Here is a 121,896-nt window from a genome sequence, read left to right as displayed (position 1 = left end):
TTTCTCTTCCTTGTTGATTTAAAACAGTTCTTAGCAAGAGGCTGGGAGCCATGGCTCACACCTGTAATCCCAGCACTTTGAGAGGCCAAGGCAGGAGGACTGCTTGAGGCCAGGAGTTTCAGATGAGCCTGGGAAACATAGTGAGACCCCCTGTCTCTAAAAAAAAAATGAGCTAGACATGGTAGTGTGTGTCTGTAGTCCCAGCTATTCTGGAGGCTGAGGCAGGAGGATCACTTGAGCCTGGGAGGTCGAGGCTGCAGTGAGCTTCGATCAGACTACTGCACTCCAGCCTGGGTGGCAGAGTGAGATCTTGTCTCAAAAACACATTAAAAAATAAACAGCTCTTAGTAAGATAGAGGGAGAATTCTGGAGGGGATTCCAGTCTTGCCCCTGGGTGTGTGAAGCTGCTGAGGTGTGGGGGGAGGGCCTGCCCTGTGGTGAGCTGGAGCTGGTGGGAGGAAGACCCCTGGGTAGGCTGCCTCTGGGAAGGGCCATCTGGCTGAGCATGTTTGCTCTGCATGGGCCCGGGGTGCAGGAGGCAAGATAGGGGTCCCAGGTGGGGTGTCTGGAACAGCCTGCCCCAGCATCAAGATGCAGAAGGCCGTCACCCCCAGGGTTCACACTCTGAGCTCATGTTTGCTTCATGGCGTGTGGCCTCCACACAGGGGTGCTGGAGCCGGGCAGGGACCCCCGCCCCTCCTCCAGGTGGTCTGGGGGGTCTTGGGAGTCCTGGCTGTCTGAGGTGAACATGAGGCTCCCCAGAGGAGCTGGGGGCAGGACCCCCTGCCTCTCCCTCCACCCCAGCCACAGCCCCTCCTCTCCTGGGGCCTTGGGGGTCGAGGCAGGGAGGTGCCGAGGGAGGTGGTGACCCGAGGCCCTTTGCGTTCTCCTCTCCTGGGCACTGCCTGGCTGCCCTCATCTTCTGGTTGCTGTGAGGGGTGGGCTGCAGTCTCCCTTTGCTGTCACATGGGGCCTGTGGTCAGGTGCCCCCACCCCTCCTTCAGGGGCACCCTGGGCAGGCCCACTCACTGGCCTTGGTGTCTGAGTAGCAGGGGCGGTGGCCACAGTGGAACTGAAACAAGGGGCAGCAGGTCAGGTGGTCCAGCCTGGGGGTCCCCTTCAGTGACTGGCAGCATTGGCCTCAGGGGCTGTGCCAATGCCCCCCAGCAGCCTCTGAGGTGCCTGGAGCGCCTGTGGGAAGTGTCGCTCTGTGTCCCCCGCTGGCTCATTGGGCGGTGATGGGACCCCAGCCTCCCAGCATTTGCTCCACAGGGCGGGCCAGCTGCCCATGGCTCCCTGCGAACTCTGCACCCTCCTCCCTCCCGGGCCCCTCCAGCCAGCCCCACACAGCTCCACGCTGGCCTTGAGTCTTCCTGGGAAGCCCCCATCTCGTTTCCAGAAGTCCCGCAAGAGAACACACATGTGTCTGTTTATTTCAAGGTGTGGAGCACAGACACATCCCCAGATGGGGGAGGAAGGGAGACAAGGACATGGGTACAAAAACTGGAAACAAAACCATCCGCTACAGCTCAGACGGCACCGCCACGATGTAGTTTAAGGCTCTGTATGTATATACATATGTGTAGAGGCTCACACACACGCACACACACACGCACACGCAGAGCGGCACTGACACGGGGACTGAGGCCAGACGGGGAGGCTGACTGCGGCTCGCAGCCTGCCTAAAATATTGCAATTATGTTTATTAAAAAAGTGTAAAATGGGAAGACTGTGCATCGGTCTGAGTAAAGTGGCGAACTTGAGCCTCCCCGGCCCAGGTGCGGGGCCAGCTAGGCCACACCCCTGTGCCCCCCACACCCCTGCACCCACAACCACCTCCACCTGTGCGTGCCCCCACCAGAGCGAGCGTCTAGGTGTAGGGGTGGGTGGTTCCAGGACCTGCCTCTGTGGGGCTCCCATCCAAACTGCACATGGTAGAATAAAAAACCAAACTGCCCTCCCCAGCGTGGCCCTAACCTGTCCCTGGCACCCACCAGTGGCCCCACCAGGGTGGCCCCGGCAACGTGGACAGGGTCTCAGGAAGGCAGGCCTATGCGTCCATGTGTGTGGGGGGACTCCTGGGCCACTCGGGGCTCCCTGGCTGCTCCTCCAAACCTGCCCACTCACTGCTGCTGGGGTGTGACTGTCCAGGGCCCTGGCAGGCCCTCCCACCCTAAATCCATCCATCCCCCATGGCAAGTGGAGGCTGGACAGGGGGTGACACAGCAAGATGGCCGGGAGTGTGTTGCACAGCAGAAGCTGCATTTGGCTTTAGCATTAAGGCCGGCGCTGGGCAGAAGGCCCTGCAGAGAGGCCAGTGTCCCCCGACAGGGGCCTAGCACACCTGGGCCCGCAGCGCCCTTGTGGCCCCGGGTCCCTCCTGCGCCTGGACTCCCCGTCACAGTGGCTGTGCTTGCCAGGCCTCTCTGCCTCCACGGAGCAGGCTTAAAGTGCTGGGTGCCTGGGAGGGAGGGCTTGGGGCTGGCCAGGAGCTCTGCCCTCAGGGCTCCTATTTGAGGATGTGGTTAATGAACAGCTGACACGCCAGGAACACACAGAGCAGGAACCAGGATCGGGGGCTCTGCAGGAGGCCTGGGGTCGGTGCCTGTGCTGCCCGTGCCGTGGAGCTCAGCATGGCGGAAAGGTGCCTGCAAGGACAGGGGACAGGTCATGGGGACTGTGACAATGCCAGCAAGTCCCCCTCCCACAGGCCAGGATGGTGCCCTGGGTGCTTGACCAGGTGCTGGACCCAGGGCCGAGGTGGAGACAGGATGGCCCTCCAGGGGCATCGGAGCAGGTGGGGGTGGAAAGCGTGTTAGTGGGAGGGCCCCAGGGCACCATGGCTACACTCGGATTCCCTGGGCACATCCAGGGCAGAGGAGGGTCAGGGATCAGGGAGCCAGCCTTTTACATCCTCCCTCCCACCTCTGCGATTATGGCTGAGTCATGCCTCTGCCACCTTCATATGTTGGAGTCCTAACCCCTTCCACCTCAGATAAGACTGTATTTGGAGATGGGGTCCTTAAAGAGGTATTTATTTAAATTGAGACCATTAGGGTGGGCCCTGGTCCCATAGGATTGGCATCCTTATACGACGAGGAGATGAAGACACAGACACAGTGAGAAGGTGGCGTCTGCCAGGCAGGAGAGAGGTCTCAGGATAAACCAGCCCTGCGGCACCGAGATCTCGGACTCCAGCCTCCAGGACCATGAGGGAGCAGACGCTGCTGTCCGAGCCTCTTGCTGGCAGTACTCTGCCGTGGAGACCCTGGCCCCCGAGCCGGAGTACTCTGCCATGGAGTTCCTGACCCCTGAGCTGAAGTACTTTGCCATGGGGACCCTGGCCCCCAAGCTGGAGTACTCTGCCGTGGAGACCCTGGCCCCTGAGCTGGAGTACTTTGCTGTGGAGGACCTGGCCTCTGACATGGTATCTGGTTTGCTGCAGAAGCTCCTGGCCACCTGCCTGACAGCTGACCTGCTTCTGGGGAGCCAGGCCTCCCTGTTTCTTTGCCCACACAGCCTCACCAGGGAGCACCTTCTGGAAATGCTCACACAGGGACAGTGACAGCTCTCGAAGGCTCTTGAGCCTCCCAGAGCCCAGGCCTGTGCCCTGGCTGCGTTTCACCCTGGGATATCAAGCCCACTTTACAGAGGGGAGGCTGAGGTATGACAGCCAAGGTCCCACAGCCAGTGAGAGCCTCAGCCTGGCTCAGAGGCAGGAGCTTTGGACCCGAGATGGACCCTGTGCTCTGCTCCCCATCGGTGGCATCTGCTGACAGGAAGGGGCCATGTGGCCCTGGTGGCCTGCAACCGCCGGCTCTCGGCCACTCCCATTTGCTCCTTCCCCAGCCATTCCTGAGAAGCCACCGTGTGCAGGTGCGGGGCCACCGCAGTGAGCCCAGGCTGCGACCTCGCTCCACACACCTCAGGGTCTCTCCTGGGGCTACCCCAGGCCATGCTGGGCTGGCACCTTCCTCTGGGCTCCAGGACCTCTCCGGCTCAGTATCTGCCAGGCATGGCCAACTTGGCTGGTTGGTCACACCGCACCGCCTGCCACTCCCACACCCTCTCCTGCCCTCGGCGGTTTTCCTCCTTTCATCACCCTGCAGGTCTTTTGCTTTCCAGCTCCAATGACAAGCCCGACCCCGGCCTCCTGGCCTCCCCGCCTCCTGCCCTAGCTCTACCAGGTCTCCCGCACTCTCTGACCCAGAGCCTGGATGCGCACAATGAGTGTGGCCCACCTGTGCAGCTCCTGCTGGGCCTCTCGGATGGAGAGGATGGCCTCGTGCAGGGCCTGCAGCCGCCGCGCCTCCTTCCTGCACCGAGGGCATGGGCTCTCACCGCCTGGGATGGCCCCGAGGGAGACACAGGAGGGGAAGGGAGAAGCGAGGATGAGTTGGAGGTCCGGGGGCGCTGGCATGTGGGTCCTGGGGTCACATCCAGCTCGGGCCTCCGCCCCACCTCATGGGAAATCTGCAGGGTCAAGCTGGAGACACGGAGATGAGGGAGGGGCGCTAAGGATGTTTCTGGAGGGAACTCCCTGGCTGGACCAGCCTCTAACAGGCCTGGGAGGCAGAAGTGGCCAAGGCAAGGCCCATCCATTACAGAGGCAGGGGCAAAGTCGGGGAGACACAGCTCCTGGTGACGGGAAAGGAGCAGAGGGCAGGGGCAGGATGCCACTAGACCTGCCCCTTATGCCACCCTCGCCGCTGGGGAGCCCCTGGCCTGGGCCCGCTCCCTTTCTTCCCTGCCCCCACCATGCCCCACTTCGGCCCTTGGGCTGCCTCCCAGACTCTGAGAGGGCAGAGCCTGCTGGGGGCCCCCCAGGGCAGCAGAGGAGCTTTTGCTGGGAGGCTGCCCTACATCTGGGCAGGTGCTTCTCTGGCTTCCCCACCAGCCAGGTCAGCATCTGAGGCGCGAACCAGACAGAGGCCTTGGGGCTGGGCCCAAGGGGGCTCACCAGGGATAAAGTCACCATCCTGCTCCTCGTCCGAGAGCTCTGGGCAGGACTCAGGCGTGGATCCGCTGCTCTCCGTGGCCTGGCTATGGCCAGAGGGCTGGTCGCTGGCCTTCCGAAGCCGCTGCTCTGGGCCAGACCTCTGCGGAGAAACAGAGCTGCTGCAGCTGAGAGCCACCCACGCCCCCTGCCCAGGCCCCAGGGACATGGTGGCATGCTTATGCCAGGACAGTATTAGAGGCGGCTGGCAGGGAGGGCAGCTGCTGGACTGTGGAGCTGGCTGGAGGGGTCTGTCTCAGCCCCGGCATGGCCTGGAGTAGCCACGGCCCCTTTGGGCCTGTTTCCTCATGGGTGAGACAGAGCTGCTGACCCCTCACAGTGAGCAAGGGCCTGCAAGGTGGTGCAGATGCACCTGCCCTGGGCCCACCACGGGGTGGCATCCAATAAATGCAGAGATGAAGGCATGGGGGGCCGAGGGTGGTTCTGACCCCTGAACCACGAGGACAGATGAAAGCCGAGGCCACCGTGGGAGCTGGCGGGTCCATAGGAACCCCAGATGGCTAGGGTTCCCCATGTCAAGGGGCATCTCCGGGGGGAACCCCCAGACTCAGCTGGTTGCTCACAACCCCAGGAGTGCAGGCAGGGCTCATCCATTCAGCCCTTACTTGAGCTCACAAGGAACCCAGGACAGGAACCGATGCTCAGGGGTGGGGAAAGAGCAGAACCTGGCTGTGGAACCACCACGTAACAAGCCTTTTGGGCCAGAGAGGTGCCAGGGATGCTCTGCATTGGGTGTGGTCAGCGATGGTGCAGTTGGGTCAGAGCCAGGACAGGTGGGGTCAGAGGTGGGGCAGGTGGGTTTGGCCACAAGGTACTCCATGGGACGGTTTTTGAGGCATGGCGGAGCCCAGGCTGACTGCAGAGGCTGAGGGGTGGGAGGCTGCAGAGGGCACTGGGGATGGACATCTGCTGGAGATCGGTGGGGAGGGGCTGAGGAGTGGGACTGGGAGGGGCTGGGGCCAAGGGAAGGCGGGAGCTAGCTGTCTGGCCTGAGCTCGGGGGGATGGAAACTGTACTGCAGACAGGGGGTGCAGGGGTGCATCTGTCTGCCTTCCTGAGGCTTCTTCCCTGGTCCCTTGGCAGGCAGAGCATGGGATATGAGGCCAAGAAGATACCGTGGTCCCCAGCTTTCTCGGGAAGTTAGGACCATCAGGCAAGCATGGCCTCTCATCTGAGTCTGGCCCAGACGGCATCAGCTGGGGAACATGCCCCATCCTGCCTGCCGCGGGTGAGCACTGGCCGTACTCTGCATGCTCTGCATGCAGTAGGTGCACGGCTGGTGTGGCTCAGCACACCTGGAACGGGGGCGTGTGGGTTTGGCACCACCTGGTGGCCGCCCAAGGCATGGCACCAATACACACCCAAGGCAGCTTCCTCGGGTTCCTCTGTGGAGCCTCCCTGCTGTCCTGCTTCCCCTTTCCAGACCCAAGATCTGTGCAAGTGCTGGCTCCTCCTCCTCCTACCTGGGCAGGGCCCTGGGCTGCCCTGACCTTCTGTTTCCTCATCAGTGGAATGGGATAATGTGGCTGCTAACTTGGCAGAGGGAGACTTTGGGGGCAGTGGACTGAGAGACAGTAGACACAGGGTCCCACACGCCAAGGTGCCCCTAGAACTAAGCATCCTGCAAATTCTGGTTTCCTGAGTCCCATGCTGGGCAGAGAGGGAAAGGGGACGAGGGGGCTGGGGGATAAGGATGTGAGGGCCTACGCTTGTGTCCCAGGTCCACTGGGAGACAAGGGCTAAGACTTAACAGAGCGAGGGGAAGGGAGGAGCGAGGTGAGGAGCGAAGGGTGGTGGTGGCCACACGTGCAGCTAAGAGCAGCCCTGGGTGGGGCCTCTGGGTGCTGACCTCATGCCTGGGCCCTGGGCTGCCCAGGAAGGTGGTCTGGCGGGCCACAGCCTCCTGCTGCAGGGTCCGCAGGATCCCGTCTTGCTCAAACTGGGCGATGTCCTTCAGGGGGTCCCAGGGGCTGTGGCTGGAGGGTCCAGAGGGTGTCCGTCAGCACAGGCAGTGGCCTTCAGGTGAGGGGGCGGTCCTGGCCCAGCCTTCAGCCCCCCAACAGTGGCCAGAGACCTCCAGGAGAATGACCACTGCCCATACCCCATGGGCAGGGCCTGCAGTAAGGACTGGCGGTGGGGGGTATCACTATCTGACCCTCCTCCACTGGCTCCTCCAGGGGACAGGCTGAAGGTCAGAGGGAAGCTGGGAGCCCCTGGGCCCTTCTCAGCCCATCTGCTAGGCCCAGCCCCACCCTGTGGCCCCCAGGGCTTTGCCAGCACTCACTCCTCATATTGGTAGTGCCACTCCTGGGTGGTGGGGTCCAGGTGGAACAGCTGCGGCTTCCAGGGCGTGAGGCTCTCCTGGCGCTCTCGGGCCCGCCGCCGCTGTGCCTCCTCCAGTGCAAACTTCTCCTGTGTGGCTCTGTGCTGGTCGCCCTTGCCGATGGCCCTGGTGACGTGCTGCCAGAGCCTGCGGGCCAGGGACCCGCCCGGTGTCAGTGGCCCGGGCAGCCTGACTCCTAAGCAGCTGGGAATCAGGGCCCCTTGGCACCAGAAGGAAGGCACAGAGCAACCTCTGCCTGATTACCTCCAGTGACAGGGAGCTCACTACTTTGAAGGGAGCTTTTCTTTTGTCCATGAGATGCGTTTTTCCAAAACTAAGCTCCCACCTTCTGCCCTGCAGGGACCTCCCCTGTTGGTCACCCACCGGCAGTGAGGCAGTGAGAGGTCAGGGGGAGCCAGCTCCACTCCAGGCCACACCCCCTCCCTCCATCTGTCCTTTCCAGGACACGTGATCTGCCACCAGGGATGCACCAGGCCTGCCCTCCCTGCCAGGGACATCCTGGGGCCATGCTCACAGCACTGTAGCCCTGCTGACCTGCCTGAACGGCCATGCCAGGCTGTGGTCAGCAGGGTCCCTGGGCGCCGAAGGGCCTCACCTCTCGGACTCCAGCTCCGTCTGCTCCTCCAGCGGCACCGTGTGCTGCCTCAGCCTCTGTCTGCGGACCTCCTCGCTTGGGGTCCAGAAAAGCGCAGTGCTTCCACTCCCTTCCTCCTTGATAAACACGTCCCTGTCCTGCCCCAGATGGCCAGTGGCGTCAGAGGCTGGCCTGGCGATGACCGCCCGGCCGTGCCTGCCCTGAGGGACGGCCCCTTACCCAGTGGCCACTGAGGCTCGCCAGGACTTCCTCTCCCGACGTGATCTTTCCCGAGATCTGGTTGATGCTGGTGCTACCCCCGAAGAAGGGCTGCAGGGCCACACCCAGAACACAGCCCCGTGAGAGGGGGCCGGGGCCTTCAGAGTCACATCCTCATGGGGGCACGGAACAGTTATTCTCTTGGGGTACCTGGGAGCCCAGGAGGACGGACCCAACACTAGCCAACAAGGCCTTGGGGACCCTCACGCCTCTGCCCAAGGATGCAGGGTCCCTGCCACAGAGACAGGGCCTGGGCTGGCTCCGCTGTGTGGCTGCAGGCAGCAGCCTCCCCTCTCTGGGCCCTGTCTGTGTTCTGGGATGTCAAGAGCTGTTCCCTTCAAGTGCACTGCCTTGGGGAACCTTCCTTGGGGCCTGGAGAGGGTGTGAGGGGGATCGCCAAGGCCTCGTTCTTTCCCTGGCCTCGTCTCCCCCAGGCTGCAGCCAGCACTACCTTGAGTTTGAATTCCAGCTCGGCCTGGAAGTTGTTCTTCGCACACTCAATGGTGACCTTCCCACCCAGCTCCATGGTCATCGTGCCATACAGGATTCCTGAAATGCAGCCAGTGTCAGGGGCCAGGCAGCCCCAGCCCTACTGAGCCCCAGGCCCTGCTGAGTCCCAACCCAGCAGCACCAACCCCTGGGAGGGTGAGAAGGACAGGAGGCACCGGGAGCAGAGCCCACAGGGTGAGGCTGGTGAGGGTGTGGAGCCTGGGAGGCACGCCTGGTCCCTCAGGGGCCGTCTCCCCGACTAAGGGGGCTCTATCCTCGCCAGGGCCTTTGCTCATGCCATGTGTCGCCTCCTGTTCCAGGCTTCCGGGAGGCCACTAGCGCCGTGAGGCATGCATCATGCTTCACTTCACTCCCCAGTTCCCACTCCGATGTCAGGCTCCTGAGAGCAGGCATCTTCTCACTCACTGCTGCGTCCCAGAATGGCACCCGGAACACAGTGGGCACCAGCACCCACGAAGGCATCCCGTATGTTTAAAAAAATTAATACTTTTTTTTTTTCAATTAATGAAGGAAAGAACAACTCTTCCATTTCCGGCATATGGAGGAGTTAATCTAATTAAAGAAGCACCACCACCGCCGCCATCAAAACCCAAACATTTGCACTCTAAAAACCACTTAGAAATGTGCGGCAAAATATGTCTCTTAAAAATGAAGAAAAGAAACAACAAGCTCCTTGTCGCAACAAAGGCTTGAAATACCCCCAAATCCCTCCAGAGGGCGCTGTGTGAGTGCACCCTGGTCCATGCGCACGATGGAAAGCTATGCGGCCTAGAAAGGCAAAGGGGCATCTCTGTGCAGCTCTGGCGGGGGGTCTCCAGGCTCCAAGGAGAGGAAGAAGGCCCAGGAGGCGGAGGTTGCAGTGAGCCGAGATCACACCACTGCACTCCAGCCTGGGCAACAGAGTGAGATTCTGTCTCAAAAAAAAAAAAAAAAAAGAAAAAAAAAAAGAAAAACAAAACAGATCTGACCTCCAGATTGTGATCACTAAATATTATTTCCTACTGAAAGGAACCTGGAGCTTCCTGGAGAAATGGTCGATTTGAGGTCTAGTGTAGGAAATGTCCTGGGTCCACACGTGGTCAGGGCAGAAGGAAGGATGCCAGCCAACCTACTGGGGTGTGGAGGGGGCCCCAGAGCCAACTATGGCCCCCACTGGCCAAAGATGGGGCAATATCAGTATCAATAAAGTTAACAACTGAAAGGTTCTGAAATCACCAAATATGTTCCTATCAAATAATACATGGCAATAATGACCTTTGCCAATCACCTTTGGAAGACAGCAGGGGAAAAAAGTCATTATTTTGAAAAGATAAAAAACCTGGGATTTATCCTAAAACAAACCAATCCTGTTGGGCAACCGCGTAGTACACAAGGGGGTTTCTCTTTCAAGAAGCCTTCCGGTGATTTAGTGAAAGAGGATGGAACGTCACCATCTAGCAATGCCTGATACATGAACGGATCCAGACGTTGAGAATCAATGTTCGCTAATGTCACAAAGAACAACAGGCCCTGTGCACTCTGCTGTGGAAAGACACGAAACCCCCAATTAAGCGTCGTGTTGAAAAAATTGTGCTGCACGTGATCAGGCGACTAGAGATCAAATCAATTGGTGGTTTATAGGAAATCCCCAGGGCAGAGGAATGCAGCCAGGAAAATCCATGCTGGAGGGGACTAGGAGGAAATGACTAATATACTGCAAGGGAAAAACAGGAGGGAGGGACACGAAGGAGATGTAAACACAGGGCAGTCATGCACAGAGCATGATGCAGAGACTTAGCCAAACGGCCAGCTGTCATGTGTGTGGGGGATCAAGACACAGGCACATGGCAGCTGGGGATCTGAACCTAGACTGCAGATTTGATGATAACAAAGAGTTTGTTTGTTTGTTTGTTTTTGGTTGGATGACAGTACTGTGGCTATGGTTAAGGGAAATCCTGGCCTGGCGTGGGGGCTCAAGCCCATACTCCCAGCACTTTGGGAGGCTGAGGCAGGCTGATCACTTGAGGTCAGGAGTTTGTGACAAGCCTGGCCAACATAGTGAAACCCTATCTCTACTGAAATACAAAAATTAGCTGGGTGTGGTGGCACATGCCTGTAATCCCAGCTACACGAGAGGCTGCAGTAGGAGAATCGCTTGAACCCGGGAGGTGGAGGTTGCAGTGAGCTGAGATCACACCACTGCACTCCATCCTGGGTGACACAGCAAGACTCTGTCAAAAAAAAAAAAAAAAAAAAAAAAAGAAAGAAAGAAGGGAAATCCTTATCTTTAGTGATATAAAATAAAATACACAAATGACATGATATGACATCTGGGATTTACTTCCAATTAACTCGGGGGGAGAGCATGAAGGTGGGCGGCTTGCTGTGCTGAGGGTACGTGGGGTGAACTGTGCTTCTATATATGTTTGAACTTTGCCATAATAAAAAGTTGAAAAAAATCTATGAAGTATGGAGGCGTCAATGAGCAAGCAAGAAAATATGGGAACTCCCCTACAAGAAAAAATAAAGAGGGAGAAGACGGGAGGAGGAGAGGAGGAGAAGAGGAAAGACGGGGAAGAGAAGGAGCGGCATTTGTTGATCTGAGATCTTGGTTTCCGAGGTTCCCGTGGGAAGCGGTAGACAGGTCCTTGGGTCAGAGTAACCAAGAGAGATTTTTCCCAAGACATTTCCACAGAGCAGGCGCTCGCACATGGCTACACACTCAACAAAAGGAGCAGCCGCAGAAAGCCCGTTCATCCCAGAGGGAGAGTCAAGGAAACATTCGTTTTGGGCCTGTGCTCTAGAGGTTAAAAAGAAACCCCAGAACTCTCCACGAATGTGTAGGGTGAGTTTGGGATTCAAATCTCTACTTCCTCTGTGCCCCACAAACAACCTACTAAGAAAATGTGAGAGCCAACAAAACAAGTTGAGCCAACAAAACGAAAACAAAGAAAAAACTAGCAAATTAGAATCCCGAGGTTTTACTAAATACAGCCATTCTTCGAATAATTATTGAGCACCTTTGAGGGTATCACTATGGACAGTGAGGATACAGCAGCAAACAAATTATAATATCAGAATGACCAGCTAGAGATGACAAAACACTGTGTTTATTACAATGCTCAAAGATTTATCAGAAAGGATTGCAAACATGACCGAGGAACAACGTACGAGTATAAAAGAACAGGCAAGGCCGAGCGCAGTGGTTCACGCCTGTAATCCCAGCACTTTGGGAGGCTGAGGCGGGCGGATCACCTGAGGTCAGGAGTTTGAGACCAACCTGGCCAACATGGAGAAACCCCGTCTCTATTAAAAATACAAAAAACTAGTCAGGTGTGGTGGCGCATGCCTGTAGTCCCAGCTACTCAGGAGGCTGAGGCAGGAGAATTGCTTGAACCCAGGAGGCGGAGGTTGCAGTGAGCTGAGATGGCACCATTGCGCTCCAGCCTGGGCAACAAGAATGAAACTCCAACTTCGTCTCAGAACAAAACAAAACAAAACCCCAAAAACAAACAAACAAAAAAACCAGGCAGGTTTGATATGAAACCAAGTAGAACTTCTTGGGAAACAATATATCAAAATGGAAAACTCAGTGGATGAGTTATACATCAAGTTAATTAAAGATACATCTAAATAAATAATCTAGGATGCAAAGAGATAAGAGATATGATGGAAACATTAAGAGAGACAAAGCAAAATGGTTTAAATTCTGTCTCATTGGAGTTCTAGGAAAAATGGGGAAATCAGGAGTGAGGCACTTAAAAAAAAAATGGCTAAAAATTTCCGGACTTCATCAAAGCCATGAAACCTCAGTTTCAAAGAGTTCAAACAAACAAAAATCCTCAATCAGCAAAAATTAAAAAGAAATCCAGAGCTATCAAGCCATAAAAAGACATGAAGGATTTTTTTTTTTTTTTTTTGGAAATGGAGTTTCTCTCTTGTTGCCCAGGCTGGAGTGCAATGACATGATCTCAGTTCACCGTATCCTTCACCTCCCGGGTTCAAGCGATTCTCCTGCTTCAGCCTCCCGAGTAGCTGGGATTACAGGCATGCGCCACCACACCTGGCTAGTTTTGTATATTTAGTAGAGATGGGGTTTCTTCATGTTGGTCAGGCTGGTCTTAAACTCCCGACCTTAGGTGATCCACCCGCCTCGACCTCCCAAAGTGCTGGGATTACAGGTGTGAGCCACTGCACCAGGCAAGGATTTTTTTTTTTTTTTTTGAGATGGGGTCTCACTCTGCTGCCCAGGCTGGAGTGCACTGGTACCATGATGGCTCCCAGGATAACCTGGGCTCAGGTTGTCCTCCCACTTCAACCTCCCAAGGCTGGGACCACAGGTGCACCACCATGCCTGGTTAATTTTTTGGTACTTTTTGTAGAGACAGGGTTTTGCCATGTTGCCCAGGCTGGTCTTGAACTCCTGGGCTCAAGTGATCCCCCCACCTCTACCTCCCAAAGCACGGGGATTTATAGGCATGAGCCACCACGCCTAGTAGAGGAATCTTTAAGGGCATATTGCTGAGTGAAAGAAGCCAATCTGAAAAGGCTCCACACCATATGATTCCAACTACACGACATTCTGGAAAAGGCAAAACTATTATTTTGCCAGGGCCTGGGGGGACTGAGGAATATGTGGATCCATCTATTCATGTCTAATCATAAGAGATTTTTAGGGTGGTGCAACTATTCTGTGAGATATGGTAATGGCAGATACATGTCCTTCTGTATTTATCAAAACCCACAGAATGAGCAACACAAGGAGTGAAAGGGAAGAACTGTGTACTCAGTTAGTAACAGTGTATCAGTATTGGCTCATCGATGGTACCAAATGTAGCACCTCAGTGTGAGATGTTAGTAACAGGGGAAACTGTGTAGGGGATACACAGGAACTCTCTGTACTTCCTGCTCAATTTTTCTGTAAACACAACACTACTGTAAAAAGGAAAGTCTATTAATGAAAAAACAAAAAAGAAATCCGAACATTGAAGCACTATAGCAAGACTACAGGGTACCAAGGCAAGGACAGTATCTTCAAAGCAGCTACAGGGAAAAGCAGATTATGTAACAAATAAGCTGACAGCTAATCATCCCCCACAGCAGTGGAAGCCACAAGGCAAAAAAGCACAACGCACATATTCAAAGGGCAGTAAAACAGCCTCCACCTGGAATTACCCACCTTCAAAAGTCATGGGCAAGGCTGGGCACAGTGGCTCATGCCTGTAATCCCAGCACTTTGGGAGGCCAAGGCGGGCGGATCACCTGAGGTCGGGAGTTCGAGACCAGCCCGACCAACATGGTGAAACCCTACTAAAATACAAAATTAGCTGGGCGTGGTGGCGCATGCCTGTCATCCCAGCTACTTGGAGCCGAGATTGTGCCATTGCGCTCCAGCCTGGGCAACAAGAGTGAAACTCCTTCTCAAAAAAAAGAAAAAAAAGTCACGGGTGAGTGAAGGTGAAGTAAAGATTTCTTCAAGCAACAACCAAAGGGTTTTAGCACCTAGCCGCTCTCACTGAGGGAGGAGCCTCGCTGTGCCCTCGGGGTGGGTGGCTGAGCCTCTCACCTTTGCAGTGGGCGTAGGGCATGGTGAGGGTGTAATCCTCAGCTCGGTTCAGGAAGGTGAGCGTGGCTTTGCCGTCCAGCAGTGCCGACAGCGAGTTCCCTGCAGAGACAAGAGGCAGCAGGACCAGTCGCACCTGAGGCCACCCCTAAATCACAGGGTCTGAGCCCCTTCCAACAGGTGAACACGCTCCTGGCACCTCCAGTGGTGTGACTGTGCGTGAGTCACTTAACCTCTCTGGGCCTCAGATTCTGTAAAATCCCTGTCCAGCGTGCACAGGACATCTGTGCTGAGAAGTTATTTCACCTTTGACGTGTTAGTGGTTTATTGCAGTCACAAAACTGAAGATTCGCAGGGTGGAGTCTGCAAACTTTTTCAAACCCGCCTGAGCCCTGCTCAGATTTTAAACGTCCATGTGGAGGGAGCGTGCCCCGCTCGGGGCCAAGAGTCACAGGCACTGCTGGTGAGGAGAGGACAGAGGTGGAAAAGGTGGGCTGAACCTGAGGGTCGCACCTGGGACCCTCTCCCAGACTTCCACACACCCAGCAGAGAGCCGGGCACACAGAGGCAACAGGCGCACACCTGCCCATGGATGAAACTGATGAAAAAGGTACAACGGATGGGATGAAATGCAAATGGACACTTTCTGAGCACCGGAGGCTGCCAGGCCCCAGAGCAGCGCAGTCCAGTGGGGCTGTCTGTGAAGGCCAGAGCTTCCCTCCTGCCTGTCCCACTCCAGGCCCAACACTGAGCCTGTGTGATGTGGCAACAGAGGGACTGTGGTTTCATTTCTTTTTTTTTTTTTTTTTTTTGAGACAGAGTCTCACCCTGTCACCCAGGCTGGAGTACAGTAGCACCATCTTGGCTCACTGCAACCCTCACCTCCCGGGTTCAAGCGATTCCCCTGCCTCAGCCTCCCAAGTAGCTGGGATTATAGGCGCGTGCCACCACGCCCGGCTAATTTTTGTATTTTTAGTAGAGATGGGGTTTCACCATGTTGGCCAGGCTGTTCTCAAACTCCTGACCTCAGGTGATCCACTCATCTCAGCCTCCCAAAGTGCTGGGATTACAGGCGTGAGCGACCGTGCCCGACCTTAACTTTCATTTCATTTTAGCCAATTCAAATAGTCATGCAGTGCTGTGGGGCTGCTCAGCCCCAGTCCGCACCTTTCCGTGTAGGTGCCCTCTCTCAGTCCTCACCACGTCCCTACAAAAGGTGCCCACTCTCAGCTCAGGGGAGCTACGGGCCAGCTCTGCCTGATGCCTGGGTCTGAGCACTTGACCACCACATGGTCTCTGACTACGAGGGGTTGGGAGGGACAGGCACATGGCCCCCACCTGAGATCTTGGTCCACTGGCTCCTGGAGCCCCCCTGACCATCGCATTTCCCTGAGGCCCCAGGCGGCGCCCGGGGTGACCCCCTCACCATAGAACCTGGACTTGGCTGTGATGCTGCCACTGATGCAGAAGCCGTCCTTCCGGTTGCTGACGTGGAAGGCAGACACGGGAGGGTGGTGGGACACCTGTAGGCAGGGAGGCGGCTCTGTAAACGGCCTCAGAAACAGGTAATCCCAGCTTCCCCCGCAAAAACCCCTCCCTGTCCCTGACGTCACATCCCCTCCCCTGGTCCCAGGATTCGGGTAGAGGTCTTCCTGGCTCTCTCTCACGACGCCCAGAGCAGGTAGGCCTCAGCTGCGGGGCTTGGGAGCCCTGAGTTGCCCTAGAAGGCCTCCTTGGGAGATGGGACACACCGTCCTCCCTCTAGGGGGGACACTGTCTGCTGTCACAGCCATGGTGGGGTCTGCACCTTCTGCAAGAATCCCTATTGGCAGTGGCTGGGTCCACAGCCCTTCTGCTGCGTAGGACGTGGGGCCCCCAGGAAGGGGGCCCTCGGGGTCACGCTTGCCCTTGCCTGCTGCCAGGGCCCCGCCCCCACAGAGCCCTGCGCCCAGGCCGGGTGCAGGGGAGGTGCTCTCACCTGCTCTGCTATGTAGAATGTACGGCTGTCAGTGTGGGGGTGGAACCAGCAGCAGCGGAAGGTCTCCCCCAGGATGGGGTTGTACGGCTTCTTGATTCCCTGCAGACAACAGAGACTCGTGTGAGGAACCAGGGGGGAAGAGGCCCGCTGTGCAGAGCAGGTGAGGGATGTGCACTGAGGGGCAGCGTGGGTGGGCTCCCCGCTGTCTGCTGGCCTGGTTTGCTGCTGGCATCTGGGAACACCACCTCACCGCTGCTTTGGTGGGACGATGCTTTGCCTGTGGTTTACATTCTTGGGGGACAGCCTCAGGGGAGCCCTGTCTACTTCTTAGTTCGGAGAGGGGACACAAGACCCTGACCTTGTCACACTCTCCCTGGACCTTGGGTGTAACCTGCACACAGCCTGCTGAAAGCCACGAAGGCACCAGGCCGTCAGGAGTCCTGCCTCCACCCCAAACCTGCTGTGCAACTCGGGCCATCCTTTCTCCTCTCTGAGCCTCAGTTTCCCCATCTGCACAACGAAGACGTGGAACTAGGGTCGTGGTTTTCAAACTTGCTTCCCATGGAACCCCAGGGCTCCGTGGTGGGTCAGGGGAGCTGCAGGCCTTCTCCCTCACTACAACCAGAGCAGCCCTGCTGTCACTGGAGTCCTGGGTTTGGGGTTCTAAAAGGGGGTTCCATAGCTAAAAATTTGTGAAAACCACAGATCCCAAAGGTACCTTGAGGTTTAGGGTTGAAAGCCCCTTTCTTTTGGCACCATCTCTAGCACGGCCTAGGCCTGAGGCTGTTTTCTTGCAGGGTGGGGAAGGGGTCCAGCTTGGGGCCTTGAGGGATCAGACTACACTTGGGGGCCTGGCCTGAGCCATCCAGGGCCCCCACCCTGTCCCCTGTCATCAAGGACCAGGGCCCTCTGTGGCGGTGACCAGGATCCTTCAAGGCCATGTGGGGTAGGGGGTGGCCTGGGGACTCGGGAAAGTGCCAAAGGGACGAGGGCTGAGCAGACAGACCCCTGGGCCGCAGCCCCGCCCTCCCTGGCTGGCAGGGGCTCACCTTGGGCTTCTTGTAGAAGCCAGACAGGTACCACCGCAGCACCAGCTTCATGCGGCTGTAGGCATCCTCCTCCACCGCAGCCCTGCCATGGGCGGAAGAACGCTGACCCCAGCTCCGGGGCTGTGGCCACCTCCCTTTCCTGACCCTCCCTCCTACCATCCCAACCTCCACCCACTCAGCTGGAAACAGGCCGCTTGGCCCAGGCGCTCTGGTCACCCCCAAGCAGGAGAATTTTCTCCGGGGAAGTGGGTTCTTCTAATCAGAAAGTGCCAGGGCTGCTCCCACGCTGGGGCAGAGAGGACACTGCTGACCTGGGCTGCCAGGGTGCCCCTGTCTCCAGGAAGCCTCCCTGCCCATGCTCTTGTTCCCACCCTGCTCCCTCTGCCTGGCTCCCGAGCCTGCAGCCCCCTTCCTGCCTCTGTTGCCCCCTTCCAGTCTCTGCAGTCCCCTTCCAGCCTGTGCATCCCCTTCCTGCCTCTGCAGCCCCCCTCCAGCCTCTGCTGCCCCTTCCAGCCTCTGCAGCCCCCTTCCTGCCTCTGTTGCCCCCTTCCAGTCTCTGCAGCGCTGAGCGGAAATGCTGGAGTTGAGCGCCGAGCGCAAAGCGAGCTGGAGCCAAAGTTGATTTTGAGCGCTGATGAGATTTTTCCGGACTCTTTTGCCGGAAGAAATGCGCCGATTTCGAGCCTGGTTTGTTCGCCTGGTCGATTTCCTTCCAGCCTCTGCTGCTCCTTTCCAGCCTCTGCAGCCCCTTTCCAGCCTCTGCAGCCCCCCTTCCAGCCTCTGCTACCCCTTTCCAGCCTCTGCAGCCCATCCCATCCAGCTCGAGGGTGCAGGGCTCAGGGTGCATGGCAAGTGCTGGTGACTGACCCCCCTCTCACCACGGATGACCCTGGCTCCTCCCAGGCCCATCTTGGAGACAGGGCCCCCAGGAGGCTAGAGCTGCAGGAACAGTGGGCTGGGATCAGCCAGGGGATTCTCTGGAAGCCCCAACAGGGCAGGCAGGTGCCCAGGGGGCTGTGGGGTCTCATGCAGATGCAGGACGAGGTGTGGGGTGCCCCTCCCGGCGTGGTGCCCACCTGGAGAGCAGGTCTGCGTGGTAGTAGTAGTCGGAGAGCTTGTTCAGGAAGGAGCGCGGCTCCAGTACGAACGTGGGCAGCACCACGCGGGACAGGTCCATGCCTGGCCGCAACTGCTTCAGCAGGGTCCACATCAGACTCTTGTTCTCCTCTGACACCGTCTCCACCTGGGACGCCTCGCCCAGCTGCGGCAGACAGGCTGCAGTCAGGCCCTGCCCAGAAGAGCCGGGAGGAAGGGGTGGCAGGACAGTAGCAGCTCTGGCTGGAGGAGGCTGTATCTGCCACCCCTTTGGGTATAAACCCCTGGCTCAGCTCCCATAGCCTCATGAGGCTGACTCAGCCCCATCAGATGTGAACTCTTCCCAATGCGTCTCCACCCCGCCCCGGGGCACCTGCAGCCCGGGTCCAGGCCCGCTCCTGTCTCTGCACCTGGTACAGGGACCCCATGCCCTGCCCCTTCAAAGTCCAGGCTGCAGCCTCCCAGCACCTGCAGTTGAAACCCGTCTGTGCATCGTGGGACCCTGGGCTCAGGGAACAGAGAGGCTGCAGCCCACCCTGTCTTCACGGCTGCCTGGGGAGGCAGGGATTTGGCCTGCTCTTCCATTTTTTAAAAAAGGTTATTGTAACATTTCTTTTTCTGTTTTTGAACCACTTTTTTGAGGTATGACTGGTATACAGAAGCCTTCAGATATTGAATGGGGACAAATGGGTGAGTTTGGAGGTGAGCCTACACCGTGAAACCGACACGGGCACCGTGAACTCACCCCTCACTTCCGAAGCCTGTGTGCCACTCACGAAGGCCCCCTCATCTCCTCCTTTTCTGAGACACCTAACCCTCACCACAGCTCCCGAATAAGTGACTTCACTCCAGATTTGTACCTCACCGCAGCCCCAGGGTACCGGGACACTGGTCCTCCCCCTCCACAGAGGGGACAAGTGACTTGCCCAAGGTCACACAGCTGCTATGTGGCAGAGGTGAGATCTGAACTCTGTGCTCTCTGCATTTTTAGCCCGACAGCAGCTGCCCCAGGGAGGGGGCAAGATGGAGCGTGGCCTGTTGAGTCCTGCTCAGGATCTCATCCTCGATGCTGGGACTCAGGCAAACGGCTTCACCTCTCTGCGCATGCAGGGCCACGGACAGATCCTCATGGCACTGGCCTAGTGGATAGTGTGTGTGGACACCCAGGAGCCATGTCTGACCCCATGAGGGGTCACGGGGAGCCCAGTGCTATAGCTTTGATTTCCAAGCCAGCTCTGGGGCTTGGACATCATGGGTAGCTTTGGTGTCAGGAATCTTCCTGCTCTGTCCACGTGCTCCCGTCCTCCTTAACCGTCTCTACCAGGCTTCTGCCTTCTTCTCTACTGAGACTGTCTTGCTGTAAGTTCCCATAGCCTCTCACTGCTCCAGCAGCCATCCCTGCTTCTCATCCTGCCCCACCTCTCGGCCCAGCTGGCTCTGAGACACCTGGGCTCCTGGCTCCTGCCACCTCCCTGCCCTACCTCTGTGAAGCCTTATCTGTGCTCGGCCTCTGAAGGTTGGGTGCCCGGTCCCCTTGGCTGCCCGCTCCATGCCCTCTGCCCGGAGCCCCAGGCTCGCACCCGCAGCAGCCCGCCCTGCCTGGCTCACAGCAGCGTTGCTCATCACCATCTGGCTGAGATCTGCCCAAACCACCTTCTGAAATACCCTAAGTCTGCCCACTTTTCTCTTCTCCATCACAGCTGGGTCCAGGGCGCCCTCAGCTTTCTCCTAACAATGGCTCTTCCCTACAAGTGGCCCGGTGTCCACCCCCGCCCCTCGGCTATCCCGAGGCCCTTGCCTAACCCGCTGGTAGCTTCCCCAATACTCTCAGCCCAAGGCCCCCGGGGCCCTTGGTCCACTCCCCACAGGCCCATCCTAACCTTCCCATCTGTGCACGGAAGTCTGAGCTCTGTGGGAACGGCAGCCCACCGGGAGGCCATGGTGTTCCACTGAACACAAGGATTTCACAGACCACGGAGGAGCCCCCTCTGGGCCTGTGCAGAGCCAGATGTGAACACGATGCTGTCCAAACAGCAGCAAGGACCTAATTCCCCTTTCCTGCAGAAACCAGGACTGCCCCTTGCCCTCAGTGACAGCCACGGACTGCCCCTTGCCCTCAGTGACAGCCACGGCCTTGCTCTTGTCTCGCCTCCCGGATGAGAATGACAAGATCCCAGACCACAGAATCCTCTGTTCCTGACAGCACCCACCCCAGAGGCCGGCTTCCTCAGCCTGCACCCAAGTTGCCCAGTGGAAGCTTAGATCCTGTGATTCCTTCCGGACTCCCCTTCCTGAGGCGCCCACGGTGCCCAGGGCCACACGAGTTCTCTCCAGCTGCGGGGAGTCAGCCGCCCTGGCTGTTCAGCCTCAGGCATGCTCTGGGGACACTGCCGCCTGCCCCCTGCCTTGGGCTCGTGCACCGGCCGTCCCTCTTTTTGGAACGCCATCCTCCCTCCCGTCACTCACATCTTCAGAAAGAGCCCATGGCCCGGCTTGCCTCCCTCACCCACTCCCCAGCCTCGTCTTGTGTTTGTGGGTTTATCGTCTGTGTTTCCTGCTGCCCATACACTGGAGGCCCAGGCCCAGGGCCCAGGTCTGTCTCGTTCACGGCTCTCCCAGGGCCCCAGGGGAGCACCAGGTGCGCAGGGGCCTGTGAGCATGGGACTCAGGTCTTGTATGCCCTCCTCTGTGCTCCCCCAGGAAGTGGGGCCACCCACCAGATGGGGTCAAGGGCCCCTCCTGAGCCTCCTGTTCTCCCATCAGTGCATTCCAGCCCGAGGAGGGAGTTGCCTGTTTGCAGGAACCCCTGCCCCATCCCCGCATCTGCACCCCAGCAGCCAGCAGGGCAGCCTCTTTGGAAGAGGGGAGGAGCCTATTCACCTAAAAGACAGCTCCTGAGCTCACTGCCAAGTGATGGGGACAAAAGCCGCCTCCTGCGCTCTGCGTGCTTCCCTGAGGATGAGGCATGGCTACCTCTGCTTCCAGAATGAGGGGCCGAGGCCGGGGAGATGCGTGGGGCTCCTGGCTGGGGGGACTCTCACCTCCCCCAGCTCCTCCTGGACCTGCTCCACATACGTGGTCCCTCTCCGCGCCGGGACCCCAGGGGTCTCTGACTGGTCGCTGCCACTCTCCGTCTTCTGGCTACGTTCCTGGGTCTCGGTATCTGACTCCTCAGGGTTCTCTCTCTCCGACTTGTCTGAGAACGCGTCGTTCTCCAGGGAAGACCCGTTCAGCCTGGAAGGTGGATGGTGCCAGTGGGTCCGTCACAGGTGAGACCCCAGCACACGCCTCCGGGCCGCCCACCCCTCGCTGCTTGGTGCTTCACATACGTTCCTGCCTGTCATCACCTCCACAACCCACATTTGACACGATTAGCCCCATTTTATAGAGGAAGAAACCGAGGCTCCCAGGGCACACGGCAGTGAACACGTCCCTGCCTGCAGCCCTGCAGCCCGTCAGAGCAGAGGCTGGGGCCGTCCTCTCCCCCTCTTCCTTGCCTACAGGGAGACCCCATGAGTCAGCACCACCTCGTGCCCTCGCCGCACTCACGGGAACAGGTCTTGGTCTGGGTGGACGGTGGCCGAGGTTGGCAGCCCGCAGAGCGATGAGGGTGATGCGTCTGGCGAGGTCCCTGGCTCCCCGTCTCGGCCCGGCTTGCAGGTGCCCAGTCTCAGCAGGCTAGAGCAGCGCAGGGCCAGCTCCAAGGCATCCAGCCAGCAGCGACCTGTGGGGGACACGGGGTGAGCAGGCCCCACCCCCACCTCTCTATATCCCCCATCCCCCAAGGAGCCACCAGAAGGCTCCCCTCACTCTGACTCTTCAGGGACCCACCCCCTCCATCCCAGACCCACCCCTGCCCTGCCCCTGCCCCAGCAGGGACACGCCCTCTCTTCCCGCCCAGACATCCAGCTGCAGATTGTGTGGGGACAGACATCGGGAACCCCTGAGGATTGAGGACTCCCCGAGCAGGCAAGCCCAGCCTGGGGACAGGTGTGCCAGGGGAGGCAGTCCTACAGAGGTGCCTGGGGATGCTCACAGCACGTCCCCACCCATCTCCACCACCCACATTGCTGGCAAGAGGCCGGCGTAAGTGACCCCTCCAGGTCACAAACCCAGGGTAGGAGCCAGCCTCCTACCCTGACAGCCACCCACAGGTTTCTGCAGGTGTAGTCAGGAAGGAGGGTCCTCCCTCACTGGGAAGCACTGGTGGGGGTCCCACCTGGAGTCCAGGGAGGAGGGTGGGGAAGTCTGAGGAGGGGTTTGCACACCAGGGAGGAGCCCTGCTGGAGGCCACCCAGAGGCTCTGTGGGTAGTGGCGGAGCAGAGGCCGGTCGACAGCTGGGCACCTCCAAGCCCTGCTCTGGGCCCTGTGCCCTGCTGTCTTCCTAAGCAGGGTGACAGCACCACCCGAGGCTCCTCCTGTGGGGCATGTGTCCATCTGGGTGACACCAGTGTCCCGGTGTGATTACTAACAGCGGCCCTTGCACTCAGAAGAGCATCTTGTGGTGGCCTATGACAGGTCACACTATTAATAAGTTTTTTTTTTGGTTTGTTTTTTTGAGATGGGATTTCACTCTTGTTGTCCAGGTTGGAGTACAATGGCACGATCTCAGCTCACCGCAACCTCTGCCTCCTGGGTTCAAGCAATTCTCCTGACTCAGCCTCCTGAGTAGCTGGGATTACAGGGGTGCGCCACCACACCCAGCTAATTTTGTATTTTTAGTAGAGATGGGGTTTCTCCATGTTGGTCAGGCTGGTCTCAAACTCCAGACCTCAGGTTATCTGCCTGCCTCAGCCTCCCAAAGTGCTGGGATTACAGGCGTGAGCCACCGCGCCGGGTCAGTAAGTGTGTTTTTTGTTTTTGTTGTGGTTTTGAGATGGGTGTCGCTCTGTCACCCAGGCTGGAGTGCAGTGGGGTGATCTCAGCTCGCTGCAACCTCTGGCTCCAGGGTTCAAGTGATTCTCCTGCCTCAGTCTCCCAAGTATCTGGGATTACAGGTGCCTGCTTGTAATTTTTTTTTTGTTTTTAGTAGAGATGGGGTTTCACCATGTTGGCCAGGCTGGTCTCAACCTCCGGGCCTCAAGTGACCTGCCCACCTTGGCCTCCCAAAGTGCTGGGATTACAGGCGTGAGTCACCGTGCCTGGGCTATTAATTAGTGTTATTCAAAGAAAGGCTTCTGGGGTCACACCAGGTGGGAAGATGGGGCTGAAGAGCACTGAAGGCGGTTCTGTGCCTCTCTGAGCCTCTGCCTTTTGGAGCTCCTGGAGACAGTGAGTTTCTCTCCCTCACTTTCAGATCCACGAAATCCTGCTCTTGTGGAGCATCCCAGGGTCCAGGGTAGGGAGGGGTCTGCCTAGACAGTGGCTCCTGGGTCTCTAGAGCTGCCCTTCTCATTGGGTTGGAGGGATAGCTGAGATCCTGCTGGTTCCATTGCAGGCTTGGTTGGTGCCAGAGCAGCCAAGCCTAGGCTGAACACCAGGATTGGGGGAGGGATGGCAGTGGCTGGTGGTGGGGAGCTGGAGGGGTCACAACTGCCGAGTTGGCCCCAGGGCCTGAACATCTGTGCTTTGTAGCTGCCACAAAGGACGAGACATCCTGAATATTACGCATCCTTTGAAGCTCATTCCGAGACCTCTTCCTCCTCTTCCTGGAAGCCCACCCTGATACCCACAGGGGCTGGGGACATCCCTCATCCCGGATGGTGGCCCCCACCCTATCAGGGGCTCAGCTCATGCCTCAGCCCAACCTGCCTTATCAGATGGTTGGTTATCTACCTCACCCAGGAGCACAGAGGCTGTGGGCTACCCTGTCCATCCCAGGGCCTGCATGGGACCTGGCACAGAGTCAGGGACTCAGGATGGCCCAGGAGGAAGCACGGATCTGGCACCTGACCACCAGGGGTGATGTGGCACCAAGACTCCAACCTGACAGGCACCAGAGCCCTGTGGTCAAGGCCAGGCTGCTTTAGGTCTGCACCACTGGTGGGATGGGAGCCCCTCACCCTGCTGCTCTGGGAGGCACCAGCTGGGGTTAGAGGAGGTGGAGCAACCACATTTACCCAGAGCAGCCACTGGAGGGTGCGGTGGGGCAAGGCCCCAACCTCAGGTTAGAGGGAGGCACTGCCAAGAGGGAATCCCTCCAGGTGCAGGATCACCACAGTCACAGCTGCCTGAGCGGCCACTCAGGGCACACCAACAGCGTGCAATGCACTTGGCAGTCAGGGAAATTCACATTCATGTCCAGGCTCTAGCACTTTCTTGCTGGCAGTTTGCCTGTGCCTCAGTTTCCTGATCTGTCTAATGTGGATGATAACAGTAGAACCTGTTGGTTCAATGGTGCCTGGTGTGAAAGAAAAATCCTGGGCCCCTCAAATCCCTAAGCTAAAGGGAAAAACTCAAGCTGGGAACTGCTTAGGGCCAACTTGCCTCCCATTCTATTGGAAGTCACCCCTCTGCTCACTGAGATAAATGCGTATCTGATTGTCTCCTTTGGAGAAGCTCATCGGAAACTCAAAGAAATGCAATCATCTGTCTCTTATCTACCTATGACCCGGGAGCCCCCTCCCTGCTTGAAGTTGTCCTGCCTTTCCAGACCGAACCAATGTTCATCTTACATATGTTGGTTAATGTCTCATGTCTCCCTAAAACCAAACTGTGCTCTGACCACTGTGGGCACGTCATCGGGACCTCCTGAGGCTGTGTCATAGGTGGGCGTCCTCAACCTTGGCAAAATAAACTTTCTAAATTAACCGAGACCTGTCTCAGATTTTCGGGGTTCACGTTTTGGTATCCACTGAGGGATTCTGAGTGGAGATGCCCCTGACTTTTCACAAGTCTCCTATTGGTGCTTGCTACTAGCTTGAGCTAACTTTATGGCTCAAACCAGTAAGACAATTTGCTGAGTCCCGGAAGCACCCACCCCAGAGAATCCCTGATCTCTCAAAATGTGGCCGAGATCCAAAGTTTACTTTGCTGTACAACTTCTCTTTTTGGAGTTTTACTTGCTTCCAACACAACGAAGGCAAGTTTTTCCTGCTTCTATGACAACGGAAAGCAGGTAACTCCTTTATGGAGTTTGAGCTCGCTTCCAATAGGGAAGATGAGATTTGTTTGTTTTGTTTTCCTGCTTCTAGGACAGTGGAGAGCAGTTTTCAGCCTGAGACCCATCCCTAGGTAAGTAACTGAATTGTGGTTTGTCTTGGCTAAAGTTAAGATTAACAACCAGCTGGTCTTAACTTCTCCTCACTATTAGAGCGCTCAGTAATCACAGAAGTTGTGCGATGGTTTGTTTCGCTTAACTGTTTTTTTGTTGTTGATTGTTTCTGGTTTTGTTGTTTTGGTCTTTTTCCCATTGAACTCTATCTGGCTTGATCAAATCCCAAGGAAGTTCCAAATTATGGGGAACAAGGCCTCTGAAGTGGCTAAATTACCCTCCCCGCCACACACACAATGGTGGTGTGATGGGGGGAGAAAAATGGCCAGCAAAAGGAAAAAAAAAAGAGGAAAGATTTTGATTTTTGACTACTAAGGGGCTTTATTGATATAATAATGTCACATTTTCACTAGCCAGGCCAAACTGAAAGAGTAATGACTGTACTTCTGTGTCCTCATTAAAATTGGTCAGTTAAAATATGGAATGAGATTTAAAAAGATTTTTTTAAAGAAGCTCAATGGTTAAAAGTCAGTTTAATGAAAAGCTAACATCCAAGATGTGTGTGTGTGCATATGTGTGTGTTTGTGTGCAGGTGTGTGTGTGCGTGTTTGTGTGCAGGTGTGTGTGTGTGCATATGTGTGTGTTTGTGTGCAGGTGTGTGTGTGTGCATATGTGTGTGTTTGTGTGCAGGTGTGTGTGTGCAGGTGTGTGCGTGCATGCGTGTGGGTGCATATGTGTGTGTTTGTGTGCAGGTGTGTGTGTGTGTGTTTGTGTGCAGGGGTGTGTGTGCGTGCGTGCGTGTGTGTGTGTGCATTTGTGTGTGTTTGTATTTAAGAGACCTTCATGTTTTTGTTTTTGTTTTTCTCCTAGGACCTTGTCTTTTTTTGGGCAAAAGGTTTTTTTCTTCTCAGTTGACTGAATTCTGTTTTCTTGATTTACTTCTGCTGTCTCTCCTTTCTCTTGCACCCTCTGCTGCGTGGGGGACCTAAAATAGTTTACAGTAGCCTGGGGTTCCTTAAAGAAAATGGAGAAGGCGCCAGACTCCCTCTGGGGGAGAAACTTGCTTTTTCTTATGAAACCCCAAGAATGTAAACAGACAAGTTTGTCTCAGCTCTTAAACTGCTTACTTTTGTATTGTGTAAGCTGTTTTGTGTTTTCTTTTTGACTAAAATAGTTATTGCAACAGAGGCTACTCTTGGGTTTTTAAGGAAGAGTGTGGTTTAGACACTTAGAAATGTCTTTGTTTAAAAACTTTTTTTTAAGTGCACTATAAAAGCATTACGTAGTCTAACCTCATAATAATTCTCCCTTTTTGGAGACCCAGGATTCAGTGTGGGCTCTTCCCAGAGCTCAGAGATCCAGTTAAATGATAGGTAGTCCCTACTAAATAAAATTGGTCTCCTAATGCAATACTATGATAGACTTCTATAATTTTGTTTGATTTGGCATCCATCTTTAGTCTCACTCTAGCACCACCAGACTTTTTCTCTCTGTACCTTATGATGCAAATTTTGCTATTTGACTTTCACCTGAGTTGTTTCCTTTAATATGCAAATTAAGGCTATTTAGCTGACAATTGCCTAGGGTTGTGAAACAGGTTCTCAAGAATCTGAAAGTCTAAGATAGGAAAAAAAAGTTTTTATAAACCTATAAAATGTACTTCTATTGGCATGCCTAATATGTCTATGTATTTCTGTGTTGTGTACACAATGTTTCACTACTGAAAATATATAAAAGGGCTCTAATTGGCTTAAGAAAATAAATGCACTTGAATCAAATACTTGATCAGGAAAAAAGAAAAGATGAGTCCAGTGCTTTTTCAAGTTTATGTAGCTTAAGTAAAATCTTTAATGAGTAAGCTAGCTTTAAAATTATTGGTAAAGTAATATTAGAAATGTCTTAAGAATTGCCAGCATACATTTTTGTTTGCATTTATTAATCAAGCAATTTCATACTTATCCCTGCCAAACACCATAGGTGTCAAAATTTGGCATAAGAGTTATGAAACTACAAACCCAGCCCAAGACAGAATGATCTTTGCTTGTGTAATCTTTAATAAATAAGACATTGGTGGTTGGGCACGGTGGCTCATGCCTGTAACCTCAGCACTTTGGGAGGCTGAGGTGGGTGGATCACGAAGTCAGGAGTTCAAGACCAGCCTGGCCAATATAGTGAAACCCCGTCTCTACTAAAAATACAAAAATCAGCCAGGCATGGTGGCAGGCACCTGTAATCCCAGCTACTCGCGAGGCTGAGGCAGGAGAATCGCTTGACCTGGGAGGCAGAGGTAACAGTGAGCCGAGATGGCGCCACTGCACTCTGGCCTGGGAGACAGAGCAAGACTCTGTCTCAAAAAAAAAAAAAAAAAAACAACAAACATTGATATTGGTTTAATAAAAATAGCTACATCTTAAATTTAGTAAGATTACCATAACTTCTAATCTGGTGGCTTTAGGTAGTCTAGTCCACAGGCAGTAAGGTTTATTTTGAGAAAGACTGTTATAAGTCTTTGTTTCAGCTAAACTATAAACTAAGTTCCTCCCAAAGTTAGTTCAACCGATGCCCAGGAATGAACAAGGACAGCTTGGAGGTTAGAAGCAAGATGGAGTCAGCTAGGTCAAATCTCTTTCACTGTCTCAGTTATAATTTTGCAATGGTGGTTCCATAATTTAAATAATGACAATTGCAGTTTTTATAAATAATCTAGGTAAATGATTAAAATAATTAGATGAGGCCGGGCGCGGTGGCTCACGCCTGTGATCCCAGCACTTTAGGAGGCCGAGGCTGGTGGATCACAAGGTCAGGAGATCGAGACCACGGTGAAACCCCGTCTCTACTAAAAATACAAAAAGTTAGCCTGGCGCGGTGGCGGGCACCTGTAGTCCCAGCTACTCAGGAGGCTGAGGCAGGAGAATGGCGTGAACCCAGGAGGCAGAGCTTGCAGTGAGCCGAGATCGCGCCACTACACTCCAGCCTAGGGGACAGAGCAAGACTCCGTCTCAAAAAAAAAAAAATAATAGTAATAATTAGATGAATGTAATAAGACAAATACTTGCAGACAAACTCATCATAATTTAGAATTTAAAGTTAGATTAAATAATAGATAATTCACTATTTGGATATTTTCCAATAAAAATATATTTGTAGGAAAACATACTTTCTAAGAAAAAGTGTGTCCTTTTTAAAAAGATGAACAATTTTTGCCTAATTCAAAGCTTATTTAAAGGTCACGTATAAAACAAGGTAAAAGGAACCAGGAAATAAAATAGTAAAAGAGATGTAAAGAAAGTTACAAAGAAGTTTTTTTGGTGGGGGGTAAGAAAGTTTAAACAGAAATAATTTCATATGAGAAAGAATCTTGTGTGGTAAATTTAGTCCTAGAGTAAAATGACTGGTTGTTTAAGAAAGAGGGATGTTCAGGACAAACAAGAAAGTCCAAGTATGTCATGAATGATCTATGTAAGTCACAATAAGAGGATCTATTAAAAAAACAAAACCTTTTATACGATCAAGTTGTCTATGACTAAAGGGAAATTATAATGGTCTTCCTAGATATTGGGTTTGATGTAAAAAAACAGTTATAGACTAAATAATTGGTTAGAACAATGACATTTTCTTAAGGGGTTGATTTACTCTTAATCAATTACAAGAAATTTTAATTTTTAAATTTTAATCCAAAGTTCAACTTTTATTGTATATTGCCAGTTTCAGTTTTCTCTTCCCTTTTAAAAGGTACAAAATAGTAACCCTTCCCTTCAACTCATTTTCAGCTCATATAAGTTTTGTTTTCCTCCTCAGGTTCTGTTTTTTTTTTTGTGCATGTGGCCTGATGCTAACAATGTTTTCTTAAAGAAAATGTTTTCTTCTAACATAATATTCTATACACTGTAGAAGGTATTTTCTTCTGCCTTTTGGTAAGTGGCCTAACAGATTTTATGTTTTATCAAAATAATTCCTATGCCATTATTATTAAGTTTGGTTTGCTTAGGAAAACCTGAGATTAAAAAATTTGTTTTAATCAAGGTTATTACATCCTTGTATCTTCTTGTATGTGCTTTTAAAATCCCTGTGACATCAAGTTACAGGGATTTGACTCGTGGGTCTAAAAAGAACACCAAGTCCTCCTAAATTTTAAACACTGACAGCAATTAAAGCTTCATCTTCAGGCCTGGTAGAAGATGCCAATCAAAATAAACCACATTCCTGAGACACGGAAATTAAAACTCTTCAACTCCTCAAGACCCAGAGACTACCCCAGAAGAGGTAGGCATGTGAGACTGTAAGGGCTGACTTTGAGAGATAAAATAAGTTCAGTTTCTTGGCCAGGTGCGGTGGCTCACGCCTGTAATCTGTGGATGGCATGAACCCAGGAGGTGGAGCTTGCAGTGAGCTGAGATTGTGCCACTGCACTCCAGCCTGGGTGACAGAGCGAGACTCCATCTTAAAGAAAAAAATAGTAAGTTCAGTTTCTCTATAAATTAATCATTAATGTCAAAGACACACTGATGCAAGACTGGCATATGGGCCCCTGTGTCAGATAAACAAAGTTTTCATGAAACAATAACTGACTCCTTAATAAAGGTTATAAAGGCTTATGGAAGTTATATGTTATGATCAAGATGAAAGTTTTATAGACTGTAATTTTGGAAAATAATTTAATTGGCTTCATGATGTTATTAGGGCTTATTGTTTGGAAAACTAAGTCTCCTGTCTCAAAGAATGAAGGTTTTTGCCTTTCTAAAAAAATCCTTGAGTTATCACTTTGTTCAAATGAATGATTCTACAATGACTTGTAATCCTATTTTGTAATATCAAGTGTTTTAAACTTTTAATATTTGACAAACTTTCCAAAATCAAATTATAAATTATATCTTTTTCTAACCTAATCCTTTAAGATATTATTAATAGGTTCCCTAAAGTCCAAAAATGACATGTTTGGCTTTTATTTGGTATAAAAATTATACACGAAGCATTGTCAAAAATAAAATGGTGTTTGGTTTTCTTTGGGCTGTATTTGTATAAATATGTTATTGGTATGTGTTCCAAAATTATGGGAAACTCCTATAATTCTGATATGACCTAATGTACATTATCAGTGATAATTATAATTGTTATGTTAAATTACCTTGTGCCACAGAGGTAACAAATTTCCTTGTCAATTATGTCTTTGACTATGGCTGCCCTAAAACTTTTTGTTATCCACAGACAATCGTTGTCTTGTTTTGGTCCTCTTTAGAAGGTGGTTTTATAATGGTTTTATAATCAGCTATAAAACTTCAGCTAACATGGTGAAAGCCCATCTCTACTAAAAATACAAAAATTAAATGGGCATTGTGGCGGATGCCTGTAACCCCAACTACTCGGGAGGCTGAGGCAGGAGAATCGCTTGAACCTGGGAGGAGGAGGTTGCAGTGAGCCAAGATGGTGCCACTGTACTCCAGCCTGGGGAACAGAGCGAGACTTCATCACGACAACAATAAAGAAGTGTGAAGTAATCTTTTTGACTTTTTGCTTAAAACATTGCTGATCCTTTGTTTTGTTTTTCAGAGTCAAGAAAACTTGAAGCTATTTATGGCTTTTAACAATTGAGTAAAGTATACTCCTATGAACAAAATTTGGAGCATATTTGTTTCTCTCTACCTGATTTTTACAGAATTTGGAAACTATCTGTGAGTATTCGTAACTTATGACAATGTAATTATTTGCATAAGTGCAATAAGAATCTGTTTTCATTTGTAACAGGACACAATTGGAGAAATGGGTTATTTTACCAAGGCTTTGCCTGGAATGATGTGCTTTCCTTTAAGGACTCAAACTTGACTTATGGAGCCAATGAAAGCCCCTTGGAAAAACTGGCCTCTTACCTCGTCCACACAGTCCCTGACCTGTGGTAAGTAAAGAATGTCACTTTCTGACAGGCCCAGGAGCTCCAAATTTATCTTGGAACCTCAAGAAGATGATAATTCACCCAACTTATAGGCATTTCATGCACAAATCCATGACTGGGCTCAGTTTTTAAAAAGTCTTATCTGAGATTCCTTCTATGGAACAGAGTTCTATCAAAGACAATTTAAAAGCCTATGGAAAAAATAATTACTCTTGCTGCAATGTATAGAAATAATTAGTCCAAGTATAATAAAGCAAACCAGTCCTACCATGATTCGTCCTTAGTTAAAATGGGAAACTGGAGAGAAAAAAATGTGTTTCAAAATCTATAGTACAGCTGTTGTTAGATTCTAGTCTTTCCTAATGTTTTTCAATTTTTGTTATTTTCTACAGTTTGGACGAAATTCTAACTTTTCTTGGCTACAAGTCTTCAAAATAATGTTTTCAAATTTTTTCCTTCTTTTTTTTCCCCATTTTTCCAAATTTGGAGTCACTGAAGACTAAGCTGCGCTTTCTTAAAGCCCTGCAAACTGAAGCTAGGCAACTTAAACTTCAGAAGAAAATAACAGCAACCTATTACATACATAAGCCACTTTCATACCTGCCTCCTGATGTATGGACTTCAGAGTAACGTGGCCTATACCAATTTCCCAGGATTGTTCTTTTGTTTGTTGTTGTTTTTCTCCCTTCCTCCCCCTATTTTCTCTTCATAGGACACAAGACTTCACAACCTTCTAAAAATGAGCTTTCCTAATAACTTGGGACCTACGTGTGTAAGAATAAACCATCTTAGCCATGAGAGATCAGGTGGAACCTGAGACCAGAGACTCGTTTTCTTCTAAAATGCTTTCTCCAAAAGATTTTTAAAAAGAAAAAGGGGGGAAATGTGAAATGAAAACATCCTGGGCTCCCAAAATCACGAAGCTAAAGGGAAAAGTCAAACTGGGCACTGTTTGGGGCCAACCTGCCTCCCATTCTACTCAGTCACCCCTCTGCTCACTGAGATAAATGCATATCTGATGGCCTCCTTTGGAAAAGCTCATCAGAAACTCAAAGGAATGCAACCATTTGTCTCTAATCTACCTATGACCTGGAAGCCCCTCCCTGCTTTGATTGTCCTGCCTTTCCAGACCGAACCAATGTTCATCTTGCATGTGCCGATTGACGTCTCATGTCTCCCTAAAATGTATAAAACCAAACTGTGCTCTGACCACCTTGGGCACATCGTCAGGACTTCCTGAGGCTGTGTCACAGGCGTGGCCTCAACCTTGGTAAAATAAACTTTTTTTTTTTTTTTTTTTTTGGGGTTGGATTCTCCCTCTGTTGCCCAGGCTGGAGTGCAGTGGCCTGATCTTGGCTCACTGCAACCTCCACCTCCCGGGTTCAAGCAATTCTCCTGCCTCAGCCTCCCGAGTAGTTGGGATCACAGGCACCCACCACCATGCCCAGCTAATTTTGTATTTTTAATAGAGACAGGGTTTCGCCATGTTGATCAGGCTGATCAAACTCCTGACCTCAGGTGATCCACCTGCCTCGGCCTCCCAAAGTGCTGGGATTACAGGTGTGAGCCACTGCATCCAGCCTGGCAAAATAAACTTTCTAAATTATCTGAGACCTGTCTCAGATGTTTGGGGTTCACACTGGCATGTGGTTGCAGCTCAGTAATTGTTATATGAGTGCTTTTATAACGTCACTGGGTTCTCATACCATTGAGGCAACAGGTGTTTTTATTTATTTATTTGTTTTAAGATGGACTTGCATTCTTGTTGCCCAGGCTGGAGTGCAATGGCATGATCTTGGATCGCTGCAACTTCCACCTCCCGGGTTCAAGCAATTCTCCTGTCTCAGCCTCCTGAGTAGCTGGGATTACAGTCGTCTGCCACCATGCCTGGCTAAGTTTTGTATTTTTCAGTAGAGTTGGGGTTTCACCATGTTGGCCAGGCTGGTCCTGAACTCCTGACCTCAAGTGATCTACCTGCCTCGGCCTCCCAAAGTGCTGGGATTACAGGTGTGAGCCACCATGCCTGGCCTTTGACAGGTGGTATTTTAATGTCATGTTTTACTTATGGGGAACTGAGGCTAGGAATGGGGGCTCTGCGAGTGCAGGCCTGGCTCTGAGCCAGACTCATCCTGGCCAGACTTCAGGCTGCCCCCAGGCAGTGGAAGGGACTGAACTGGGGCCACCTGTACCTGGGCTACAACCTCAAAAGGGGGCCCACTTCAGGTGGGGGCATTGGAGAGAGGCGCAAGCTGTCAGGCACTTACCATCTGACTCGGAGGCGGCCCTGAAGATCAGGTAGCTGCTGGGCAGGGGCTGTGTGATGGAGCCCACGCTCTCGCCTTTGGGGCCCTGGAGAGAGAGGATCTGGGTGTCACCCAAGGCAACACCCAGGGCCAGCTACACAGACAGGTCAGGCAGAACCATGCGGACCCACATCCGGGACCACCTGGATACCCCCAGGGCCATAGGGCCACCAGATGGGACCAGGCACCTGGCCAGGTAGACACATGGCTGCAGAGAGGCGGGTAGGTGAGGGAGCTCTGTCCCTTTTCTTAGCTGGCAGCTCTGCCCTCAGCTTTCCAGCTCTAAGCCTCCCAACTCGGGGTGGCCAGAATCAGCAAATGCACATCCAGGATGCCCAGTGATGTCTGAATCCCAGAAAAACCATGAGTAGCTTTTTGGTCTAAGTATTTCCCATGCACGACTGGGGTCAGACTCGTATTCGCTGAAATCCAAATGTAACCAGGTGTTCTGGGTTTCTCTGGTTTCCTACCCATTAGACCTGGCAGGGCAGCCCCGGGTTAGGAGGGGTGAGGGCCGGGAGCTGTTCCTCAGCCACCCTGGGAAGTGGCTACTATTCTCCCTCCTGGACAGCAGCTGGGTGAGAGGCTGGGGTGACCTTGCTGCCAGCCGGCCACCTCCTTGCAGCCTACTGTTTGCTTCACTTGGAGGACCAGTGACCACATCTGATCATCATCCCCCCCCACCCCACCCCCCACCGCATGTGGGGCTCAGAGAAGGTGAGAGACCTGCCCAACGCCCCCAGGGGGCCATTTAGCTGGCTGGCTCCACCCTCCACTGAGGCCCCAGGAATGAGCCCCTTGGCCCTACGGGGCCTCTATCTTCAACCCCGTCCCTCTGCAGCACCTTCACGGCCCAGACGGACTGATCCAGCGGGTGGAAGAGCTTGAAGCAGAAGCCGTCCTTCTTGGAGGGCCGCTCGATGAGCTCGCAGCAGTGCAGCAGCACCGTGCCCACCCACTGGCCCACCTTGGGCGTCTTGTAGATGAGGAGTACCCCCGGCTTCAGCACACACCACAGCTTGGTCCAGCTCTTCAGGGTGCCACGGATCTGCAGGGAGGGTGCCGGCGTCAATGCCCACCCTCCGGGGCCACCACCCCGGGGGGCATCTTGAGGGCTTGGCGGGGAGCCGGGCACAGACCAGAGTGGGCTGCTGAGGTGTGCTTCTCTTCCCTCACTCCCCCACACCAGCTCAGAACTCACCCTTTCCTTGCCCCCACTCCCTGGGGTGGTGTCCTGTGTCTGTCGCATGCCCGAGCAGGGGCCAAGCCACGGTGAGCAGGGCCCCAGGACTCAGAGTGGAACTCGGGGCAGGGTCCTCATTTAGTTTTTAAAAGGAACCCATGTGTTATGGTGAATGCAAAGAAATATGTGGCAGCAAGGACAAATTTACTTGTGAAGGTCATGTTCAAGGTCAAGGCCCTTAGGGAGGAACCAGCAATGAGTGGCGTGACTATTGTAACTGGCAGCTTTGTAAACTCTTTTTTTTTGAGACAGTCTCTGTTGCCCAGGCCAAAGTGCAGTGGCACAATCTTGGCTCACTGCAACCTCTGCTTCCCAGGTTCAAGCGATTCTCCTGCCTCAGTCACCCGAGTAGCTGGGATTACAGGCACCCACCACCATGCCGGGCTAATTTTTGTATTCTTAGTAGAGATGGGGTTTCACCATTTTAGACAGGCTGGTCTCAAACTCCTGACCTTAGGTGATCCACCCACCTTGGCCTCCCAAAGTGTTGGGATTACAGGCGGGAGCCACCGCGCCTGGCCTGGCAGCTCTGTAAATTCTGAAAGTAGTTGTCACTTCTTTTCTCATTCTGAATACTCACTTTTGCACCTAACTTTTGATTCATAATTTTGGTATGTGGGTAGAAGGAGCCCACATGGGCCAGGGCTCTGCAGACACCAGGGCCGGGCACACTTATCTGGTATGCGCTGCCCAGCAGCCTTCGAGTTGGGTAGTTTTACCTCCACTGTGCGCAAGGGGAAATGGAGGCTCAGAGGCTGAGTGAATGGCCATGGTCTCCGTGAGGTCTGAGCACAGGACACCCCGCCCCGATGTGGGGTCCTCCCCCGGAAGCCACAGCAATGCCTCCCTCCCCAGTGCCCTCCACCCACTGGCCAGGCCCTACCGTATTCAGAAATGGGGCCTTTGCAGACATAATCAGGTGAAGATGGGGCTACCCTGGAGTAAGGTGGTCCTAATTCCTACCACCGGTGTCCTTATAGAAAGGGGCAGACAGGTGGATAAGGAGAGGCCACATGAGGATGGAGCAGAGGCTGCAGTGATGCGGCTGGATGCAGGGAAGTGAATTTCCATGGTTTCAGGCCACCCCACTTGTGGTCCTTTGCTATGGCAGCAGCATGCTGACCCGTGTCCTGGGTGGCCAGAGGCCGGGTGTCACCTACCTTCAGGCTGTCGGCCATGATGACCACGCTGGGGTCTGTCAGAGCGCTGAGCAGCTGCCGTGTGGCACGCTTCTTCTCCTGCCGGTAGTTCTCCTTCTGCGCCTGGGCCCAGGGCACCCGCGGTGGGTCATGGGGGAAGGCACCGAGCTGCCCCAGGTCCTCCCACCGTCCGGCCCAGTGGGGGATCCAGGGGCAGGGGAGGAAGCGGGGGGCGTGGAGGCGACCAGGTGTGGTTTGTCCCCCTCCTTTTGACAGGTGGGGAGGGTGATTTCCCTGGCTCAGGTGGCCATCGGTCTGACAATGACACGGCTGCACCCTCCCCAGGCCTGGACTCACCTTGAGAGTCTCCTTCTTGGTGACCCTGGCGGTGGGGGACACACATTCCTTGTCTGACCCGTTGCACAGCCTGTACTCGGCCTACAAGAGAGAGGTGGGTATGGCGGACCGGGCACAGGGGCCGGCCCAAGGCTAGGAGCCCAGGTTGGCCTGATGCCAAGGATATGAGGGGCAGAGGTCAGAGAAGGGTGCTCTGCTCCCCTCCCACCTGGCACCCTCTGTCCCCCCGACCAGAACTTCCAGGGCTGCCATGGGGGATGGAAGAACAAGGGTGGCTGACAAGAGCCCCTCCATGGGCGCATGCCAGTGACCGGGGGAGACCCATCTTCCTCGGGGCACATGCTGGGATGCGGCAGGGCGGTCAGGAAGGAGGGACATGTGGGGACATCAGGGTCCAGGGCTGACTTTCCATGGGTCTGACTGAGCCCTGAGGGACGGTCCTCTTTGAGGGGACACCTGGGAGGCCTCTGAGGAAGGCAGTCAGGGAGCCAGAGGGTGGAGTTGGCAGAAGGGGAGCTCGGCGGTAGCCACGAGATGGTGGTAACAAGCACTCAGGCTGGGTCTCTGGGGACCAGCCTTGCATCCACCGAAAAGAACAGCTTCCCTGCCTTGTCTTCCCTGCACGGTACCCAGCATGGCTGCTCCTTGGCTACTGCATGTGCCCAGCTCTGGGCAGGGCCAATGTGCTGGGGGGGTGTGTAGTGCAGGTGCCCACCCCATCCCTTGGGAGCCAAGGGCAGGCGTCACTGTCCAGGCCCGAACCTGAGTCCAACACGTGGCTGACTGCACGGGCCCAGGGCAGCAGTCCCAAGATCTTGGAGGCAGAAGGGGCCATGGTTCTTCTATAGATGGGGAACCTGAGGCCAGGTAGGGGGGTAGTTGGGACACAGAACCAGGTCTAAAGGCTGTAGGCTGGGGACAACAAGCTACGACCTGAATCCTGCCTGCTGCTTCCTTCCATGTGGTCTGCAAACTAAGAACAGCTTCCACAGTTTTAATCAGTTGAAAAAAAAATCACAAGAATATTTTGTGAGATGTGAAAATTATATGAAATTCAAATGAGGAGTCCATAAATAAGGTTTTCTTGGCACACCGCCAGGCGATCTGGCACGCGTTGTCTGTGGCTGTTCTCGCGCTTGGATGGCTGCACCGAGAACCTGGAACGGAGCCTGCGCCATGGCGGGGCCTAAATGCTGTCTGGCCTTTTCCAGAGAAAGCGTGCCCGCCCTGCCCTGCTCTGGCTGGGCATCTGTGGGTGCTCAGCACTTTCCAGGGGAGCCTCCAGTGCAAGGAAAGCCTCCCTCAGGCCTCCTCATGGCTGGAAGCCCAGGACGCTGGGGACTGCCCACCACCCCAATCATGATGGTGCTAAGTACAGAGCTAAAGCCTTGTCTGCTGGGGCACCAGGTCCTGTTCGGGTGCTGCCTGTATTCATCCCCTTCATTCTGCAGCCAAGCATGAGGTGGGGCCGGTTATGGTCCCTATTTTATTTCTGTGCCTGGGAAATCAAGGCACAGAGAAGTGAAGAGCTAGCAAGGGGCAGGGCATGGAACCATTCCAAGGACTGGCAGTCCTGGCAGCACTGGGAGCCAGGCTTGGCCTTAGGCACTGAGGTTAGAAAGTAAAGATGCCAGTGTCCTGCTCTTTCAGGGAGAGACAGACCAGCCACCAGCACGCAGAGGCGGGAGGAGCCAGGGGTCAGGTGAATGCTGCGGTTCTGCAGTCCTGTGCGTGGATGTAAGCACATTAGATCCCACAGCTCAGATCATCATTGTTACTATCAGCATTGTGCAGAGGAAGAGCCTACACACAGAGAGGTTCAGAAACCTGCCCAAGGACACACAGCTAATAAGGAGCTGAGCTGGGACTGAACCCAGGCAGTGTCACTCCAGTGTGGCACTTTCTTAACCAAGTCAGAGCATTCAGGATCACAAGAAAAGGGCACAAGACGGGGCGCCTGGAGGGCTCTGACTTGGAAGCAGTCTTTGGGCTGATGATGAGTAATAAGGAGGAGGCAGATCTGAGTGATGAGGCATGTGCCAGACCCTGGCCAGGTGACAGGTCTCCAGGGACCCAGGCTGGCAGAGAAGGTGTCCTAAGTTGCCCTCCTGGGAGTCCCCTGAGCTACAGTCTTGTTCACGATGCCCTTAGTTACCTTGGCACATGCTGTTCCCAGCCTGGAATGCTTTTCCCTGTGGCTGGGTAGCCCCTGCTCCTTTCTTTCTCCCTGAGCTGCTTCCCCAGAAGTAGGACAGCTCATATCCCTGCTGGCACAGGTCCTGGTGACACATACCACCCTTGGCCCGCCCAGGACTTTTGCAATACAGTCACACAGCCGTTTCTGTGGTGAACTGATGATTGTGTATGGCTCCTACCAGTGGAGGGTTCTACCCTACTGCCCATTCACACTGGCAGCTGGGGGCTTAGCAAGCATCTCGAATGGATGGATGGATGGATGGATGGATGGATGGATGGATGGATGCATGGATGCACGAACCTGCTGCCAATTCCCCTCTGCCCAGTCTCCCACTAGATGCAGCTGAATGGAGCTGTGCTTGTTTGAGGTAACAGGGGAAAATAGAGGCAAGACTGTGGGGCATGGGATGGAGCACTTGCAACCCCTGCTCCCCAAATGGGCAGGACCCTTGGGGTCTGGTCACTGCAGCCCCTGCAGCCCCAGCATTGCAGAGAGTGCCTGCCAACTCCTCCTTCCTGCAGACCAGGTGGGTACCCCGTCCAGGCATGCCAGGTCCTCTGCTCACTCCTCAGTGCTACTGTGCATCAGTGCACGGTGCCACAAGGAGGCACCTGAGAGATGAGAAGTGCTGCTCAGAACCGTGAACTTCAGTCTGATCAGAACTTTGCAACCTATGAAAATTCCTGGCCGGGCGCGGTGGCTCAAGCCTGTAATCCCAGCACTTTGGGAGGCCGAGACGGGCGGATCACAAGGTCAGGAGATCGAGACCATCCTGGCTAACACGGCGAAACCCCGTCTCTACTAAAAACACAAAAAATTAGCCGGGCGAGGTGGCGGCGCCTGTGATCCCAGCCTACTCGGGGAGGCTGAGAGGCAGGAGAATACGTGGCCAGGAACCCGGGTGGGCGGAGCTTGCAGAGCAGGCGAGATCCGGCCACTGCACGCTCCAGCCAGGCGGGCGGCGGGAGCTCAGTCCTCAAAAAAAAAAAATTCATGCAAAATACCATTTAGAAGGCTAGGGCGTTTGGCTCACACCTGTAATCAACCGCACGAGGCAGGCGGGTAGATCACAAGGTCAGGAGATGAGACCATCTGGCTAACCGTTGGCTTATCTACTAAAATACAAAACAGCGATGATGGTAGCCTGTAGTCAGCAACTACTCGGAGAGCTGAGAGCAGGAGAATGCGTGAACGGAGGTGGAACACAGTGAAGATGGCGCCACCGCGCTCGCCAGGCGGGCTCGTCAAAAATCAGCCAGGCGTGGTGCCGGGCGCCTGTAGTCAACTCAGGAAGTGAGGCAGGGAGAATAAGTGAACGGGGAAGCAGAGCTGCAGTGAAACTGAATCGTGCCACGCTGCACTCCAGCCTGGGCAACAGGAGTGAACTCGTCTCAAAAAAAAAAAATATATATATATACATATAATTTAGAACAACCTACAAAATGGGAGGAAGTAGTGTGACAAACCAAGTATCAGATAAGGACCTCGTATCCAGAGCGTGTAAAGAACTCTTGCAGCTCAGCAACGAAAAGGCAAACATCCCATTCCCAAAATGGAAAAAGAACTGGAATAGACATTTCTCCAAACAAGACATACAAATGGCCAACAGGTGCATGAAGATGTTCAATGTTACCAGTCATTAGAGATGCCAACTGAAGCCGCAGTGAGATGCCACTTCATACCCACTAGGAGAGCTATACAAATAATGCCAAAAAGAACAAATCACGCCTGTAATCCCAGCACTTTGGGAGGCTGAGGTGAGTGGATCATGAGGTCAGGAGATCGAGACCATCCTGGCTAATATGGTGAAACCTGTCTCTACTAAAAATACAAAAAATTGGCCGGGCGTTGTGGCGAGCCCCTATAGCCCCAGCTACTCGGGAGGCTTAGGCAGGAGAATGGTGTGAACCTGGGAGGCGGAGCTTGAAGTGAGCCAAGATCGTGCCACTGCACTCCAGCCTGGGTGACAGAGGGCGACTCCGCCTCAAAAAAAAAAAAAAAAAAAAAAGAAAAGAAAAAAAGAAAAGAACAAATCAGAAAATAGCAAGTGTTGGTGAGGATGTGAGGAACTGGAGCCCTTGTGCACTGTGTGGGTGGCCATGTAAGATGGTGCAGCCGCTGGGAAAGGAGTTTGGCAGTTCCTCCCAAAGTTAAACCAGAGAATTTTGAGAATTCTATATTATCACGGAATTACCATGTGACCTAGCAATTCCACTCTAGGTTTATACCCGAGAGAACTGAAAACTGATACTCAAATACACGTGCACACATGTTCACAGAAGCATTTTTCATGACAGCTATACGGTGAAAACAGCCCAAATATCCATCAGCAGCCCTCCCGGAGCAGCACAGTCTGGGATTGCGAGCTGTTTCCCCGGAACAGGCTGGAATGGTAGGCTCAGCTGGACGCCCTGCTGTCCTTTTCCCCAGCCATTTCTTGCTGTCCCCAGGGCCAGGCTCTGGCTCATGGATCCCCCCCATACCCAGGCTCTTACCGGTGGCACCTTCGTGGCAGAGCTTGGGGTCGGTGGCCCTTCATCTCTGGGCAGCGGCGGGCCATTGGGCTCCATGTCCTTCCCTGCAAGAGAGCAGTGGGAGTGAGGACCCAGGCATGGTGGGTGGGCCGGGCTTCTCAGGCTGGTTGCCTGGTGTGCTGCAGGCGAGGGGTGGGTGTGGACGGCCTGGGAGGGGCAGGAAGCCAGCCGGAGGTGGTAGCAGGAACAGGACACTGCCTGAGAGGTGTAATAAACGCCAGCGAGCGTCACTGTGGGAGGGACCCAGGAGATCTGGCAGGGCCTCCAGGACCTACAGGGAGGAAGCTGGGACAGGAGCTGGTAGGAACCCGTGCCCTGGGCCTGCTGTGGTGTGCAATTTGCGTTCTGTTAAGGCCAGAGTCCCCAGTTTTCAGACAAAGAACGTGACATCCAGTCTCAAAGGCACACGGCAGGTTTGGGGCCCCTGGACTGTGCATCCCTCTGGCCAGGGCTCTTGCTGGGAGCTCTTGCTGGCAGGTGGTCAGTCCTATCTGTCATCCCACCCTGGCAGGCTGGGTAAGGAGGGAGAGGCGAGGGAGGGAGACCTGAGGTGTCTGCGTTTGCTCCTGGGGGAAATGGCCTCCCCTTTCCTGGCTCTGTTTGCTTTAGCGCCAGGTTCCCAAGGTACGATTTATGGACAGGAGGAAGGAGGGCATGGCTGCAGGAGAGGCCTGAGGCCTGAGGCCTGCCCAGTAGGGCCACTTCCGCTGCTTTCTGTGGCTGGTGGGTGAGGGTTGACTGCCCCGGTCCCTGGCACTGAGACTTGGAGGGGCTGAGGGCTGCAGTGAGCCCCATCCTGCCTAGGCCACAGGCGACAGGCCAGCAATAGGCTGGGTGTACGGACAGACGCCACAGACCAGCTGGAAGGCCTGGGGTCTACAGCCGTCCTTCCCTGACAGCCCTGGGCAGGGACTGGGTGGGGACGAAGAACGGAAAAGCCAGAACAGTGACCTGAGGAAGTGGTTCTGTCCAAAGGTCCTGGACTGTGGCCACTCACAGTCACAGGACATCGCTGCCCCTGGCTGGCGGTGGCTGCTCCCCCACCCGGGGGAGCCTCTGCTTCCCCATCTGCAGGGTGCCACGCGCCTGACCCGGAGTGCTGGAGGGAGGCCAGCAGGGGCGCTCTTTCCTCTGGTGCTTTCTCACAGGGTTCTGGGGCCTTGGCCTGTGGCCGCTAGCAAACTACTTCCCATGTGGATGCTGCCTCCTGGCCGGGAGGACTCAAAGACGGGGGCCCTAGGAGCATTCAAAGGGACAGGGTGCAGGTGCCCTGGGCAGGGGGAGGCCAGCACTGGTCCTTCTCTTCGCAGCCTGTCCACACCCACCCCACTCCCCTGGCCCGGGACCTGCTGCCTCTGTTCCTCGGAGAAGGCCCTTCCCAGCCCACGTTCTGCACCGCCTGGGCCAGCTGCTCTGCAGTCCGAGTCCCTCGGAAACTGACCAGCAGCTGGGACCGGGCCCTTCCTCCCCACCCCCGACTCTGCAAGTGCTTCTAAGGCTCCGGCCAGGGTGAACGTGACAGCAGAGAATAAAAGGTGTGGGATTTACCTCGTCGGGTGTCGAGTGCCCCTGCCTGCCACAGGACCTTCAGCAAGGCCACCTCTACGCTGGGACTCGGTTTTTCCATCTATTGGATGGGACTTTGGCTGTGACCATCCACACGCCCCTCGAGCCTGGATGGTGGGTCTGCCCAATGTTCTCCCACTCCCCCCAGGGCAGAACAGATGACCATGGCCAGGCAGGGCTGGGGCTCCCACTTCCTCTGCCCCAAAGCAGGCAGTGGGAGGAGCAAGGGCGGAGCTGGGGAGAGGCCCTCCAGGGAGGTGCCAGCCCCTACCTCCTACTCTCAGGGGAACAGGGGAGGAAGGGCTGGGTTTTCTGGGGGACAGCAGTCACAGCCCAAGGGGCAGGGGTTGTGAATAGTTAGGTGCCAGGGAGGGGCCTGGAGCGTGGCAGCATTGGCGGGCAGAGGTTCTGAGTCTGTGTGCTGGGTGCTTTATCCACAATTGCATGAAGGCAGACCTGGTTCCAACTGTTCCCTCCCAGAACCCAGGACCCGTGTGTAGCTGGGAGTCGGTACTAATATTGTCCCGTTTTACAGATCAGTCAACTGAGGCCGAGAGAGGTCAAGTTGCTGGCCTGGGGTTGCCCTGCCAGGACTGGGGCTCAGGCCACCTGTCCCTGGAGCCTGTTTTGGGATGACTGCACTACATAATTCCCAAAGCCTGGGCTGTGGGAGCCCCCTCCTCAACCAGATGGGCTTCACCTGGCCCCACAGGTCAAGGCAAGAAGCTGTATTACCTGGCCCTCTACCAAGCTATCAACCCTTTGATCATGAAACCTGCACAGTCCCCAGCATGGAGGCTGTGGACCTCGAGGGGCACGGAGGGGTTGGGCCGCCTGGGGTCACCCCACCGGGCCCAAGCTGGGGGCCAGGATGCCCTGCCCGCGGCCGGCACTGACCTGGGCTGAGTGGGTAGAGCTCATTGTCTCCGCAGAGGAGCAGGTTCCGGGTGAGCTTCCGGGGGTCGACTTTCTGAGGGGTGGAGGAAGGCGGACACAGGGAGAAGCGGCGCCGGAGGAAGGCCTCCTCCTTCATGCTGTGGGCACTCGGGGGCTTCTGGAAGGAAGAAAGGAGGGGCAGCAGGAGGTCACCGCCTGGGAAGGGGCTTCAGAGCCACGTGGTGGGGGTGCCCCTGGCTGAGAAGTCCCGGTCTCAGGGGACTTCCGAGGCAGGGTGAGGAAGGCCTGGGCCCTGGGAGCCTGGTCGTGGGTGGTCGGCCAGGGCAGCCCAGCTCAGGAGAATGGCTTTGGCTGGTGCCAGCGCTTTCCAGGCCTGGCAGGAGGGCTGGACAGAGCCCTGGTCAGAGAGGCTCATCAGCACCCTCAGAAGACGTCCTTCTCAGAACCCCCACCCCAGGTTCTGTGAGACCCTGGCCGCAGCCAAGCAGACCCACCTGGGGACACAGGTTTTTCCTCCCGCATTTCCCTCCCACGTGACAGCGCTCTGTGGTGGGGAGGGGTCTAGAGCTTGTCTGCCCATGGAGAAGACGCAGCGGGGTGAGACCAGGTGGCCCCTGAGCACCAGGGAGTGGCTGGCATGGCGCTGGGCAGTCCGGGAGCCTGGCCTGTTGTCCACCTAAGGGTCCCAGGAGTGCCTCTGGTCAAGCCCGCCTGATGCTTGGGTACCCCAATGGTTTCAGTTGCACCCACATGCACCCCAGCAAGAGAGGGAGCTCTGGGCGCTCACAGCCAGGCACATCTGCGTCCACGCCCAGCCCAAGACGTTGCATTCCCAGTGGGAGCTTCCTCCCTGCTTCACAAAAGAGGGAGGCCCCACAGCCGGACCCTGACACCCACCTGCCTCACTCTCCCAGCCCCGTCCACTGGCAGACCTGCCTTTCCCCTGTGGGTTCAGAAGCGGGTTTCTCGTCTCCTCCCCTGGAAGGAGGTTGGTTGTGGACAACAGGCGGTCCCCTCTGTCCTGCTCCCCCACACTTCTACCCCTAGCAGTGCTGGGCCAAGCAGAGGATAACTGATTGCAGTCATGCCTTTGCAGGCACTTGAAGTTGACCGCGCCAAATCCACCGAGGTCTCAGCCCATTTTACAGATGAGAAAATCATGGCTGGGCCGGGCGCGGTGGCTCAAGCCTGTAATCCCAGCACTTTGGGAGGCCGAGACGGGCGGATCACGAGGTCAGGAGATCAAGACCATCCTGGCTAACACGGTGAAACCCCGTCTCTACTAAAAAATACAAAAAACTAGCCGGGCGAGGTGGCGGGCGCCTGTAGTCCCAGCTACTTGGGAGGCTGAGGCAGGAGAATGGCGTGAACCCGGGAGGCGGAGCTTGCAGTGAGCTGAGATCCGGCCACTGCACTCCAGCCTGGGCGACACAGTAAGACTCCGTCTCAAAAAAAAAAAAAAAAAAAAAAAAAAAGAAAATCATGGCTCAGGGAATGGAAGACCCCACCCTGTAATCGTGACCTGATAGGGGTTGGCAGAGCATCCTCTCCAGCTCCTAATCTTGTGTCCACTTCCTAAGGACGAGCTCCTTAAAAACTACTGGTCAATTTTCCTCCTTTCCCAATTTTCTGGGGCTGCTTCCTGCCGCCTCTGGGCAGGCCAGTAGCATCCTGCCAAGCCCGGGACAAAGGCCTCGATTTCTCTCATGGCCCTGGGCTTTGCTGGGCGGGGTCTCAGACACACAGAGCCTTTCCTGCTGTGCCTTCAGGAGTGGGCTGGGTGGTTCAGGGTGTCTGTAGTCCTGGGGGCTTCTGTCCACCACCCCAGAGCCCCCTCTTTGCCCCCAGTCCCGAAGTCAGAGGTGGGAGGGGCTCCAAGGCTGCAGCCAGGCTGGGCCAGCCCCTCCCTCACCCGACACCTGGCTCGGCTCGTGACCTTGGCCATCTTACACACAAGGAAGCTGGTTTCAGAGAGGCTGGAGTTTTGGCCCAGGTCACAGAGCTAACCCGTCCTTGAGCCAGGTGCAACCGGTCCTAAAACCTGGCTGCTGAGCATCTGCCCACTCAGTGTCTCAGCTCGGCTCAGCGAACCTGCGAACCTGCCGCAGGGAAGTGGGCGGTTGAGAAGTCCTGCCCCTACTTGTCAATCACAACAAACATGTCCTACCTGCCCAGGTGCGGCTCAGGCTGGGAACCAGCAGCTGAGCGGAGGCCGGGCTTACTCACTCAGCCAGCTGAGATTTTCCGAGCACCCAGGCTGGGCTGGGCACTGGGCAGCCAATGTGTCAGCAGCGATTCTGCTCTCAGGACCCACAGAGAGCCCCGGGATGTCCCAGGCAGTGTGGTGACAGTGCTGCCCAGGTAGGTCTCCCTCACTCAGAACCTCCTGAGGCAGGGAGAGGGGCTCACAACCTAGCCTCAGCTGCCCTGTCTGGCTGTCTGCTCCAGCTCCACCTGGGCCAAGGTGCAGAGGGCATAGGGATCTTGGTGCCTTTCTGCTCAGACACCCCACATGCCTTCTCCCAGCACCAGTGACAGCCGGTGGGACTTCTTAGTCTGTGAGCACCATCATCCACTCATCTACACACCACACTCTCCCACTCCCTTGTATCCCTCCATCTATACACACATGTCTTCCCTTCCAGGCATCCATCCATCCATCCATCCATCCATCCATCCACCCACCCACCTGCCACCCCTTTCTCCCTCCACGAAGCTTTCCAGCCAGTCAGTTGACCAGCCTGATTCCGCCTTCCTTTCCATTTACCTCACACTCAGACACATCTGAGGTGGTATTCAAATAATGACTGAAACACTGATACGGAGCACTCACCAATCCAGACGTACCAGGGACTATCACTCTGTGTGCCAACAACCCCAGACCAGTGTCCAGTGCCCTGCGCTCTGCAGACCACCTCTGACCCACTCAGACAGGGTGGGCAGCAGCTCGTATCACAAGGCATCCTGGTCTGTGGAGCCCTTCTGGAGTCCCCCATTCATTGGACCTCCTGATGCCCTACAGCTGAGAGGTGCCAGCTCAGTGCCCCCATATGGTCACCTGATGGGGAGGTGTTTTGTTCATGTTAAAGGCCACATCTCCCCAGTGGCTCCACATGGCATTTAGAACAAATCCAGTCTCATCTCCTCCCTGTTCCCCAAGCCCTCCCTGCCACCCCATTCCCCAGCCCACTCTGGCGCCCACTCTGCTCCAGCCACACTGGCCCCTTTATGCTCCCGTTCCTGCTGAATGTAACCGCCCACCATCTCCACACGGCCGAGTCCTCCTCAAATTCCACTCTCAGCTTCCATGTCACTTCCCAGAGGCTTGGCCACTCTGGGAGTCAATTCGGATTCTCCACGTAACACTGGGAGTCCTTGGAGGGCTCCACATTGCACTTCTTTGTTCTTTGCACACTCTCTTCTCCCAACAGATGCAGCGCAGGTGAGGGGTGGCAGGGTCTGATCATGGCTCTGTCCCAGCAGCCAGGGCAGGGATATGCGGCAGGTGCTTCCCGTGTTTGGATTCACACAGGCTGCCTGTCACGTGTCACACGGCTCCGGGGTGGAGACCCTGGGTGGTGTGTGGCAGGCCCTCCCCAGTGGAGGTGCCTGGGGCGCCCGTCTGCCTCCCCACTGTTCCTGACATCTCCAGATCAGGGCAGAGTCCTCAGAGAGGTGAGCAGGGTTAGTTTCAGGGCTGATTTCCACTGGAACCCTAGTGAGGTTCCCATCCCCCGGCCACCTGCCACACCAGGTGTTGCCTAAGGAATAACAGACAGTTGGCATCTGCAGGGTGTGAGCTGCTGAGGCCCTCTCGGCGCTGGCAGGACTTTCATCCACGGCAGTGAAAGCTGAAGGCTGGGAGCCCCAGGGAGCACAGCCCCCCATGGGAACCCCCCGTGAAGGGAGGGAGAGAGGGAAAGGATGGGTGGACAAGGAAACAGACATGCTGGCTGAGGCAGCAGCAACCTGGGATCCCACTCAAGCTGGGAAACACAAAACGCCTGCAATCGCCACTGGCCTGCACTGCCTGCGGGGAAGCCCCGGGCCAGGCTCCAGCGACCAAGGACTCCAGGTGGACCCTCTGGGCCCAGCCCTCAGGATTCTGCCTGCCTGAGGCCACCCAGGGTTGATGTGGGGGTCTCTCTCAGCGGCCTCCATTCCCTGGGGGGCTGGCCCGGTCCTGATGCCAGCAGCACCTTCACCCCTAGAGCCCCCAGTGACTATCTGCTCATCTGTACACAGCTGGGCCTCAGCCTGCAGTTGTCAAACCCTTTTCCACCACTGTGCACGGTGCTGTGTCCACCTCCAGCTGTGGTCTCCACTGTGCGCGGTGCTGTGTCCACCTCCAGCTGTGGTCTCACCCTGCCCCCACAGTCCTGAAGTCCAAGTGCAGGAGGGACGCTGTGAGTCCTGGGAGGAAGGAGCCCAGGAGTGCCCCTCCCACGGCGAGACTGTCCCTGGGGCCAGAGAGGAAGTGTGGGCAATTCCAGTCTGAAAGGTCACGTTTCTGCCTGGTGGGGTCCCAGCCCCAAGACCCCAAGGTCCACTAAGGAGGCTTACTCTGGAGGCCAGGCCAGGAGGCCAGGGAACAGGGAGTGGCTGGGGAAGAAGGCAGGGCTTGGTGGGTGGGGGGGTCACTAAATGTATGTGGTCCCCAGTGCCCAGCTCTGGCCAAGCCTGGGAGGATGGAAGGGTGCAGGCCTGGAGCTCAGCAGGAAACAGGCAGGTGACAGGTGGGCCTGGAAGCCACCACCTGACCCCAAGTCCACATCAGCCACGACCCTCCTCTGCAGCTTCCATTCCTGGGGGGCTTGAGGAAATTTCCTCTTCCAACGTCATGTCAGGTGCTGAGTCGCCTTGTGGGCCTCCTGCTGGTCACCAGACAGGACAGGAAGGGCCTCCTTCTCTCCTCCAGGGACCCTGTGTTTGCCACTGTAGCCATCCGCTGGCCACCCAGCAGGCACGACTCCCAGCGTGGGGGGTCGCGTGTGCCCCCAGGAAGCAATTCTCCAAGTGCCCCTTGCCTGGGGCAGTGCCAGGTTTTGTTCAGCTGTTGGGCAGACCTAGTGACCAGGGTGGGGGCCACTCTTCCTAGTCCAGAGTGAGCCAGGCCCACTCCCCAGCCTGTGAAGTCTCACGGTGAGGCAGGGCTGGCCCCCCAGCCCCTCCTCCTGCTGGCCCCTGGCCCATCCCAGGTGGCTGCCCTGCCCAGCCGCTCTTCTCAGTCACAACTTTGTGTCACTTTGTGCCTCTTTGGGCCTTTTGGAAAGGAGGGAGGGGGGCACCAAAAGGGAACACTTTGGATTTGGGTTGGGCTGGAGACCCGCTGTCCACTGAAAGAACGGGCTCTGAGCAGAGCCTCCTCTGCCATATAGCGGGATGGGCTGGGGAGCCCACAGGGGCTGCCTGAGTGGGTCTCCTCAGAGGTCTGCTGGGACTTGGGGGTGGGGTAAGGGTGATCCTGTGACCCAGAGAGGGGCTGAGGCTGAGGGTCGGGGAGGGGTGAGTGTGGGTGCCAGATGCAGGTCAGTGGGCAGAGCCAACCACCAGCCTCCCGCTCATGGTCCCACTAGGCTGGAGAGGGAACGCGGGAGAAGGTTGGCCCACAGAAGGCCCCCCTTTCTCTGCACCCCAGCCCCCGAGCTGGGCTTTTGCTTCTGCCTGGCCCTCTGCAGGGGGCTCCTCCTTCTTCCTTGGAGACCCAGCCCCTTTGTCCAGGAACCTTTCCCCTGCTGTCGGTCCTCAGGAGCAGCGGACTGCCCCCGCCCGTCTCTTTGGACCTGAAGTGCACCGTGGCAGTGCTTCGCTTTGGCCCAGGTGGGTTCCCCTTCGCTGAGCCTGGCTGGGCTGGGCAGGGCTGTGCTTCCGCTGAGGGGACACAGGCCCAGCTCTGGACTCAGTCGGGTGGGGTACACACAGGGGCCAATGCTGCATCTCTAGAATGAATTCGCTCATAGCTGGAAGGGGGCTGGAGAGACGTTGGAGCTGCTAAGGGCCAGGGAACGTTCTGGAGGGCCAGGGAGTAAGTGGGACAGAGAGCCAGAACCGTGGCAGCCAGGCAGAGGCCACTCCTGAGGCCCTCCTCAGGGCCTCCTCAGGGTAGGCAGGGATGGGTGGCCCTTCCAGGTCCTCTCCTGAGACCCCAGCATCCTCCTCCAGGCCAGCCCCAGACTCCCACCCCTGCCTGTGCCCAGGGCTGCAGAATGCCCAGGCCAGGCGGACATGTGGGGCTCTTGGGGACTGCAGGTGGCCGTGACGGTGTTGTGCAGCTGCTGCACTCCTGAGACCACAGCGAAGACACCACCCCGTGGTGGCAGCGCCTGGGGGCCGCCCTGCCCGCGGCAGGGTCCCACCCATGCCCAGAGCCACTGCTTGACCGCCCTTCCTGTTAACCACAGGTACCTTCTGGTCCCCTCCTCATGGCTCCCACTTCCTCCTGCCCTGCTGAGTTTCCTGGGCCACCTAGGAGTTGCGGAGGGGACAGAGGCGAGGGCACAGGAAGGAAGTGAGCTCTGACACTGGGCTGACCACCCCTCCACAACCCCCACTGCGTAGGCTGCAGCATGCTCTTCCTTCCGTTTCTCATGCGGGGCACGAAAGACCCCTCCCATCACTGGGGGACAAGAGGTCCCATGTGGTGCCAGCCCAGAGCAGGTGGGAAGGGACAGGTCAGGTTGCCTCCACCTGGCCAGCCCTGTGTCCCAGAGGATGCTCGCCTCCAGACACCCGGGGAGGGGCCATGCTCTCTGACCCCACGCCACGGCCAGCTGTTTGGCAGCATGGGGCCCAGGCCCCTCGGGGTCCCCACCCAGAGCCAGTGCACATGGCCCCCCTGCCTCCCCTAGCTGCCTTCCCAGCAGTTATCTGGCCTCCAAAGTGCTCCCCACCCCCTGCCTCCCAGACGCTCGCCTTCAGGCTGGGATAAAGGGATTTTTGTAAAGAAAGGTCACTGGCGCCTCGTCGGGCCACACAGAGCCATCAGCTGGGACCACACTCAGCTGAACCTCGGCCGGGGCAGACACTGCCTCCGCTCTGGGAAAGGCTGAAGCTCTGAGAAGGAATCCAACGGAGTCCTGGACTCACTCTGCATCCTCCCTGTGCCCAATTCCTCCCCTGTCCTCCTGCAGAGGCCCAGGGACCAAAGAGCTGGGGAAAAGGGCTCAGCCCTGCCTCCAATGGCTGTGTGGCCTCAGCTGGCCACATTCATCTCTCGGGCCCTGTTTGTAAATCAGGGCCTGCTCTGAGTCAGGGAGATGATGTCCCAAGCCCACAGGAGGCCCTGGGGAAGGCGCCTGCAGAGGTGAGTGTGAGCCCAGACCCAGCCCCCTCCATGCCTGCGTGGCCTCCTCACCCACGGCCCAGAGTGACAGGGCTGGGCTGAGCTGCACGGGGGCAGAGAGGAGGCTCAGCCGCTGGGGTGCTCCATCAGTTGGCAGGGGCCAGAAAAGCAGGAGCTCGCAGTCAGCCTTCAGCAGCAGCATCTGGCACAGATACTTCTGCCTAAACCAGATAGATTCTCATTCAAGACTGCGGGGGGTGGAAATGCTCTGAAATCACAAGGATAAAGGAATGTAAGCCCACATGCTTGGTTCTTCACACATGGGATGGAGAGGTCAGTGGGTCCCAAGGAAGGACAGCAGCCATCAGTTAAAGGACAGCAGCCATCATGTCAACACCACACAGTTGCATTCCAGAAACTTACTAAGGTCCCAGTGCAAGTGACCATGAAGATCCTGCTGTGAGCAAACCACCCAGGCCTCCTGAGTCACCCCATGGAGACCATCACAGCAGACAGCAGCACAAGGGACCAGGCCGCTGTGTCTGGGTGGACCGAATGCCTAGTGCTAATGTGGGCAGCCTGCCCACCCCTGCAGGAGCAGCAGCCTCTTCGGAGAGCCGTGGCATGCACTTCAGCTGTGGCAGCTGGGCCCTGGGGGGCTTGGGACAGGGGCTTTCCCAGTACATCTGCTGCACTGATGGACCTTAAAGCCCCCAGGCCCTCCTGGATGTTCTATCCCATCTGATATGATTCTCAGAACGCTCGCAAGGTACGCGGAGCAGGGGTCATCATCACATTTTAAAGACGCAGTGGGCCGGGTGTGGTGGCTCACACCTGTAATTCCAACACTTTGGGAGGCTGAGGCGGGGAGATCGCTTGAGCCCAGAAGATCGAGATCAGCCTGGGCAACATAGCGAGATCCTGTCTCTACAAAAATAAAAAAATTAGCTGGTTGTGGTGGCACATGCCTGTGGTCCCAGCTACTAGAGAGGCTGAGGTGGGAGGATGGGTGGAGCCTGGGAGGTCGACGCTGCTGTGAGCTGTGGTCAAGTCACTGCACTCAGCCTGGGTTTCAAAGTGAGACCCCCATCACACACACACACACACACACACACACACACGAAGAAGAAACTGGGGCCCCAAGAGGAGAAACGGCCCATCCAAGGTCTCGTGGGCCACACCGTGCCTGGGATCCCCTCAAAGGAGCACAGCTCAAGCCCCAAATGCACTTTGGAGATAGCAGAGGAGGTGACGGGGGAGGGCAGGCCTCCTTCTGGGAAGACATTTCTCAGAGGCAGCCATGGAGTGGTTGGACCTCAAGAGGGGCGTATGAAGTGGCCTGCCCTGCTGAGGATGCTGCTTCGAGCCATGCCTGCGTGTTCTCTGGGCTGCCTCAGCCAAGTCCTGTGCCTGTGGGCCCGGCCAGGCCAGCCTGTCCCCGGCCCTGTCCACCTGTCCTCCTGATTGACACCAGGCCACTGAAGGCTCAGAGCAGCTACCGGGTCAGCTGGCGTTAGTACCCCGACCCCACACCCCCGTAGCCGATCACTCCACCAGCCCTAGGAAGCCCTGGCCATGGGGGCCGGGCTGGGCGTGGTCCCTGAGGCAGGCCTGGCCCCACCAGGTCCCAGCCAGACCCAGCACCCCTGTCCCAACTGAAAAGAGACTGATTTTCAGTTGCAAGCTGCAGCCAGGTGGCAGCAGGGGTCCGCCGGGGAGCGGGTAAGGGGGTGGGGGCCGTCACTTGGAGGCAGTGCAGCTGGAGGCAGGGGCCTGCTGGGGTTGTGGACACAATCTCAAACCCGCCATGCTGAGCCTCAGCATTTACACTGGAAATAGGACATGAACCTGGGCCCCCAGGGGAGCCTAGACACCCACTTCCAGAAGAGACGCTTGCCCGCTGTGCTGTGGGGCTGGCCTCTGTCCTGAGTGCCCTCAGGCACACCTGGGGCCTCTTCTGGGTGGTGCCAGTGCCCCCTCGCCTGGCCCTCCTGGTGAGGCTCCTGGGCTCGGTGTGCCACCCCTGGTGGACTGCCTTGCCGGCCACTGACTACCCAGGTGGGGGGACAGAGGGAGAAGCGGCTGGGCTGTGGCTACCTAGGGACACGCAGCTGAGAAGCTGGCATATGGCTGTGTCTCCTCATCTGGCCCCAGCCTGCTCATCGTCCTAATTCCAGCGCAGCCTGGATCCAGGCATGTGGGTAAAAACTCCAACAAGAAGACCAGAGCGAAACAAGAGGATGCGGCTGCTGTGGGCTAAGACTGAGGTCTCTCTCCTCCCTCCAGGGGCACCTGAGCTCCAAGGGCAGGGACTGGGTGACAGGTCATCGCTGACACCGAGTGGGGAGCCTGGGGTGCAGGCAGGCCCACACTCTCCCCCAAAACCCTCCAGCCTCAGTCTCCCCCACTGCCCACCCACACAGCACCTCCATGGGGACCTTCCGCGGCTGTTCCTGTTCAGGGGACCCTGGGGTGACCATGAGGCAGTGGGCCTGAGAGCCAGACAGGAGGAAGCCTCCAGCCCTGGAGGAGCACGTGGCCACCGGCCAGCTGAGTGAGCAGAGACCAGGAGGCCGTGCAGGAGGGGCAGCCCCAGGGTTCGGGGCCATGGCCAAGCCTGCTGGTCTGCCAGGGGCATCAGCTCTGAAGGTGCCGGCTGTGCTATTGCCAGCATTCTGTGGGGCCACGTGCAACCAGCCGGGGTGATGGGGGAAGGAGGAGCCACCGGGCTGGGGCAGAGGTGGAGACAGACCCCCGTGATGCAGTTGAGCCCATTCTGGGACAGGCAGGGAGGAGTGGCCTCCAGTGGGCTGGGGAAAGCCAGTGAGCAGGGGGCTTTAATCACCAGCCCAGGCACCCAGCCCTGCCCGCAGGTGTTTGGCGGCAGGATGGAGGTAGCAGCCCTTCCCCAGCCTCCGGACAAGCCCCCGCCCCAGGGAGGCCTTGCTGCCTTGCTCCGTGGTGAGGAGCCACTTCCAGAGGCCTCCTGAGGGCATATCCAGCCTCCCCTCCTCTCTCTCTGTCCCTCGGCTCCCCTCTCTGGGCTCCTGGACCCTGGATCCAAGCACTGCTTCCCCCCGGCCTCTCTTCCTTCAGGCAGCCAGCCTTCCCTGCTGGAGGCCCCGTGGCCCAGCCACGCGCCTGAAGGAACACAAGCTCCTAGGGTGCGTTCACTTGCAGAGGCGGAAGGTGGTGGCGGGGGTGGGGCGCTCACGGCCTGGCCTGTGGTTGGTCCTTCTGTCCTTGTGGCCAAGGACACCAACAGGAGCTCTTCCCTGCAGCTCCTGGCAGGACTGCAGAGGCGGCCCCCCTGCTCTGAGGAGCCAGACTCGCACGAACATTCATCGCAAGCCCCAGGCCCACCGCTTGTCAGTGCAGCATGAGAGTGGGGTCTGCAGCGGTCTGCCAAGGAGCTCCCTCTGCAGAGGAGAACCTGGCCAAGGTCTCCCAAATTGCAGCCACCATCTCGGGCTGTATTAACAGAGATTGAGTCCTCAGAAGGAGGGAGGGGATAATTGCAGTGGAATCTCCCTGGCCAGGCTGCTGGGTTCAGCTCTGGGTGCCTCAGGAAGGGGCAGCCCACAGCAGTGCTCTCTGTGAAGGGCCAGCGTGGTGCCACCCAGGTGTGACACACACAGCCAAGCTCTCCCCTGTATCCCTCAGGTGCTGGACAGGCAGGGTGGGGCTCACAGCCGAGCCAGGACACCCTTCCCAGGGCCAAGGCAGCCCAGGAGAAGCCAGCACAGCATGTCTTCCTGAGAGGCCCATGAGGACACTCAGGGGTCCCAGTCTGAGGGGGAACACAAGGCCCTGACCTGGTAGCCCACTTTCAACACTCTGTGAGCACGCAGGGCCTCCCCCAGCAGAGAGGGGCACCGAGGGAAGCCAGGACCCCGGGCAGTGCCCTCTGCCCACCAGGTACATGGTACCCCGCCAGTACCATCGTCATCCCGGACAGGCATCGTCATCCCGGCTCCCCTCTGTCCCCCGGCTCACATTACCCAGGACTGGCTGTAGGAGCCTTTTTCCCAAGACTAGAGAGGTCATAAGGTCACCTGCTGCCCACACGTCCCACCCTAGCTCTCCTTGGGGTATGCAGGTACCTGGGGCGGCCCCTCATGTCCAGGAGCTGAGGCTGCCCCTGGGTGTATCAAGGTGAGGTGGCTACCCCACTCCCACCCGCCAATGCAGGGCTGCAGTTGGTGCTCTGGTCAGCCCATGGGTGTGACAGCCCAGGGGGCCCCAGGGCCAGGTGGCCACCTCAGAGCCACTCCTTCCCCGATGCCATCTGTCAAGGGTCAGGGGTCACACACTGCAGATAAAACACAAAGCCTGGCAGGTAGGACCATGGGGGCACCAACTTGGGTGGGGGAGGTCAGCCCAATGTCTTGTACGGAGAGACCCCCAAAACAGGAATAAAAATCACCTAACAACAGAAACAACAAAGTCAACCCGTAAAGCCTCATTCCAGGCTGTTTCGATCGCTTCGATTCTGTTAGCCACCCAATCCTCCCCCTGCCCAGCAGACAGTATTGTCATCATGCGTGACGCAGGGAGGGCACAGGGGATGCCAGCAGGTCGTGACCGCTCCTGGACATGTGTGTGTCCCTTGACGAAGCACCTCCTGCTCACCTGGGAACAGACCCTCGGGTCCACCTTCCTCCCTGTGACTCTGCACAGTGGGGAGGACACAGACTCTAGAAACCCCTCCTGCCCCAGCAGGCAGGTCCAGCCCCGAGGCCTCCTTGGTTCCCCTCAGAACAGAGCTTCCAGAAGGGCCCCCAATCTGTCTCACAGAGGAAATGGGGGGGTCTCCAACAGAAGGACCCCCAATCTGTCTTCCGCTGTGGTGGAGGGCTGGCCAAGGTGTTCAGGAAAAGGGATTAATGGGGTCCATTATGGCCCGAGTTGCACAGAGAGGACAGGGAGGGGCTGGATTTTGCTGACCTCCAAGGGGAACCCTTCTATGAAAGGGAAGCTTGCGCCTTGCTCAATGCGTTGCCAAGTTGCGATTCCCATGCGTCCCAGTGCTTTGCCAAGGTGTCCACGCAACCTTTGCATGTGCATCCTCCCCTGGGCACAGGATGCTAAATGGGGTGGCAGTAGGAACACCCACCTCCCACCCAGTGCAGGGACTGGGAGGTTTCTACGCCCTGGAAGGAGAAAAACCCCAAGAGAGCAAAGGCGCCATTTCCCCACTTTCTCTCCATGTTACAGCTGCAGTTTCTTTTCTTTCTTTCTTTTTTTTTTTGTTTTGAGATGGAGTCTCACTCTGTTGCCTAGACTGGAGTGCAATGGCACGATCTTGGATCACTGCAACCTCTGCCTCCTGGGTTCAAGCGATTATCCTGTCTCAGCCTCCCGTGTCGCTGGGACTACAGGCACTTGCCACCATGACCGGCTAAATTTTTTTGTATTTTTTTCAGTAGAGATGGGGTTTCACCATGTTGGCCAGGCTGGTCTCGAACTCCCGACCTCAAGTGATCCACCCATCTTGGCCTCCCAAAGTGCTGGGATTACAGGCGTGAGCCACCGCGCGTTGCCGACAGCTGCAGTTTCTGAGGCTAAGAGAAGAAGCTGACTCGCCCAGGGCCACACAGCAGGTTGGTGCTGGAGGTGCTGGGCCCTGGCGTGACCCCAAAGTCCACAGGGCTGCCCGCAGCTGGGGGAGTGCAATGCTCGGATGATCCAAGAGAACACTTTCTGGGCTGCTGGTCTGTACAACTGGGAAGCCCCTGCCTCTCCACCATGACCCCTCCACGCCCTGCTGCCACAGGGCCCAGGATTCCTCCCCACTCACCGCTCCGTGTCCCAGGAGGTCAGATTTCACCCGGATGTTTAGCTCCCCTCCAATTTTACAGATGAGGAAACTGAGACCCAGAGAAATGAAATGAATGACTCCATCCTACAGGCCTGAGAGTTACTGTCTCGCGGGCGGAGAGCCTGGGTGGTGCGTTTATCAACAGGGCTGCTGGTTTCATGTCTCTGCCTCTCCACATAGACCCACTCAGGTGGAGACCTGTCCCTCTGTCTCCGTGTCCACGGGGCCTGGCAGGAAGTCGTGTGCAGGGGTGGAGGCTGGAAGACCAGCAGGTCTCCCTTCACCTGGGGATCCCTGATCCCCATGCAGCCTTGCGGGTAGAAGGGCAGTGACTGCCCATCCCCTGCACACACAGAAACAGTGAGGCCAGAGGAAAAGGATAAAATCGGTCACCCAGAACAGCAGACAGCACGCGGGGTGGGAGTGTGTGAGCAGAGACCCTAGGGACCCCGCATCTAGGTGTGGACGGTACTGGTGCCTGCAGAGCAGGGCAGAGGAGGCAGGTACAGCCCAGTGCATGGACCAGTGACTGACTCCAGGGGCCCACAGGGGGCTGCACTGTGGGTGAAAACGCACGGACGCAACACACCCAAGAGAAACAAGCAGACACACACACACACCCAAGAGAAACGAGCACACGCCCAAGAGAAACCAGTGCACGCCCCCAGGTGGTACGCGCACGCACGCTCCCAGCAGCATGGCTCAGGCCCATCAGAAAGTGGACACGGCCAGACGTCCACACGGGTGAACGGATAAACATGGGTCACATCTGCGCAACGGACATAAGAACATTCGACCTTCAAGAGGAAGGAAGCACAGCACTCACACATGCGACAACATGTGACAACATGCGACGATACAGATGAGCCCCAGAGATGAGCCAAGTAAAAGAAGCCAGATACCAAAGGCCACACTCTTGTCTGCTTCCACGCCCACGCAGTATCCAGGACAGGCAGGTCCAGACACGGAATGCAAACTGGTGCTTGCCAGGGCCCGGCCCAGTTCTTTCCCGGTTTCCTAGGGCTCTTTGGGAAAAGAACACGGGCTTTGGAGTTCACTATGACTGGAGGGTGACCAGATGATTCTGGAGCCCTGAGCCCTTGGTTTGCTTTACCGCAGCCCGGGGGGTCCTCCTAGCTCCTGGCTGTGGTCAGAGCTGGGCAGGGCCCGAGGAAGGCACCTGGGCTGCGGTGCACAGCAGATGCTGTGAAATCGGCAACTCTTTTTTTGTTTTGTTTTTTGAGACGGAGTCATGCACTGTTGCCCAGGCTGGAGTGCAGTGGCGCGATCTCGGCTCATTGCAAGCTCCGCCTCCTGGGTTTATGCCATTCTCCTGCCGCAGCCTCCTGAGTAGCTGGGACTACAGGTGCCCGCCACCTTGCCTGGCTATTTATTTATTTATTTATTTTTTGTACTTTTAGTAGAGACGGGGTTTCACCATGTTAGCCAGGATGGTCTCGATCTCCTGACCTCATGATCCGCCCGCCTCGGCTTCCCAAAGTGCTGGGATTACAGGCATGAGCCACCGTGTCTGGCTGGAATCAGCAGTTCTTGGGATCATCCTGTACCATGGGAGCTCTGGGGTGGGCACTGGGTTTGGGCAGCAAGACGGAGGGTCGATGGCCTCAAGCCACACTGAGTCAGGCCTGGCGGGGGGCAGCTGCTCCAACACCCACTGAGCCCGGCAAGCCTCGATGGCTCCGCCATCCTCAGGGCGTCCCACAGCCCTGGGACCAAACACGGGTTTATTGTTTGGGAGGTGGTTCAAGCAGGCTGCATCAGGACAGAAATACACAAAAAACCCATCGCGGGTAGAAGTGACAGGCAGGTGGGGACAGAAAGTGCCCCCTCGTCTGCAGCTCACACCCTGGGGGATACAATGAAACCACTGACAATGACAGCCCCAGGGAAGTTGGGTGCCACGGTGCCGAGGAACAGGGTGAGGTGCCCTCGACATGGTAAAGCCCCCGTGATGGGGAGCTGGAGTGTGCAGAAACGCTGGCGGCGGCGGACTTTGGGTGACCGATGCTGTTTCTTTAAAAAACAAAGTGGAATTTCCACAGCTCTTCACATTCCCGTCAATGCATTGATCGTGATCACAGCCAGCAGCGAACCTGCCAGGCTCCGTGGCCGGGACCAGCTGACCTCTGCAGGGGAGTGCGGGCTGGGCCCGGCCTGACCCCGTTCCACCGACATTGAGACAGCAGATGCCGGCCCCAAATTAAACCACCTGCATCTGGCCAAGCAGCCACACACGTGTGGGTCCTCTGACTTTGGGGATACCCCATGTTATGTTGCCTCTTGGAGATCATTTTATAATGGGAAAAACACATCCCCCTTACAAATCTTGCAAGTCCGGAGTCTGCTAGAGCCAACCCCCAGTGCCCCAAGGGCGTCCCCACGCTCAGGCAGCCACCCTGGCGGGAGGTCGGGCCTGGGGCCAGGCTGTAGCCCATTCCCCAGGCCCTGTGAGAATCACCCCCCTGGCACCCGGATCCTCCAGGAGGGTCTCATATCAAGATCTTCAGTTACATCTGCGGAGACCCGGATTCCAAGCAAGGCCACGTCCACAAGTACCTGGGGTTAGGACCTGGACACACTTTTGGGGGACACTGTTCACCCCATTACAGGCAGCTTCAGCAGCATCTAGCCCAGTGGAGGCCTCTGGGGGGCAGCCTGGCTCTTTGCAACTCCCCACGGAAGGGGCATTGTGCGCCCCTCAGCCACAGAAGCCCATCCCTCCCTGCTCTGCCTGGCCCTCACATTCTCCGCGTGCAGCTGTGCCGGCCCCGTGCCCACCTGGATTAGGCAAAGCCTAATCAACTTGCCCCACTGCCTCTCATCGCCTGTGGCAGAGCCACCTTTTCAACCCCATCTGCCCCTTGATGAACCTCCCCCAGGGCTCCAGCCTCCAGATGAAGCCTCAGGCCCTCCTCCTCCCTCCACCACCGGCTGTGCCAGCTCAGTGCCCACCGCAGCAGGGCCCACAATTCTGTCACACTGGCAGCCCTTGCAACCAGTCCCACAAGCCAGGCCGCTTCACCAGCCCCATTCCCTTGGTCACATTCCCTCTTCCTGGGCCAGCAGTGTCTCCCACTGCCCCACAGCCTCCACTGAACCTTCTGGAAGCCAACCCTGCCCAGTAAGTTGGCACTCTCTTGCCTGCTGTCCTGGCCATGATGTTCTTGGGGTGGGAGTTTGGCCTCCTGAGGGCTGGGAACATCGGACGTGGCTGCAGTCCCCGCGCCGGCTGAGACCCACACACCACAGGAACGGGGGTCTGCGCTGGGGGCTGCTTCCTGGGGGACACTCACAGACTCGCACCCTCAGACCCCAGACCGGCAGGACCAACGTGGCATTTAGAGCCCCTGTGCAGTCTACAGATGAGAAGGGAGGCCCTGGTGGGAAGCGGGGCCTGGCCGACCAAGACCGGACCAGAACCCCAGCCTGTCGACCTCAGTGGTTGGCAACGGGCACCTGGTAGCCCATCCTGCATTCACTTAACTTGGTTACCTGGAGGAAGGTCACGACTCCACGACACTCCCAGATGACTCTGGGTGGGCTGAGAGTTACAGGGACGCTGGTAAATGCTCCCGGGGTCACAGTCGGCAAACCTGCTCTGAACACCACCCTCAGCTGCTGTTCCACCTGCGGAAGGGAGGATTCACCTGGGGCCCCTCCGCCCTGCCGGGACCACGCCAGACCCAGTGGCCTTGGCCCCAGGAGCCCACGGAGGCCGCGCATTATTTCTATTCCAGGCCCTTCCATCTCACCAGATGCTAGGGGTACACAGAAAAATAAGCCAGGGTCCAGCGGCCCCGCCGGAGCTCTCAGACCAGGGCGGGCAGACCAGCGACACTGACACACTGCCCTTAGGAGCCGCGCCCCCGGCACAGCCACCTCTGGGGAAGACTGTTCTTTCCTGCAGGAAACTCCCAGGGCATGTGGGACTCTTTGAGGAGCCAGAGCTCACTCCCGGGGTGGGGGAGAAGAGGGCAGACGAGGAGGGGAACTCACGGGAAGGTAGGAAAGGGGTCTCTTTTGTGGATTCCTCTACCGGATTTGGTGGGAACTCTGAGAGTTGGGGACAGAGAGAATGCAGGTGGAGATTCTGGCCTGAGGAGAGGCTGGGTGGGACATGGTGGTCAGAAGCCCCCCGCCCGTGGGCACGGTTGTTGGACCCTGTCACAGCATGGCTGGGACAAGGGACCTGGTGTATTTCTGGCACCCGGTTTCCATCGCACCCGGTTTCGGGCACTCCATTGCTTGCCTTCTGCAGAGCTGCTAAGCCACTGGGCACACAGCTGCGCCTGAGTGCCTGGGGAGAGGCCAGCTCCAGGCTGCAGGCTTCTCTCTGGGGAGGGGGACAATCCTGAGGCCCCTCTGGGGTTTGGGAGATGACTGAGTTGGCCTTTGTACAGCCTGTTCTGAAACGGTCTGACATAGGGCAGCACAGGGCAGCAAAGACTGTGGGGTCCCTGGCAGCCAGGAGCCCCTTCGCTGTGGCTGGAGCTGGCATTTCTATTTATGATTCGCCTCTCATGCCCCTTCCCAGCACACCCACCTCTGGTCTTGACAAGGGGCTGGGATTTTCGAGGTGGCTCAGCTGAGGGCACAGGGGTCTTGGCAGCTGTCACAACTCTCCTGGGCTAAATGCACAGCCTGTACCTTGTTACCTCTGGGCGGGCTGAGGCCCCAGCTCTGTCCTGGGCTTCAGTTTTCCCCAAGGCAGAACCACAGCCGTGTGACTCACCCTGTCTCAAGCGGGCCGCGTGGGTGGGAGGCTGCAAGGCCTCTATGAGGCCTGAGCGCTGGACTTAGGACTCTTGCTCCAGAGTCAGGGGCTAGGGCTGGGCCGGGCCCACCCAGGAGGATGCTGGCAGAGGCCCTGGGAGGAGGGGGAGCAGGGGCCGGCTCCAGTACTGGATGTGTCTGACACTCTGTGTCCCACAGGGCTGGCCACAGGCCTGGGCACGGCTCCTGCCTCTGCAGGCCAACCTGGCTTGACCTCAAGCTGCCTGGGCCGGGACAGCCGCAGCCGAGGCCAGCCCACGGTGACAAGGTCTGCTTCCAGCCTCTCCCTCGTGTCCCAGCCTGTGGGTCAGCCCAGTCAGGCCTGCTATGGGCACACAGCCCCATGCAGGCCCAGCTGGGACGGCAGCGACGCAGGCAGAGCTGCACTGACCTCTCCAGAGGACCGTTTGTGAACTCGAATCAAGGCGCCAAGTGCTCATGTGTCCTTTAAGCCGGGGATGGACTTGCAGAAATTTACCCTTGGGACTAAAACGCTCTGTAATCAATATCTGCCTGAAGAGAGGCGGATGGCTGGCAGTGGCTTTTATGGGAGTGAGCGTGTCCAGGGACACGCAGGTGCGTTGGGGCCGGGTGCGGCCCTAGACGGGGCACAGGGGCGTGCAAGGTGCGGGGAGGAACGGGACCAGCCTCAGTGAGTGGGAGTTGATGTGCACGACCCAGGCCCTTCCATCTTGTCTGGGTCTCCACCACCAGGAGCCTGTTCTTGTGACTCAACGCCCACCATGGCCCCGGCCTCACCGAGCTGCCCTTGCTTCCCAGGACCTCTGGGGCCACTAGCTGGGCTCCTGCCTGGTCACTCTCCTGTTCTTCATCCTCCCCACGCCCCCGGCACCCAGCACTTGGCACACTCACTGCAGAGGCTCCCATTCCACGGAGCAGACAGCTCTCCCTGCACCCCTAGTGCCTGAGCATGGAGTAGGTGCCAATGAATGCCTTCTGGGTGAGTCTGACTATGATGTGTATACAGTACAGTGGGGACTCCCTGGGGAGCAGGTCGGAAACCGCACCTGCTGACTTCCTTAGGTGTCTTTTGGGAGGCTGGGCTGGACTCCACCACATACTCCCCAAGGTCATGAGGGGCATCGGGGTGGGACCTTCCAGAACCTTCCCCATTCCTTCTGCTATCCGATGCTGACATGTGGGCCCCCACCCCTGACCTGGGGAGGCAAGGGCTGAGGGGCCAGGGAGGGTGGAGAGGAAGTGCCCCTCCCATGACATGTGCTTTGCCCCCTACACCTTCCTGCTGGCTGCCCTGAAGGTGGGTAACAAGATGGAAGAACAGAGGTCACAGAAGAGAGAGGACCGGAGGTGCGCACGGAGTCTCTTTCCAGTGGCTGTCCGGGTGGAGGAGACGGCGCGCTGTCGGGGACCCACTTCCATGACGGCGGGGCGGGGGCACTGCCCTCTGCACTTTTGTACGTCTTTGACGTTTTCTATCATACGAAGCCAAATAGGAGAAGCCATAGATTTCTCTTGAAGGCACAACGTGAAGGGAAATCCACTACCCGGATGGGGTTTTAAGAGGAGAATTTTGGAAGAGCCTCAAAGCAGGAGAGGACACTGGGTGTAATAGCAGAATCCCATCCCCCGAGGGAGGCTAAGGGTTTTTAAGAAGGCAAAGGTGACAACCAGCTAGATAAGAGGCTTCAAACAGGTGAAAAATCAAGTAACTGGCACAAGATAAAAGAGGTTATTAAGATAAAGGGATTAAGACTCAGGATGAGCTGGAGAATTAGCAGAGAAGGAGCTGAGTAGCCTCTGCTGTGGGTTGGCAGGGACCGGCCAGGTCTCCTCCGTGGGCTACAGCCTCCAGAGAGCCTGGACCCCCACAGGCTCAGAACCTGCCCCAGCCCTGACCTCCCCGCTGGGCCCACCGCAGAGCCACCTTTATATATCAGCTGCCAAAGCCACCTCCTGGGCCCCCCAGCCCTGTGTCTTAGCAACCGCCCTTTCCAGAGGCTTCCGGCCTTATCAGAATGGCTCTCCCACTGTCCAGGGAGTATCAGACTTGAAACAGGCCCCCTGAGCATCCACACCACCATGCTGGAAGCCCCCAAGTCCAGAATGCAGCAGAGGCCCCAAGTCAGGCCCCCCAGAGCAGTCTTCTGTTCCCACAGGCGTGGGCTGGTGGCGGGGCAGTCGCCCTTTGGGAGACCTCCCAGCCCCCCTACCCTATCTGGTGGCCGGGAAAGCGGCAAGATCTTGCGGTGTGCCGGGCTCTGATGAGGGAGGCAGTGGGCGCTGTGACCGTGGCTGACCCTCTTGCCAGCATCCTCCCTGTCCCCATCAACATCACCTAGTGCTTGCCGCTCCATGAGCTTCCCCTGCCCACGTGTGCCTGTGGCAGGGGTGCCGCCTACGCAGGCTGTGGGGACAGTTGGTGCATCAGGCAAGCAGCAGGTGCCTGCTGCAGCCTTGTCCGGGCTCCTTTGATCTGATTTGGTCCTCACAGTCATCCTGGGAGGCAGGTCCTATCAGGACGTGTGGTTTCCAGCACACAATGGTGCTCCCCGAGGCCCCTACTCCCTGTCCCTTCTTCCTCTTTGATCATCAAATGACCCCACCCTCACTGACCAGTCAACAGGTGGTCACTGCCCTGGCAGGCACCACATAGCCCGGGGCACAAGGGCCAACTGTGGCTGCTGGTGAGTGTTCCCTGTGTGCCAGGTGCTGACACACAGGAGTGCGATGGTGGCCTTGCATTCCTCTTTTATCCTGACCGCTCACCGCCCCATCCCAGGCACACACACAGATGCATGGACACACACAACCACAGGCACGGCACACACACATACACATGTGCACAGATGCATGCCTGCACACACATGCATAAGCACACAGATATGCATGCGCACACACAGACACACACGTGCACACACACATAGCAAATCAGGATGCAGAAGCCAACCAGCGGCTGTTTCCCCTGTTGGCATAGCTGCTGCCTCCCAAGAGGGCACTGTGGCCCAGAGGCCCAGGCGGGAGGCTCCAGGCTGAGCCAGTACAAAAAGACAAGTCGCCCTCGGGAGCCAGGATCCCAAGTCCCCGGGGGAAGCAGACAGTACTTTTCTCCCCCTCACTTTTTAAAGACAGCTTTGTTTAAAAAACGTTTTCTGGTTCCCAGGTAAACATGTCTGATGCAACCACAGTCCTGTCCCAGGTTGTCTTCCGGGGTCCTGGGACCAGGCTGCAGCCTTGGGGAGGAACCCAGCAGCTCCTCCTCCTCCTTAGGGAGGAGCCCAGCAGCCCCCAGGTGGGCATCCCCTCCTGTCCAAGCTGGGCCGCCATGTCCGTAGCATGTAGGAACTATCTCAGGGGCAAGCCAGGGGTCAGGAGGCCAGGGGATCAAGGTGTCCCACCTCACAGACACAGAGGCCAGCGGCCTGTGGTGTTGTGAGAGCTGGACAAACATGCCTCCAGCGGGAGCAGAACTCTTCCCTTCCCTGGGGTGGGGCTCCCTGGTGGCCACCCCCAACTTTCATTCCCAGCTCACTGCTGACAGCCTGGGTGCCCCAGGCAGCTCCTGGTTTCTTGAAAGGCCTCATTATTCTCATCTGTGAAATACGGCAACCCCCTGCTCCCTAGAACTAAACACGGCTGTGATCACGCACGCCTGCCTCTGCGATGTCAGCCCCACGCCCCAGAATGCCACCCCTGGTCTCTCTACAGGTTCCGATCCTAGTCCATCTTCCCAGGAGTCACGGCAGGCTGCCCACTGTGGCCACCCTCTCCCGGCGGTGGAGGGCTGCACTGTGTCTTCATGAAAGATGCGTCCAAGTCCTAACCTCAGTACCTGTGACCCTGACCTTGGAAAGAGGGTCACTGCCTGGGGTCCTCGTCCAACGACTGGGGTCCACGTGTGACAAGACAGGGGAGGAGACGCAGACAGAGGAGAATGTGCTGTGAAGAAAGAGGCGGAGATCGGAGCAATGCAGCCACAAGCCAAGGAACACCTGGAGTCCCCGGGAGCTGGAAGAGGCAGGAAGAATCCTCCCCCAGCGCCTTTGGAGGGAGTGCAGGCCGGCCAGCACTGGGATTTCAGACTTCTGGGCCCCACCACTGTGAATGAATGAATCTGTGTTGTTCTAAGCCACCCAGTTTGTGGTCATTTGTTATGGCAGCCCCAGAGCACCCATGCCCTCGGTACAGAGCTGGGAGCAGGGAAGAGCCTGGCCAAAGGTGCGAACGCCTCTTCCTCCGCCCCTCTGCCACTGGCATGGAAGAAACCACAGAAAAGCGCACCCCCTCCCCACACACACACAGCAGGCAACCAGACAGACCCGGCACCAGCCTGACCTGGCCCAGCCTGACCTGGCCACTTCCTGTCAGCCCAGCTGTCTTCCCCACTCCCCATGTGCTGGGGACGCGACCAAACCGTCCTCCTGCCCTTTCCCCCATGAAAAGCCAAGGTGGGCCGGGCGCAGTGGCTCACGCCTGTAATCCCAGCACTTTGGGAGGCCGAGGCGGGCGAATCACGAGGTCAGGAGATCGAGATCATCCTGGCTAACACGATGAAACCCCGTCTCTACTAAAAATACAAAAAATTGAGGCCGAGGCGTGGTGGCAAGCGTAGTCCTTCTCGGGGAGGCTGGCAGAGGCAGGAGAATGAAGTGGGCTGGAGGTGGAGCTTGCAGTGAGCTGAGATGGCCACTGCCTCAACCTGGGCGACAGGCCGAGACTCGTCTCAAAAAGAAAAAAGGTGAAGGCCCGGTAATCAAACCTGTCCCAGCACTTTGGGAGGCTGGCCCGGTGGATCCTCGAGTCCAGAATCAAAGAACCATCCTTCTTTCATGAGTGAAACCCGTCTCTACTAAAAATACAAAAAGCAGCCAGAGGCAGGGTGAGCCTGTAGTCCCAGCTACTCGGGAGGCTGAGGCAGAATAAGGCGTGAACCTGGGAGGCGGAGCTTGCAGTGAGCGAGATTGCCATACTACCTCAGCCTGGGTGACTGTATGAGAGACTCGTCTCAAAAAAAAAAAAAAAAAAAAAAAAGAAAAAAGAATCAAGGGGTTGAAGATGAAGCCTGATGTACCTTTATTTCCCCCACGGCGCAAAAAACGGTTCTTACACCCCTCTGGAATCCCTGCTGAACACGCTGTCTCGACACTAATCCAAAAACGGTGACTCAGCGGAAATGGTCCGTGACAGATACCCGTCGGCCCGATGAAGGGGTCTCCAGGCAACACAGCCGCACTGTGCTGGGAACCTGGATGGGCCCCGTCACTGGGGTCACCTTCTCCCGCCTCCCCGGGGCAGGCTTTGCAGCCCTGACAGCTGCCTGTTCCTCAGGCTGCTCCTGGAGAGGGGCCCATTCTGAAATTCCCTGGAATTGGCCACTGAAACGCCCCCTCTGCCTCTCGAGCCAGCTTGGAAGTGTGCACGTCACCGATGCCCCCGGTGACACCAGCAGTACAGGCGGCCTTCACCATTAGGTCACAGTGAGAAAGCGAGGCCTTCTCCATTCTCTTCCCAGCCTCCTGATTACATCAAGGGACAAGAGAATGGGTCTTTATGGTGGCTCTGCCCCTGCTCATCTCTCTATTTAAGGAAGGCAGGGTGGCCCTGGGCGCAAAGCTCACAGCAAACAATGTGAGTCCCTGTGGCCAGAGCACCCAAAAGCTAACATGTAGTCAGTGGTTCGTGTTCATTGTGCATGTTTTCATAGTTACCTGCAATTTATCACAGGTGATGTTGATTTTTTAACCGCAGCAATGATTAACACGTCTTCTAGGTTATAAGTAGACTTCAAAAAGAAGTGAGTTGATTTATTTTTTTGTTTGTTTGTTTTTTTTTGTTGTTTTTGTTTTTGTTTTTGTTTTTTTTTGAGACGGAGTCTCGCTCTGTCGCCCAGGCTGGAGTGCAGTGGCCGGATCTCAGCTCACTACAAGCTCCGCCTCCCGGGTTCACGCCATTCTCCTGCCTCAGCCTCCAGAGTAGCTGGGACCACAGGCGCCCGCCACCTCGCCCGGCTAGTTTTTTGTATTTTATAGTAGAGACGGGGTTTCACCGTGTTAGCCAGGATGGTCTCGATCTCCTGACCTCGTGATCCACCCGTCTCGGCCTCCCAAAGTGCTGGGATTACAGGCTTGAGCCACCGCGCCCGGCCTGTGAGTTGATTTATTAAAGCGCTAGGTCTTAAATAACAGTATAGGTGACATTGGATTGCCAAGGTGGTCTGGGCACACTGAAAGCTGTTCTAAAAACGCCAGAAACCGCTCAAAGTGTGGGGCTCCTTCCTGACCAAGAGACCCCTATGTTCCCTTCTCCTGCGGGCAGGGACCAGGCCTTGGTTTTCACCAGGCCCCCTTCCAGGGATCCCACCCGGAACACCAGTGGGGGCCTGCAGGATTATCGGAGTAGCCTGCAGGGTGCGATGGGCTCGGGCTCGGGCGAGGCACGCAGCGTCCCTAACCCTGGTTCTATCCTGAAAGGGCACTTAAGTGTGAACAGAACCAGTGCCTGCAAAGCCTCCAGGAAGAGCTGGGCGCAAGCAGGCGTTTGATACACGCCGCTGGCTGTCAATACCGTGTGATCCACACTGGATGCTGAGCGAGAATCAGAAGAATGAGGAACACACAAAAGACCCCCCTAAACAGCCCCATCAAGCATCATGAAACACCACGCGCCAGGTCTCATTCACGCCTCGCTGGCACTTCCTGGGTCCTCCTGCCAAGTCCGTCCACTCCTGATTTGCTCACTTTTCTAACAATCTTACTCATCTGGTTTCCTAGACAGCAGTGGGCGGGAATGATCATTGACAGCCCTTCCGACAAGGAGAAGAGGAGGAGTCTGGGGCCATTGAGTACAGCGAGAAACAGCCCACAGAGTACAACATCCCCCGGGCGCCAGGGAGTCCCGGCTACGAGGTGAGCTGCTTCCAATCCCAGTCCTGTCACGTAGGGGTGGGTGACTCCGGGCAGGTTTCTTCACCTCTCTGGGCCCCTGTGTCCCCATCTGTAAGATGGGGACAATAATAGAACTTATGGCATAGCCGGGCGCGGTGGCTCAAGCCTGTAATCCCAGCACTTTGGGAGGCCGAGACGGGCGGATCACGAGGTCACAAGATCGAGACCATCCTGGCTAACCCGGTGAAACCCTGTCTCTACTAAAAAAAAAAAATACAAAAAACTAGCCGGGCGACGTGGCGGGCGCCTGTAGTCCCAGCTACTCGGGAGGCTGAGGCAGGAGAATGGCGGGAACCCGGGAGGCGGAGCTTGCAGTGAGCTGAGATCCGGCCACTGCACTCCAGCCTGGGCGACAGAGCGAGACTCCGTCTCAAAAAAAAAAAAAAAAAAAAAAAAAAAGAACTTATGGCATAGGGTTGTTTCAAGGGTTAAAAGAGATAAGTCATTCCAAAAGCCTCAATAAAATACATGTTAATCATTATCAAAATTAACTGTTATAATGACACAAGTCAGCAGGAAGAAGGTTCCAGTGTCTCTCATGTAGACCTCAAGGTTGCACGTAATGCATTTTGGGATATGCACGGAACAGCGCAAATATGTGTAAAGATCTGAGCCTCCGTGGGATAAGCTGCTCTTGTGTGGGAAAGCTCGCTCTAGCCTGAAGATGTGGCTCACTGAGGTCACAAATTCCCGGGGCTATTCCTGTTCCAGCAAGCTGCGGGGGGCTGATGACGCCAGCACCATCGCTAGGGCTGAGGCCCAGGAATAATGAATGGCCACAGCCAGGAGAACAGGCGCCCACCAGAGACAAACAGCATGTTCCTTGCACATTCAAAGCAGACACAGTTTAAAAATAATGAACAGGGCGGGAGGACAGTTATTTGCCTGCGGTCATTCGTTAAACCTCAGTTTAAAAACTGACCACAGGCTCAAGCTGCCGGGAAGCAGCGGCCCACGTTGGCACGACTCCCAAGCGGCCCACCAGGCCTGGCAGTGAGTGATGGGTGGGTGTCCGCAACGGCTGCTCGGGAGAAGTCTTTCGTTTTCGTTTTCTTTTTTGCTGCATTTGGAGTTCTCGTCGGAGCTCTGGACAGCAGAAGCTCCATATAGGTGAAGCCCAGATAAGGTGGCTGCAGCTGGGAGCCCCTGGGTTACCGGCTCCCCGACAGTGCTGCCGACACTGCACACACAGCAGGGAGCCCCAGGGCAGGCCCCCAGCCCCTGAGGAAGGTCTGTGCCTGGGAAATACACGGCATTCACACCGCCGCTGGTGTGTGGCCCCTTATCCACCCACCCTGGGAGGAAAGGCCCTGTGTGGTGTCCAGAGGGCTGCTGCAGGAGGTGTTTGCTGAACTGGAGGGCAACGGCGAAGGGGCGGCTGACACACTCCAGCCCGCAGATGCTGGCCCAGGATGCTGGGACCTGGAGAGCACGGCCCTGCGTGCAGCACCTGCCAGTGGGTGGCAGGATGCGTCGCAGAGGGCTTGCTGACCCCACACACACCGAGTGACCCGCATCCCGGCCTCCCCGCCCACTCTGCCAGTGGGACAGAGTGGCTGACGGCGTGTGGCCCAGGAGGGGTGAGCCTGGAAGAGTGAGCGTGTTCCTGCTGACACTTCGTTCACCAAGCAGGGGTCTCTACAGCTCCCCCAGGTTCCAGCTGAGCTGGGGCTCTTGGGAGGGCATAAAACAGTCAAGATTCAAGCAGGTGAAATCTGAGAACACTGCACACACTCAAGGGTGTGGAAAGCCTCTGATCACATCAAAATCTCACTCCCAGCAAACGCTGGGTCCTCACAGGAAATAAAAACAGAACCCACTGACGAGACGCCTGGGGTTAGTCTGGCTGCTCCACTACCCACGGTCACGGGCTAAATTGTGTCCCCCCAATTCATGTGCTGATGTCTTAGTCCCTAGGACCTGAGAAAGTGGCTGTACTTGGAGATGGGGTCTTTAAGGAGCATATTAAATTAAAACAGGTCATGAGGGTGGGCCCTAGTCCAATCTCACTGGTGTCCTTATAAAAAGAGGAGATGAGGACACAGGCACACAGAGGGATGACCCTGCAAGGACACAGGGAGAAGGTGGTTGCCTGCACGATCAGGAGCGAGGCCTCAGGAGAAACCAGCCCTGCAAGGCCTTGATCTTGGACTTCAGCCTCCAGAACTGAGAGAGAATCAACGTCTGGGCTGCTTAGTGGTGGAAACCCCTGCAAACTCACACACCCGCCCAGGAGGGCCTTCCTAGGACAGACGGACTATAGCACCAGCTTCCTTGGGAAAAGGGGAGTTCTCCCTGGCCACATCGGGAGGTGCCACAGGGCCCCTCCCCAGGAATAATGCCTGGCACAGCCTGGCAGACTCGGGCTCAAATCCTGCCTGGGCCGCTTGCCAGCTGGAGACCTGGGGTGATCCCAAGCACCGAGGGGAGATGGGTACCCTAGCTCTGCCACTCACTCACCTCAGCTCTGCCACTCACTCATCCCAGCTCTGCCACTCACTCATCCCAGCTCTGCCACTCACCCCAGCTCTGCCACTCATGTCCCAAGCGGCCGGATGGCTAGGGCAGCAGCCACTATGCCGACAGTTCGCTTCCATTTAACCCAGCTTTGTGGAGGTGCTGCGGGTCTGGGGCTTGGCGGGTATTCCCAAGCCCCGTCTCCCCATCTTTGGCAAGGCCATACACGTGTGGTTTCAGCAAGGGGTTGCAGTGCTGGAACAGGCTGTGAGCAGACCTGCAGAGTCTCGGCCAGACCCCGCCCTTCCTGGACCCTCAGTCTCAGGCTCAAGCCTGTGTTTCTGGTTTTAACTAACAAAATGTGTTGGTCACTGAGAGGCCCCTGGGGGGCCCTGGCAAACATCTTTGTAAGGTGTGTTCCTTGGGGGCCAGGATGCCTCCCGCTGCCCTATGCTGAGGCAGAGTAAGGGGGGGCGGTAGGGATGATTCCCTCTGGGACAAGGGGGCAGGGAAGGCAGCACTGAGCACAGGAGGGACGGGGCCACATCCCGCCAGACTGCCGACCCCACCCCAGGTCAGTCCCCTGGGGGAGTGCCCTCAGCCGTGCCCAAGGAAACCGGAACGCAGACCTTGCTCCAGGGACAGAATGGAACTACCAGAAAGTCCTTCCAAAGGATGGCAATCCATGTGATTTATGTAGATAAAGCAAGGAAAATGTACAAGGCATATAGAACCACACAGACAAGAAGAGCTTGCAGAGGGCGGTGAACTACTGTTTTTGCGACTTCTCTGTGACTCTAAAACGATCAGAAAGAAGGATGTGAGCAGAACATCGGTGGTCACGTGACCTCTGTCTATGTGTGTTTACGGATCCATCCATATATAGTAAAGCCCAAAACTCGCCTGGAAGTGTGAGCCTGGAAACCCAGGATGGCAGCTCTGGGGAAAGAAGGGAGCTCTGGGGCCCTCCCTACACACAACTTGTAGCTGTTGAAAGACGCCTAAAGCAAATACAGCCAGGTGCCAGGACCTTGACAAGGCTGGGGTTGGTTCTGTTATTCTGTATGGTTCCTGTGTTTAGATCTTTCACAGTGAAAGTTTTCATTAATGATAGGCATGATACGAGGTGGCCCCTCCCTGCTCTGAGAGCCCGTGCCACTTCCACACAGGCCTAGGGCCGGCGCTCACGATGAGCTGGCTCATGCTCCCACCACGTCCCGAGGCACCTCCAGGAGGCTGTCCCTGCAATGGCCCATTTCACAGACAAGGAAACCAAGGTCTGGGGCTTTAGGACTTGCCCATGGCCCCACAGGGTGGGGATTCCCACCTGCTTTGCCAACTGCTAGCCCATGTTCTAAGCACTGTGCTCCTGTCCACAAGGTCAGACGGGTCACTCCTCGGGGCCCCCAAGGGCAGCAAACTCCCAGCTCGCACACGTCAGAAAGTGAAGGGCACCTTTACAGGGCGGTGCTTACGGCCCAGGGCACCTGGCTTCACGCACTAACGATCAGAGAGCTGCGTGCCTCTGTGCAAATCACACAGGCCAAACACACAGGACCAGGCTCACAGCCCACGAGGGAGGAAAGCAAGCGGCGCTTCCTGAGCACGTGGGAAAAAGTGGGCCTTGCAGGGCCCAGATCTAAGGGAGTCAGGGCCAGCAGCAGAGAGACCCTGACCAGTAAAAGGATGGCAAGGGGCAGATAAGGAATGAGGCTGGACTTTTGAGAGGTCACCCTGATGAGACAGGGTTCCAGGAGAAGGTGACGTCCCCAAGAGACCCAGGGAGGCCAAGAGGGGTCCTGGGTACCAAGTTAGCTAGCCTAGATGTCATGTGTGCTGCGGGTACTGAGGCAGTGCCCCGATGGAAGCAGGCTTTGCAGGCCTGGGAAGGGCCTGTGCCAAGACAGACGGGGGCAGGAGAGACCCAGCCAGCTTGGCTCCATGACTAGGGTGGCTCCACAGGCCAGCCCTGTGCCCAGCAGGTGGGCGCCACAAGGCCACTTCCTGCCACCCACATCACTTTAGAGTGTGAGCACCCAGCAGCCACAGAGCAGAGACGAAGGCGGCCCCGCCCCCGGCCGGCTGGGGACTGAGTAACTCGTTCTCCTCTGCTCACAGCAACCAGATGAAGGAGAAACTGGTCCAGCCTGCTGGGCTTGCAGCAGCCGGAAGGTTCTTCTGGCTGTTGGTGGGCACCTGCGAGCAGGGAGGGTCTGGGCAGGAAAGAACCACACAGCTGCACTCGGTGCAGGGCACGAGGGTGGGGATTCCTGATGGCCTTGACCACGGCGGCCACGTGTGTTCAGCAGCACACAAGGGCCAAGCACCCTTGGGTGCTAGTCACCAACAGAGAGCACCTCTGTCCCCCTCTCTCTGGGAGCCTTCGTGGTGCCAGGCTGGGGAGGATGACCCACTGTGGCACTGTAATGGGACAAGAAACCAGGCCCTGTCCTGAAGCGGCCTCAGCCTCAGGTTTCCAGATGGGGCCCACATTCTGACATTTCTAGGTGTTCTTCATGCTCCAAACTCTCCCAGCCTCCTGTGGCCAAGCTGCCTGCCCCGGCCTGCCCTTTGGGGACAGCTGTGCTGTTCCAAGGCAGAATCTAGGTCTCGGAGCGAGAGAGATCTGTGCGTTCCTGCAGGAGCTGGGCCCAAAGTAGAAACCCAGCATGGGCGCTGGAGTGGGCGAGGGTTCCCTTCAAAGCTGGCTGCTCTTTTCCTCTGCCCTAAGGAGATCAGAGGGTGCCATGTGGCAGCATGCGATCCTACAAAGCACAAAGGGCTCTTGGTGCCCACAATGGCACCTGCTTTTCCAATCCGCAGGGCGCTCTTCCTGTCCTGGCCCCAGGATGTGCAAGACAGCAGGGTGGAGCTTTGTGGGAAAGTGCGGCGTCCTTGGCAGCATCAGGCCAGTCCACCGCCCCAGGACCAGCCACAGGGACACTCCACATGCAGAAGTTAGACTCATGGAGTGTCAGTGACACATGAGGCCTCTTCCGAGCTGTGCACTGGTGCATGGTCAGTGACACATGAGGCCTCTTCTGGGCTGCACACTGGTACAGGAGAGAGGGAGGAGGAAGGACGAGAAAGATTTCCAATCACTCAGTCTCAAACCTTTAAAAATTAGTGGATGAGGCCGGGCGCGGTGGCTCAAGCCTGTAATCCCAGCACTTTGGGAGGCCGAGGCGGGTGGATCACGAGGTCAGGAGATCGAGACCATCCTGGCTAACATGGTGAAACCCCGTCTCTACTGAAAATACAAAAAACTAGCCGGGCGTGGTGGCGGGCGCCTGTAGTCTCAGCTACTTGGGAGGCTGAGGCGGGAGAATGGCGTGAACCCGGGAGGCGGAGCTTGCAGTGAGCCGAGATCACGCCACTGCACTCCAGCCTGGGAGCACAGCGAGACTCCGTCTCAAAAAAAAAAAAAAAAAAAAAAAAAAAATTAGTGGATGCTTCTTTCTGCATAAAACCTGGGGTGCATCCTCAAGATATAAAACAGCTCAAGGCGTAGGAGCAGATGGACAGAAGCCTTTGGAGAAGTTGAGGCCTCGGGAGTGGAGAGGGAGCTCTGGATGTCCAGGTTTCCGTCTCAGTTCCTGCTGGGGTGTTGCTTGTGTGCGGGTGCCTTAGCCCCGCAGGTGTGGGGGTTGGGAGCAAATGTCAGGGATGGGGGTGGCTTAAGATGGAGAAACTGAGGCCCAGCGAGGAGTAGCACCATGACCCTGCCATTCTTGGGGCCCCATTTCCTCCGTCTCAGAGGGGAGCCTGTCAGATGCTGTGAGCCCTTGGACCAGCCACACTCTGAACACAAGGGACAGCAGGGTGAGGGCCCAGGCAAGAGTGCACACACCCTGAGGCCACAGAGAATGCAACATGAGGGTCGGTTTTTGCCCAGGTATGTTCTTGAGGCTGGCGTGGGGAAGACGTAGAACTCTCAGGTGTCCCTGGGGCTGGGAGATCTCACTACCTCTGGAGCTCATCTTTGAGCATTAACGCTAAGTCCCAGCACCTTGTCCACAGCACCCCAGCCTCAGGCTAACGAGGTCTGGTACCTAACCCACAAAGTGCTCGCTGGTAGGGAGTGTGTGGGCCAGAGACTAAGGCATCCCAGTTCTCCCTGGCCCTGTGCCAGGCCACTCATTGGATCCGCTGCACTCAGGAGCACCATGTGCGGTGGTCCCTGCGCTACAGGTAAGGACAACAGCCTCGAAGAGCCCAGGCCAACTGCCTCCCGTGGACTCGCGGCCCCTTCACAGGTCAGGAGTCCCCTGAGACAGCTCAGGGCAGCCTGGGACCAATGCCAAGTCCAGGAGCAGAGGAGAGAGCTAGAGAGGTGGAGGGTCTGCCGGCAGGGACAGGGTCCACCTGGGGAGGGCCAGGGCCACCCAGGACTATCTGAGCCAGGGAGATGGTGGCTGGAGGGTGGAAACCTTTGACTGGCAGCCTATAGGGGTGGGGTAGTGGGTCATGCCAGTCACCCACACAATGGCCGATGCTCACCCAGCACTTGTGTACAAAGACCATCTCGGGACTTCCCACGGGCCAGCCATGAGCCTCACTTTACAGACGGGGTAACCAAGGTTTAGGAGGCAAATAAAATCTGCTGACCCTGGCACCTGGGGTGAAGAATTCCAGCTGCGTCTTCCTCGGCTAGGCCTTCTGATCAGATCCCAGGCGGTGCCTGCCACCATCACCACCATCAGTCTCTTAGGCCCGGGCCCCTCCCTGGCCTGGCCCCGCCAGCCCTCCAGAACAGGGTCACATGTCCCGCCCTGGTGCCTGCTGGCTGTGGCTTGAATTTTGCTAAATTTGGGTGACTTCCTAAGGCAGCAGGGGGTGGGGTGGGGGTAAGGCTCACTCATCCTGTAAGAAGGGCACCTAGCCTTCCTGCCCGACGGGCCAGCGTCTCCCTCTGGCCAATGTGGGGAGCCTCCCTAGAGTGCTCCCCTCCCGCCCAGGACCAGGAGCTGCCCCAAAGCAGCACAGTCCAACAAGCAGGACACCAGGACCCTTTAAGCGACCCGACTACTGCACCGTATTCACCGCAATAGGCGGGCATGAGCGGGACGCACTGCTGCCAGAGTCCCAGCCCTTTAAGCGACTCACACTCCCTGCGTCACATTCACCCTAATAGGCAGGCATACAAATGCCTTTGCCTGGAGCCGCAGCCCAGCGAATAGGACCTACAGTGGCGCGCCCTTTAGTTGACTCTCTGTCTTATTCGCTGCAATAGCTAGACATGAGAAATTCCGCTGGCTGCCAGGAACGGGGCGCGGAGATGCGGATGCCCCGCCCCAACACCACGCCTTCTTCTGCTGACTATCCCCAAAGGCCCCTTTAAATGACAACCCTCCCGCCCTCACACCCACACCGAGCACCGTATTCACCCCAATAGCACATCAATACCTCCGCAGCGCCGGGCCACTGAGTGCTCCCTCCCCTGGCCAAGGAAGGCCCTTCCCCAAGAGGAAGCAGCTGAGAATGGGCCAGCGAGAGAAGGGACAAAGGCACGGGCGACAGAGCGCCCTCTGTGCTGTCCCCGAGCGCCTGGAGGCCCGTTCCCTCCTTGCTCAGAAGCACAGGGCACTTCCCAAGGGGCCATCCATGGCCGGCAGTCAGGCGCCTGCTGTCTCCAAGCCGGGGTGGTGCTTCTGCTCTGCCAGGTACAGCAGGGCTTACTATAGGTTTGCAAACTCCCCTGGCCTTGGATGAAGGGAAGGCGACCCCAGGCTGGTCACAACGGCAGCCTGACCAGCTGCCTGCCGAGGTGGGGTATGCCCCACATCTCCTCCCTATTTCCCACTTAAACTCCCGAAGAATGTACATAGTCAGAGTGAATACTGTTCAGGTGTTGAGCCTCATCTTTCCCCTTCATCCTTCTCTTCGTGTCACCAGGGTCACAGGGGATCCACGGGCCAGTTAAGTCCATCTGCATTCACCAAATAAAATATTAGGCACCCCGAGGTGGTGAGACACCCTAAGGGCTCCATTCCTAAATCAGAGATGATGGGACCCTGGGAAGAGTCAAACACACACTCTTGTCCTCGCCATCCTAGGGCATGGAGGAAATGAGCTGGGCACGTCCCACACCAGTCGATGCTGCTGAAACCAGGACATGGTGGGTGGGACTTGCTAGATGGGGGCAGCCAGTCTCAACCTACTGACCTCCCTGGGATGGGACAGTATGCTGGCTTTCCACATGTGCCTCACTTAACCATAGAGCACCTACTGTGTGCCAGCCCCTGGGAAGAGAGCCCGGAGCAGACTTGCAGGCAACCGTGCACGGGGACAGATGCCACGCAGCAGCGGCGCCCACCATGGACCTGGCTTGGCTCAATCGCTTTCTCCATAGGAAGCCATTCAATTAAACAAACAAGATCATTTCAGTATAAATAAAAAGAAAACAACACACACAGCTGAGAACTGCTTTGGAATGGATATCGTGTCAGGAACAGAGACTCTCTCAGGGGAGGCAGCATCCAAGCTGGGACCTGAATTAGATGGAGCCCACCAAGTGTAGATCCAAGGAGGGGCCAAAAACAGAGGCACAGCCAGTGCGAAGGCCCTGAAGTAAGAAGCCAGGCCTGAGGCTGGACCCCTGGGAGCAAGGAGGAGAGAGGGAGGGGAGGGAAGGGGGAGAAGAGGACATGGGAAGGGAGGCGGAGTGGAGGGGTGTCCAGGGCCTGTGGGGTCTGGAAAGGGGTCAGGACTTACTGAGTGAGACCCATGGCAAATCTCAAAGGGCTGTAAGTAGGCAAACTACATGAAGTGGTTTATCTTTTTAAACACCGTGCTGGCTGCTGGCTGGAGAAGGGCTAGGAAGGCCATGAAAGGGGAACCTTGCAGGTAGCTGATGTGGAGCTCCAGGCAAGAGCTGGTAGGGCCAGGAGGGGAGTGGAGGCCAGCCCTGGAGGGAGCAGCCGGATGTGAGGCGGGCTGGGAGGCCAAGCAAAGCATTTGCTTTCAGCCTGGGTGGCTCTGAGATTTGCCACAAAGGTCCTCTAGGAATTCTAGATCCTTCTAAGCCGGCCAAAAAGGCTCATGTCCCATCCCCTCCCCATCTCCCACCTCAAGCCCTGGTCCTGAGGACACAGCTGGTGCCCAGGGCTCCATTTAGTGTAGATGCCAGCACAAGGCAACCTCACACCCTCGTGGACATGATCCCAGAGGCCCTGGCTCAGAACAACTGTGATGCTAAGAGAATGACGCGGTCCTCAGTCCAAGTCCTTTGTACTCGACCGCCAACCCTACCACTCTCTGCAGCAGCTTCTCTATCTGCCCATACATCTCCACGGGAAAGGTGACCCAGCCGTGGCCAAGACCCAGCCACCAAGGCCCCAAAACCCTTAATAATCTTGACCAGCCCAGGAGCCCCATCCTCAGGCTGTCAGTTGCCTCCTCAAGCTGCAGGCTCGGTAGGTAAGTCATCAAGCAAAGCTGGCATCAAGAACAATATTCTTTTCCTTTGTGCCGGTCACAAACAGCACGAGGACATCCAGGGCAGGACGTCTGTCCCTGTTGGGAGGCCAGTGGCCCTCATCTGCACCACCCAACATCTACTCCCCAGCACACCAGTGTGCTCCCTGGGCTGCCCTGCCAACCCTGCAAGCAGTGAGCACTTCTACCCACCTGGCCCTTGGGCTCCACAAGGGGAGCTGCACCTGACGGCTCCCTCCCTGACAGCTCCCGGGATCCTTTTGGCACGATGCACCCCTGGGCCTCGGCCCCTCTACAACCCCCTGTCCAGGAGGTCAGAGCTTCCAGCTTCCCAGGCCTCTCTGGGAGAACCCTGAGCTGGGTCCACAACATTTCTTAGCTGCGGTCACAGACTCAGATTCACCTGTCCCTTGAACAATAAATGGGAACGGGGTGGGATGCACCTTCTGTCATCTTAGGTAAGTTCTCCACCTGCATGCTGTGCCTGTATGTGTGCAAACGCGGGAGGGCTTAACCATAGAATCAGCAGAGAGCACCAGTCCCCAAAACACAGCTGTCAGAGACACACACAGCCCTTCCACCCGCCGGCTTGTCACGGAGTGTTTCTCCCTCCCCCAAGCGTTACATGTCAGATTACTATCAGAGCTCAGAGCAAGGCCAAGATTTCAGGAGAGAAACTGATACCAGGCATTCTCAGCATAGTAAATACAACCCTGGGTGGGGGCGGGGCAGGGGTTCCTGCATTTGCATTTTGTGAAGAGCTGAAAGCAGTCCTTTGAAGAACTTGGCCTATTCATGGCCCAATCTGGACCCAGAAAGGAGCCTCCACTGGACATGCAGGGTGGCTGTCCAGGGATCAACATCTGCAGGGCAGCCTCTCCAAGACCAGGCCCAGGACTGCGGGTCAGAGGCTCCTCATCCGGCCCATCTGCTGTGTCACCTTTCCTAAACACCGCCTGGCAAGACAGACACACGCAGTGCCTGCCTCCTGGGCACCCCGGGCCAGCCCCACACGCGTGCAGGCAGACAATAGGATCTGCAGTTCTGGAGCCTGAGGCCTGAAGGGAACAGCCGGGCACCTGACGCCACCCCAGGTTGCCCCAGACCTGCCTGATGCCTGCAAAGCCCCCTCTCACCTGGCAGGTTCAAGGAACGGCAAGGCCCCTGTGTAACAAGGAGGTGGGATAAAAACGTGCAGAGGGGCCTTACTCTTGGGGGTGGGGGGCAGGGTTTCTGTTCAGTCCGGGATCTGGATCAGCCCTGGTGCAGGCAGACCTAAAAGCATCTACCTAGGATCCCAAAGGCTGGCCCACTTCTCCAGAGTTTGGGAGGCTGTATCAGGTGGGGTGGGACCCTTACAGAAGTCTGCCTGTAAAAGGCACCTTGAAGAGACTGGGGCAGACACACAGAGGGGAGCAAGTTACCAAATGGCAAGATACGAAATCCACCCAGCCCCAGCCGCTTCGGCAGGGCAGACCTGCTCAGCCCAGGGATGAGGGAGGGGCAGTGGGCTCAGCCCAGGGATGAGAGAGGGGCAGGTAAGCCCACCCTCCATACCCCCAGGAGTCACCCCAAACCCTAACTCCAGCTGGCTTCTGACAGCAGGCGGCCCAGAGGTCTGGGTGGGGGTCGGGGCGGTGCCTGGGAAGCCCAGGACGGGCCTGTTGCCCGGGGGGCTGCAGACTCCAGCCTCCTTCCTGCCTGCCCCACCCTCCCGCACCCCGCTCCCCAGGGGGAATCTTCAAGTGCACCAGACCCTCTTGAGGACTCAGGCACCTCAACAATCCCTGAGGCTCCATATCTTCAGGGGGTCAGTGCCCCAGAGATGGGGACTGTGGGCAAGGGTCCTTCCCTAGCCTGTAATCCAGGCAGCCCCTGACTCTGCGGACTCAGACACAGCCGCCCTCCCAAGCCCGCAGCTGGGACGCCAGACTCAGATCCCAGACCCCACGCAGGCTCCTTGGAGCCCGCGTCGGCCGAGCTGGGGACACAGACCCCCGCACTGGTCAGGGTCTGGGCGGTCAGACCCAGCCACCCTCCCTGGCGGTCCCGTCTCCTTTAAGCCCCACCAAGTGGGGAGAGCTGTGCTGGGCGCGCCGCTTCCCATTCGCGGGCCCCACCCGCCCCAACCCACCAGGCGCCGACCCGCCCTGGCCCGGGGCGCCCCCAGGCTCCCCCACGCACGACCGGCCCCGGCGCGGCTCCCCGCACTGGCCACTGCCAGGGTCCGCGGGGCTGCGGCGCGGGCTCCCGGATCCCTTCGGCCGGCCCCCCGCGGCCCCCGGTTCGCTCCGGCCCTGCCCGGCCGGGCCCTCCGGGTCCTTCCCAGTCCGCCATCCCCCCGCCGTCCCCCGCTGCCCCCCGGGCCGCCGCGCTCCTACCTCCTACCGTGCCGCGAGCTCGGTGCTCCGGGACGGCCGGGCGCGCGGGGGCTCCGCTGGCGGCGCGGGCCCGGCTGCAGGAAATGCCAGCAGATGGTCCCTCCGCGCGAGGCGGAGCGAGGGCGCGGCGGAGGGAGGAGGCCCAGGGAGCCCGGAGGCGGGAGGAGGAGGCGCGGCGGCCGCAAAACCCGGGCCGAATCGCCGCGCGGAGCGGGCGCCGCCCAGGGGCCCCCCCCCCGCACCGGCTGCCGCTTCTCCTCGCCCCCCAACCCCGCGCGCTCTCCGGGGCTCACACTCACCCGGGCGGCCAGAGGTCGGGACACTCCGCTGAAAATGGCCAGAAGGCTTGGCGGGGTGGGCAGTGGTGAGTGGGGTCAGCTTAGTGGGGTTCTCCAATTTAGGGGTGCAGGCCCCCAGCCCACCCTAGCCAGAATGTGAGGCGCCTCCTCTCCCTCTCTGAACCCAAGAAACTGTCGCCGTTTCTCCCCATCTCAGGAACCATCAGAACACAAGAGGAGCCCCAGACATCTAAGACTATTGTCCTTGCCCCTTACGTGCTAAGAAGGACCCTCAGTCACACTCTGTTTCTAACTGTACGTCTTTCTCAGGACCCTTTTGACAAGAACCTACCCTCATGTGCATTTCTTCCTGTGTTTCCTCCTCACTTTTTTCTACCCCCCAGAGACCCTTTTAGACCCCTCAGTTCTCTTATATATAAAATACATTCTAATTCCCCTAAACACCATCCCCAGTGAGAGCTGAGAAGCCCTCCCCCGGCCCCTGGCTCCCTGCCTGTAGACCCTGAATTGGGTGTGAGCCCAGGGTTGGCCCCAAGGTTTGCAGCCGTAGTATACAAGCCTGAGGTGCCCTGCAGGTCCTTCCTATGGTATGCCCCCAAATATCAGAAAAACTGGGAGCTGGGCTCTGGCATCCCCAGATGTAGGTAGACCCAAGAAGGCGCCTAGCCTTTTCCACGAAGAACCTTAAAAGGGACAGAACTGACCCTCCGCAGAGAGCCCCGGGCTCCTCCCCGCACGGAACTGCCACTGACACGCGTGTTTCCATGGTTTCACGCTGCAGGTGCATTCGGGAGGCCCTAAGCCTGGCTATCATGGGCGTGTGCAAGACCTCCCAGCAGGGCTGCGGAGGGCGAGCCGCCCAGGAAGGCTCCTTCCAGCACCTGAAGGGGGAGTGGCACAGCATGCAGGTGCTCTGCTCACAACAAGCCAGACCCCTTCTCCTCTCAGCCCTGGCCTCGCCCACCCCATTAGACAAGTTGGTGGGTATCCTCCTGTGGATAGCAGCACCAGCCGCTTGTGCGCCGATCACAGGAACCCACGGCTTATGGAGGTGAGTTGGCTACTTGGACTTGCCCTAAGCTTACCCCCAGGGCTAGCCTTGCCATTCCATAGTCACCTTGTGAGGTCTTGGGATGCAGAACTGCTCAGTCAAGATGCTCAGGGCCATGGTGGGTCCCTGCTCCGCGTGGCCTGTGGCAGGTGGCCTCTGCCTCTCCAGGAGAGGGTCTGTGCAGCCGGGATCTGCTGGGTTTGCTCTATGAAGACTCCGCCCAAAGCTGGGGTGCTGCTGCCTGGTAAATTGCTAGTTGCTGGGGCCAATCCAAAGGGAATTAGGGAAGAAAACAAAGCCCCTATCCCTAGGGCAGAGGTCTCGGGGCGAAGTATGGAAGGTTGCCAGGTGCTTGATGCTGGCTGTCCGGGGCCTGGGTTTCATGAAATGACACTGCTGAGGGCAGAGGTCAAAAGTCAAAGAGGCACCTGACGGGGTGGGGAAAGGGGCCATAGATGACAGCAGGGTGGGGCTGGGGTGGAGCAGGACGAGGGTCGAGCCTCTCACTGGGTTGAGTGTGACAGCCAGATGACGACACAAGAAATGAAGAACACGCCACCTGCCAGGCTGAGCGACAGGTGTCAGGTGTCTGCCCTGCTTCCCAGCAGGGTCTGCATTTTTCCAGAAAGCCCCATTTCCAGCCTCTTGCCTGGTTTTGGAGAGGCAGTGAGCCGAAGAGGTCGCCCCCAACAAGAGGTGGGTCTGAATCCTGCTGCTGCCAGAAAGAAGTTCTATCACCAGGCAGTGGCTTGTTCCTCCCGGGCCCCCGCTTCCTCTCCTGTCAGATGGACACAGCATCTGTGCCTGGTGGTCAGCGCAGGAAATGAGGGCATGAGAATTCTCAGAGATGGGCAGAGCCAGGTGCCAACGGCACCAGCTTTAGGGGGGCACGCCCAATAGGCCCCACCATCCAGGAGCCCTTAAGCAAGTTTGTGCAACTGGCTGTGCCTCAGTTTCCTCATCTGCAAATGGCAATGATGACCAGAGCAGTTTCCGCTGCATGAGCTTCCGTGAGTCCCCCGTGGGCCAACAGACTTTGCAAGTGCTGGCTGTTGGTGGGCATTGGGGACCATGAGTGAACTATGGGAAGGAACGGCTTGCAGCGCCCAGCTGGTTAGTTTGGAATTTATGGTAATTCAGACAAATATGTCTGTGATAAGTAAGAATTTTTAAAATGCTTTGCAAGCAGAGTGCAATTTAAAATCAGGGCAGTTCCAATCCAAGTCTCCAGAATGGCAGTTCTCTGCTAGGGGTGGTTTTGCCTCTAGTTTCCAGGTGGCATTTGGCACTGCCTGGAGATAGTTGTCATTGGAGGTTGCTACTGGTGTCTAGTGGGTAGAGGCCAAGGATGCTGCTAAACACGTTGTCATGCACAGGACAGCCTCCACCACAAAAAGTGACCCGGCCCCAAATGCTGGTCATGCAGTGGTCAAGAATCCCTGCCCCAGAAGTGAATACATGTCCACCTGCTGGCATCACTCCTTGGTTTCAGGTGGTTGGTCTAAGCCCCCAAGGCCTCCTGCTGATGGAGCCCCTACCCTGTCCCAGGTTCTTTGCATCTCATCTACTCCTCCTGACACCAACTGAGGGGTGAATAAGATGGCTGTGGGCACCTTTCTTCTGTCAGACCCTTTTCTGAGGGCTTTAGACACTTGGTGCATTTCATCTGTCTCACAAACTTATGAGCTAGTTCTGTCGTGATTGACTCCATTTTACAGATGGGGAAGCTGAGGCACAGCAGGCGAGGCAGTCACCAACCTCTCTGGCTCCAGAACTGTTCTCTGATCCGCTGTGCTCTGCCACCTGGTTCATGATGAAGACCCACCGGCTCAGAGGAGACCCCCCAAAGCCCCTGCCCCTTCTGCTACATCTGGCTGCCTCCCTGGAAAGGGCCGGGGTGGCCAGGACACGTGGGAACAGGGCTGGGCCCAATCCAGAGAAAGTGCCACCAACCAGGAAAGCCTTGCTCAGGGCTGCAGCCACTGCAGGAGCCCGCGGGGCTGGGTGTGGCCCTCTGGGGAGAGACCTTCAGCAGGTGTGGGCCTGTAAACTGTTGTCGGTTATCTCCTTTAGTCCTTCTCAGCCTGCTTTTTTTTTTTTTTTTTTTCTGAGATGGAGTCTCACACTCTGTCTCCCATGCTGGAATGCAGTGGCGCAATCTCGGCACATTGCAACCTCCACCCTCTGGGTTCAAGCAGTTCTCCCGCCTGAGCCTCCTGAGTAGCTGAGATTACAGCTGCCTGCCACCGCGCCCAGCTAATTTTGGTATTTTTTGTAGAGGCGGTGTTTCACCATCTTGGCCAGGATGGTCTTGAACTCCTGACCTCGTGATCCATCTGCCTCGGCCTCCCAAAGTGCTGGGATTCCAGGCGTGAACCACCACGCCCGGTCCTTTTCAGTCTTCTGAGGCAGCGATAACCACTTCTCTCCCTTGGACAGATGAGGAAACTGAGGTCCCAGTAGTAAGGGGTGAACCTGGACTTAGGTGGGTCTCCGACTCCTAGCGGGGCACCTGCCCGGTTTCCCTGGGCTGCAGTGGGGAGATCCAGGGGTGAGCCTGGGCTCTGCTGCCCTCCCTGCTACCCTGAGGGCACATCCACCCCCCGGTGTGGTCTTTTGTGGGAGCCTTTGCTGCTAATTCTGTTTCCTCCCCTGTGCAGGGGGATGAGATGACATCTCCCATAGGCAGTGGGGCGTCAGTGAAACTCAAAGCGTCCAGGTAGTCTCCATGGCACAAAGCTAATCACAAGAACATTGCAGCACGTATGGACCATTTGCTGTGCACCTGACACTATGTCCTCAACTTCACGTGACCGGATTGCATCCCCCCCGCACTGCCGGCAAGCCTGTGGTTATTAGCATCCCCAGCTTACAGATGCCGAAGTGGAAAGTCAGGGAGGTGATGCCACCAGCTCCAGGCTGGCCACTGAGGAGCGTCCCAGGCAGGACTGGAAGCCAAGCTGGCATTCAGGTTACAGGAGGCAGGATTTCCCCGCTGTTCTCTCCTTCAGGGCTGGACATGGCTGCCTCTTTGGGCCACCAGCCATGGGAGGGAGCCAAGTCCTTTTCTCTCCTGGATCCCACAGGGGTGCAGGGGCTGGGGGCCTGAGGAGGAGCGGGGACATACTGGGTCCCCACATGCGTTCCTCCTCCTCTTCCTAGGGAGACTGTGGTGGCGTCTCCTGGGCTGAGTCACAAAGCCAGGTGTGGGGAGCGGGACGGAGCAGTGGCTATTTTCTGTTCTTTTGGTTTTTTCCTGGGGCAGCCTGCAGGACTCCCTTCCCAGCTTTGGGCCGCACTGTCCACAATGTGTCCTGAGCAGGCCTGCTGCCTGAAGGCTCGCCCCAGCTCTCTGGCTCTGTCTGCCTGTCTGTCTCTGACTCTGTTAGTCTGTGTTTCTGTCTGTCTGTCTCTCTCTCTGATGCACACGTGTGCGCACACACACACACATGCACACTCACACACACCCCTGTCTTCCAGAAAGCCATATCTAAACCTGTGATTCAGGCATTGTAATATGATCATAATAAAAACGGAGTTTCCCACCTCTCTTGGTGACAGTATTTGGACTCCTGCCTGAAAGGAAAAGAAGATGCTATTTATAGGGTCAAAACCTCCGCAGGACTCGGTGGGAAGCTGAGGTGGCTCCAGGGGGCTGTGGGTGCAACTGAACAGCATTGGATATGTGGGATAAGCTCATGCTCAGACCTCCCCACGAGCGTGGAGCCAGTCCTCAGAGGTGACTCCCAGGGCGACGGGCTCTGCCTATGGCCCTGCTATGTGCAGCCAGCCCTATGCCATCCTCCACCGCACCTGGTCAGGAGGAGGAGCAGGGCCTCGTGGGCACTGCAGGGAGGTTGGTGATACACCACAGAAACCTCACGGGGTAAAGAAAGACATGCCCAAAGGTTCCCAAAGCTGGCTGGTGCCCAGGTTGAGTGGGGGCAGCTGCTCCGGGGAGCTGCTGGCTGGGGGCGCTGCCTTGGGCTCCAGCCGGGCCTCTTCTCAGGGATCAGGGGCACACCCAGCTCAGGACCTGGATTTAGGAGCCCCTTGCCTGTCACCCTTGGCCATGGGCTGCATCTGCCACAGTCGTGGGCGTCTGCCTGCCCCATGGTGCTGCTGGAGGCAGGGAGGGAGGCTGGGAGGGGGCAGTTCACGGGGGCCCCAGGCTCCTGCTTGGGGCTCAGGGGAAGCTTCTGTCCCAGCTCTGAGGAGGGAGGCAGTGATCCTCCCTGCCCAAGGAGCAGGCACAGCATGTCGGTCAGCTGTGGGTGTGGAGAGAGCCCTGGGTAAGGCCGCAGGGAGCTGGGGGCAGGGTCTCCTCGGTGCTGGTACCTGAAGGAGCAGATCAAGGGGCACCCGGAGCAGACACTTTCTAAGGGAGGCACATTGTGTCCAAGTTCTCACCCAGGAGGTCCGGTGTGTCCACTTGGGAGGCTGCAGACCCTGCAGGGATATGGCTATCTGAGGGGCAGCCTCCTGGAGCCTGCTTACTCAGGCGGTGCTCCCTGGCACTGACTCCTGAGATCAGAGCTGGGTCCCGAACCTCCGCGTTGGCTTGGGGCTGAGGGCCTGCTGCAGGAAAGCAGGGCCCTCCTGGGACACAGACAAGGAGGAGAGGGCTGAGGGCCTGAGAGGCTAAGGCCTGCCCCCTGCATTCTGGGTGCATGTGCCCCTCAGGAAGAACTAACAGCACCTGCCGTAAGCCAGAAGTACGCAGGGTCACCTCACCCAGATCTGGTTCCAAGTTAATGAGACCTGGAGCCTTCCTAATACGTCTCTGACACCCCATGAGGACGACCCCATCCCTGACTTCAGAATGCTGGTGCTCGAAGACACGCAGTGACGCTAGTGGATGTGATGACCAAATAAAACCCCGGTGATTCTCCTCAACCCACAGACCAACTGTAAACAGGTGTGCTCACTTCCCGGAACCACCAGCACAAACAGCTGCCACACGCCAGGGGGCTTGAAACAACAGGAATTGCTTCCCCCACAGTTCTGGGGGCTGGAAGCCTGAAATCAAGGTGTCAGCAGCTGGGTTCCTTCTGGAGGCTCCGAGGGAGGGTCCTTCGCTGCTTCTCCCCAGTTTCTGGTGGCCGGCAATCCTAGGCACTCCCTGGCTTGGAGATGCGTCCCTCCAATCTCTGCCTCCGTCCTCAGCCGTGGCGTCCTTCCCTTTCTGTGTTTATGTCTCAAATCTCCATCTCCTTTCTCTTATAAGGGCACCAGTCGTAGGATTTAGGGCCCACTGGGGTAATCCAGGATGATTTCATCTCTGAAAATCCTTCCTTTGATTACATCTGTAAAGACCCTATTTCCAAATAGTGTCACGTTCACAGGTACTGGGGGTTTGGCCCTGCGCAAGGTAACCTTGGCAGTGTTGTGTTGATTTTCCCATTGAATGCCGTTGGTTTTGGTGAGCCGGTTGAACTTCTTTCCCGTCCTAAATGCTTGTGTTCTGGGTCTCTGCTGAGTGCACAGCCTCGGGGCCTGGAAGCCTCGATGGAGCAGATCCTGGCTCTGTGCCTCAAGCTGGAGGCCGTTCCTGGCCCCTACTAATGGAGAGGGTTGAATGGGGCGGTCAGCACCTCCTGGGAGCAGTGGAGGGTCTACGCTTTTGCTAGAAGCTGCCCTTTCGGCTTGCTGATTTCTAGCCAGGAACAACTGGGTACCCCGAGGAGCAGGATTTTGGCAAGTGCACATTGGGGTGGAAGGCTGGCTTCCCTCCAGGGATCTTCAAACAGCCCTCGGGAGGATCATAGGGAATCTGGCACGTTCTGTCTTCCACCTGTTGGGGAAGGCCTGGGGCTGCTTCCTGGTGACACACAGTGAATGGGTGGGGAAAGAAAACGACTGCCCCAAGGCAGGATCTGACCAGAGAATCTGCAGTCTTAGTGGCCACCCTGTGATGCCCAGGAGAGATGCCACCTTTTCCTCTCGGGATACAGAAACCCAAGACTGCAGAATCGCATGGCCAGGTCTGTGGGGTGGGAGGGGAGTCCCAGATGCTGCAGACCCTGCTTGTACTCACAGGGCCACCACTGAGAAGTCACTTTCTTACGGAATTGGGGTTGGTTGGCAGGTGTAACTTGTGCACTGAGAGGCAGACGGAAAGGCCCTAAAGATGACCAAGACCTGGAGGGAGGGTCACCCAGGACTCAGGGCAAGTCAGTATTGGGGCACGCATGACCTGCGGCTCTCCTGTCACCCCTGCAGGAACAACGAGACGACCCACAGCTGGAGATGGTTACTCATTTTTTTTTTTTTTTTTGAGACAGAGTTTCTTTCTGTCACCCACGCTGCAGTGCAGTGGCATGATCTTGGCTCACTGCAACCTCTGCCTCCCAGGTTCAAACGATTCTCCTGCCTCAGCCTCCCGAGTAGTTGGGACTACAGGCACCTACCACCACGCCTGGCTAATTTTTGTATTTTTAGTAGAGACGGGGTTTCACCATATTGACTAGTCTGGTCTCAAACTCCTGACCTCAGGTGATCCGCCTGCCTCGTCCTCCCAAAGTGCTGAGATTACAGGCATGAGCCACCATGCCTGGCTGATGGCTACTCATTTAAGAGGAGCTAGAGCAGTGATTTTGAGTGTGTGCCTGGAGTCTCCCAAGTGGACAGACTCAGCCTCTTGGGGTCCTTGAGACCCTTTCAGGAGTCCAAGAGGTCAAACTTATTTTCATTGTAATACTAGGATGCTATTTGCCCTTTCCACCCTTGTTCTCTTACAACATACAGTGGACTTTTCTGGAGGCAGCCTATGTGTGATATTGCAATGGAGCGAATACAGAAGCAGATGCAAGGATCCAGCTAGCGTCTGTTAAGCCAGGCATTAAGAAGACTCACAAAAATGTACAACAATGCCACTCTTTTCATAAAATATTTTTGTTTTGTAGAATATGGTTGGTTCTCATAAATAATGTGTTATTTACATAAACAATGTAATGGATTTATAATAGTTACTTTTTAAATGAATAATTAAATGCAGATTTTAAAACATTTAGTGAATACTGATAGACATAACCTACAGAAACAAATGTTCTTTGTGGTTCTCAGTAATTTTTTAAGACTATAAAGGACCCTAAGACCAAAAGGCTTGCAAACCATGGATGTAGAGGATGCTGGAAGGCAGGGTAGGGATTCCAGTATGATGTGCTGAAGAGGGGTTGGGCTTTGGGGTCAGAGCTGGGTGTGAATCTAGGCTTTGCCATCCTCACCTATTCCTCTACTACCATTGTTACCTCAACCTCCACCATCATTATCACCACCAGCACCGTCATTACCGCATCAACCATCATAGCTTTCATCATCATAATCACAGTCACCACCACCACGACGATATTATTATCTTTACGACGACATTAACGAGTGATACGATACGACAGGATTACTTTATTACGACATTATTATTTACTTTACCACGACATTAACGACATTACGACAGGATTACTTATTACCACGATTACTTATTACGACATTAACGAAAAAAGACTTTACCATTACTTTACCATTATTTATTCCTTTATTTTATTACTTTATTACTTTACGATAATCTTATGACATTACTTAACATTACGATTTTTATTTCACATTACTTTACTACTTTATTATTACTACGACACCATCATCATCATAAACACCATCACCACATTCATCATCATCGTTATCACTATCACTATCATCATCACCATCATCACCATCATCACCACCACCATCATCATCAGCCATCATTGTTTTCATCACCATCACCATCATAATCACCATCATCATCATCATCACTATCATCATCATCATAATCATCTCTTTCATCACCATCATCACCTCCTTCATCAGTATTACCATCACCATCACCAGCATTACCACAATGCCACCACCATTTCCATCATTACCACCACCATTATCATGACTATTCTCACGATTACTGCCTCCCTTTGGCTGAGCATGAGCTGTGTGCCAGACACTGTGTCAGGTCTTTATAAGTCATTTTCTCTAATCACCATAGAATTCTACCAGGCAGGTAGTATTATCCATTTTTACAGGTGAGGAGACTGAAGCTTATAAAAGTTAAATTGCTTGGTGGAGCATGCTCTGAATATCAATCTGTTTGTCTCTGTTCTCTCTGATCCTGGGAAGTTACTCAAGCTTGGTTTGTCTCTGTTTGTTGCTTGTTAGTTGGGAATATTGCTAATGTTAATAGTTTGCTATTACTAAATATCTAAGGACCAGGCACTGGCTATGTGCATGTCAATGTTAACCTAATCCTCTTGATCATGTAAAACAGGCATTAAAATTACACCCATCTTGGGGTGGGAGAGTCCCATGTGAAAAGCATCATCCCCCAGGCGTGGCACACTGTGGCACTGGGTGAATGCTCACCCCTGTTGTCACAGCTGCCCCAGCTGTAAGACTTGCATGGGGGAGGTGGCCAGGCCTATGGAAGACAGCAGAGTGGGGTGTGGCAGGGTGAGGTGCAGGCTAGTGATAGTGAGGCGTCCTCCCACCTCTCAGCTCTGCTCTGTTCTTTGGGCCGGGGATACTTGCAGCAGGCCCATGATGCTCCCTCTCCCTAATCACTTATTTTTAGAGTACCTATTGGGTGCTAGATAGTGTCTAGGCATGGGGACATGGCTGTGAAGGAGACAAACAGGACTCCCGCCTGCATGTTGCTCAAACTTTTGTGAGAAAGACAGAAAATGAGTGCATGAACACAGCCCCAGTGACATTGGAAGGAAGGAAAGCCAGTCCGGGGCAGGAGGTAGGAAGAGGCATGCAGTGTTGAGTGGGCTTGGAGAGGGGGGCCAGGGAGGACTTTTTCTGGGGAGAGAACATTTGAGCAGAAACCCTCATGAAGCAAGGGAGTGGGTGAGCCACAGCACCTCAGGGTTAAGTGTGTCCCAGGCAGAGGAAACAGCAGGTACCCAGGCACCAGGAAGCCATGAGCTTGGTGTGTTCACATAATGGCCAGAGGCCAGGGTGGCCAGGGGGAGGGAGAAGGGCAGGAAGTAGGTCAGGGAGGTTGCAGGGGCCGTCACACCTGGCTTCCTGTGCCCCACGTGGAGTTTGATTTTATTCTGATTGTGATGGAAGCCATTTAGGGAGTTCTGAGGAGGGAATGTGATGGTCTTTGTTTTTGCTGTACAGACAGAATGGAGACAGGAAGTCTTGTAAACAGAGTCAGCGTTGTTTCGGGTTGTTTTGGGGTGCTTCTTTTTTTTTTTTTTTTTTTTTTTTTTGAGACGGAGTCTCGCTCTGTCGCCCAGGCTGGAGTGCAGTGGCCCGATCTCGGCTCACTGCAAGCTCCACCTCCCGGGCTCACGCCATTCTCCCGCCTCAGCCTCCGAGTAGCTGGGACTACAGGCGCCCGCCACCACGCCCGGCTAGTTTTTTGTATTTTTAGTAGAGACGGGGTTTCACCATGTTAGCCAGGATGGTCTCGATCTCCTGACCTCGTGATCCACCCGCCTCGGCCTCCCAAAGTGCTGGGATTACAGGCTTGAGCCACCGCGCCCGGCCTGTTTTGGGGTGCTTGAATGGGAGGTCAGGAGAAGTGGACATATTCAGGTACATTTTGAAGTAACATAATTTATGCCTCCAGTGTTGGAAATGATATGAAGATGAAATACAGCATGGCAAATTGGCGCTACGTGTGAAGGGGCGGAAACTGCACACGATGGAATAATTTGGTGGAAAAGACTTCCTAAATGTTTCACCTGCATTTTCACTTCTTCTGTGATCTTTGAAACATTTGCTGCACTTGGAGAGTGGTTGTGGCCTACGAATTGTGTCTTTGCTGTCCATTTGCAAGTCTAGTCTTGGTCAGCAGTTGCAGTTAAGCGATATCTGCTTTCACAGCCTTAATAATAATTAGCTTTAAATCTTTAATATTCCATCATTCAGTACACTTATCACGGCATTTTTGCAAGGGATCACTTCACAGCTCCGTATCATTACGTTGTGAGAAACACAGTAAGAAGGAATATTTGACTTCCCCAGTACCAGATCTATACTACGCTTCTCCAGCGAGACAGAACTGATAAGATAGGTATACAGATATAAGAGTGGGGATTACCCTGGGGAATGGACTCATGCGATTATGGTGGCTGGAAAGTCCCATGACAGGCAAGCTGGAGACTCTGTAATGCCAGGGGCAGGGCTCAGTGCAAGTCCAAAGGCCTCAGAACCAGGGACGCCAGTGGTCCAGGGGTCTCTAACTCTGAGTCCACACAAGCCTCAGGACCCCAGGGGGCTGCTGATGTATGTCCTGGGGTCCGAAGCTGGCAACCCTGGATTTCTCATGTCCAAGGCAGCAGAAGAAGAGTCTGTCCCAGCTCTCAGAGAAAGACTGATTTCCGTGTCTGTATTTACTCTTTCTAGGCCCTGGTTGACTGGATGGTGCCTGCCAACACCGAGGGCTGATCTTCCCCTGAGTCCACTCAGACTCACGCGTGAGTGAGTGAAGTATTATCAACTCTGAAATAGGGGCGATAACTAATAACAGGATGGAAATGCACTTGTACGATGCCAGCACAGAAGGTTTGTCAGGGCGGACATTCATTCTTGCTATTCTCAAGTTTTGTGATGAAGCAAGTGCATTTAGATGCTGCTTAGCTGCGAATGTTTCCATCTCCTCTGGAAACACCCTCATGGATACAACTGAACTACTGTTTTACCAGGTTTCTGGGTAGCTCTTAGCCCAGTCAAGTTGACACCTAAAATTAGGTCCACAGGTCTACCTCGTAGTTCTGCCCAACACGGTGCAACTGTCCTGTGTACAGACAGACAGGCACCAATCCTTTCCCCAGGACTCAGCTTTCAGGATTTCGGCATTCAGGATTTTAATCTGACATGAGGGATTTTCGACTTAGGGATTTCAGCATTGCAGATTACGCAGTTCAGGATTGTGTCTTTGGGGATTATGATTGACACCGAATACAACTATACCTCAAAAAAGGCATAAGAAGGGAATGCTGAAAAAAAGATCCGGGCCCCCTCAAAAAAGGCGTATGAATGGAATGGTGAAAAAAGGATCCAGGCCCAAGAGCAGCCCGTGCTCAAATCCTGTCTAATGCACAAACCACATTTGCTTGCTTTCAAATCGTTGCTTATTACTTATATGTGATTAAAAAAAAAAAAGCAGTAGGCATCAAAAACACTCCTGAGGGGCCGGGCGCGGTGGCTCAAGCCTGTAATCCCAGCACTTTGGGAGGCCGAGGCGGGTGGATCACGAGGTCAGGAGATCGAGACCATCCTGGCTAACATGGTGAAACCCCGTCTCTACTAAAAATACAAAAAACTAGCCGGGCGTGGTGGCGGGCGCCTGTAGTCCCAGCTACTCGGAGGCTGAGGCGGGAGAATGGCGTGAACCCGGGAGGTGGAGCTTGCAGTGAGCCGAGATCGCGCCACTGCACTCCAGCCTGGGCGACAGAGCGAGACTCCGTCTCAAAAAAAAAAAAAAAAAAAACAAAAACACTCCCGAGGTGGCCCTTTCCAGAGACACTTTCTTCCGGTCCTGGCATGCTGGAGTCTGGTCGCCAGGGCTCTGCTGGGGGCCCCAAACTCTCTGAAGACGTGCTTTCTGGCTCATGAGGTTGGGGGGTACACAGATGTTGGTCATCTGTGGAGGGTAGCAGAACAGCCCCAGGGCCAGCTCAGAACCGGGGAGCCATCGATTCTGGCAGGTGAAGACTGCCCGAGGGCCTCTACAGGCCGGGCCAGGGGCTGGATGGGTGCAGCCACTTCAAAATCCCTGAAAGCAAATGTGGAACCTTGAGTGAGTGTCCTGCTGGGAAATGACCACAGCCTTGTCCTGAGCTGGGTGAGGGTGGGTCTGTCACCGCAGGGCTGAGGGGCACCTCTGTGTGCTCCTTGCCAGAGGAGCTTGGCAGCAAGTGTGGGGTGGCCCTCCTAGACAACAGCAGCTCTGGCTTGAGTCTGGCCCATCCCCAGACACAAGTGCATGCAGGCAAAGGCCAGGGGTCAGGTCCTGCCCAGTCATTGGTCTCCTGAGCTGTTGGGTGCCAGGTGTGCCCTGTGATAGGACAGCGGCAGAGCTCAGCTGCTCCACCTTGTACTCTGGCCAAAGATGAAGGGGCACACAGTGGCCCTGCGGGGCTGGGGGACAGCACTGCAAGCCTTGGCTATGGCGGGGCAGGGGCCAGTCACCCTCTGTCTTAGTCCTTTCTGCGTTGCTATTACAGAATACCTTAGGCTGGGTAATGTATAGAGAAAAGAGATTGGTTCATGGTTCTGGTGTCTGGAATGATCAAGATTGGGCAACTGTGTCTGGTGAGGGCCTCAGCAGCTTCCACTCACAGTACAAAATGGAAAGGGGCAGGCATGGGCAAGGAGACCACATGGCAAGAGAAAGCAACAGTGCCAGATTCTCTTTTTTTTTTACTTTTAAATTATTATTTTTAGAAATAGGATCTCACTCTGTTGCCCAGGTGGGAGTACAGTGGCACTATCATAGCTCACTGCAGCCTTGACTTCCTGGGCTCAAGTGGTCCTCCTGCCTCAGCCTCCCCAGTCACTGGGAACACAGGTGTGGCCACCACACCTGGCTAATTTAAAAAAAGTGTTTTTTTTTTTTTTTTTTTTTTTTTTTTTGAGATGGGGTCTTGCTATGTTGCTTACACTGGTCTGGAACTCTTGGCGTCAAGTGATCTTCCCAACTCAGCCTCCCGAAATCCTAGGATTACAACTAGACTCTTTAACAACCTACTCTCCAGGGATTGAATCATTTCTTGAAGGACTCACTCCCATGAGAGGGATTGATCCATTCATGAGGGATCTGCCCCCATGACCCAAACGCTTTCCACTAGGCCCTTCTCCTGTCACTGCCACACTGGGGACCCAATTTCAAGACAAGTTTTGGTGGAGACAGACCACATCCAAACCACCCTCTCTGACCCTCTCCTGGTGCCAGGCTCTCTGGCCAGGGAGGAAAGGGGTCCTCACTCTTGCATTTGCTGAGGGTGGAGATAAGGGTGGGCTGGCAAGAGCAGTTTAGTGAGGACAGAGTGAGGGAAGGGGTAATTATGTCCTACCTTGAAAACTCTGTGTCCAACCCATGCTGCACCACGGCCGGGCCAGGCCGGGCCTGCAGCTTCTGGTCCTTGCCTTGACCTCCTCAGGATGGGACTCCAGAGAAGGCTTTGCCCAGTGCCCATCCGCCTCCTTCTTCCTTCCTAGTAGGCACCGTGTCCTCTTCAAAGTGCACACTCTCTGCGAGACAGAATTGTAACTCCACCTCCCAACAACTCACCATGGCTCTCTTTATTTCTATTCGAGGACCTATTTTGTGGAAACGATCTCAGCCCATTCAGAGCCTGTAAGCATTTGGGATCACTTTTCCAATTCTGGCCTCTTGCAACCCAAAAAAGGTCAAGAATGGTTCCATCCAGTAGAACTTTCTGAAGTGATGACAGTGTCCCACAAGCTGCCTGGCTTGCTGTAGGAGGAACTAGCTGCACACAGTTCTTTAGCTCTTAAAATGGGGCTGGTGCCACCATGGAACTGAGTTTTAATTAATATTGTCGGTTTAAATAACCCTGTGTGGCCAGCGGCTACACTATGGACAGTGCAGATCTAGACTCTTAAAAGTGGTTTATCTGGCCAGGCAAGGTGGCTCACACCTGTTATCCCAGCATTTTGGGAGGCCGAGGTGGGTGAATTGCTTGAGGCAGGGAGTTTGAGACCAGCCTGGTCAACATGGTAAAACCCTGTTTCTACTAAAAATACAAAAATTAGCTGGGCGTGGTGGCGCATGCTTGTAATTCCAGCTACTCAGGAGGCTGAGGCATGAGAATCATTTGAACCCAGGAGGCAGAGGTTGCAGTGAGCCAAGATTGCGCCACTGCACTCCAGCTTGGGCAACAGAACGAGACTCCATCTCAAAAAAAAGTGGTTTATCTGGGGTTGGGACTGGTGGCTCACACCTGTAGTTCCTGCAACTAGAGACCAGCCTGGGCAACATAGTGAGACCCCATCTGTACAATAAAATAAAAAAATTAGCTGGATGTACTGGTGCATGCCTCTAGTCCCAGGTACTTTGGAGGCAGAGACAGGAGAATTGCTTGAGTCCAGGAATGTGAGGCTGCAGTGAGCTATGATTGCACCACTGCACTCCAGCCTGGGTGACAGAGGGAGACCTATTTCTTAGATTTAAAATAAAGTGGTTGATGTGCTCTTTTTTGAGTGACTTCAACAACAAGTATTTGTCTTTCACAATTCTGGAGGCTGGAAAGTCTAAGACTAAGGTGTGTACTTGTCTGTTCTCACATTGCTATAAAGAACTACCTGAGACTGGGTAATTTATAAAGAAAAGAGGTTTGATTGACTCACCAATTCCACAGGCTGTACAGGAAGCATGGCTGGGAGGCCTCAGGAAACTTACAATCATGGCGGAAGGCAAAGGGGAAGGAGGCGTGTCTTACATGGCTGGAGCAGGAGGAAGAGAGGCCAGGGGGAGGAGCCGCACACTTCAAAGCAACCAGATCTCATGAGTACTCATCCCTATCACAAGAACAGCAAGGGGTAAGTCCACCCCCATGGTCCAATCACCTCCCCCTGAGCCTCCTCCTCCAACATTGGGGATTATAGTTCCACATGAGATTTGGGTGGGGCCACAAATCCAAACCATGTCAAGGTGCAAGCAGGCTTGGTGTCTGATGAGAGCGTGGTTGCTGGTTTGCAGATGGTCACCATTTTGCTGTATCCTCACCTGGCAGAGGCAGACAGAAAGCTGGCTCTCTGGTGTCCTTTCTCATAAGGACACTTACGAGGAAGGACCCCTCCCTCATGCCTTCACCTAGATCTAATTCACTCCCATAGGCCTCAGTTCCAAATATCGTCACATTCCAGGGGAGGGTTCCAACCTACAAATGTTTCAGGGACACACACATTCAACCCATAGCAGTAATGATGCTGTATCAATTTGGAGCTGATAGTAAACTAGCCCAAAGTGATTCTCCAGTCTCTCTCTTCCCCTACCATAGTGACAGAGAAGGCCACATGGTCTAAATAACACGGCTAGAAGTTGGTTGGTAGAACCTTCCTCAGCATGGCCTCTGGGTGACTAGCAGAGTCTTCCAAAAACCTCAGTAGACACGCAGTGTGAGTTAGAAATAAACTTTTGGGTTCAATCACTGAGATTTGGGGATAGTCGTTCTCTTTTCCTTTCTTTCATTTTTTAAAATACTTCCAACTGTATTTATAGTGAAAGAGAGGGTTCTTATTTTTTTGGGAAACACATTCTGATATTATTTTATTTTGTTTTTATTTTACTTTAAGTTCTGGGATACATGTGCTGAACGTGCAGGTTTGTTACATACATATACAGTGCCACGGTGGTTTGCTGCCCCTATCAACCCGTCATCTAGGCTTTATGCCCCTGCATGCATTAGGTATTTGTCCTAATGCTCTCCCCTCCCCTTTTCCTCCAACCCCCTTTCCTTGTCTTTTTAAAACAAGTTTCCATTTTTCTTTTAGATTTAGGGGAAACATGTGCAGGTTTGTTACCAGGGAATATTGTGTGGTGCTGAGGTTTTGGTCTTCTACTGATCCCGTCACCCAGGTAGTGAACGTAGCACCCAACAGGAATGTTTTTGGCCCTTGCCCCCTCCCAGCCTCCCTCCTTTTGGAGTTGCCAGTATCTGTGGTTCCTATCTTTATGTCCATGTGAACCCAGGATTTAGCTCCCATGGGTAAGTGAGAACATGTGGTATTTGGCTTTCTGTTTCCATATTAGTTTGCTTAGGATAATGGCCTCCAGCTGCATCCATGTGGCTGCAACAGATATTATTTCATTTTTCATGGCTGCATAATATTCTATGGTGTATGCATACCACCTTTTCTTTTTTTTTTTTTTTTTTTTTTTTGAGACGGAGTCTCGCTCTGTCGCCCAGGCTGGAGTGCAGTGGCCGGATCTCAGCTCACTGCAAGCTCCACCTCCTGGGTTTACGCCATTCTCCTGCCTCAGCCTCCCGAGTAGCTGGGACTACAGGCGCCCGCCACCTCGCCCAGCTAAGTTTTTGTATTTTTTTTAGTAGAGACGGGGTTTCACCGTGTCAGCCAGGATGGTCTCGATCTCCTGACCTCGTGATCCGCCCGTCTCGGCCTCCCAAAGTGCTGGGATTACAGGCTTGAGCCACCGCGCCCGGCCAGCATACCACCTTTTCTTTGCATCCACCCTGCTGGACACCTGGGTTGCTTCCACGTCTTTGCTCTCGTGAACAGTTGCTGTGACGGGCAGGCAGGTGCAGGTGTGTTTTTGGTCGAATGTTTATTTTTCTTTGGATATGTACCCAGTGATGAGTGGGACTGCCGGGTTGAATGGTAGTTCTGTTTCAGGTTCTTAGAGATATCTCCAAACTGCTTTCCACAGTGGCCGAACGAACTTACACTCCCACCAATAGTGCATAACATAAGCATTCCCTTTTCTCTGCAGCCTTGCCAGCATCTGTCGTTTTTTGACTTTTTAATAATTGTTTATCTGCTTTTCTGCTGAGACCTCTCTCCCTTTAGACATGCGTGGGTGATTAGCAGGTGGAAAGGGTCTGGGGTAAAAAGAAATTGCCCATTAAGATGTTGAGACAACCCAAACTGAGTTTTTTTTGTTGTTGTTTTGTTTTTTTTGCAGAAATAGAAAAGCCCATCCTAGAATTTTTATGGAATCTCATGGGACCTAAATGGCCAAAACAATCTTGAAAAAGGACAAAGCTGGAGGACTCACATGCCCTGATTTTGAAAGCTTTTGCAAAGCTACAGTAATCAAGACACTGGCACTGGCATAAAGACAGACACCAAGACCAGCCACACAGAGTAGGAGCCCAGAAAGAAACCCTTGACTATGTGGGCAAATGATTTTTAATAAGGGTGCCAAGACCCTTCAATGTGGAAAGAACGGTCTTTTCAACAAACGGTGCTGGAAAAACTGAAAATCCACACGGAAAAGCACCAAGCTGGACCCTTCTCCTAAACCGCATACAAAAACTAACTCGAAATGGATCCAAGTCCTAAACATAAGAGCTGAAAACATAAAACTTTTAGAAGAAAACATAGGGGAAAGGCTTCGTGACATTGGATTTGGCAATGATTTCTTGGATATGACACCAAGGCCCAGGCAACAAAAGAAAAAACAGACAAATTGGACATCATCAGAATTAAAAACTTTTGTGTATCAAAGTCACCATCAAGAGTGAAAAGGCAACCCGAGGAATGGAGAAAATGTCTGCAAATCACGTATCTGAGAAGAGATTAGTGTGAGAAGATGTCAAGAACTCCTACAATTCAGCCACCACCCGACAGAAACCAAACAACAGATTCAAAAGCGGGCAAAGGACAGAATAGAGATTGCTGCAAAGATGATACACAAATGGACAGCCAACACGAAAAGGTGCCGGACGTCGCTAATCATTAGGAAAATGTGAATCAAAACCCCACTGAGGGGCCACCTCTCCCTGTCAGGATGGCTGCGCTCAAAACACGGCACCTCACTGTGTGCTCTCAGCACCTCACTGCAGCTCAGAGACTCCCCCAGGAGTCCCCTGCACCCCCAGGGGCGTCTCCAGGGTGCAGGAATGTATTTAACTGTTGTTGCCACATCTCGACGCTCATGGATCCATCCATGCATTAGTGCCTGTGCTCATCATTCCATGTACACGGGAGGAGACCCAGCTTGGGCCCCAAGGTGCTCTTCAGCTGGGGCAGCGGGGAAGGAAAAATCTCTCACAAGCCCAGGCGCGGTGGCTCATGCTGTAATCCCAGCACCTTGGGAGGCCGAAGTGGGTGGATCACTTGAGGTCAGGTGTTGGAAATCAGCCTGGTCAACATGGTGAAACCCCATCTATACTAAAAATAAAAAAATTAGCCAGGCGTGGTGGTATACGCCTACAATCCCAGCTACTTGGGAGGCTGAGGCAAGAGAATTGCTTGAACCCCGGAGGCAGAGGTTGCAGTGAGCCGACATCGAGCCACTGCACTCCTGCCTGGGTGACACAGCGAGACTCTGTCTCAAAAAAAAAAAAAAAAAAAAAAAATCTCTCACAAAAGCTCATAACAGAGTGAGGGCGTGAATGCGTGGGATGGGGGCTGGCAGGGTGCTGACTGGTTTTGTGTTGCCGAGAAGGAATGTGGAAAGGCATCTCAGGAGGTGGCATTTGGGCTGAGTGTGGTCACCCAGAGCAATTGGCCTCTGTCCTCAGCTCTCAGCCCTAGGAGGAGAGGTTTGGCAGGGATGGTCTTTGGCAAGGTCCTTCAGGGAGCTGCAGGGGACCCTGAGCCTGGTTAGCCAATCGCATGCCTCCCAGTTGCTGGACCTGACAGGTAGAGAAGGCTGCCACAGTGTCCCTGGAAGGGCTGCGGTCTTCTCTGTGTGTGTTTGTTTATTTCAGTCAGGGTCTCGCTCTGTCATCCAGGCTGGAGTCCAGTGGCATGATCATGGCTCACTGCAGCCTTAACTTCCTAGGCTTAGGCAATCCTCCCACCTCAGCCTTCCAGGTAGCTGAAATGATTTGCAGGCATGTGTCACCACACCCAGGACATTTTATTTTTATTTTTTTGTAGAGATGGGGTTTTGCCATGTTGCCCAGGAGGGCCTCAACTCCTGGGCTCAAGCGATCCGCTCCCCCCACACCACTGCCTTGGCCTCCCAAAGTGCTGGGATGACAGGTAGGAGCCACCGTGCCAGCCTCCTTTGTTATCTCTGATCTTATTGCTAGTTTTTCTCGGCAGGGGGTAAGTGACTTGCTGTGTTGTCACTGGACAAGTGCTGGCGAGGCAGGCCATTTGCCTTGGTGGGGGTGGGGAGGGCTTTGAAACTCTATTTAAATGCTAACGAACTCTGGCCTAGGGCGGCCGGTGTGTTGTAGGGGAGTGTGGGGGTTGGGGGCTGGGTGGCTGCACAGCTTAGAAATCCCCATGAATTCCGTCCTGACACCCAGCACACAAGCAGCCCAGTGCTTTTCTTTCTCAGGAGCCTCCGTTTCCACCAGCAGAGGAGGAGACAGATGCCTTTCAGCTGCTGGCTGGTCCCCGGGACCCCACTGCCACTGAGAGCTGACGAGTGGTCAAGTGCACATGAGTGACATGGCCTGGGAGGCAGGAAGAATAGCCCCACTGGGGCTGTCATGTGTGTCATGTGCGTCCGTGTGAAGAGACCACCAAACAGGCTTTGTGTGAGCAATAGAGCTTTTTAATTACCTGGGTGCAAGTGGGCTGAGTCCGAAAAGAGAGTCAGCAAAGGGAGATAAGGGTGGGGCCGTTTTATAGGATTTGGGTAGGTAAAGGAAAATTACAGTCAAAGGGGTTGTTTCTATGGCAGGAGGGGGTCACAGGCTCAGTGGGGAGCTTTTTGAGCCAGGATGAGCCAGGAAAGGAATTTCACAAGATAATATCATCGCTTAAGGCAAGGACCGGCCGTTTTCACTTTTGTGGTGGAATGTCATCGGTTAAGGTGAGGCAGGGGCATTTGCACTTCTTTGTGATTCTTCAGTTACTTCCAGCTTATCGGGCGACGTGCAAGTCACAGGATGATGGCGGCTCAGAGGCCTGACAATGTGGTCGGGGTCTGCTGACCACCGAGTCTCGCCTGTCACTCAGGGCTGAGTGGCGGGATGCCCTCAGCTCACTGCAAAGCCTCGGCCCCCAGGTTTACTGCTCCTCCCGCCTCAGCCTCCCGAGTAGCTGGGACTGCAGGTGCCCCGCCACCTGCCCGGCTAGTTTTTGTATTTTTAGTAGAGACGGGTTTTGGGTTAGCTGATGGATCTCCTGACTCAGATCCGCCCGTCTCGGCCTCCCAAAGTGCTGGGATTACAGGCTTGAGCCGCCGCGCCCGGCTGACAATGTGGTCTTCAGCACAGCCCATACCATTACCTCCCTTACGGGCGAGGATGTGCAGCTCAGAGAGGTGCGGTGACCTGCCTGAGGTCTACAGCCCCAAATGGCAGATGACAGGCTCAATTCCAGGCTTGTCTGCGGGGTGCCCTCCCTGGGCATAGGGGCTGCCAACCGTCTGTGAATGTGAGGCTCATGAAGGAGACGGGTGAGAAGCCTGAACACTGGTGGCTGTGAGCTCCTAAACTGCAAAGACAAATAACATCCAAAGGGGAGTCTCATTAAACTGTGATTGGGGCGTGGGGTGCAGATGTTTGTGCACATGTGCACGTGTGTGTGTATACACACATTTATAAAATTTCACTCTTTGGTCACATTAACAGGGATATAGTGTGCATATCATAGGAGGTGATAATCCCAATGTATTGTAACCTGATCAAATCACACCTGAGCTTGTGGATCAGCAATGGGCGCAAAGACATAGATAAATAGGGATGAACCTAGAATAGGGCAGGCTGGCTGGTGACGGGCCACTCCATTGGGTTTTGTGGGGGAATATGAAGGAAATGGAGAGCTTGCTGCCCTGCTTTTAGGGCACCCTGGAGCAGAACTGGGTCTGGAGTGTCCTCTTGAGGATTCAGAGATTACAACCAGGCTCAGTGGGAAAGATTCCACTGTCGGTTCTTGGAGTCTGTGTGGGTGAACCAAGGCATTGCTGGGCCACATTCACTCAGGAGACCATAGCTGGGTGGGAAGCCAGGTGGTGACTTTTGCATCCTTCCAACGCTAGGATTCGATTAGGAAGGTGTTTCGGTCCATTTTGTGCTGCTCTAACAGAATAGCTGAGACTGGGTAATTTAGAGACAGAAATGTATTTTCTTGCAGTTCTGGAGGCTGGGGACGTCCAAGATGAAGGCTCCAGCGGGTTTGCTGTCTGGTGAGGGCCCCCATCTCTGCTTCCAAAACGGTGCCTCGTTGCTGTGACCTCTGCGGTGCAGGAGTGCTGTGTCCTCACAGGGCAGAAGGGAGGGGAGGGCAGAAGGGGGCCAAACCCCAGGCAGCGGCATTAACCTATTCATGGGGCACAGCCCAGGAGCTAAACACCTGTCAAGAGGCCCCGACACCCGGCACTGTCGCACTGGGGGTTACTCTTCCAACACATGAGCTTTGGGGCCACATTCAGTCCACAGCAGGAAGTGTCTCCTTTGAAGATTTTTTTTTTTTTTTAGACGGAGTCTCGCTCTGTCACCCAGGCTGGAGTGCAGTGGCCGGATCTCAGCTCACTGCAAGCTCATCTCCGGTTCACGCCATTCTCCGCCTCAGCCTCCCAAGTGCTGGGGACCACAGGCTCACACCTCGCCCGCTGTTTTTTTTGTACGCATTAGAGACGGGTTTCACCGTGGTTTGCCAGGATGGTCTCTGATCTCCTGACCTTTCATGATCCGCCTGCCTCGCCTCCCTCCCAAAGTGCTGGGATTACAGGCTTGAGCCACCGCTGCCTCGCTTTTTTTTGAGACGGAGTCTCGCTTCTGTCGCCCAGGCTGGAGTGCAGTGGCCGGATCTCAGCGTCAGCCTCCTCGGCCTCCCCGGGTTCACGCTATATTCTCCTCGCCTCACTGGTAGCTGGGACTACAGGCTCACCACCTCGGCCTCGCTAGTTTTGTATTTCTTAATAGAGACGGGTTTCACCTGTTAGCCAGGGATGGTCTCGATCTCCTGACCTCGCGGATCCCACTTCCCTGCCTCTGGCCTCCCAAAGTGCTGGGATTACAGGCTTGAGCCACCGCGCCCGGCCTGAAGATTTTTTTATTAGTGAAAATAAACTTGGCTGAAAATGGATTCATAGATTTTAAAGCCGTCAGATTAGGATGTTTGTAAGATGCAGCTGACCTAGAAGTAAATGGTAGCATTAAGTAGGGGGAAAAGTGTAGCAAAATGCAACTTTCTGAGTAGATGATGATTTTATAAAATCACAGGCAAATCCCACAGAAGATTAGCTCCCCTGCCACATCAGTGGTCACCAACTGTGGCTGTAGTGGTGAAGAGACAGGGAGGGGGTGGGGCTAATGAATGGGCAGGTTTGGGGCCTCCACCCCTGTTTTAAGCAGAATAGCTCCATATTCACCATAGTGTTGCTTTGGTGAGTTTTCACGTGATGGCCAAAGCCAATTCCTGCCCTAGAAAAAACGTGAAGAAGCCCTGGGGCTCTATTAAAATATAAAATATTAGTACTTAGGCCGGGTGTGGTGGCTCACGCCTGCAATCCCAGCACTTTGAGAGGCTGAGGTGGGCAGATCACACGGTCAGGAGATCGAGACCATCCTGGCTAACATGGTGAAACCCCATCTCTACTAAAAATACAAAAAATTAGCCAGGCGTGGTGGTGGTACGCATCTGTAGTCCTAGCTACTCGGGAGGCTGAGGCAGGAGAATTGCTTGAACCCGGGAGGCGGAGGTTGCAGTGAGCTGAGATCGCGCCCCTGCACTCTAGCCTGGGTGACAGAGGGAGACTCTGTCTCAAAAAAAAAAAAAAAATTGTATTTAGTGGTGGCGTGGTGCCTTTGGTCAGCAGCCCTCAGGACATACTTGTGAGCTGGCAGAGGGTGTGATCTGGTGCCAGATATGCTCTAACGGGGGTTCCGGTGACAAGGATCCAAGGGCCCACAGCACAAAGCCAGTGAAGGCAGACTCCAGGGTCGCAGTGGGGACTCCCCAGTGTCTGGAGGAGACCAGGGAATTAGCATTTTCAACAAAGGTTCAGGTGAGTCTTAGCTTATTCAACCAAAAAACCGTAGTGCTATGGTCTGGATCTGTGTCCCCACCCACATCTCACGTAGAATTGTAATCCCCAATGCTGGAGGTGAGGCCTGCTGGGAGGTGATTGGATCCTGGGGGTGGATTCCCCACTTTGGTGCTGTTCTTGTGATAGTGAGTTCTCCCCAGACACCGTTATTAAAAAGTGTGCAGCCCTGCCCGCCCCCAACCTTTCTTCTTCTCCGGCCATGTGCAGCACTGCCCGCCCCCCACCTTTCTTCTTCTCCGGCCATGTGCAGCCCTGGCTGCCCCTTTGCCTTCCACCATGATTGATTGTAAGTTTCCTGAGGCCTCCCCTGAAGCCGAGCAGATGCCGGTAGCACGATTCCTGTATGGCCTGCAGAACCGTGAGCCAATTCAACCTCTTCTCTTTATAACCCAGTCTCAGGCATTTCTTTATAGCAGTGCAAGAAGGGCCTAATACATGTAGCTCCAGAGGGCAGCCCAGCCAAGAATGGAAAGTTCCAGAAGGGTCCTCAGCAAGAGTGGCTCTGACACAGGAGGGGAACAGGCCTCATAAATGGGGGCAGCTGCTTGGGAATCGGTGGCTTCTACAATGAAGCCGAGGGATGTGGATGTGGGAGCTACACACGAGGAGGTGATGGCTCGAAAGCCAAGAATATTCAGGGAGAAAGCATAAAACAGTGGAGAGGCACCACCACCAGCCATCTGCACAGAAACCCATCTGCCCCTTCTCTGCTGCTTGTAAGCCTACTCCTCCTTCAGCTCTGGGCTCTGGCCTCACCTCCTCCTGGAAGCCCTCCCAGATCTCCTCCTAGTTCAGCTCACCTCCCTGAAGCCCCGGGGTGGGAATTGGAGGTGACTGTGGCTGTAAGCCCTGGGAGATAGACCCCAGTCTGGGTTTGTCTGCCAGGGTCTGAAGAATGTGGGGTTGCTTAGCAGGACTCCGTGCCCAGCTGAGGCCAGGGGACTTGGGGGAGTGATGTGGTCAGAAGGGACTCTGATGTCCTTGTTCTTGGGACTTGTTATCCTCCTTTTCTCCCAGCTGGGGTGCTTTTGCTCGGTGGAGCATCCACGTGCAATTTGTAAACAGGAAAGCATTCACTGCAGGTGAGGCTGGCTCTGGTAATCATCCATACACGTAGGGAGCATGCAGGTAGAGGCTTGTGAGTTTCAGGTGGCAGCATCCTTTCCTGAGAGCACCTCCCTTCTCCTCCCAGCCCCTGCCTCCCCCTGTCTCTTCCTTCCCCCAGGGACCCGGCTCGGGCCTGTGGCTCGGCAGCCAGAGCTGAAGCGAGTGGGTGTGGGCAGATCTGCCCTGGCAGAGAAGAGGGCAGGGTGGGCCTCGGTGGGGTGACCCAACTGCTCCCCAGACAACCTCTCCTGGGGCCACTGTTGCCCCCTCCTCCCTCCAAGCCAGGTCATTCAGGCTCTGGTGCTTCTGTGAGCACCACCTGCTTTCCATAGAGCCCCTCGAATCAAGCAGCACCTTCCCTGTACAACGCCAGCTGCAGGCTCCCAGGAGGCACCCAGAGAGGGTCTCCCTCCCAGCTCTGGGATTCCTACTTTATTGGTGGTGGCACTTGCGGGGTCCAGGCCTCAGGGATTCTACCAGTTCCCCAGTGGTGTGGAAGTGTAGTCAGGGTGAAAACCTAGAAGGAATGGGTTCCCTTGGGATTTCCAGAAACCCCCAAACTGGACAGGGAGGCCATGGATGACTCAGCTCATTTTCTGGGTCAGGGCTCAGCAGGCCCCAGGGAACTGAGCCCCTGACACTCAGAGGGGACAGGGGTCAAAGGGAAGATCCCTCCAACTTCTGAAGGGCTGTGCGATATGACGAGCAGGAGTAGGGGGCGGCTCAGCCCCTCCAGGGCCACAGTCGGCTGGAATCGGCCACCGTCCTTTCTCAGAAGCAGAAAGTCCAGGAGATGTGGGCACACCGGCTCCCCAGCCCCCAACACACGCACAGATGCCTCTCTACGGTGTGAATAAGTCACTTGGCACAAAATGCTGCGAGTGGGTACCCACTGGGACTTCAGCTCCAGGCATGAGGGGGATTTGAGGGCAGAGGCAGGGTAAGGGGACCCACCTGTGTGTGCCACCCCAGGAGGTTGTTGCTCTGGAATCTCAGGGAGTCCCTCTTCCCCTTGCTTTAATGATTTTCAGCCTGGAGCTCTACCCGGGAACCTAGATGCTACCCGCATCCCAGAGAGGAGGACGTGGGTGGAGGGTGTGTTTGGGGTGAGATGGGAGGCCTGGATTGAAGGGCCAATGGTGGTCTGGGAGCACAGCTCCCACTTCTCCCTTCTCCAAGGACACGTTCCCCAACACTGCATGGGCAGAGGGGCGTGGCCGGGCCAACCAGAAGGGAGGGCACCCCCAGGCCTGTGGCCACCTCCACCTTTTCCCACTTGGCCTATTTGTTCTTTCCAGCTCTTTCTGGCATTTTCCGGCATTTTCTGGCCAGAGTAGAACTGTAGAGGTCCTTGATGGACGAGATCCTTCCTGACGAAGGAGGGATAGTTACCCTCGTCCCCTGCCAAGGTTAGGCCTCTACCTTCCTGACCAGAGGGAGGTGCAGCAGGAAGGGGACCCTCCCACTGGGGCAGCTCTACCCCAGCCCCGGGTCCAGGGCGTCTAGGGAGGGATGTGGCCTCCCTGCATCACCTCCCCTGCCCTCCCCTACCCCCCTTCTCTCCTTCCAGGTTGGCCCCAGGACCAGGCCCCTTCTGAGACAGAGGTGCGGGGGATGCTGAGGACAGAGGGTGTCTTAGGAACCGGGAAACTGTCTCTGCAGGCCTGCTGCACGCCCCTGCTCCCAGGGTGTGGGTGGGGGGGAGGTAGATGCTCCTTCTCCTTTGGGGCTGCCTGTGCTGCTGCCTCTTAGGCTATTTTGCAGGGTGCACCCTCTACTTAGAGACCCCCTCGAAGTCCGGGAAGATGCCCACTGCTCTGCCTGGTCCTCTGCTGTGAACTACTCGGGCAGCGTTCCCTAATTCACATTGGGGTGTGACTGATCGCTACTCGTTTATCTTGAGTCTTTGAGAGGCTTTTACATTCTTACTGAGAAGCAAAACCTTCATCCCCTTGACCCCAAAGGAGCACGTGGTGACCATCTCCTCCCCTGAAGAACAGCTGCCGAGGGCTGGGAAGGAGAAGGATAGGGACCCCCCATCGCGGGTCTCTCCAAAACCTCAGCCTAGCAGACAACCCAGCAGGCCGTTTAGCCTTCCCGGGCCTCAGCCTTCCCATCTGTGAAATGGAGATCGTCATAGCACCTTCCCGGCAAAGGTTTTGTAGGAGTGAATGTGAGAGTGCCCACAAACATCAAGGCCCCGTGCCCAACATGCAGCTGGCACCCCATTAATGCTCCACTAGTCCCAGTGGTGGGGACCAGTGAGTAGCGGCGCTGGGAAGGGTCCAGGCTCACGGGGTCACTCATTATGGACAGGGTGGGCTTCAGCCTCCAGTCCCGTGCAGCTCCCATCCAGCTTCTCCCGCCTGCTCTTCCTAGCAACGGCCTTGGCCAAACCCTCCCACACTGACCCCTGCCGGGAAGAGAGGAAGCTGCTCTGGGAAATTGGGGAAGTGGGAAAAACTCATTGCACCTTGACTGAGACAAGAGCCGGCTGGAAGGCGGGCAGGCTCCCTGGCACCCCCGAGGCCTACGCCTGACTGGCCGGGAGACTTCTCCCACGGCCCCCGCCTTCCGGGACTGTTGTAAGCCGCCAAAAGTCTCCCTGTCACCGTGCGGGGCCGGGTGTAGCACCTGTGGCTCAGCTCACCTGCAGGAAGCAGTCGGCCCAGGACGCTTCTGCCTTGGGCCCTGGACCTGCCCCGGGACCCTGATTGAGCGGGGAGCAGGTAGGCTGCAGGTCTTTGCTGCAGACCTTGGTTCCTCCCTAGCCAGTGGGATGTGCTTGGGGCCCCACCTAGGTGGCTCTGGGGCCAACCCTGGACAGTCAGAGGCAGCCTGGTGCTCAAAGACCTCCCTCCTGTGGCAGCTCCCCTGCCTGTGGCCTCTGGATAGGGCCCCACGGGCTGTCCCCGAGGCTGGGAACCAGTTCTGCCTCACAGTCTCACTGGGAACTGGCCTTGCCCACACCTTGACCTCAGACTTCTGGAGCTGTGAGACAGTAAACTCCTGTAGCCTGGATCATCCAGGCTATGGACCTGGTCAGGACCACCTCAGGTCACTAGTGCACAGCCCGGTTATATGGACCGATTGAAGGTGGAGGCACCCAGGCTGTGATTAGGGTCTCAGGACTTGTGAGTCGGGACAGGGAGAGAGAGAGAGCAGGTGGGCGTGGGTCCCTGACGTAACTCTGGCTTTTGCCCACAGGGCCTGTGACTGGGCCAAACGAAAGTCCACACAGGAGAAAGTGGGAGGGGGTCTCGCATGCAGGAGAGAAAGGGGCTGGGGCAAGGGATCTGGCTCCGGCTCTGGCTCTGCGACTCTGTGTGGGGACCCACTATCCTCCCTCTGGAGGGGCCCAAGCCCTCCCGACCACCTCGGTGGTGAAGGCACAGCAGCCAGGTGGGTGAGTTGGCATATGAGCAGCTGGCCCGGCCCATCTGTGCCAGGAGGCCTGCACGACCTTGCTTCTCCTTCACAGCCCTGACAAGGACGGCTCAGATGAGGCCTGTGATGACTGCAGGCTGCAGGGTGCCAGTGACGGGGGCAGGTCCCTGGGCCCGGGGGAGAGGGCTCCGAGCCCTGCAGAGCTGTGGCTCCCACTGTCCTTGGGTGTGGGGACCGTCAGAGCTCAGATCCAGGACGGGCTGACTGTGTGGGCCTGGCCCTGTGGGATGGCTTTCCTCTGCCTGGGTGGGGTCCTGGGAGCCCCATCTGCTCTCCAGGTGGGCTAGTGGGCAGCTCAGTGCCCAGGTGTGACTATAAGGCTGCCTGGCACCAAGCACCATGTGCCCTGGGAACCCTGCCCAGTGGTGAGCAAAGCATAGACTGTCCCACCTGCTGGGGCTGCCACAGGCAGCTCGGGCTGAGCTCAGGCAGCTCAGGTGCAAGACTAAGCCAGCCTGGAGGCCGCACCCAGCTGCCCCTCCCTGCTGGCTCCCGATAGCAGCAGCTTTGCTCACCACCTAGAGTGGCACAGGGAGGCTCCAGCCCAGCCAGTCCCTAGATGGCAGGGCAGGGTCCCCACAGGCCTGCAGATGGAGCTGAGAAGATGCTGGAGCCTGGGAGGCCCAAGGAGAGGTGAGGGAGGTATCAGCACATGAGCTGGGTGCTGTGGGCTCCTGGAGTGAGCGGGGCCTGGGGAGATGGGCACTCATGTGACAAGGATGAACTATAGGCCAGCCAAGGACAGTCGTCCTGAAATGCAGGCTCCTGACGCAGCCGCCAGCCAAGACGAGATGTTTGCCAGCTGGAAAGGAAGGCCCAGGAGGGCCCAGGTTGTGTCCCAAGTCCCAGGGTCACCCTGGGCTGGTGCCGTGCAGGCACGAATGACTGGCAGGATCTGGGTGTCCTTATCCTAGCCCAGCCTCACCCTGGGGGGTGTGAGCAGGAGGCAGGTGGGCAAGGTGGGTGCAGTCTTGTCTGACCCACAGAGTGTGCGTCGGGGGGCCACGAGGCAGCCAGGGTCTGGCCGGAGGTGCTGTGATGTGTTGGGGGAGGAACCCCCGGAGCTGAGGGAAGGGACATGAGTTTGAGTATTCCATTGGGTTGTCCCAGCTCAGGGATCCCTGTGGGGCCTGTGGGGGCCCCTGGAGCAGGAACCCAGGCTGGATGTGAGGTTTGAGGCTGCTCGGCTCTCTTCTAAATCCTCCCCTATAAGCCCCGCTCCGCTGTGGCCGGCACCAGCCCAGGGACCCCTCAAAGTCCCCCCATAGTCACCACCTTCCTCTGGCTCTTGCCAGCTCCTGGACCCACCTCTGCCCATTGGCATGGGGTTCCAATCAGGAGAAGAGTATGGACTTGACCTCAGCAGCCCGTGGTTTCAACTAAAGGCAGTTCCAGCTCTGCAGGTCCCTTGCTGGAGAGGCCCACTGAGGCAGGGCAGCCTCTGGGGACGCCTCGGGGAAGCTGACAAGGGATACTCAGGGAGGCCTACTTGCCTTCCCCCTTCTCCCTCAGGGGCACCAAGCTGTCTGGCATCCCTGCAGCTCCCCCTCCCCTTGCTTGGCCGCAGGAGAAGTGCTGGAGGGCCCGGCATCTGCTCAGCCCCATTACTAGGCCTTTCCTCACCTCCTCCTCTCCGGCCTGGTGGGAGCCCCGGGCAAAGGAGATGCTGAAGAACTGTGCCTAGCGGTTCAGCTTCCTGGGACCAGCAGGCAGCGCCCCCGGGAGGATGTGGGCCCAGCCCAGGGGTCTTCTGGGGAGATGGGGAGGTGAGCAGAACCAGTGTCCCCTTTCTGTATGGGCTGGGAAGCTTCTTGGAGGAGGTCTGGGTGCTCCCTCTGCCTCCGGGGTGTCCTGCCATCTTAGCTGGGTCCCCTGACTCCTAGCTGCTGGGGTTTGAGGCTCAGACCCCGGACTGACCACTGCAGAGCCCAGTGGATCCCACCCCCTGGGGACAGCTGTTCCTGCGGGCAGAGCCGGGAGCAGACGCGCCCTCAACGGATGCCCCTGATCGCTGCATTTATGGAGCCTGTTGCTGTGGGTCATGGCCCTGGAGCCCAGGGACTTTTCACTACCTGGCCTCCTGTACCTTGGGCCTACACAAATTTCGATAACTACCAAAATATCGGAGATGTAAAGCTGTGGCTCCCGGTGATGAGTAGAAAATGCAACATCAAAATTAATTCTCTAGCAACAGCAGCCACCCACACAAAGCATCAGATTATGTGCCAGGCACCACACACAAGGCAGCTCACTTAATTCTCAGGGAGACAGTGAGGTGAGATTATTAGCATCATTTCCCACTCCACAGATGGGAAAACTGAGGCAGAGAAAGACCACAGGTGCTTGCCCAGGGACACGCGGCTGGGAAGTACTGGGGCTGGGATTTGAACTCAGATCCTGTGAGCACAACCTTCACCCTGCTGTGCCTCACTTCAAGGCCCTATTCAGTCAATTAGCAGACTCTAGTGTGGCTCTTATGTCCCGCATAGACGTATTTATCATTTGAGGGCTGCTTCCGGGACTGATGACAGGTGGCAGGGTTCAGCACAGTGCCCCAGGGCTCCAGCTCAGACTCCTTGATCGCCCCAGCCTCCATCTCCCCCTGAGCAGTCCCCACATCTCAGTTCTCTGAGAGCCAGCATGGGTCTGCCCTGGGAACAGAGCTCCAGCCCTGAGGGTTTGCCAAGGGTCCTAAGCTGCAGCTCGGGGGCATCCGGCCCGCTCAGGCCACTGGGAGTCCCCAGTGGTTTGACAAGTCTCGGGAAGCACTGGTACCTGGGACCCCAGAAAACCTGCTGCTCAGAGGGTGCTAGGTGCAGGGTACAAGGTGCAGGTTGGGGCCCAAGAGGCCAGAGAGCCTTCGAGTGGATGGCAGAGGGCACCGGCCACAGAATCACAGGACCACAGACTACAGGCCTAGGCCCTGCTTCCTTGTCACCCCAAGGCCCTGGCCCTGCCCTGCTGCCTGGGGCCTCCCCACAGCTCTGTGGAGAGGCAGAGAGGCTGGGCCCTGCGCAAGGAGGCGGCTCAGTTGGGCTCAGCTGCTCCATTGCAGCCCGTTTGCCCTCCGGCCCCAGTTCCTCGGTTGTCTCCAGAATGGAGATGGCAGCGGCGGGCACTGGGTTTCAGGGCTGTTTGCTACCCAGGTGGGGAATACACCAAGGACAGCCCAGGGCCGAAAGCCCAGGAACAGATTGCTCTGCCCTGGGGGCTAAAGAGGGCGACGGGTCAGAGAACAATGAGAAAGAAAGCAGCAGGGATGCTGAGTGGAAGGGGCTGCCTGGCAGGACCAAGGTCCTTGAGCAGGGACATGGGAGTCCTGCTCGGCCCCCTCTGCTCCTCACCTCCTGCCTTCCCCACACCTTGGGAGCCCCCAGGATGCAGCCTGAGGACCTTCTAGAACCTACATTGTCCACATCATTCCCTGGCTTGGAACCCTCCTGCCTCTGCTGTTCTTAGGACCGACTCTAAGTTCATGAGCCTGGAGTCCGATGCTCTCCGTGATCTGGCCAATGCTGGCCCCTCTGGCCTAGTCTCCATCATCCCAGGCACACACCATCCTTGGTGCCCAGCAGAGCTCCCTCAGAACAGAATGAGGAGGGGAAGAAGTGTCCACACCACCACGCTTTGAACATGGAGCCCCTTGGCCTGGAATAGGGCAGGGCAGTTCCAACTCCCTGGAGAGCCTGGGTGAGCCTTCCCTCCTGCAGGAAGCCCCCTTGACTCTCCACCACCTCCTCCAGGAAGCCCCCCTGATTCTCCATCACCTCCTCCAGGAAGCCCCCCTGACTCTCCACCACTTCCTCCAGGAAGCCCCCCGACTCTCCACCACCTCCTCCAGAAAGCCCCCCGACTCTCCACCACCTCCTCCAGGAAGCCCCCCCGACTCTCCACCACCTCCTCCAGGAAGCCCCCCTGACTCTCCAGGCAGATCTGTGCCTCCTTGAGGGTAGGGCAAGGCTGAGCTTTTCTCATGGGTTGGAGCCACCAAGTCACAGAGGAGGCAACGCCAGGCAAAGAACCTGGCAGAGGCAGGAATGAGGCTTGGCACAGCCCGGGCCCCCTGCAGGGAAGGGCTCTGGGGGTCTCCTAAGCTGAGATGGTCAGAGAAGTGAGATTTGACTGAGCCCCTTGCTACCTGGCCCCCATGGATGGGGCTCGGCCCTGCTGGGGAGGGAGGAATGAGCCAGTGGCCTGCTTGGAAGGCCCTAGGGGCAGCTGGGGCAGACATGTGGAGGCTGTGAGGTCCTTGGCTCTTCTGAGGACCCTCTGGCCGTGCGGGGCTGAGAGTCTTAGTTCTGGGGCAGGACCTGCCTCTAGGATCAACCTCCACCCAGGACAAAACCCCATCAGCTCCCGTGCTGGGGAGGTGAAGACCCCCACAGCCCCTGGCCTCTTCCTCTCCCCTCCCCACACTGCCACCTTCCAACCTCAGGACACCTCTGCTGCCATGTGGGCTTCCAGAGAGTTCTGAAGGAGAGTCGGGGCAGGCCCAGGGCCGCAGCAGGGGCTCGCTGGTGTGGGAGAGAGGAACGCTGGCTGGAGGAGAGCTGCAGAGCGAAGGCTTGGAGGAGCCTCCTGGTGGAGCAGAGGATGGCAGGCGGTTGCTGCCGCTCTGTGCTCTCCACCGTAGACTCCCAGAGCCTGAGAAACTGGGGGTCCTGGGGGCAACCTCATCCAGCCCGCTCAGTTCAACCATTTTCTCTGGGCGGCAGCTGGGTTCTGGGTCTCGTGTCCCAGCCCTGGACCACATCACGTGAACCGATGAGTAGTCCCAGCCACGATGCACAGCTGCCTAGTGGTCCTGGTTAACTTTATGTCATTAACTTGAAAAGCGCCATGCTCGGAGCCTTAGGCACCACCTCTTGCTCTCCTCACAGCCTCCCGAGGCTTCTACGACGGGGCCTGTTCTCCCTCTCTACAGAGGAAGAGACTGAGGTCAGAGAGGCTCAACGGCCCGCCTGAGCCTGCACCGCTAGGACCCACACCCCGGCGCTGGGTCCCCACAGTGCGTCCTCTGCCTTGAAGCAAGTTGGTCAGAGAGGAACATCCCTGGCAGTGGACTGCCTGGCATGTGCTGCTCTGCTGGGACACTGTGAGGACTCCTCTGTGGAGGCCACCTGCTGACCACACTCCTGTAAGTGCCGGAGCACGGTGGTCTCCAGCAGGCGTCGGGACCCCCCACTGGCTCTTGGGACTTGCAGCTGAGCGGATGCAACAGGGCACGTGAGAGCAGAGTGGCTTCTGAGTGGCTGCCAGCCAGCCAGCGGATTCAACCTGTAGGGTGTGCTGTGCAAATGTGGGCAGACGGCGTGCAGCGGTTGCCGGCAGCGTCCCTCCTGGCCTCTGGCCATCGTGAGGCCACGGCTCTGACCTCTTCCAGCACCGTGAGCATGAGGCCCCGAGAAGGTACCATCACACCCAGGGTCCTGTTTGTCATGACTACTTGGATTGCTCAAATTCCCATTTGACACAGGAAGACGTGGCATCTCTGGAAATCGAGGCCGAGCTGGCAGGAGGGAGCTGGGATTCCCATCTGCACCTGCCCCTTCCCTGGGGATTTGCTGGTGGGACCTACAGGGACAGGTGGGAGGCTTGGTCCAGTGTCGCCGCTCCTCATGCGCCCCTCAGGAAAACGTCTAGAGCCATGGAGAGCTGGCCATCCTTTCTTAGGAAGCTTTAGGCCAAAAGACAAAAAGGTGGCACTGCCCTGCCTCCACGACGCCAGGGACCCTGGACCTCAGGCCGAGGGTCAGCACCCCCATGATCTCAGGCCTGAGGCTGGCTTCCCTTGAGGGGTGTCGGCCTGGCAGTGTGTCCCAGACAGCTCAGCTCTCTCCAAAGGCCCTGGGAGGCTGGGCTCTGCTGACCCCACACTCTGCTCCCAGGACCCCTGTCTGTTCCCAAGGGTCCTGCCAAGTCCCCCTGCCAGCTCAGGATGTGTAGGAGACCCCTCTTCACCACCCCAATCTCTCAGCGTAAACTCCATTCTGCCAATGCAATATTAAGTCAAATTGAGAAATATCCCCTTTCAAGTCTGTTTCTTAAAAAAAATTTTTTTTTGAGCAAAAGAAGTCAAAAGTCAAAGGCACAGGTGGTGAACAGATGCTTCAGAAGTGATCTTGCAGGTCCTAATCTGTCATGTCCCACATCCTGCCTGGTGGGCGTCCCACCCCTGGAGGGAGGTTGGGCAGTCCCCTCGCCACCACGGCGGGCAGCGCTGCCCTGGAGGAGGGAGCAAGGCACCGGGATGTGGGTGCAATGCAGCATCCCAGCCCTGGGGGCACCTCGCGATTTTGCCCTGGAGCCCGCTGCCTGCCCTGCCTGCCCGCAGGGCTCCGACCAGGCTGAACACTGTTGGGGGTCAGCGGGCGAGTGAGGTGTCCAGACAGAGCTAGTGCCCTGCTGGCCAAGGTTCCAGCCCTGGGGAACTTTGAAGCAAAGTCAGCAGAAAACTGGCTGGGGCAGGGTTGGGGGGCCCTGCACTCCCCGGCAGAAGCTGCTCCCAACCGCTTCCCCAACACACTATTCCAGACCCTTGAACGCTTCCTCCACAGTGTCCCCTCCGACACCACCGGCAGTGTGGCCCCTGGAGAAAGGAAGCCCCCTCCACAGATGGCGCGAGGCTCCCAGGCGGCGGACTGGGGGCTGCCCGGAGGCGGCACTCACCGTGCAGCAGGGCATGGGGGCGAGGCTGGGGTCCCTCCTCCGGCCGGTCCTGTGCCTGCTCTGCTCTGCTGCCTGTCTGGGTGGGCTGTGCCTGAGGCACGACCACTCCCCTCCCAGGCCGACGGGCTGCTCCAGACGGAGTATCCAAGACTCTCCCGGCACAGGCGGGTATTTCGGGAGAGCAGGTCAGGCTGGGGATGGGGGTGGGGGTCACTGCAGGCGACAGTGGCTCTCACGGCGTGCCCAGGAGACTCGCATCCCAGCTGCACCCACAACTGCCTCTCCGTACGCTCGCCTGGGGCTGCCAGCTGTCCCCCCCGCAGGACCTGCTGCTGCTGCAGCCGCCTTCTGGGCGTTAGGCGGACCTGGCTGCGTCCGCTGCAGTCCAGGAGTTGTGCGCGCTGCTGTTACCTAACACCTCGGAACGGCTCCGTCTCCGTAGCGGGCTCGCTTAGGGATTGCAGTGGGAAGCAAAGGCTGCATGGAGAAACACGTGCAGGGAAGACCCGCTGACAGGGCACGGCACCGCAGGACCGCCCATGGCCTCTCACCTCAAGGAGAGGTGCGGCAGAGCACAGAGACGGTGGGTGGGCGGCAGCCTGGGGTCCCACAGCGAGTTAGCTGCCTCCCCAGTTCAGGCTGACTAGAATTATTCCCCATCGCCTGGGTACTCGGGTCCCTCCATGTCCAGCCCCCTCTGCCCCCCCCACCCACAGTCCCCATGTTCACCCTTCCCCAGGGAATGCCTGTAGCTTCTAGCAAGTGTCTTTTGGGAGGCAAGAGCACTGAGGCTGGGCCCAGGAAACTGCAGGCACCCAACACCCAACACACAGGAGATCCTGGAGGCTGCAGGCACCCAACACACAGGTGATCCCGGAGGCTACAGGCACCCAACACACAGGTGATCCCGGAGGCTACAGGCACCCAACACACAGGTGATCCCGGAGGCTGCCCATGGGCGGGGGTGCGGGAAAGCAAGTGGACACGTGGTCTCAGAGCCCTCTCCCTTGTACCTGGAATGTGTCAGCTGAACCATACCTGGCCTCTGCTGTGGGCATCTCTGCCTCCTGTGCACCAGTGAGGGGCAGGGCCAGCCTCTCCTTTGCACAGCTAGATCTCCTGCTGGCCCAGATGCCAGGTGACCACCTCAGCGTGCTGTGGGAAGTGGCCACAGCCACAGGAGCCGGGGCTGCAGGGGGTTCCAAGAGGGGTGCATAGCGTGGCCACCCCCCCTCTGCCAGGCACCATCCTGTGAACATTGTGTGAACACAGTGCTCAGACCACTCCTGCGCCCATCAAGGAGGGAGCAAAAGGCCTTGGAGGCCACGGCCTGGGTTTTGCCACTGGCTGGCAAGGCCACTCAGCTGCCCTGTGCTGACCTCATGAGGATCAGGGGAGGCGATTTCTGTATAGCCCAGTTCGTGGCCTGTAGTCAGGCTCAACAAGCACACGGTGACATGGTGACACGCTTTCTCTCATTCGGTCTCACAGAACACTGCCTGCCATTCACCCGGTTCCCCATTTGACAGATGTGGACACCAAGTCTCGGTGTGGCTCACTGACTGGTCCCAGGTCCCTGAGGAAGGGTGGTTTGGGGGATGGCGAGCTTCACACCCCGAGTGCACCTGAGCTGGGACAGCTAAGGCAGAAGGAGGCTGCTCTGTGGGGCTGGATGTGGGGAGGAGGATGGAGTACAGGTGAGGGGCTTGTACATGTAATCATCTGTCCTTTCCATTTTCATCTTGTCCATCTTGGGGAACCCTGGCATTCCAGGACATTCTGCACTCACTGGCCAGGGCCAGGGGCTCCCCACATCAGTCACCGAGAGCACCTACGTCCCTGCACGGCCTCTCCCCTGTCTGGCCCCAGTAGAGAACCCTGACAGGACAGACTTCCTGTGCACTAATAGAAGCCAGAGGGGCCAGCTAGAAGCTTCCAGATGCCACCGACTTTACCAAGCAGAGTGTGGGTCATTGCCAGCATCCTGCCCACTGATAAGGAAACAAGGTGGTCGGGGGAACCACCCAGTGGTAACCTGTCTGGGCAGGTCTGAGGGACAGGGGATTGGACCACCGCACACACAGCACAGCTGCCCCATCCTGCGCCTTTTCATACCCACTGCAACCATGGGAACTCTGTGGCAGGTCCTGGGGCCGGGAGCTGCTTGCAGTGTGGCTTTCTCCAGGGCTCGCTGGCCCTGAGATCCAGAGTTGGAAGTTCTTGCAATGGACTTTGGCCAGTGTCCTCCATGGTTCGATGGACACAGAGGATGCATTTAGTTTATCGAGGAACAGAGAAAAACTGCCAGTCTCACGAACAGGCGATGACAGGGAGATTCACTGTGATTTGGGTTTCCTTTTATTCAGCTGAGCAGACATTTTATTCTCTCTGTAGCAGAGAATGAAACCAGTCTCAGAGAGCCCCAGGATTTGTCAGTGGCCCTTAGTCAGGCTGCTTGTGGCTTGGGAAGTTTTCACTTTCCAGGGAATTTATGAGTCTGAGCCAAGAGCGAATATTTGGTCTATTCTTCAGGCACCTTGTCCCCTCCCTTTCTCCCCTCCCCTCCTTCCTTCTTGACTTCCACACTCCTCCCTTCCTTCCTTTCTGTCTCCTCCCTTCCTTCCTTTCTGTCCCCTCCCTTTCTCCGTGATTCTCTCCTCTCCTTCCTCCCCCTTCCTTCCCCATCCCTTCTCCCCGGCTTCCCTTTTCATTTCCCTGGCTCCATCCCCTGCCTCCTCTCACCTCCCTCTCATCCCCTTCTCTCTCTCCCTCACCCCACTTCTGTTGGGCAGTGGTTGAACCCCTGGCAGTCCTGCACCCAGTCCTGGGAGCCCCAAGGTAGAAACATGGCCCCTGACTCCAGGCGCTCCTGAGCTTGGAAACAAGCTCAGTGAGTACACCTGCCAGGGAGGCTGCTCTCAAGGCAGGATGTAGAGACTGATGGCGTCAAAACTGGGGAATTTGGAGACCTGCCCAGTAGAGGAGGTTTCTCAGGTGTGAAGAGCGTGCGCCAAGGTGCATGGAGAGTGGTGTAGGGCTGGCTGTGGGCTGAGGCGTGGAGTGTGGAGGAGGTATGGGTGGCTTGTTTTCTCCCTCATCCCTTCTTCCTTGGCAGAGAGTTGGGAATACTTAGAGGAGGATGTGGAGAAGGAGGAGGAGTGATAATGATGATGATGGTTATGGTGATGGTGGTGATAATGGTGATGGTGATGATGATAGTGATGGTGGTGATGATGTTGATGGTGATGGTACTGATGATGGTGATGATAATGGTGGTGATGGTGATCATGTTGATGATGATAATGGTGGATGATGGTGGATGGTGGATAATGGTGGATGGATAATGATGGATGGAGGAATGGATGGATGGTGGAAGGATGGATGGATGGTGGATGGATGGTGGAAGGATGGATGGACAGGGATGGATGGTGGAAGGATGGATGGATGGTGGATGGATGGTGGAAGGATGGATGGATGGTGGATGGATGGATGGATAAAGATGGTGGATGGATGGCAGGATGGCGATTAATGTGTTAACGACAATGGCGATTTATTCTGCGATTTATGACAACGGCGGCGACAGTGATGGCGACAACGACGACGACGGCGGTGATAATACCTTTAAGCATTCACGAATTACGGTGACGACGGCGGATGGCGGCGGATTTGCGACGATTTGCGACGGCGGACGCACCATAAAGAGACGGTGGCGGTAGGTGACGATGGCGACGGTGGCGACGGATGACGATTTGCGGCGATGGCGACGACGACGACGGCGGCGGATGGCGACGACGGCGGACGACGGTGGCGATTTATGACGGTATTTTACGACGACGATTTGGCGGATGACGCTGACGGTGACGGCGACGACGGCGGATGGCGGCGGCGATGGTATGACGACGGCGATTTATGGCGGTGGATGGCGCAGGTTGTTGACGATTAAGATGGCGGCGGTTAAGCGGATGACGGACCGGCGACGGCGACGACGACGGCAAGTGACGCCGACGACGGCGACGACGACGACGGCGGCGGATTGCGACGATTTATGATGATTTGCGGTAACGGCGACCATTTGCTTACGGCGGCGGCGATGCGACGTTTTTACGCGCGATAACGATTTGCTACTTTTTGCGACAACGGCAGTAAATGACGACGGCGACGGAAACGACGATTAACGCAGGCGCAAGCATTTTATGACGATTTAAGATGCCTATATTTTGCTAATTAGCACAATGGCGGATGACGACGATGGGCTGGCGATTTAAGATGACGGCGGATGATGGCGGTGACGGTGATTTATTTGCGGATGGTGGCAGGATGGTGACGATTTGCTGGCGGCGACGACGATTTGCGACGGCGATAACGGCAGTAACGACGATTTATGACGGAAACGACGGCGGTGGTGACTTACGGCGATGGCGGATAACGATAGTAACGACGATTTGGTGACGTGACGATTTGGCGTGACGGCGGATGACGGCGACGGCGACAACGGTAGCAACGACGATTTATGGACGGAAACGATGATTTGCGGTGGCGGTGATCTATTTATGATTTGCGGATAAATCGATAGCACCACGATTTATGATGACGACGGTGATTTATGACGACGCAGCATGCTTAATACCTGCGCAAATCGACGACGGTGATGGAAATGATGATGATGGTGGTGGTGATGTGATGATGGTGATGGTGATAATGGTAGTAATGATGATGGTGATGGAATTATGATGGTGGTGGTGATGATGATGGTGATGGTGATAATGGTAGTAATGATGATGGTGATGGAAATAATGGTGGTGGTGGTGATGGTGATGATGGTGATGTTGAGGATGGTGATGGTGAGGATGGTGATGGTGAGGATGGTGATGGTGAAGATAAGATGATAAGAGAAATGGGTGCTATGTCAGGCACCTGGTGTGAGGTGGCATCACTGACGCTGGGCTTTCCTGGAGGCCTAGTTGGTCCCCCACTACCTCTCAGCACAGCAACTGGGGTGGCACTTTGAAAACCTGGTCTTTCCACTTCATGGTTTCTGGCCAGCCCTGGTCCCAGTCCATGTGTGGGACCTGCCATTTAGCTCTCTAATTTGGTAGCTCCGTCTATCTCACCTTACCCCAAAAGTGTGATGCTAAAGGTAGAATTTCTCATGAAGGACAGTGGAGGCGATATTTTGGGAATGTGGATAGCTCTATCTGCAAATCAGCTCCAAAAGGCCACACTGTGCAGGGTGTGGCCCCCCTCCTTGTGCATATGCTGAACAGCTTCGTGATGACATGCTGACGAGGAGGAAGCCTTGCACGGCCAGCCTGGCTGGCTTCAGAGGGGACAGCTCCATCTGTCTGCTCCGGGTTCCCGGCCTCTTTGGCGAGACTGGGGCTGGCTCCCTACAGGAAACTGTCAAGTATTCTTATATTGTGTCTCTGCAGCCGCCTCCCTCCTCCTGCGGGCAGCCTTTTCCAGGCCATTAGCCCAGCCACAGGCCATCTGCCACCCTTGCTGGAGCCCCACAAGTTTGTCTGGGGGACAGCGCTGGGACAGCACATCTCTAAGAGGCCTGAGTCCACTAGAATCCTTAGGCCCTGGGAGACTGAAACAAAGTCCTCGTCAGAGCCCTGGGGTGTGTGGCTCTGAGCATTACAGATGTGCTCACATACCCATCAGAGGAGACTGTGGGTGCCACCGGGTCCCCAGGCACCGCTGCCGAGCTGCTGTTTGGCTGTGTGACCTTGGGCCGGTCTCACCCTGCCTGGGCCTCAGTTTCTCCATTGCAGAAGGATGAGGTCCAGACCAAGGGGGATTAATTCTTATCCTGGCAGGGGAATTCAGTGCCAGACACATCTTGTTACCTATTCATTTCATCCACAGAGAAATAGGCCAGCTCCAATTTTTTCCTGAAACAAGAGGCTTCTGAATCT

General features: G+C 56.2%; 1 protein-coding gene across 5 annotated transcripts; it reads right to left on the bottom strand.

The window, feature by feature from the left end:
• Positions 1 to 1,407: 1,407 nt before the first annotated feature.
• OSBPL5 (oxysterol binding protein like 5) lies at positions 1,408 to 80,899 on the bottom strand. Of its 5 annotated transcripts, XM_021925420.2 has the most exons (23): positions 80,761 to 80,844; positions 60,282 to 60,416; positions 43,666 to 43,822; positions 41,164 to 41,246; positions 36,472 to 36,552; positions 36,136 to 36,237; positions 34,577 to 34,780; positions 33,694 to 33,778; positions 21,938 to 22,112; positions 21,430 to 21,622; positions 18,370 to 18,581; positions 17,294 to 17,375; positions 16,245 to 16,343; positions 15,693 to 15,789; positions 14,270 to 14,368; positions 8,666 to 8,763; positions 8,176 to 8,265; positions 7,957 to 8,093; positions 7,302 to 7,487; positions 6,867 to 6,993; positions 4,961 to 5,099; positions 4,242 to 4,344; positions 1,408 to 2,648 (listed from the first exon to the last, which is right to left on the bottom strand). In XM_021925420.2, exons 3-23 carry the CDS (start codon positions 43,799 to 43,801, stop codon positions 2,510 to 2,512), a joined length of 2,667 nt encoding a protein of 888 aa, XP_021781112.1. In that variant the 5' UTR covers positions 43,802 to 43,822; positions 60,282 to 60,416; positions 80,761 to 80,844; the 3' UTR covers positions 1,408 to 2,509. The 5 variants fall into 5 exon arrangements, with proteins under 5 accessions (XP_021781112.1, XP_017803642.2, XP_021781113.1 ...); XM_017948153.2 differs by lacking the exon at positions 60,282 to 60,416 and having other exon boundaries at positions 80,761 to 80,899; XM_021925421.1 differs by lacking the exon at positions 60,282 to 60,416 and having other exon boundaries at positions 18,370 to 18,554; positions 80,761 to 80,899.
• Positions 80,900 to 121,896: the final 40,997 nt, after the last annotated feature.

Source organism: Papio anubis, chromosome 12, assembly GCF_008728515.1.
Source record: "Papio anubis isolate 15944 chromosome 12, Panubis1.0, whole genome shotgun sequence".
Lineage (NCBI taxonomy): Eukaryota > Metazoa > Chordata > Mammalia > Primates > Cercopithecidae > Papio > Papio anubis.
The sequence above is the reverse complement of the archived record's forward strand: the minus strand, read 5'-3'. Positions and strand labels throughout refer to the sequence as shown.

What these genes read in the sequence shown, in the direction of transcription:
- OSBPL5 (XM_021925418.2), bottom strand. Translation starts at nt 60,536, where the DNA reads ATGGAAGGGCCTGGAATAGAAATAATGCGCGGCCTCCGTGGGCTCCTG. An exon ending in CATTCTACATAGCAGAGCAG is followed by an intron (nt 15,790 to 16,244) that starts GTGAGAGCACCT and finishes CCCTGCCTACAG; the next exon opens with GTGTCCCACCACCCTCCCGT. An exon ending in GGATGGTGACTTTATCCCTG is followed by an intron (nt 4,345 to 4,960) that starts GTGAGCCCCCTT and finishes GGGCCATCCCAG; the next exon opens with GCGGTGAGAGCCCATGCCCT.